At 37.4% G+C, this 139794-nt stretch overlaps 1 long non-coding RNA gene across 2 annotated transcripts; it reads right to left on the bottom strand.

Moving 5' to 3' along the window:
• Nucleotides 1–41240: 41240 nt before the first annotated feature.
• On the bottom strand, nt 41241–126139 carry LOC141520876 (uncharacterized). 2 transcript variants are annotated; one of them, XR_012477785.1, is made up of 4 exons: nt 125985–126139; nt 102380–102559; nt 94386–94536; nt 41241–41300 (listed from the first exon to the last, which is right to left on the bottom strand). It is a non-coding gene; the product is annotated as an uncharacterized LOC141520876 (long non-coding RNA). The 2 variants fall into 2 exon arrangements; XR_012477784.1 differs by having other exon boundaries at nt 102385–102559.
• Between the last annotated feature and the right edge of the window lie 13655 nt (nt 126140–139794).

The following is a 139794-nucleotide window of genomic DNA, read 5'->3' as shown; positions in this document are numbered from 1 at the left end:
ATAATTTTCATCTATTTCTTAGGTGAGACATATCAACTAATTCTTACTCTACTGTGGTCCAGCTCACATCTTTCCATCTTGTCCACAAAAGTAAGATATAATAAATTTTGTGAAACAGTTTGCTAAAATCTAGATGAACTGTTTCTATGGTATCCCCCAATGTATTTAATGAATTTAGGGGAATCAGGAAAGATTGAATGTAGAAGGAATAAGGAATGAAATAAGTCTATCATGACTTGTCCTTGATGAAGGCATGCTGCTCTTTGAGGTTACTGATACATGTCCTCTAACCACCCCTTTCATAATAGATTCTGTCATTTTCTCAGGAATCAGAATGAAGCTAGAGCTTGTAAAATTGTTCTCATCTCTATTTTGAAAATTTGTCTTTTTTTGAAAGCCCAAGACACCTCTTCTATTGTTGACAATCTTTCACCTTGATAGTGGTTTAGCAATTGTATCTGCTGGTTATTGCAATAGCATGAGATAGAGTTCATCTGGACTTGATAACTTAAATTCATCAAAGGCAGCTTAAATGCTTTCATATGAATGCCTTACTGATCTTGGATCTGAAATACATATTCACCATTCTATCCTTTCTAGTCCAAAGACTCTTCCTGTTGGAAGAGGAAAGAACTGAAAAGACTTCGTCTTGTTGTCCTCTTCACTATGAGTTCCTTTCCTTCCATTCACTCACAGCAGTAGTACAATCCAGTGTTTACTATAATATAACTAGCTTTTTAAAATATCCACCATCCTTTTTTAATTTTCTTTAGTATTCTGTCATTCTTCTTAGTTTCAACTCATTCTTGACTTTGACATTTCTGACACCATTTTCACTGGATTGCATCACTAAAAAAAAAAGAAAAGAAACTGTTCTATTGTCTACCCTAGTTCCACATTCCTGGAGAACAAGAAGCTTCCTTCTTTTCAGAATACATTCCCCTTCCTCTTTATTCAGAACTAACATTTATTGTTTGGGTCTAGGAGTTCAGTGATCCTACTCTACAGTGTTCTATTTTCTTTCAACCTCCTGATACAAGTCAGAATTCTTCTCTACTTCTCTACTTCTCTACTATCCCTATTCTTCTCTATTTTCCCCAGACCTCCTTTTTCATTTAAAAAAAACGGGGCAGCTAAGTTGGGCAACAGGCAGAGCACTGACCCTGGAGTCAGGAGGACCTGAATTCACATTCAAATATGGCATCAGACACTTGACTTTTAATAGCTATGTGACCCTAGCCAAGTCACTTAACCCTGATTGCCTCACAAACTAAAAAACAACATCATTCTACCTTATAGTGTGGAGGTTGAGGAGATTTCCATAATCCTTTTATTTTATCTCCCTTAAGGGAAACTGGCCTTCCCTTAAAACAGAGATAAATAGATGATTCTATAGATGGATAATTCTGCCACTTGGTTATGGCAGAAATGCAATTATTATAGTTCTTTTCTTTTCACTACCAATTAAACTGTTCTCCAATCCCTATTCTTTAATCTTGCTGAAAGTGAGAGCCTTAGGCCTTTTTGTTCTTGGATATCTACCTATTTAACCTCAATTACATTTTTTTTTGGTCTTTGCAAGGCAATGGGATTAAGTGATTTACACAAGGTCACACAGCTAGGTAATTATTAAGTATCTGAGGTCACATTTGAACTCAGGTCTTCCTGACTCCAGGGCCAGTGCTCTATCTCCACTGCGCCACCTAGCTGCCCTAGCAATTACATTCTTAAATGGTAGCTTGGAAAGAGATAGAGATCTCCTACTCCAATTTTATTTTACAAATGAGGAAACTGAGATTTGGAGAAATGATGCGTTTAATCCAAAATTTCACAGCTTCTTCATGACACAGTGATGGCATTAGAACTCAGATCTCCTTGTTTCCAATCCAAGACTCCAGTATATCATACTATATGGTATTGGGTTAACTTTATGTGTTGTACATATAGGTAGCAGCATTAGAAAATAATGATGGGGTTTGATATAAAAGTAGACTAAAGTTCAAACATAATGTGAAATTCAAACACAGAATCAAGTTCTGATATCCTCAGGCAGATTTAACAAAGACTGGTGATGTCCCTTTAAATAGGATTACTAAAAATGCACCAAAAGATTAATTTTTACACAGAAGTATTAGCAAAGTTCTAATTCATAGTATTTATCAATTGAGATTTTCCTATTACAGAGTTTTAGTGATGAGTGAAACTCACAAGTCCCATGTCTCTTGAATAAATATTCACACATTTAATAATTGAAGAGGATAAAATAGAAAAATATACAACAGAGATTGCACAAGTTGAAAAACAAAACAAAGCAACACAACATCAGGTTGCTGGTGCCACATCACACTCACACCTACACTTTTTCCATCTCCCTCTATACATTCTGTAGGTGAACAGGTGAATCAAGTTAAAGTTAGAGATTTGCTGGTGATTGTTTAACAACTGACTTTGGGGGCTGGGGGGGGGGGAGCAGACAAGTCACACTTTTAAATTTGATCTGCATTATTAACATTTTCTTCTTCAGTTTTTTAGAACTAAACAATCAGGGTAGCTAGGTGGCGCAGTGGATAGAACCCCAGCCCTGGAGTCAGGAGTACCTGAGTTCAAATCCGCCCTCAGACATTTAATAATTACCTAGCTGTGTGGCCTTGGGCAAGTCACTTAACCCCATTGCCTTGCAAAAACCTAAAAAAAAAAACCCAACTAAACAATCTAAAAACCTGATAAACCAAGTACTGGTTTGTATGAACATATGAGATGTAAATACTCATACTGGAAATTCAATAATCAGCTGTTCACAAGCTTTAATAGATGAGCATAATCTTGGCAAGGTATACTCAGGGAACATTTTTAGAAAAGTAAGGAGTTGGTAAAGGAATAATGGCCAATAAATAAGTTTAATATTAATGCAGCTTAGTTGTACCTGCCATTTTAATATAGGCAATAATGGGGAAAAGGAAATTTTTTGTTGTTTTTTGGTGGGAGGTTGGAAAGAGAAGATGAGGTGGTAAATGAAAGGGATAAGCTAAAGTTAGACCAAAAAACAAATACGTTGCAAGATCAATCATTCAGTTAATCAACAAGGATCTATTAATTGACTACCATGTGCCAGACTATGGTTGAGACTAGGGAAATACAGAAAAGTGAACAAAGTGAATATCCCCTGTCTTCAAGTAGGTTTTCAGTTTATTTGGACATAACCTAAATTTATATGTAAGATATCCACACATATACATACATAGATATTATATATGTGTGTATATATATATATACATACACAAAATATATATGCAAACAGATATTTGTGTGTGTGAAAGGGGGAGAAAGGATGTTTATGTAAATACAGAACTTGAGGGTCAGATAACAGAGGTAATGGGACATTAAATTGTTAGCAAAATAAAAAGTGTTAATACATTGTTATTCCTCTATGAAGTTCCATTTCTGTGATAGAATTTGGAGAAAGGTATAAAAGTTCTTTGGACAGAGCACTGAATTTGGAGTTAGGAGGATCTGAGTTCACATTCAGCCTCCAGAAATGACACATGTGAGCTTCACTAATCACTAAAACTCCCCAGTAAGGAATCTCAAATGTTAAAAACAATCTGTGTAACTCTGGACAAGATACTGGACATGTCTTAGACTCTGTTTCCTCACCTATAAAATGAGAGGTGAACTTGATGACTTCTTAGGTCCCTTATAATTTTGAATTTATGATTCTATGAATTTAAAGAGAAGCTGATTGTACCTATGACCCAGGCACATTTTATAAAGTATGAAGGGAGTTTTACTTGATTAAGATTATATAGAATATAAACTCAAAAAGTTAGGAAAGAAAAAATTACCTTGCCATGTTTTAAAGTGGAAGAAATAATCCCATACCATAAATCATTTCTTTGACCATTATTCTTTTGCAGCAGTGACATCTCTAAAATTTATCAGGTAGCTAATAGCTATGGTACAGTGGATTGAACATTGATTCCACAATTGGAAAGATCAAAGTTCAAATCCAGCCTCAGACATTTACTAGATATTCAACCTTGGGGAAGTCCCTTAACTTCTCTTTGCCTCATCTTTAAAGTTTTTGGGAGGACCAAATGAGATAATTTTTGTAAAATAATTTAGCACAGTGTCTGGTCATAGTAGGTGATATAAAAATGCTTATTCCCTTCTTCTCCCTTCCCTTATGACCAGACTCTACAATAATGTTGTTTGACCATTCCTGAGAAACAGATTGAAAATGTGCTATTTGGTTTCCTTCCAAAATAGCACTCGAATTGCAGTAGCATCAGTCCCACTGAGTGTTAACTCTGCTTACCACAGCCATATTGTTTACTGCAAGCCTATATTGAACCCATGGAATGAACTGGCCCCAGGAATATCATTCTGCCTTTGTTTTGAATCAGTTTACTGTGTTAGGCAGGATAACCCAAAAAGATACAATTCTTGCTTCACAGACACACACACACACACACACACACACACACACACACACACACACACACACACAAATTTTGGAGTCTATCTCAAATATATAGCATCAGTTCCCAATCTCTGATTTTGTAAATCCTTCTGAGAGGCTATATATGAACCTATATGTTAGTGCAAAGCACTCTTCAGCCACCAATGTGTAAAAGATATTAAACGGGATAAAACCCAGGTCTCTTGGTGTGGACTTGAGGGATGATAATAATGAATTGTCAGAAGCTGTTTGGGCCACTTTACCCTGGGGCTTCTTCAGTCACTCAATGAGCATTTATTATATCCAGTCATCTGCTGATTAGAGAAATCCGGTTTGAAAACCAAAGTCAGGATTAACTTTGCTGTCGACTTGCTCCTTAGGCCAATCTTCTCCATTAAAAATGGAGAATAGCAAAGCAGCTCCTATTTGAAGCATCCCTGACTGGAACGATATTGTTGCTTTTGACAGACTTCCCCCCCACCCCCATGCCCCCAGCCTCACCCTCTTAAAAGTTCTGTTCAGTCACGATGACCAGTACCAAGTTCGAGCTCATTATCAGTCACCTTTTTCTGCTCTTCCTGGGGTGACCATTAACTGACTGGCCCTCCTTATTCAGGCTGCTCAAGGCAGTGGCTTGTCAGCAGTTAGGACCAGGCTGTAAATTGCTTGTTGGATTATGCTTCCAAACCATTAGAGTCTATTTCTGCAGGATGGACTGGGGCTGCCGAGATCACAAATGCAATGAAATCCAATGTTCCTGAATTGCTTTGGCCTGCAGTCCTGTGGGGGTGAGTCATGTCTTAACTGGGCAGGATTATTCAAAGAAGGACAGGGAGTTGGGGGAGGGGGTTTGGGGGAGGGGGGAAGGAAAGAAAGCACCAGGAGGAAGAAAGGGGCTTCTTTCTCACACAGGCTGGGCTGTATCATAGGCCCCCAACCCTGAGCAAGGTAGGGTCAGACTGCTGAGACATATTTTTTAATCTCTCTTTCTTTTCCTCTCTGGCCTGCTGTGCCGGGAACAGACAATGTTATAATAAAAAATGCTAATCAGCCTGGTGCCAGACTAGACCCAGACTTCCTCTCCTTCTGTCTCCCTCCCTCTCTCAACTTTTATCCCTTTATTAACCCCAGTGCAGGGGTATTTTACCCTCTGTCCCCTGCTCTGTGTTTCTGTCACCACCTTTTTCAACATCTCAGCATGTATTCTTGCACACAGAGGCTGAGATAAGCTGAGCCCATGTTCACTGGCTGACCTCCAGCAGCCCTACAAAGGAAAGGCAGTTGTGATATAATGAGCACATACCCCACCACACAGCATCCATACCACACACACACACACACATAAACATACACACCACACACCTCATACACATACATAATACTTACCACACTCATACAAACATACCATATACACCACATACACACCATATACAACCCCCACACATACACATACCATACACTCACACACATATACACATATATAAACATATATCACATGCATACCATACACACCACACACAACCCCACACACATACACATACCATACACACACCATACACATTGCACACATATACCATATACTCACACACATGCACACACACATATGGACATGCAGAACACACACACCATACATTCACACACACCACATGCACACTTACACCATAGACACCACACATACACACATACATGCATACCATCCACACCTCTACCACACACACACACACACACACACACACACACACACATATCTGGTAAGCCTTGTGCATTTTGGCTTAGAGCTGGGTGAAATGATGAGAGGAAAAGCAATTCCCTTCACCTCTTTTGGTGATTTTTTTCCTTTTCTTTAAAGAAAGAGAGAATTACTGCAGCATTTTCTTTTTCTTTTTCTTTATTTGTATTAGCAAAAATCTGGAAACAGGGAGCATGACCATTGATTGGGAAAGGACTGAACAAAAAAAAATACAGTATGTGACTATAATGTAATAGTGTATCTGTTATAGAAAGAATGGAATACAGAGGGACGCAGGGATGATTATATGAAATGTTGTGAGATTGAAGTTAACAGAAGCAAGAGAATATGAACAATGACTATGATAATGTTAATCAATACTGAAAAGATCATGTTGATCATTGTAATGATTGTAAATGATTGTAATGACCAATCTTGGTTCTGGAGAAGAAAGAAAAAAATGCATCTTTCTCCTTTCCTTTGAGAGGTGGAGGGCTATGAATGCAGAATGTTGCATATGCTACAGACATGGAGACTATCTTAGTAGATTTCGCTTAAATATTCTCCTATTCTTTTATTATACTTCTTTGTTACAAGAGGAAGGTTATTAGATAAGTTGAGATGCTATTTTATGTATAAAGCAAAAATCAGTGGTGAAAAATTAAACTAAACAAATTAATTGAATAAGTGTATGAATGAATGAAAGGGGATTCGATGGTATAATAGAGAACTAATTATCTATCTGGTAGCCAGGTGGCACAATGGACAGGGTACTAGACTTGGAGTTAGGAAGTTGTATTTATGGTTGTTCAGTCATTTTTCAATCGTGTCTGAATCTTTGTGACCCCATTTGGGTTGGGTTTTTTTTGTTTGTTTTGTTTTTGCAAAGATACTAGAGTGGTTTACCATTTTCTTCTCCAGTTCATTTTACAGATGAAGAAACTGAGACAAATGTGGTTAAGTGACTTGCCCAGGGTCACAGCTAGTAAGTGTCTGAGATCAATTTTGAATTCATGAAGATAAGGCTTCTGCTTCCAGGATACATCCACTATCCACTGTGCCATCTAGCTGCCCCAGAGTCTTTAAGACCTGAGTTTCAATCTTATCTCAGACATTAATAAATAAGCTGTGTGAATGGAATGGGCAAATCACTTTATTTTTTCTTAAGTTACAATTTCCTTCTTTGTAAAACAGATATAAAAATATTCGACTTCACAAAATCGTTATAAAGGTCAAACTTTAAATTACTTGATGACTGCTAGCCATGATTTCATTATTATTACTACTTTTGCTATCATCATTATTGTTATTGTTGTTAAAAGCAGCCATAAATTCTGTCCTTCCTTCTCTAAGATTCTTTAGTACTTTCTGGACAGAGATTCTGACTCTCATGGAAATTTCTGATCACTGCAGCACACACACATACCCTACATACACAATGAAAGCCCTTTGGTCTAATTAGATCCGTTGTTAAACCAATGTTCATTAAGAGTTAAAGACATTGTGCTAGATACTCAAGATACCAAGGAAAAATGAAGAAGACTCCCTATGATAAAAGAGTTTACATTCTTCTTTGGAAAAACAATGATCAAACTGATTTATCCATATATAATTTCGAGATAATTTGAGGAATGAGAAAAAACTAGAATGATCAGAAAGGCTTCCTATGGGAGGTGGTATTGGAAAGGCAAATAGAAAGAGTTGTAATACCTAACTCCAAAAAAAAAAAAAATTCAGTGTATTGTGCGGACCCTAAGGCAAGGAAGAAGAAAATGGAGTTATGTTGAACTTTTTTTAGCTAAATATAGAGTTGGGGACCTTTGGTTGAAAAAAAAAACAAGTAGGAGGTCTACAGGATGTCATCACAGCAGCCTGAGAGCTCTTAAGTGTAACAGGAAGGAGGGCCTTTGGAATGATTACTGGAACTGTGTTGACTTGTCCCCAGACATACTATCCCTGATACTCTTTCAACAAGAGTTGTTACACTTTGTGAGAAAATGTAGCAACACTAGTGGTTGCAACACTTGCCAGAGCAGCAGCAGAGAGAGCAAATAACAGAGTTATCAGTGACAGGTGAGATTTTTGGAGATATGCAGAGAAGCTGAGAAGATGCTGGTTTAAAGCCAGTGCATTACCTTGGAGTCTTGCAAATGTCATCATGAAGCCTTTAAATGGAAAATAAATAGGAAAAGCTAAACTACTCTAGAATGTAACTACAATGTAATTACATGTAACAGTCCTAGAAATATCCAGGAATTTATAGGAAACAAATATACACAAAGAAGACATGGCTTCAAAATGGACAGTCCTAATAACAACCAAGGTGAACTAGATATATTAAAATAAGGATGCAAATTTGACTTCAAGAAGTTCACAGTGTAATGGAGGAAACAACTTGCAATACATTATGTACAAACAAGCTACCAGTTAGAATAATAGAAATAATCTGCAGAGGGAAAGTCTCTGGGAGATCTGCAAAGGCTCCTTATAGAAGGTGGGACTTGAAGGAAGTCAAGAAAGTCAGGAAAGGTAGGGAAGGGAATAACATTTATCCAGTGCCCATGAGGTGCCAGGCATTCAGATAAGAGCTTTACAAATATTATTTCCTAGTGATGAAGGAGAGACTTCCAGGCATGGGGGGAGACAGCCAGGGAGAGTTGTTAGATGGACTGTCTTGAGTGAGAAACAGCTGGTCATAATGAGCTGAGCCAGATGATGACAGTTAAGGATAACCAAAGGATTTTTTCTTTTTTCTTTTATTTTTTAACTGCATAGGGATTGGGAAGGATAAGAGAATGAGAATTACAGCAGGAATAAGATCGTTGCTTCTGTCAAATGAGATGATAATAACTGAAAAAGTCTTAGAGGAAGGGAAGGGTAGAGAGACAATATTAGCTGTCTTGAAGTATTTAGAGAAGCTGTCTTATGGAGTAGGCATTTTTCTCCTTTTCTTAGACCAAAGGGCAGTCATTGGTTAGCAGAGCCAGTAAGTAGGAATTCATAAAGGTAAGATAACTATAGGTAAACAGGGAGAGTAGAACAGCATCAAGGACAATGGGGGTGGGGGAGGGGGGAAAGAAATCATTTAAAGTAAAGACAAATCAGTTTATGCCTCCTCAGTGACTCCCTCCATCCCTCAACCCCTGAGAGAAGGCAGAGATGGTATTGGTAATGATAGGGATAGTAGGTGTTGAGTCAAGGGAATACTTGTACTTTGTACAAGTACCCTGGGGGCAAATTGCAATGTCTCTTTTTTTATTTCATTTTTTAAATTGTTTTTTGAATTATACCATTTTTCTCCCATCTTGCTTCCCTCCCCCAACCCCCCACAGAAGGCAGTCTGATTGTCTTTACATTGTTTCCATGCTATACATTGATCAAAATTGAATTTGTTGAGAGAGAAATCATAACCTTAAGGAAAAATAAAATATTAAGAGATAGCAAAATTACATAATAAGATATCTTTTAAAAAATAAGGTAATATTCTTTGGTCTTTGTTCAAACTCCACAATTCCCTCTTTGGATACAGATGGTATTCTCCATCATAAATACCCTGAATTGTCCCTGATTGTTGCACTGATGAAATGAGCAAGACCATTAAGATTGTTCATCAACCCCACATTGCTGTTAGTGTACAACATTCTTCTGGTTCTGCTCATCTCACCCAGCATCAGTTTATTCAAATGCTTCCAGACTTCTTTGAATTCCCATTCCTCTTGATTTCTAATAGAATAATAATGTTCCATCATATACATGTACCACAGTTTATTATACCATTCCCCAATTGATGGACATTCACTCAATTTCCAATTCTTTGCTACCACAAACAGGGCTTCTGTGAACATTTTTGTACAAGTGATGTTTTTACCCTTTTTTGTGATCTCTTTAGAGTATAGACCAGTAGTGGTATTGCTGGATCACATCCTATACACATTTTCATTGCCCTTTGGGCATAATTCCAGATTCTCTCCAGAAAGGTTGGATGAGTTCACAGCTCCACCAATAATGCATTAGTGTCCCAGATTTCCCACATCCCTTCCAGCACTGATCATTGTCTTTTCTGGTCATATTGGCCAGTCTGAGAGGTGTGAGGTGGTACCTCAGAGATAATGACTCTTCTTAGTTATAAATCTGGCAAAGAAGTAGATTTCTATTGATATGAAGAAAAAATTTTAACAGATCTGTCCCTAAAGGGAATTGACATTCTTAGGATATAGGAGGTTCTTTCTCAACCAAGGGTTTTAGGGAATAGTTGGAGGAACATTTCTTAGGGAATCTTTAATTTCTGTGGAGGTGATGCTTGTTCAGATCCATGTTGCACTAGATACAAGCTGAAATTCTTTTCAAAAAAAGATGCTGAGATTGTGAATACAATGCTACAAGAATGGTTTTGACTAAGACAGAACAGAATGTGAGCTCTCTGTATCCATTAATGTCAGCCTCTTCCTTTTGTTTGTCTTCTTCACTTTCTTCTTTGACTTCACCTTCCCCTCCCCTTTCTTTCTTTCTTTCTTTCTTTCTTTCTTTCTTTCTTTCTTTCTTTCTTTCTTTCTTTCTTTCTTTCTCTATCTTTCTTTTTATTCTTCATCTTCTTCACCTCCTCAAACTATGGTCTTCTTTGGAAATAAATATATGATAAATTTTGGAGGCAGCTAGATGACTCAGTTGATAGAGCATTAAGTCTGGAGTCAGAAAGACTTGAGCTCAAATTCAGCTACATACACTCACTAGGTGTGTGACCTTGGGCAAATTAACCTTAGTTTGCCTTAATTCACTGGTTAAGGAAATGGCAATCTGCTCCAGTAATGCTTATCAAGAAAACCCCATGGATAGTATGTCCACAGGATCATGAGTCAGGAATGATGAATAAAAAATATCATAAATAAATTTACATTAAAATATTCTCATCTTCATGTGTCTCCTTCCTGGGAGTTTTGCTTTAGGAAGAAAAAGTTTTAGGAAATGACTATATATAACCCAAACCACTAGTGGATTTCAGACACTTGAGAATCTGAATAAGGGAGAGAATTTTGATACTGAGAAGTCTCCTTGAATTTCCCATATCTGACTGCTTCTCTGTATAACCCTACCTCTGATTTCCTGGAAAGTTCAACACTAAGAGTTCTTAATCTGGGGTACAGGTATATCTAAAGAGCCCCTATATAGATTTCAAATTATGAACTTGAGATGGGAAAGATTATATATTTATTTTAACTACTTTCTAAATGAAATTTAGAAGGGACAGTTAGAAGGTTAGTTAGAATGCTAGGTCTGGAATCAGGAAAACCTGAGTACAAAACTAACCTTATATACTTACTAGCTGTGTGACCCTGGGCAAGTCACTTAACCCTGTTTGCCTTAGTTCCCATTCTGTAAAATGAGTTGGAGAAGAAATGGCAAAACACTCCTGTACCTTTGCCAACAAATGGGCATAAATGTGCTCACAAAGAGTCAGACATAACTGAAATGACTAAATAACAACAAAAATGAAATTTAACATTTCTTTTGAATATCTAAGCTAGTATTCTAAGAATTGGTCCTTTAGACTTCACTACATATAAATCTTAAGAACTCACAGAAAGTAAATTGTAGGCACTGGTCAGTGGTTTCCATGTTTTACTGCAGGTGCAGTTTCTGTAGACCGCAGGAGATGTCTGCCTAGTTGGCACTGTTGTCCATCTCTGATTACACAGCAGCCCTGGACTGCCATCTATTGTAAGATAGCTCCTTTCAGTTTTCTTTTTCGTCTATCATTCTCTCTTCCCTCCTTGTAGTTAAAAGCAAAGTCTTCCTTTAATACTTCATGGGAAGAATGTCAAAGAATGCAGCCTTTGAGGTGATCATACAAGTAACAATGCCCTAGTTGGGCCTTTTCCCCCAGTATGTGTAATGACTCCTTTTCACAGAAATCAGAATCTGTCTTTCACCACATTCATCATCTCCATGGACAATCTAATTACAGTCTTGTCTTTAAAGAACTCAATTACCAGCAAGACTCCTTCCTTATGAAAATGTAACATCTTGAACTATGTGTTTATAACTTTTTTTAAAAGGGGGGGAAAGAAAATTAATTAATTTTTTTGTACACAGGAAAAACTCATGAGATCTTATCCTCTGTTTTCTGAATGGATTCTCTCTTTTTGGGCTTCCTACTGTGTGACAGTGAAATGCTAAAATTATTTTGGCAGGAAAATATTCTCAAAGGCTGTTTTTATTTCAACAGCAGTAGAATATCTCAGAATGCAGCCTGCACCTCTGCCCTGTGGGGCTGTTTCTAATTGCATGTAGTATACTGGAAAAAATCTATTCAAAATGCAGAGTTTGGGAAAGCCCAGTGAAACCTAAGGAAGATAATCAAGTCTGCCATACTCCTGGCTCCCTACTTAAAGGAATTAACTTGTTGAAATAATATATTTCTATGGTCCTAGAAACTCCACATTAGAATAATGAGGCTGACCTCTCACTTACATATTCCAATCATTGGTTTTGTTTTTCTCAATCTCTAATCGAAACACAGCTATCTTCATTGTGGCTCACACCTCTGTAGGCAAAACTGGCAGTGAATACCTTATATTATCACCTTTTTTCTTTTTTTTTTCTTTTACAGTGTGAGATAATTGCCCAAGGAAGGAATTTGACAAACAAAAGTATGGATTCAGAAAAGCAGCACAGCTCTTATTTGAGGGCATTCAACGGAAAAGAGAGGCAGGTTGGTAGCTTATAATACATTTCATATCACCTCCTACATATCTAAGACCTATGCCCCTTGAAAAAGGAAAAATAACAACAACAAACTTTTATTTCTGTAATCTTAGAGTGCATTTTACACACACAGACACATATAAATATATAAATTACAGTTTGAAGATTCAGACAATCAGAAGTTTGTATTACAGTTAATTCAACTGTATTACAGTTATTCAAAATCAATCAAATAAACAAACCTGGAAATCCTCTCAACCACCATCCCTAGCCCCAGCCCCAACCTCAATTTGAAAATCTGGTTACTAAAGTTGAGAAGCTGGCTCTTTCTCCTCTGGATAATTCAATTGGAAATGATAATAGCACATAAAGTATTCCAGATATTTCTGTCCATAAAGTACTCAAGAAAAGAGGACTGAAGTAATTACATTCTCCTGCCACCTTCCATCAGTGACGATCCCCAGATACTCTAAAAACAGCCTGTTTATTACTCCCACCCACCCCAACCCAATAAATCTTTTGAGTCACAGCCCAAGTGTGGCTTCTTCTGGGGAGCAAAGCATAATGGATTTCAGCACCATGTAACAAAACCACAGGGTATCCTAAGTGGAATCATTGGTACCATGTTCAGCTGTAACTCTTGGAACTAAAGTTGACAGATCATAATTAACCAAACAGGAATTTGTAAAGACTCACCCATGCTTGGCTAGAATGTCCATAAGAGATGCAAGAATGAAATCCGGAGTTCCAAGTCAGTGAGAAAAATGGTGTTCGTGGTCCTGACACCCCCCAAAATAGGCTGAAAGAATGCAAGCTCTATAGACAAAGGGTTCTAATCCCAGCCTTCCATCCATACTATGCTGAACCTCCTTCCTTCACCCCACCTTGAGTGTGAACACACTCACACATACACATCTGACATTTCTAGCAGACTTCCACCTTTTTTTGTCCCAATAGTTCATCAATCACCAATCCTTAGAAACCTCTCATATGATTGTACACTTTGCAAATCCTGTTCCACTGTCTCACAATCAGACTACATCTGTTTCTATCATTCTGACTTGTCTATCTTTTTTTTGTCTCTGTCAGTCTGTTTCTTTCTCTCTCCCTTTCTCCCACTTTCTGTATCTCATCATACTGAAGTACATGTTCTGATAATGTAATTATATGACAGACCCAGTGACTGTGATTATCAGTGGCTGCTTCTACTCAGAGATCAATTATCCTCCATCTCTCTGTGAAATTGATCATCATATGAGAGCTCAATGGTAAAGCCAGTCTACTTAAAATCACATTAAGATACTTATTATGAAATGTATTTTCCTGGGGTTTCCAACTCAGTGAAAAAAAATCAAAATCTCAGATGAGGAAAAAGGATGACTAGAATCCATTTTGCTAATTTCACCTGATATTTGACTAGGTATGGGGAGCAGGGTAGGTCAATACTGGGTGGGTGGGAGGCAGAGAAAGTCTAGAAGACATTGAAAAAAATTTTTTTAAAAAAGACTTTTCATAGATATAATGAAGTTTTGAAAAAAATCAAAAAGATTGATGTTTTAGATTACTTTGGATTTTTATCAGTTGTACTTTTAAAGCTGCTGATAGTTTTTTTCTTAAAGCAGTTTTTGAAACTTTTTATTTTCTGCAAAATAAATACAAAATTTAAAAACAAGATGCTATGGAATCAGAAGATCCTCAGACACAGTATTCATTTCCTGATCTATAAAACTAGAGATTAATTGTGATTAGTCCAGAAGGAAGTGCTTTCCAAAACTTATAACATCATCTAAATATGATTTATGATTATTTTTAATGGAACTAAAATTTCCATAATGGACAAAGCTTAGAAATAATTATAAATAACATGAATAATGGCTGCAATGATATTTCTGTCACTTGATCACCGGTTTGTCCTCATATACTACTCTTTGTAACTGTTTCAAAACACACCTAATTTCCTTTTTACCCTATTCTCTTTCCTCTACTCATATCAGCTAAGATTGTATTTCCTATTTCCTATATCTTTCATCCTTTTTTCACTTTGTCTTTTCTCACTCCTCTATCATATACTTTTGTCTTTCCAATGACACTTAAAGCCCTTTTTCAGGATTTAGGAGCACAGTGTGACTAGATTTTCAGAACAGGAAAGGAGTTACATGATGTTGCCACTCAGGAAGAATTGTTTGGGAAACCGAATAAAGGAAATCCTTAAAAGACAAAATAATAATAATTCATATTTCTATAGAATTTTCAAGCTTACAAAAGCACTTTTTCCAGCAACTTTGTGAAGTAGTATCCTAATCAAAAAAAGCCTTTTCTTTTTCAATTCTTTTAGAGACCAACAAGGCTCACTTGCATGACTTCTGCTTCCTATCTTTTCTGGAAAATTCCATCCTTTGCTTACTGTCTCAATTTGAATCACCTGACAATTCCAAATATGTCCCTGCTTGAGGTAACAGGGTTGGAAAACCAATCAAGCACATCTAAACAAGAACATGATCTCCCACCCTATAAAAAGCAGGGTCATCATCTGCTTCAATGGAGTTATTTGTCCTTCATTCTCAAAGAGGAGGATGACATCAAGGGAGGCCTTAACCACTGCCCTGCTTTGAAGGAGATCAAGGACCCAGGCATACCACACATAGATTTGCATATCCACCAGGTGGCACTGGTGACCAAGGTGGATGGAGCTGTCAATCATTTTTTGAGGTAGGAGAACTATCTGAATATGGCAAAGAAACTCCTACATACTTCTTTGTGGATGAGTGGGGTAGTCACTCTGCTCCCTTCCTAGCCTTCTGGGATATGGCTTTCCTTTCAAACTCAGCCCACCCTCTTAGGGGCTGCTACCTTGCTGGATGATTTCTGTATCAGCTCTATCAGCTCTATCAACTCTTGTTTTCCAAGGTTATTTTTCTTTCAAGACATTCATTAAAATACTCTAATGAATCTCTACTTTGCTAAATCTACTAATTTGCAGTGGGTAAACTTGAAATTGAGATGATAAAACTGTAATGATTTAGATGTCCATTGTATCACTATTGTGTATTAAAACCAAATAGAGTCAGAATCACTGAGCAGTTAGTCAGTAAGCATTAATTAAGAGCCTACTGTGTGCTAGGCAAAGTACTAGGCACGGGGGAGATAGACAGGCAGAAGACAGTTCTAGCTCTCAAGAACTTCATGGTCCTATAAGGAAGACACATAAAAAAAACTATGGATAAAAAAGATGTGTGTGTGTGTGTCTGTGTGTGTGTGTCTGTGTGTGTGTGTCTGTGTGTGTGTGTGTGTAGCATTAAATGGAAATATTCAACAGAGGAAGGCACAGGTGTCAATGGAAGGCTTTTTCTAGAAGGGAAATTTTTATCTTGGATTTGAAGGAAATCAGAGAAGTTTGGGACTGAGATAAATAGGGAAAGTGCATTTTAGATAGGAAAACTTTAAAAACAATAAGGGTACTATAAAGTAAGCTGTAAGAGATAATTGGTAATTTCAAAGGAGATAAACAAACTTAAAATGTTGATGGAATTGCTAGTGCCCCGGATTAGTAACTTGGGAGAGTGACTTTTCTCTAGGGAAATGGAGAAAGTGAAATATCCAGGTGCACCCTTAACCCAGGCAAATATCTGTGTGCTGGCTGCAGGTCCCTGGCCCTGCTCTTCTTGATGGAGCCCAGTCATAATTCAGCATCAATCCTACATCCCCCAGTTGCAATCTGAATGCATTTTTCTTCTTACTGCCTTGGCTTTGCTTCATTCTGGACTGATCCTCTCCCAAATCCTCAGGGCTTATCTTTTGATCAGATCCTCACTTGCCTCCTCTAGTATTTCTTCCATCACAAGCTGGACTCCCATCACCAGTCTCCTTCATTTCTGAGAACTGAATTTGGGAATCCAAGTAACTATCCATTAGGGGGTCAAACCATAACCCCCAAGATCCTCTGCCCCTTGTGAGTCTGACAAAAACTTGGGCCAAACTAGGAAAGGAGGCAGAATTCTTGGCCAAAATCATTGATCCTCATTCTACCTGTCATGGCCTTAACATCATTATACCTAAAGCTTAGTGAAGCCCACCATACACAAATTCATTATGTGTACCTCACTGCTATTGTGATCTCTTTAAGCTTACTCTCCCAGTGGATGCTATTTGTATTTGTGGGAAAGAGTTGAAAGTTTTGTATTAACTATCTTTGCCAAGTTATCTGAGTAAATAACTTTGGTAAAAACTAATTGAGACTATTGGATAACTGTCAATGGGGTCTGACATTCAGGACCCACAGAAGGAGAAGCACAGACTCTGAGAGTTATCACTTTAAGTAGCAGTAACTACCCTCCAGGGACCTAAACAGTCAATTTGAGCAGAAGCTAAGTGACGCTGCTGTTTCTCCTCCTCCTCCTCCCTCTTCCTCCTCTTTTTTTTTTTTTGCCTCTTCCCCTTTTTGTGAAAAAAAACTCCTGGAACAAACTGGGGCAGGTGGCTTATTTTTAATTTACAAATAAAGAACTGAAACTAAAAGGACTTGTCTTCTACTTGCTTAATTGTTTATTTATACCTGTATGCAACTAAATTCAAACATTCATCAGGGTTTTGTCCAAGAGACTTTGTGCTGCATATTGAAGGAGTTATAAAAATTAATAAAATATGGTACTTGGCATTTAAGAGCTTTCAATGTAGCAAGGTAGATACAACAAGTTTGTAAATGTCTATAGTAAAAAAAAATCTAAATGCAAAAGAGAGGAAGGAGAGATCATTTCTGGTCTTGGGGATCAAATGTTTTTGGTTTCCTAGGAAATGTAGAGGAAAACTTTGCTACATTGTGTATAAATGCACGGGAGATAGATTTTTTTTCTCTTTATCCCTTTTATAGTAGACATGCACAATGGAGGAGAATAAGAACAGATTCATTTTTCTATAAAGTTAAAGAGATAGATACTAATTGGAGCAAAGCTGAGCAAAAAGGAAAGCCATATGAAGGATCAGACAAGGCTTATTCAGGGTCATGCGATAGATAATACTTTTAAAATGAAGGTGTTGGCATTGGCAAAAGCTGGGGAATACAGATAGGGCCAGAACCTGAGATGCCCTATTAAAGCTGCCACAAGACATCTAGAGCAAGAGGGCTAAGCAAAGAAGACCAGAAATGAGACATAACCCAAATTCTCTCATATTGCTGGGACTTACCAACTTGAAGTCATGATTGTGCTTATGGGGAAAAGAAGATTGACCTTCAATGAAGAGAGAAGGGAAATGACCCTGCTCCTTTTCCAACTGATGCTTAGATTCAAGACCCATAAATGTTTTAGGCATGTAATATATGTGCTTTTTGTTAATAGTAATAAGATCTTCAAGTCCAACCCATTATCCATGCTATTTGAGGTGGGTTAAGGCAACCAAGAAGTGTAGGGTCAATGATCAATGTTTTGGCTTACAACATATACAACTGGTGGTAGATATATGTCATCTTGTCTATTCCTTTGATTATGAAAATATTATTATATTATGTTAACCAGAATGCTAAAATAATCAGTAGTATATCAACATAGCACCAAATTTGCAAAAGATTTAATGTGTTCTTGCTGGGCTTTTGTAATTATGGTAGTGATCTTGGAGCACACAGTAAGTTACATTTAAATAAGTTGGAATTTGCTATAACCATCATAAGTAAAGTCATTTCATTAATCCAAACTTTTACTTATAATCTCTTGGGTATAACAAGGGAAGGTGTGGGAATAGTCATTTATATATTGCCTCCTATATATCAACCACTATTCCAATCACTTTATTTTATTTGAGTCTTATGATAATTATATGAGGTAGGTGCCAAATTTTAAATATCTTTAAGAGAATATTGATGCAACCCCCCCAAAAGTTTTAATAAATATGGCCATGTCAAATATTCATAATTTCTAAGAAAGATGGAGTGAAAAGCTTTCAAACTATAGAACCCTCGTAGAGGAAAACAGAAATCATCTTGTTGCCCTTTTGCCCTTAGAGTTTATATTTTTATTCAACTATAAAAAATTGCTATTTTATCTACCCACTCAATAGTCTGTGGAACATTAAATATAAAAGAACAGAAAGATAGTGACTTGTTCCAGGTAAATTTATCTTTGATATACCTAGAAAAAGTTAAAAGTAAAATAATAGCAGCTAGTATTTATATAATGCTTTAAGATTCACAAAGTTCTTGGGCAGTTAGGTGGCACAGTGGATAGAACACTAACCCTGGAGTCAGGAGTACTTGAGTTCAAATCTGGCCTCAGACACTTAATAATAACAACCTAGCTATGTGGTCTTGGGCAAGCCACTAAAACCCTTGCAAAAACTTAAAAAAAAAAGATTCACAAAGTTCTTTTCATAAGTTATCTTATATGATCTTCACAACTACCTTGGGAAGTAGATACTATTATTATTCCTAATTTACAAATGAGGAAACTGAAGCAAACAGAGATTAAGTGACTTGCCCAAGGTCACACAGCTAGCTAGAATCTGATGCTAAGTTTGACACTTAGATCTTCCTAACTTCAGGGCCAAAGCTCTATCTATTGTGCTAGATAGCACTTCAACTTGCAAATAACTAAGGACAAACAAGATTCATACAAGGTATATAGGGGGCATTCTCAGGAAAAAAGGCATTAAGATTGTCAAGGACTAGGAAAGATCTTACAGAAAGTTTTACTTTACCTGAGACTCAAAGGAAACCAGAGAGGCTGGGAGGCTGACATGAGGAAGCAAGGTTTCTGGAATGAGAGATGACCAATAGAAATGTCCAGAGATAGGAGATGAAATGTGAAGTTTGAGAACAAGCAAGGAGGTCAGTGTCACTGATCTCCGAGTACATAGAGGAGAGTAAGGTGTAAGGTGTAAAGAGAGTAAGAGTGGAAAGGTAGAAAGGGACCAGGTTATGAATAGTTTAGAATGCCAAATGAAGGATTCTCTTTTTGATCCTGGAGGCAATAAGGAGGTAATAGGGAATTTATTGAATAGGGGTTGAATGGGTGGACTTGTGCTTTAGGAAGATTCATTTGAGAGCTGAGTGGAGGATGTACCAGAATGGAGAGGAACTTGAGGCAGAGACCAACTAAGCAAAGTATTACAATAATCTAAGTACTGGATGTGAGGGCCTGTATAAGGGTAGTATCAGGGGAGAGAATGGGGTATATGTGAGAGTTGTTATGAAGGTGGAATCAACAGAATTTGAAACTAAATTGGATATGAGGAAGCGGGTGAGGAAGTGAGGGGTTAAATGGCACCTCCATTATGAGCCTGAGTAAATGGGAGGAGGATGTAATTCTTGACAATAATAGGCAACTTTGGAACTTGGAAAGATTTGAAGAAAAGATATTGGGTTTAGTTTTGGACATATCTAGTTTAAGTTGTCTATGGGACATTCAGTTCAACATGTTTAGTAGTCAGTTGGTAAGATAAAACTGGAGATCTAGAGAGAGGTTAGGTAGAACTGAGAGTCATTTGCATGAAGATAATAATTAAATCCCTGGAAAGTAATATAATTCAAAAAGTTAAATAATATAGCAGGAATAAAGAAGATCCAGAACTGGACTTCAGGGGATATACATAATTATCAAAAATGATATGAATAAAGATATAGCATAGGAAATAGAGAAGTCAGAAAGAAAAACCAGGACACAGAAGCAGACTGAAAAGAATATTGAAGGGGGATCAGTGAGGTCAAAAAAGAGGTTGATTGGAAAAAGATTATTGTAAACTTTGGAGAGGTCAGTTTCAATTGAATGATGAGATCAGATACAAGAGTTAAGAAGAGAGTGAGAAGAACAGAAGTGGAGACACCTATCTTTGAAGGCCTTCTTAAGGAGTTTGGTCACAAAAGATAGGAGAGATAAAGAAAAATAGCTAGTGGGGATGGACAATTAAGTGTTTTTTAAAAGTCAAGTAGGACATTGGCATGTTTACAGAAGAAGTCAATAAACAGGGAAGTACTGAAGATTCATGAGAAGGTAGGAATGATAGAGGAGACAAATTTCTAGAGAAGATGAAATGGGTTGAAATCATTTGCATGTAGAAGGGTTTGCCTCAGCAAGAAGAAGGACCACCTCTTTGTGTGAAATGGATGAAGGAGAAAAGAATGTCAAAAGGAGTCTAGGTGACATGAGATGAGGAAGAGGATAGATGAAAGATGTCTGAAAATGGCTCCCATTTTTCAGAAGGTGCTACTCAGTAGTCTTGTTTACTTGACATTGAGATGAGTTTAACTCTCCAAGGCAAGCACCAGAAACAACAAGATTCAGATGTGCCCACATTTATCCAGTGAGGGAAAAACATGAGCCACATCAGTATTATTAAAGAGAGTCCTCCAAGACCAAATCTCTTCCCTCTATTTAGAGCTTTGTATTAATCTTTCATATGACTCTTAAAAAAAGAGGAACAATTCCTCCAATGTTTCTTAACTCACTGAATTCTCCTGGGAAGAATGGCTACAGTTCTTCTAAAGGGAGCTTTCTGGTTAATCTTTGATTTATCCAGAGATTAGCCACAAGAGATGTTCATTTAGAATCATCAGTATCAAAGTACTTTGTGAGGTCAGAAGATGAGGGAAACTCCAGAATGACTATTGAGGGTGTCTGGTGGTGATGAGCTGTTTATTCTTGGAATTTCAACACTGTTTTTACAGCATTCCTCAATGTGAAATAAACATACATAATTTGTGTTTTTTTATTTGGGTTTTAGACTCCTAAGTCCTATCAGCCTTTTTGCTAAAGGGTAGATAGAAGATACTGAAAGTAGCCATAATAAACAAAACTGACCAGACTTCAAAATGACTTAGCAAAAATGATTATCCCAGATATAAACAACTGTTTCTCTTAACAGGTTTCCACTTTCTAATATTGTGATAATAAGGGGACACATTTTTGTGAGTTTTTCTAGATAGCAAAAGCACTTCTTTACCACAACCCTGTGAAATAGGTGATATAAATGATACCAAATAGGTAAGTGACTTTTCTACCACTACATAGCTAATAAGAATCTGAAATAGAATTTGAATCAGGTCTTTTGGTTACAAGTTGACCACTATCTATTATTTTATCTGTTTGTGCATATGTACATCTCTGTTACTGAAAACATACAAGAATAACCAGACTATAAAGCATAGAAACCATATTTCTTTAAATTGGTTTCTTCCCAGTTATGGTAGGGGAGGGGGCAGGAGGTGAGCATATGCTACAATCACAGGTCTCTTTCTAAAATCTTACCCCATCTAACCAGAAAATATGAGAGATCCTGGAAATTACAGCAGAGGAAATGACTCTTATTAGAAACACTTGACATTTATATTTTCTGTCTGCTATATCCTCATTAATTAGTCACTCTTTAGCACATCCTAAGGGTCACAATATCTGCCATTTACTATACAGGGAACTGAGGCACCAAGAGGGAGAAGTAGTAGAATTTACCCAGCAGGAATCTTTGAGAGTTTTGAGAACTGCTGAGAAGAACTTCATAGTACCAAATCTCAAATTACAATTCAAAGTAGTAATCATCAAAACAATTTGGTGCTGGATAAGAAATAGAATAGTTGATCAATGGAACAGATTAGATACAGTCTACAGAAGCAAAGTGAGTCTAAAAACCTAGAATTTGATAAAGGCAAAGATCCCAACTTTTGAGGCAAGAATTTACTATTTGACAAAAACTGCTGGAAAAAAATGAAAAGTAGTCTAGCAGAAACTTGGCATGGATGAACATCTCACATAGTATACTAAGATAAACTCAAAATGGGTTCATAATTTAGACATAATGAATAATATTTCATAAGCAAATTAAGAAAGTATGAAAAATTACCTGTTGGCTTTTTTTGAATAGGAGAGGTTCATATGAAATAAAATGATTAATTTTGATTACATAAAGTTAAATTTTTGCATAAATTCAAAACTATCAAAATTAGAAGAAAGCTAGGAAAGAAGGAAAAAATTTCAGCAAGTTTGTCTTATTTTGCAAATATACAGGAGAGTAAGTCAAATTTATATGAATAAGAGCTATTCCCCAATTGATAAAGGAGATATGAACAGGTAGTTTTCAAAGGAAGAAATCAAAACTACTGATAATTCTGAAAAATTATCTAAATCACTAATAATTAGAGAAATGCAAATAAAAACAACTGATGTATCAACTCACATTCATCAGATTAGCTAGGATGACAGAAAGGAAAACTACAAATGCTGGAGGGGGATGAAGAGAGGAAAATAGTTATACTAATAAACTGTTGGTAGAGCTATGAATTAATCCAACATTCAGCAGAGCAATTAGGAATTATGTCCCCAAAGCTATCAAACTATACATATCCTTTGAGCCAGTAATAACATTACTAAATCTATACCCCAAAGAGATAAAATAAAAAGGAAATTTTTAGCAGCTCATTTTGGGCAAAGAATTAGAAACTGAGAGGATGCTCATCATCTGGGGAATGCTGAATAAATTATGATATGTTTGTGTGTGTGTGTGTGTGTGTGTGTGTGTGTGTGTGTGTATGTGTGTGATAGAATACTATTGTGCTCTAATAAATAATGGAGATGACTTTAGAAAAACCTAGGAAGAGTCATATGAATTGATGCAAAGTTAAGCAAAAAGAACCAGAAGAACAAGTTTATACAGTGACAGCAATATTATAAAAATAATTAACTGTGAAAGACAGCAACAGATAAGTAAAATAATCTACCACTCTTCAATAAGGAAAAATCATATCTCCAAATACAGAACTTGAGAAATCAAATTGAAGCTTATTTTCTTCCTCTTTCTTTTTCATGTTTTTACTTCAGAATATGGCTAGTAGGGAAATATGTTTAGCATGACTTCATATATAAATATACATATAGATACACACATATATAATGTGTATTGTGTTTATTGCCTTCTTGACTGGGTAGGGAAGGAAGCAGAGTGAAGAAGGAAATTTGAAATTTAAAACATTGTGTTTTAAAAAAGAGAAAGAACTCAGAACTCTGGATTGTCTATCCTGCTTAAACCAGAGTGAACAAATCTCTATAGAGAAGGTTCAAAGATTCTCAGGATTCCAAAACAGTAGGGAGAGGTCCTCCTTTACAGTTCTGGAAAAGTACAAAAACATTCAGGTCAATTAATAAAGCCTAATTTTCCCTGGAGTCAGGAACTTGAGCCTCACTAAAGAAAAAATTAAGACTACCATTTTTGGTCAACTGTAACCTTGAGAATCAGATAAGACAAAGAAAAAGAGATTCTTCTAGTTCATGATATCTCCTGTGGGAACTCTGCCACACTCAAAAGAAAGACTTTGGTCCTTGAGATCCCCAGGGATCAAAGTTTCTTCATACACTCATACCCCCAAATACTTATTATTGACTTTGAAATGTGTAGTTTTATACAAATGATTTGATGAAAATATCCATTTAAACAATTTATAATGTCATGTGACTAATAACTAGTTTATGTTCTCAACAAAGTGATAAAATCCATGAATACTACTTCAATCCCTTTGAGTCTTTTTCCTTCTTTTCTCAATTCTGCTTCTCCATGATTCAAGTTAACAGTGGAAAAGAAACCAAAGACAGACCACTGCAAGCAGAGGGATGTTATTGGCTCACCTGCAGAAGACAAGAAAAAAACAACCTTCTCTCCTAGTTATAGCTGAGGTGGGAAGGGAATGAGGAGAAAACATAGAAACTTACCTAGATACTATCCAGTAAATAAAATAGATCATATATATATAAAACAAAGGGTTATATAAATAGAACAAAGGGTTATATATATACAATCTATTTATATCTCTATTCATACTTATAATTTTCTTAAAATTTATATGCATATAGATTCACACACAGAGACAGAGTAAGGGGGGAGAGAGAGAGAGAGAGAGAGAGAATGAAAAAAGTGAACAGATAGATAACTCTCTTCAGAGTCAAAACATTCAGATTCAAATCTTGCCTCTGACATATGTTACTGAGAAACCTGGGCAAATCATTTAACCTCTTTCAGTGCTCTAGGCAACTCTCAAAGATGATAAAATGCAGAATTGTTGATGATCTGCTTTAGTAGAGAAATCTTTGGTTCCCTTCCTCTATCTCACCTCCACACACACATATGTAACAGAACTCAGCTTTAACAACCTCTCCCACAGAGACCATAGATATTATTATTGTACCTTTTAGAAGCTGTAGAATTTTGACATACTTGCAATTTAGTCATTATTCTGGATAGACTTTACAGTGATGCTTTGAGAATCTGAGAGAAGACGAAGATAAAGAGGATGAAGAAAACTTTTTTCCTGAGAGAAATGACTGAATTTATCTTGTAAAGAAAATTTATGAGAATTTTTGATGAGTCTATGAAGAAACTAGAGAATTTAACTGTCATTCTAGAAAATTACCTGTCATGGCTGGAAAGACACTATAAGAGGAGAGAAATAATTTATTTCCTAAGAATATGGAGTTTAAATCTACATTATAAATAAATAAGAAGATGATTCTTGAGAGCTTTGGGCTATAATATTGAGACTGAATAGTGGTGTTCCAGAAGTAAAAAGAAATAACATATATACCAGGTTTTTAGAAATGAATCTGACCTTCCTCATAGCTAAAACATTATAAGTATTTATAGATTTATTTAATTGTTACATTGTTAAAAATCACATAGACAGTAACCTTAGTATTTATGTAATCCTAGTAGGTTGGGGTTTTGATATAGAATGGGAGATGAACAACAATGGGAAGAAAATTTCTTTATTAAGTAATATTCAAAAAATGAGGTTGGAAGCTCAAAGAAAATTAATAATTTAAGTTACAATTTTTGTAATTAATAAGGAAATAATGAATTACATCCTTACATTACCTTAGAACTTGGGGTGATGAGGATGAATATGGAAATGAATCAAATAGCAAGTTGAAAGGTGATCACTACTAAGTAGGATACATATGAATGTATTTACCCCCTCCCCAAAAACATTTGTATATTTATGTGTAAATACAATGCATATGTGTATGTAGATATAGGTGATTTATACCCACATATACATGCATAAACATACAGAGGTGTGTGTATATATATATATATATATATATATATATATATATATGTATAACAACATATAGGTGCACAGAGTAACTTTATTTGTATATAAATAATAGATTTATATGTATACTTACACTCACAAAAAGGTTTCAGATTCAAACTGAAGCTTTGTGTATGGCACTAAAGATTAGATTCCAGAGGTATCTTGCTAATTAATGTAGAGCATAATTTAATTTATTTCAAAACCTTTTAATCAGGGATTAAATTCTTTAATTCTCAAATAAGTGTGGTATAGTGAAAAAAGAATCATATTTGGATTCAAAGGCTATGAGTTTGAAGTTCAGATCTGCCACTTACTTACTGTGTGACTTGTTTCACTTCATCATGTGTTACTGAATGGACATGCAAAAAAAAAAATCACAAAACAGTTCTGATTGGGCCCACTATAAATTTGTATTAATCCTTAACTGGCCCTCACTGCAGCAAGGCAAACATTCTATAATTGTTTCATTCTGCCACTGTTATTCCAAACATTTTCTTGAGATTTCCATGACGTTCTTCCTCCAAACTTCTCAGCTAAGGACCTCATCTCATTTTTCACACACACACACACACACACACACACACACACACTCATTTGCCAAGAATTTCTCTTTCTCCCTTCATTCTCATCTCACACTCAGACATTTTCATCTATGATATCCTTTTTCATCCTGGTCTCAGACAAAGACTTGGCACTTCTTCTTGTCCTGACAAATTTCTATAGCAAACTGTTTCCACTATCTTCCCCATGCTCACTCTTATCTTCAGTCTTTCTTAAACTTTGTTTCTCAAACTTTGAGGAATATACTTCATAATGGGGAGTCAAATTTTAAAATGAACAAAAAAATAAAAAACTAGTTAAATGCAATTATATATATACACATTATAAACATCTTCAATCTTTCTCAAACTTTGAGGAATATACTTCATAATGGGGAGTCAACTTTCAAAATGAACAGAAAAAATCAGTTAAATGCAATTTATGTATACATTATAAACAGATATATACAAGATTATAGGTACATAAATGTGCACAAATGAATATATGTGCATAAATGCTTATATATTATATTTTTATATCAGATTATATATATATACATAGTTATATAGAAATATAGATGGATAGATAGATAGATAGATAGATAGATAGATAGATAGATAGAGATAGAAGGCTATCTGAAGAGGGAAAGTCTGAGTAATTAGAAGGGGAGAATTCTCCTGAAGAAAGTGAGATTTGAACTGCATCTTGAAAGAGGTCAGAAAAAAAAAAGAGTTAAAGGTAAGGTGTCAGAGAATTCTAGGATTGGAGGACAGACAGAGTAAAGGTGTGGTTTGGAAAATGATTATGAGCTGTGTGGACTTGGGAAAGTCACTTAACCCCATTGCCTTGCAAAAACCTAAAAAAAAAAGGAAGATGATTATGTGTGAAGATGTACAACTAGGCCACTGTTGTTGATATTTAGCATGCATGACAAGGAACAAGGTATAAACAACTTGAAAGGAAAGGAAGGGGATATTTATCAACCTGAGTAATGTTTTTTCCCCACTATCTATGAAAATGTTTATGATTCTTCCATCTTTTAAAAAAAATAAATCAATACTTGATAGAATTCCTGCTAGCTCTCTTCTCCCTTTTATGGCTAAAATAATTGAGAGAACAATTGACAGTTGATGCCTGTACTTCCTCTCATCTCTCTTAAACCTTCTGTAATTTGACTTCTGACCTCATCATTCAAATAATACTACCCTTTCCCAAATTACCAGTAATCTCTTAAGTGACAAATACAATCCCATCCCTATTCATCTTTGACCTCTCTGCAGCATTTGATGCCATTGATCATCTTCTCCTGAATCCTCTCTCCTCTCTAGGTTTCATGACATTGCTCACTCCTGGTTGGCCTCCTATGAATTGATTGCTTCTTCTCTAATTCCATTATTGATTCTTCAGTCATGTAGCACCCACTAACTGTGGGTGTACGTCACGGTACTACCTTGGGCCCTCTTCTCTTTTCATTCCATTTAAACTTTCTCAATTGGTGATTTCAACAGCTTCCATAGACTCATTTATTAAGTCCATGGAATTGATTCATATTCATATATTCATTTCTCTTATTTCTTTATCTGTATAGATTCATATGTATAATACACATATATGATCTGTGACACAGATATCCCTAGTTTCTCTGATGAGCTTCTCAAATTCAACATATTTAACATGATATTTTCCTTTTCCTCCCAACCTCTCCCAACTTCCAAATCCACATCAATATTCATCCAGTATCATCCTCAATCCCTCACACTCACTCACCCTATAAATCCAAGATCAAACCTTGCAGTTTCTGTCTTCTCTCCACTCACATAATCACAACTCTAGCTTAAACCTTAATGTACCTAATTCAGACTATTCTAATACTCTTCTAACTGTCCTCACAACCTTAAATAATATACCACTTCTAATTTGTTCTTCAATCAACTACCGAGGTGATTTTTCTAAAACATAGCTCTGACCATGTCATCCTGCCTCCTACTATCAATAAGCTCCAGTTACCTATGAGATCAAATATAGACAGGCAGCTAGGTAGTCTGGTAGATAATTTGTTGAACCTGGAGTCAGAAAGACCTGAATTCAATCTAGACTCAGACACTTACAGATTGTGTGACCCTGGGCAAATTTTTTAATCTCTGTTTTCTTCAGTGTCTTCATCTTTAAAATGAAGATAGTAATAGAGCCTACTTCTGAGGGTTATTGAGAGAATCAAATGATTTAGTAGTTGTAAAGAGCTTAGAGGAGTGCTTGGCAAATAATAAACACTATTTAAATGTTAGCTATTATACAAGCTCTTCTATTTGATCTTTGTAATTTTTTTTTTTAATTTAAGGCAATGGGGTTAAAGTGACTTGACCTTTCACACAGCTATTTAATTAAGTGTCTGAGGCTAGATTTGAACTCAGGTCCTCCTGGCTCCAGGGTCAGTGCTCTATCCACTGTGCCACCTGGCTGCCCCTCTGTTTAGTCTTTAATGCTCCTTCATAACCTGCACTCTTCCTTCATTTTCAGTCTGCTTACACTTTGGTCCTGTTCAGTCATGCTACAAGCCAGTTACACCAGTCTAATTTTAGGACTTCAAAATCCTGTCTTTTTCATCTCCATATGTCACATATATCCTCATATATAAAACATAAGGAGACCTTATGTGTACAATTCAAGCACACATATAATCATATATATCTTTTTATTCACTCTCTCTCTACATTGTATATATCCCTAGCTTTTCTATTGCCTTTTACAAGTTTTCTCCCCCATTGAAGGATATGCTCCTCATAAATAGGGCCTGGATGTTTTATTTTTTTGCCTTTTGTCTTCCTAGCTTAGCAGAGTATGACCTATTTTGTTGTTCAGTCATTCAATCTTGTCCAACTCTTCACAACCCAATGGACTAGCACATGCCAGGTTTCTCCACTATCTTTCAAAGTCTCACCAACTTCTTGTTCATTGTTTCCATGATACTATCTATCCATCTCATCCTCTGCTGTCCCCTTTTCCTTTTGCTGTCAAACTTTCCCAATATCAGGGTTTTTTTCCAATGAGCTCCATCTTCTTATGTTGCCACAGTATTTAAGCTTCAGTATTTGACCTTCCAGTGAATAAGAGGTTCATAATAAATGCTTATTAATTTATTGACTTCTCTAGGGCTCAGTCTCTTCATCTGTGAAATGAGCAGGTTATGCAGAGTGATTTATAATGCTCTTTTAGAGATAGAGCCTTTGTTATTAGGGAAATTATCTTTCTAGTTCTTCCAGAAATCCCTGTTGCAATCCAATTCTCACTTTCATTGGAAGGGGATCCTGAAATGACAGATTCTGTATCTTCCTGCTTGCACTGCCAAGTCTAGATAAATCCAATCTTTTCATGTTTATTGAGATTATACAAAGTACGTAGCATTTTATAAAACATTCTCTGTATGAGGAACAAAAAAGGAGGATACCTGAAAGTGAAAGAAATGAACTTAAGGAGGAATTTTATAATCAGGGATGAACAACCTTTTAGCTCTTCTGGACCTCATCATCCAACAGAAATCCATTAAGATCCGACTACAGACTTCAATACCCTTTCATGAATATAAAGCAACTCACAATACCAAAGTACAACAACAAAAGCAATGTGACTACATAAATGAAAATATGTGCAATGTGTAACACTTGGGAACCTCATACCTCCTCTTTCCATATTTCTTTATTCTAGTCCCTTTTGATCTTTATAAATTGGTTATATTTGCTTGTGATTTTTTTGGTGTATCATTGTACTTTCCATTTATAATGTTGTAGTTGCTATGTACATTGTATTCTTGTCTCTGCTTAATTCCTTCTGCATCTGTTCATTTACATTATTCCATGCTTCTCTTATTCAATCACACACATTTCATGTAGTATAGTAATATTCCATTATGTTCATGTGACACAAATTGCTTAGCCATTTCCCATTTGATAGGCATGTACTTTGTTTGCATTTCTTAGCTATCAAAAAGTGCAGTTTATTATTATTACTATTAAACAAAAGTTATGATTGCAGTTCAATATTGAATGTGGTTTACTTAAATGCCTTATTTTTCCTCCTTTGAAATATCTCAGGATTAAACAAAGAAGTTGATATGCTAAGGATAACAGAAGGGAATTGGTACAATTATAATTACTGACTCACAAAAAAGGGCATTATTAAATTTAATCTGCATTATTCACATTTTCTCCATTATTTTCTTAAGACTAGAAACAATCAACAAAATGATAGCACTGATTTGTAGCACTTGCTGGTTTCCTAAAGTGTAAACCCTCACACTAAAAATTTAATAACTGGTTCTTTGGTGGAGTTGGTTCAAAATCATACTTGATTACACTTGTTACTGCTTTATATAGGGTAATTTATGTGGTACAGTGGACAGAGTGCTGGGGTTGGAGGCAGGAAGATCTGAGTTCAAATATGATATCAAACACTCAGCTTGGCCGGGGTCACACAGCTAGTAAATATCTTAGACCTCATTTGAACTCAGTTCTTCTTGACTCCAGACCTGGTGCTCTATCCACTGTACTACCTTGCCATCCTATCAGCTTCTTAATTTCTTTACCAGTAAAAGGAAGGAACCAGATTAGATGAACTCTGAAGTCTGTTCCAACTCTTTTCCAGATCCTATTTATTGCCTTTGTAAATAAAATCAAAATACTATTTCTCATATCCCCCTCCTGACTTAGTTTCTAGGGACTAAAATAATTTTATAAGGAAATGGTCAGTAGTACATAAAGTAATAGACTTTAATTAGGACACTTTTTTTTTTCATAAGAAGAAGGCACAATACACTTTGATCCAGTAATACCACTACTGGGTCTATACCCTGAAGAGATGATGAAAAAGGATAAATACATCACTTGTACAAAAATATTCATAGCAGCCCTGTTTGTGGTGGCAAAGAATTGGAAATTAAGTAAATACCTTTCTATTGTTCTATTAGAAACCAGGAAGGATGGGGATTCAAGGAAGCCTGGAAGGATTTGCATGAACTGATGCTGAGTGACATGAGCAGAGCCAGAAAAACATTGTACACCCTAACAGCATCATGGGGGTGATGATCAACCTTGATGAACTTGCTCATTCCATCATTGCAACAATCAGGGACAATTTGGGACTGTCTATGATGGAGAATACCATTTGTATTCAGAGAAAGAACTGTGGAGTTTGAACAAAGACCAAGGACTATTGTCGTTAATTTAGGGGAAAAACTGATATCTTATTGTCTGATCTTGCTATCTCTTTTACTTTATGTTTCTTCCTTAAGGATATGATTTCTCTTTCATCACATCCAATTTGGATAAATGTATAACATGGAAACAATGTAAAGACTGGCAAATTGCCTTCTGTGGAGGGTGGGGGGAGGGAGGTAAGATTAGGGGGAAAATTGTAAAACTCAAAATAAATAAAATCTTTAAAATAAAAAGAAGACACAAAATCTAACCTGAGGCAGGACAATTTAGAAGAAATGGCAAGAGGATAGGGATCTAAAATAAAGGATACCTCCAAACTTAGTCACCTGGAAGGGCAAAGGATATCCTTAATCTGTCACTGGGGATCGGGTAGATCTCAGTTAAGGTCTCAGTTTATAGAGGGGTTAGTGTTTGGGAAGGTCAATTGTTGAATCTTGAATGTGATGATCTTCAAGCCCTGGAAGGAGTTCGAAGGTCTTACAGTATGATTGTCTAACCTTAACAGGCCAGACTTCATCAAGTTATCTATCCCTCTGCCTAGTAAATAGATGGAACAGCTGGGTTCCATCATCTCCACAGTCAGGGCACCTATGCTCCTTGTGGTGGTCTTGGTTTTATATAGAGATGAAGAATTAGACCAAATTCCTATCTCACTTAGGAAGTCAGAAGGAAAGAGAAGTAACAGGTGTCAATGAACAGTTATTCTCCCTCTCTGACTTAAATTAGGAGGAATAATTTCCAATAGCTAAACACAGATAGCTAAAAGGGGTGACAAAGACTTTAACTTTTCAAGAGTATACTTAGGGGCAGAGAGTTCAAAAAAGTAAATAATAAAAATGGAAGGTATACAAGAAACCCTATTGTTGAAAAATATCAGAAATATTCTGCCTACATCTCACTTTTGTTTCCTCATAAGCTTAGACAGAAAAGTGAATTGGGCCTCTCTAAATCAAATTTCCCCCCTCCCCATCTCACTTAAAACAAAGGGAGAACAAATTATAAAGACCTCAATAGTTGTTATATAATTTATCAATGATGATATTTGGCATTTAATAAATACACTATCTGGGACAGTTCATTGAAAATGACATTTTAAAAAATAAGGCTTCTTTCTAGTGGGTCTCCTTATATATAACCTTATATCATTTCATGTCTATCAGTGAAAGACAGAACAAGCTATTAAGAGATTTGGACCAAATCTGGATAGAGAAATGTCCAGCTGTTACTTCTATTTTCTCTCTACAATTTTACTCTTTAATTTGCTGTGTTTGTGATGTCAGCTCATTATTACTGTGATTGTTCCTGATGACATTAATGCATTATACCACAGGTGCCATCTGCTCATAACTTCCCTGTAGGGTAAGTGGTAAGTAATTGCTTCACACTGATAATCCATTTTTCAGATAAAGTAGCAGAAATACAAGAACAAATAGTTGCTTTAGTGGACACAATGATTCCATAGTTTAAGAGAGAACCAGACCCTTTTTGCACCATCTTTGACTCAAAATAGTTGAACTCCCATTAGAATATAAACTCTGTGAGATAAAGGGGCTATTTCTTTTCTTGGCATTCTCAGAACCTAATATAGTGCATGATTTTTTTTTTCATTTTCAACATTCATTTTTATTCTTATTTGTTTATTTATTTTGAATTCCACAACCTTCCCCCAAACTTGCTCTCCCCCCACCCCACCCTACAGAAGGCAGTCCTAGTCTTTACATTGTTTCCATGGTATACATTGATCCAAGTTGAATGTGATGAGAGAGAAATCATATCCTAAAGGTAATAGTCTTTGGTCTTTGTTCAACTCCACATTTCCTTATACATTGCTAAAATATTCTTGTTTAAGAGCAAACATAATACCCTCCACCTACAAAAATATAGAACCTCATGAGAAATAAAGCAAAAGAAAGAGAAAAAATATGTTTCAGTCTGTGTTCTGATACCATCAGCTCTGTCTCAGGTGGATTGCATTCTTCATCATAAATCCATCAGAGAAGCCACTTCTGTACTTTTCCACAGTTGGCGCCACTTTACTGTAACTCCCTCCATTCATTCCTCCCCACTAACTATACTATACTATATTCTCTCTCTCTCTTCACCCCATCCCTCTTCCAAAATGTGCTGTAGGGCAGCTGAGTGGTACAGTGGACAAAGCACCAGCCCTGGGGTCAAGAGGGCCCCCAAGCCCACATACCACCCCAGAGACCCAGCAAGCACCTGGCCCCATGGTCCGAGCCAGGCCACCCAATCCCAGCACCTTGCAAAAAGTAAAACAGTTACTGCGTGATATCTGACTATTCTCTCCCATGATCTACCCTCTCCTCCATCACCCACATGCCTCCCACTTCCCCCATCCCCCCTCTCTCCTCCAGATGTCTATACTTTATTGAGTGTCTATGCTGTTTCCTGTCTGAGTCATTTCTGATGGTTCCCTCATTCCCCCTTGCCTTCCCCCTTCCATATCATTGCAAAAGCTCATTGCAAAAAAAGTCTTCTATATGAAGTATCTTAGCCTATTCTACCTCTCCTTTCTCTTACACCCAGTACATTTCCCTTTAAGCCATTGACTCCATTTTTACAATATATTATATCTTCAAATTCAGCTCTCTCCTGTGCTTCTATAAGAGCTCCTTCTACCTGCTCTACCAAATGAGGAGGCTCATGTGAGCATTATCAGCATCATTTTTCTATACAGGAATACATACAGTTCATCATCATTAACTCTCTCATAATTTACCCTTCTCCTCCACTCTCTATGCTTCATCTGAATCCTCTATTTGAAGGTCAAACTTTCTGTTCAGCTCTGGTGGTTTCAAAAGGAACATCAAAATTCCCCTGTTTGATTGAAAGTCCATCTTTTCCCCTGGAAAAGGATGTTCAGTTTTGCTGTGTAGTTGATTCTTGGTTGCATTCCAAGTTCTTTTGCCTTCTGGAATATTAGATTCCAAGCCCACGAGCCCTTAATGTAGTTGCTACTAAATTCTGTATGATCCTAACTACAGTTCCACAATTTTTGAATTGTGTCCTTCTGACTGCTAGTAATATTTTCTCTTTGACTTGGGAGTTCTGGAACTTGGCTATAATATTCCTAGGGATTGTATATATTTTTTTGATCTCTTTCCAGGGGAGATTGGTGGATTCTTTCAATTTCTATTTTGTCCTCTGGTTCTAGAATATCACGGCAATTTTCCTGTAGGAAATGAGGTCAAGGCTCTTTTCCTGATCATGACTTTCAGGTATCCCAATAATTTTTAAATTTTTTCCTGAATCTGTTTTCCAGATCAGTTGTTTTTTCAATGAGATGTTTTACATTTTCTTCTAATTTTTCATTCTTTTGGTGTTGAAGTATTGTGTCTGGATTTCTCATAAAGTCATCAGCTTCCTTTAGCTCCATTCTACATCTGAAGGATTTGTTTTCCTCAGAGAGCTTTCTTATCTCCTTTTCTTTCTGGCCAATTCTGCTTTTTAAAGCATTCTTCTCCTCAATAACTTTTTGAACTGTTTTATCCATTCGACCTATGCTGGCTTTTAACATGTTATTTTCTTCAGCATATATTTGGATCTCCTTGACTAAGCTGCTGATTTCATTTTCATGTTTTTCTGTATCTCTCTCATTTCTTTTCTCAATTTTTCTTCTATCTCCCTTACTTGACTTTCAAAATCTTTTTTTTTTAACTCTGTCATAGCCTGAACCCAACTTCCATTTTTCTTGGAGTCTAGATGCAGAAGCTCGTACTTCCTCATCTTCAGATTGAGTATTTTGATCCTTTTTGGGATCATAGACAAAGTATTTGTCAATAGTCCGGTTCCTTTTTCTTCTCTGTTTACTCATTTCCCCCAACCTGTGCCTGGTTTTGGGGTGCTTCCTGAGCTTTTGAGTATTATTGGGACCTGCCACAAGGACCTCAATGTGTGAGACTTTGACTGCTCTCCTGGTCTGTGAATGACTACAAATGTACCCCTCTGCCACAGGGCTGGGGGGGGGGGGTCCCTGTTCTATGGGGGGCCTAGACTGCGACCAAGATCTAAATGTGGTCAGAGACCCAGAGTCCTGATCCTGGGACACAGACCTCAGAAGTCTGTCTCTACTTCCCTACCTTCAGTGGGCTGAACACTCAGGGTGTCATCTCCTGGAGTCTCCTGCTTGCTGGCTCCTGCTTCCATTTAATGGATCTGGATGTGCTGATGCTACAACCACCCTGAGGGCCTGGGCTTCAGACTCTCTCTGGCAGAGGTCTCCCCGCTGCTCCCTGCTGATCCTCCAAATTGTGCCCAGTGCTCCTTGGTGTGCAGGTCAGGAAACTGGTTCTGCTGCTGAGAGCCACAACTCCCAGCCATTCTGGGGCTGTTCCCAGGAGGTTTAAATTTCTTCACTCTGGTGGGACACCCCTCTAAACCTGTGAAACAGAGTTTTCCCACTATTTTCCAGGTTACCTTGGGCTGGAGAATTTCCTCACTGTATCTTTCTGTGGGTTCTATCTCTCAAAAATTTAATTAGAGTCATAATTTTAAGATTTTTGAAATATTTTGGAGAGAGAACCTAGGAGAGGCTCTTCTCCTGCCACCATCTTGGCTCTGTCCCAGTGCATGAAATTTATTATTGTTGTGTCCATTGTTGGGATTGTTGTGTCCAATTATTGGGATACCTGAAAGTCATGATCAGGAAAATGGATCAAATGATCAAAATACTCAATCTGAAGATGAGGAAGTACGAGCTTCTGCATCTAGACTCCAAGAAAAATGGAAGTTGGGTTCAGGCTATGACAGAGTTAAAAAAAAAGATTTTGAAAGTCAAGTAAGGGAGATAGAAGAAAAATTGAGAAAAGAAATGAGAGAGATACAGAAAAACATGAAAATGAAATCAGCAGCTTAGTCAAGGAGATCCAAATATATGCTGAAGAAAATAACATGTCTTGTGTCCATTTCTTTGTGACCCCATTTGGGGATTTTCTTGGTAGAGATAACCAAAGTGGTTTGCTATTTTCTTCTTCAGCTTATTTTACAGATGAGAAACTGAGGTCAACAGGGTTATGTGACTTTCCCAGGGTTATACAGCTAGCAAGTATCCAAGGCTAGATTTGAACTCAGGAAGATTAGTCTTTCTGATTCCAAGTTCAGGGTTCTATCTAATGCAGCATCTAGCTGATACCAAGTAAACATCTAATAAATGCTTCCTGAATTAAATTGAACTTTCTTTTAATTTTCATCTAAAGTTCAGTTTAACTTTTAATTGTTGTATTGAAGGAAGGAGGAGAGAGGGACAAAAACAGTTAAGTGTTCTTAGAAACCAAGAGGGTTCTAATCACCAAAAGAAATTGGTGATTCATCAGAAAAGCCTCATCAGGTCATGGGAATGAAAGATAATGGTCCATTTAGTTTCAGCTGTGGTAGATGAAGCTTTGGACTAGAAAACATCAGCTTATTCATTAGCTATGGTGAGGCTGACTCATAAAAATCTGTGGGCTCTGGTTCAGAATTGAAATAGCAGAGCAAGGAACCTGTGACTAAGAAGGATATGAGGTATATAGACAGGATGGAAACAACTCCAGATATTTGAGGAAACAGAAATTATGTTGAGGAGTTAGGACCACTTCCTCACAGGCAAGTTGATGATGTTTCTGTTTGCTTGTTTTTAAATTAAATTTATTTCATATTGAGAAATCTATAGACCATCCAATTAAAATTTCACCTATTTTCCCTCAAAGCTCTTCAGCATAACATAAAAAAACCTATTATTCAATCTTGATTCTACCTACTCCCTGCCACAATTTTGTTGTTGTTCAGTTGTTTCAGTGATATTCAACTCTGTGACCTCATTTTGGTATTTTCTTGGTGAAGATACTGGAATGATTTGTCATTTCTTTCTTCAGATTATTTTATAGACAAGAAAACTAAGGCAGATCAGGTGACTTGCCTAGGATCACACAAGTAGTAAATGTCTGAGGCCAGATTTTCAAGATGAATCTTGCTGATCCCAAGACCAGCACTCTATCCACTATACCACCTAGCTGCTCATTTCTGTGATATTACTCAATTCAATTCAACAAAAATTTACTAAGTACCTGCTATGTACTGAACATTCTGATACTTACTGAAGATAAAATGATGAAAAAAAGAAATTTTCCTTGTCCTCAAAGAGTTTACATTTTTTTAACAGAAGTAGCATGTACATAGATAAGTAAATACATTATATATATATATATATATATATATATATATGTATAAAGTAAATGTACAAAAGACTATGGAGTCCATCAGCATCATTTATAGGTCAGCTCTTAGTCTACAAAGGGGTGAGGAACCTTTTTTTTGCCAAGGATCCTTTGGATATTTATATCATTCATAGGTCATACAAAATTAATAACTTAAAAATTAGCCTGCTATATTTGGTCAAACATTTAATTAATTCACCCTTAAAAATTTCCTAGACTTATTGAATTATCAATCCTGCCTGCTATCCTTGGCATAGCAGTCTAGAACAAATGATTTTGCAGGCCTTATAGAATCCACTGCAAGTTCCCGACCCCTGGCCTACAACTTAACTTGTTCTTATCTGATCAACCTGAGTTCTGGGGTAATCCAAGTATTTATTTGTATATTTCTTCATTAATTAATAAAAATTTCAGTTAATCTCTCAATTAGCTAAATTCAGAATACCAACACCCCATTCAAATATTATTTAATAAAGTAAAGAAACTTTCTTCTTTCCCAAAAGTTGTTATTCATATTCTCTTTACATATGTTAAATCATCTATGATCAAATAAATATAAAGGTTACTAAATATATTAACAATAAAATAAATATATAACTACTTATAATATTTGAGCTACAAGAACAATTACAATTTAATATCACTTTTATTGTTTTTATTGTTGAATTATATCTGATTCTTTACAACTCCATTTAGTGATTTCCTGGCAAAGATCTTAGAATGGTTTGCCATTTCATTCTCCAGCTCATTTTTCAGATGAGAAAACAGTGGCAAGCAGAATTAAATGACTTGCCTAGGATCACACATCTAATAAGTATTTGAGAATGGATTTGAACTCTGGTCTTCTTGATGCCAAGCCTGGCACTCTATATTCACTATGCCACTTAGTTGCCCCAAGTCAGCTTTAATCACTTCTATAATTTCAGATGACTTCTCCTTATATCTGTTAAGACAGTCCTACCATACAATTTCCTCAAGATGCAAAATAAAGTATTTTATCAAGAATCTTCATCCTTTTTGAAAAATATTAGAATCATTTTATAAAGAAAGAAATCCTCTCTATTTTCTTTCCTTCTGTTATCATTCAGTCTCTTTCCAGATGTGGCAGGAAACAGATAAAACTTAACTTTTCATCTCTTTACAAATAACAGTTAAAACTCTCTATTTCCTCACAAACTCCTTATAGCTCCAAGTCAGAACACTCTCCCTTATTTACTCCATAGGGAAAAGCACCTCATAGAATGACAACTATTATTCCTTGTTTTTCAGGGAAACAGGAAGAATTTATATGGCTTCTTAAGAGAAACTTTTGAACCGGAGATTCTATAAATACAAAATTTTAATTTCTAGATTAGAGGAGATAATATTAACAGGGGGAACACTGAAAGTTTTAAGTAGGGGGAGATGGAGTTCCCAAGAGGCAGAATCAAATTGTATTCCAAACACAAGAAACCATGGAGATACAGTTATATAGGGAAGTGGTCAAAAATATTGGGAAGGAAAACAATCCTTGAAGAGGAGTAATATGAAGTTAAGTATGGTTTGAAGTCATGAAGTGCTTTCAATGTCAAGCTGAGTATTTTCTAGAAATGATAGAAATTTCTGAAGCTTCTGAAACATAAAAGTAAAATGGTTCAATGGTAGTTTGACAGGTGCATGGAGAATGAGTTGGAGAGAGGGGAGAAATTCATTAGGAGACCATTGCAATATTATAGACAAGAGATAGAGACAAGAGGGGACAAATAGGAAATGTTGTGAATTCAAAAATCTTTGATAACTGATTAAATATGGGAAATGAAGGTAAAGAGGGATGACTGACATTTCCAATCTGAGTGACTTGAAGGATAATGGTGTCCTTGCCAAAAATTAAAAATTAAGAAAGAGGAGTAGATTTAAAGGAAAAGATAGTCAATCCTGTTATAGATCTATTGAATTTAGATGAGGCACCACTTTTGAGATATCTGATAGACAGATGCAAAACAGAGACAGGAGCCTGGGAAAGAGACTTGGCCAGGACATATAGATCATCCACATATTGATGGCAATTGAACCCATGGAAAAGGATGATATAAAAAGAGATTTAATATAAAGACCAAGAGGAAAGGGTGTAAAATAGACAATTCTAGAGTTTGGGGGTCTGCACAGTGTTTAGAGAGGACTTGCACCTCTGGTGTGAGAGTCAATCCCCTTTCAGGGCTGCTCATCCACCTTGTGGATCCATTTATCACAACCTCACCTGTGGCTCCAAGAAGCTGTAGCATGCAGTAGCCATCCCTGGCAGACAGGATAAAGCCAGGTTAAGGATAACCAACAAACCTCAAACTCATCATGAATTAGGGGCATGTTTACACCTAACATATGAAGATATACCCAGGTGGAATGGGTGGATTAGAATAATTTATTCCTTAGGTCATGAATTCAGCTGAAGCAAGGTGATGATCAGACACTGAAGATGCCAAGGATATCCACTGCACTGCATTCTGGACCATCTGTAGTCTTGACTTTTGTTTTGCCACTGGACTCTAGAAAAGAAAATTAAGCTGATGACTTTTGTGTGACTCTGCCTTACTTAAATATTTGACCCTATTATGTCTTTTTCAGAAACAGAGGACTAACAATAACAACACCAGAGTCTTTGAACTTGCCAACTCTTTTCTGGGTTTCATTTAGACCCAGAATGAGCCTATGGATGTTGAGTTTAGTTTAAGGCTCTTCACTCTCCTTCAGATCTTAGATGTGACCCTGGTTTTATTCTCCCTGGGAGGCAGGGTTATCTTTAATTTCAGGGACCAAATCAGAGAAGTATTCCTTTTCCCAACTATAACCTTTATAAAGAAAAAAGAAAAAACAAAAGCTTCCAGGTCCCTCTCCTCCTTTCTCCTCCTCTTGCAGTCTTGAGACTAGGTGAATTGGAGCTAAAGGAGGCTACTATCTACCTATTGTACATTTCAAGTCCATTCTTTTCCTTATATCAGGGCCAATACAATTATGATAATTTTTTTAAGTTTATAGTCTTGTAATTATAGGTTTTAAGTAAGCACATGTAAATTTATATGAATCTTAGGCAAGTAAAGCAACACTAGATTAAATAAGAGGGAAAAATCCAGTATTTTGAAATGTACCTTCCCATTGTTGTGAAATGGAAAGTATTAATTGCTTAGATTCCTTCAGAATCAGAAGTCCATAAGAAATCTCTAGAATCTCTCCTGGTCTCCTACCAGGCATAACTCAGCATACAGAGGCTATTTCTGGTTGCCCAATTGAGCAATCCTGTTCCCCCCGCCCCTGAGTTCCTAGCATTATTGTACATTAGAGAGGACTCCACCTTATTTTTCTCTGTTGGCTCCATTTCTGTAAATTTGATTGCCCGAGGCACTGGAAAAACCTAAACAACAATAAAAAGCTTCAGGGTACTGGAAAAAATTACTTGTATTCTTCCCAAAACCAAGTCCCAAGCAGGATCCAAGAGAATATAGAATAGCAATCTGGGGAATGCATGCCCAAAGGTGGCACTCACACGGAGTAACAGGTGTGACACAGCCACGGTTAACTGAAGCAAAACTGCAGCAAAGCACTATGGAAAGGGTTAGAGATTCAGGCTTTCAATCTTGCTTTTTGATGCCTATTAACCCTGTGTCATTGGGTAAATCATTCTCATTCCATGGCCTCAGTTTTTTCATCTATAAAATGATCTAAAATGAAGGGAGAATTTGGATCCCTATTTATTTTATCACAGTTCCTTTATTCCATCTTTGTCCTTAACCTGATTCTTCAGAAAGAAAGAAAAAAATAAAGATGGAAGGAAGGAAGACATGCTATATTGCAGAAATTAATCATGGTCAAATGGATCTCAAATGAATATCATATGTTCAGGGTGTGAATTCGGTTCTTGATACCCTTGGGTACTTCTGAGTGAGAGACACTTTCTTCTAGGCTGGCAGAATTTTTTTCATGCCTGTAGGAATAGTCATATGCAGTTAAATTCAAAAGAAGTCTTTGGCAGCAATGCAATCTGAGGCTAGATTTCTCTTGCCTATATAGTGAAAAGGCTTCATTGGTAACATCAGTTCTTATTAATGACTTATCTCATTTTTAAAGTGTTCTTGAAGATTTGTGAGCACTATTTGGCCAAAGATAGGGGGATAATCTTTTCTGAGAGCTAATTGGGCAAAGAAAAGAGCCTAGTTGACGGACCATCCTCTCATAATTGTGATTGATCTTTGACTCTTATTGACCTCAAATGTAGGGGCTTATTGTCTAAGGGGAAAACTATTGAGGGTATGATTTACTTTGTTCACCTAAATATAACATATAATCAATAATAAAGGCACATAGATTTCCCATTGGATAGAGTGATGGGCCTATAGTCAGGAAGTTGTTATTCAGTTGTTGCAATCATCTCTAACTGTTCATACCCCCATTTGGGGTTTTCTTGATGAAGTTACTGGAGATATTTGCAATTTTTCCTCCAGCTTATTTTTGCAGATTGAGGCAAACAGGATTAAATGATTTGCCTAGGATTGCACAGCTAGTAAATGTCTGAGGTCAGATTTGAACTCAGAAAGATTAACATTCCTGACCAGGTGTGTGAGATTTTGTCCTTCTTTCTCAAAGAGGACCCTGATATCAGGTAGGTGATGAGACAAGCACACGAATTGGATTTGACTGAGGCTGGGCTGTGCTAAGTCTCTAGCCTCACTTTCTCCTTCAGAGCCATCTGGGTCCAGTGGCAAGATAAGAATTAGGACAATTGGAGATGGACCAGGGCTAGCACTTACCCATTCTATCATATAACTGCCCCACAGGAGTCAGGAAGACCTGTGTTCAAATCTTACCCTAGGCACTTAGTAGTGGGCAAGTCATTTAATCTGTTTACCTCAGTCTCCTCAGCTGTTAAATGGAGAGATAATAACCTCCCATGACTGTTATGAAGATCAAATGTGATAGTATTTGTAAAGTGCTTAGCATGGGGTCTAGCATATAATAAGCCTTATATAATTTTAGATATTATTATTATTAGTTACTATTTTGAGAAATGAATTATCTTGGGATTCTGCTTATCTCATCAGATACAGGACCACCCATGTGGTTACACCTCCAACTTAACCATGCATTCATGGTTTGGGGTTCAGTTAACTGCTACCCTAGGAACAATCCTGTTGGTAACTCCTCCTGGTATCTTCATGGACCCCCCCTAATTCCTCCCCATTCTTCCCTTTAATATTCAATCAGTAGACTCAAACAATGATTACCAAAGGCATTTATATACTCAAGTGAAGTTCCCTCTGAACTTCCCTCCTCCCCCCAAATCTCCCCACACATGTGAGCTACACTCTACCACAAATGATTAGCAGAAGTCTAAATTTGTCTTCTCTTAGGCAGTCAGGAGGCAGATGAGGCATTATAGCTTTTTCTTTCAACAGTTCTTCCTAGCTAAAGGCTAGGTTCACAGGCAAGGTCATATTCAGACGAATGACCCCTAGTTCTCTAAAGAGCCCTGAAATTAAACAGCTCAATCACCAATGTAAACCATTTATTGTCTGAGGAATAAAAAATGATTTATTGGGAAGAGAAGATCCTAAAAGGGAGCAGAGAGGAAGAAAATGTTCTTCAGCTGCTCAAACAGGAGTACGATGAAGATGAGATATTATAGTTTCTACAGACTTACGGGTGGGTAAAGGAAAAGGATACCAGCAAACACAATAAGCTGGACAGGAGATTGTTCAGAAAGACCCGAGTGAGGCTGCAGCTTCCATTCCATCCCCTTGAGCTGATCACTGGCTTCTGGCAGCTACAGGCATCTTCAGATTCAGCTAGAGTTTATTCTTAAAGGATTACTGGTATGTCAAGCAGCTTTGAGCTTCAGAAGCCTGGTTGTTGTGTAACTCTATTGTCCTGTGAAAATGGGAAGCTCTAACCTAGAGTAAAGTCATTACAGAGCCCATGTCCACACCAGGGATCATCACCTAGCTCTTGCCAGTCAGTTTCTCAGTTGTTTTAAGAATTTCTTATTGGTTCATGAAAATGAGTGATTAAAGAAAATACTGAAGTGGGGGGAGGGTTCTCTGGGCAAATTTGTGGTCACTTCTGATTGTCTTTCCTGACTTTTTCCAAGTGCAAAAGTACTATTCAAAGCCTTAGATTCTTTAAAAGACAGAAAATGATTCAATTACACCTGAGAGGCTGCACCCTTACATCATTCCTTTGTTTCCTTCCATTGTCTAATCCTAAATGATTTCAAATCTCTGAAGTCTAAAAAGGAAACACATACATCCTAATAAATATACTAAGAATGACCCAGACCAGAGCTATTGCTGGGGGATATTTTTAGGGGGGGGGAGGGGAGGGGAGTGGAGGGAGAGGAAGGGAGAGTGGAAAAGAAAGGAGAGCAGGATGAATTTTTGCAAAAGTTAAAAGGAGCAAAAAAAAATTTGTTTCACTTTAGACAAGAAAGTTATGAAGCTACTAGAGTCAGTGCTGCAAAGAAAACCAATATACAAGCAAAAAAGATTATAATGCATATGATATGCCCATCATTGAGGAATGGCTATTGATTGTGGTGGAATATTATTGTGCTATAAAAAAATGAGGAGCAGGATGATTTTAAAAAAACCTGAAAAGACCTATGTCAACTGATGCAAAGTGTCCAGAACCAGGAGAACACTGTATATAGTAACAGCAAAATTGTATGATAAACTGTGAATGACCTAACTATTCTCAGCAATGCAATGATTCAAGACAATTCCAAAAGACTAATGATGAAGTATTCTATGCCTCCAAAGAAAGAACTGATATTGTTTGAAATAGACTGAAACAAGCTGATTTTTCACTTTCTTTTATTCTTCTTTTATTTGTCTTCTTGTATAAAATGACTAATGTAGAAATGCTTTACATGATTGCATATATTTATATAACCTATATCTTATTTCTTTCTGTCTCAGAGATGGGGATAGGGTTGGGAGGGATAGAATCTGGAACTCAAAACTTTTAAAAATGTTTTAACAGATAACTGGAGAAAATAAAAATATATTATTTTTTAAACTAATACATATAATAATCAATACTATTTAATACAAATTTCTTCTGCTTAGGAAAGGAGTTTCCCAAAATAAGAATTGTACTTAAAATTGCAGTAGACTATAAGCCACAGTAGCAATAGCAACAGTGCTAATTTAGAATTGACCATAATTTTAATTCTAAAGAATATACCTCAAAACAAGGGGTGAGTCACAGAGGTCAAAATAAGTCACTAGATAATAGAAGAAAAAAAGCAAAACTGTCCTCACTTTCTATCACCAAGTACTTCTACAATATTTGATTTCTTGTTCCTTGACTGACTCAACTAACTTTTGCTAAGCTATTGTTCATCATTCACTTTTTTTTTAGTTTTTTTGTAAGCCAATGGGGTTAAGTGGCTTGCCCAAGGCCACAGCTGGGTAATTATTAAATGTCTGAGGCTGAATTTGAACTCGGGTCCTCCTGACTCCAGGGCTGGTGCTCTATCCACTGTGCCACCTAGCCACCCCTGTCATTCACTTTTTGAAGAGAACCAATGCCATCAAGGTGATGACTCCTGTATGAATTGGATTTAAGTGAGGCAGAATTGTACAGTCATCAACCTCATTTGCTTTTCCAGAGACATTGAAGTCCAGTGGCAAGAAAAAAGTCAGGATGACTAAGGTTGCAGTGGATGACCTTGGTGTCTTCCATGTCTGACCAAACTCCACAGAACCTGTTTCAGATGCCTTCATGACCCTTAGAACAAATTCTTTTCAATCACCTATTCCACTGGGGAAAGTTCTCCATGCTTAGAATAGACATCCCCCACTCACTGACAGGTTTAAGATTTATCATTTACCCTCAGCTCGGTTTAGTCAGTTCACTAAAATATGTTACCTTTTGGGGCCACAGATGAGAGTTAAGAAAGGTAGATGAGTTGCCTGAAAAGGACTTGGTAAGCTTCACAGCAGAGGTGCTAGTCCTCCCCAAGTACCTATGTAACCCCATTAAGGTGTTAACAGATAATGAAAATGTGACCAGACAAAGCAGCTACTGTTATACAGTTTATTTCTTTTTGAAAATATTAAATTTAGTATTTTATTTTCCCATATTATATGTAAAAATAAAAACCAGTTTGTTTCTCAAGCTTTTTTAGTCTCGGCCCCCTTTATACTCTTAAAAATTATTAAGACCTTTTAAAATGAGGGTTGTTGGGCAGAAGGATAAAATGACTGAACAACATGAAGTCCAATCCCCTAATTCTGCAGATGAGGAAACTATATTCTGGAGTGGCCAAGTAAATAACACATCGCTAAAATCTTAATTTGGGGGGTCCTAGTCCTCTTGCCTTATACCAACTGGGTTTTAGAATACGGCACTCCTCACACATTTTGCTTATCTCCTACCATTTTAGGAAGGCTATAAATCTATACTGGAGCAGGGGACCAAGATGACGAAAAGACAAGGGACTGCCACCAGAAGTTAGTTGAAAGAACTGGGGATGTTTAGGATAAAGGGAAGACTTGTAGGGGGTGGGGGGCAGTACATGGGTATGAGAGCTTCTTTTCAAGGGGTATCACAAGCTCCCCAACTGGGAACAATGGGTAGAAATTGTAGAGAAGTAGACTAGAGCTGAATACAACAGAAATCTTCCCTCCAAACAGACCTATCCGAATTGGACTGTGCTGCCTCCTCAAGTGATGAGTGTCTTCTGGTCAGGGGTCTCATTGACCAAGCTCAGCTTTGATTTAAATGGCCTTTGACAATGGTTCCTTTCCAGAGACTCATGTTCAATGATTTCCTGTTCTGTTTCCTCTAAGGTGGGGAGGGAGGGAAAGTTCACATCATTTTAGGGCTAAAGCCCAGAGAGGTTTCCTTCAGAGATCTGGGAGAGGCCTGGGGCCAATGCTGCCAGGCTAAACCTTCTCTCCTTGGTTACTCAGTTGTCTCCCCCTCCCCTCCCAGGGCAGCTGCCACAAGGAAAACAGAGCTTCTCTGCCAGAAGTGAAAGCCAGAGACAGAATTCCCCAGGTGAGTCCCAGTCTGTGACTAATCAGCCTGAGAGCTGATTAGCGAGATAAAAATCGAGAAGAATGTTTTGCATAATTTGGCAAAGCCCTGGGTCTCCATGTGCGAGTGTTTGTTTATCGGGTCTCCCTTCAGCCTTCAGTGAGACAGTTCCATTCCTAGAGAAGGAAAAAACATCATGCTTTCCGGCACCCGGGGTTGATTGCTGAGTGTGCCCGCTCATCTCCTGGGCAGGGGAAGGGTAGGAATAAGGAGGATAGGGGGGGTGTTGTTCTAGTGCCAGAGTGTGATGGGGCTGGGGCCCAATTTGGAGGCAGGTTCCTTGGATCCCATCTCTGTTTTGCCTGTCACACTTGGAAAATTCCAAAGCTCTTCAGCTGCACGGCTGAAAGCAAAGAGGATGGTGGGGGTGGAAGGAGGATGGATGAAAAGATTCGTTTTAACTGAACTTCTGGGAATAGACTGCTATCAGACAGCCGGTGTGCCAGAAAATAGCTAAGCAAAGAAAAAGAAAAACTGGTAAAGAAACAATAATTCCATTCTCACTTCCCCTCCCCCCCCAATAAATCCCATGGCTCAAGACTATGTGATTCAATAAAGAGTTATAGGCAATTATCATATGCAAGTTGATGCTTTGGGAGCAGTGAACAAAAAAAAAATGTAACATTCCCTGCCCTCATGAGCTTATAGTCTTACAAGGGAGCCACAAGTAGACAGGAGAGGACATATGAATGAATAAATGAATGAATGAACATTTGTTAAGTGTTTACTAAAGAAAGCATTGAGATAAGAACTAGAAGTAAAAACAGAAAAATAGAGAGAAGGACCTGCTTTCAAGGAACTTGCATTCCAATGGGAAAGGAGAGAATAATGCATGGTGAGAGGTTTCAGCTGTGACCAAATACAAAAATCTCAAATCCTTAGGATGACCAAGAAAAGAATCTGGTGATGCATCTTTTATTTTTTTGTTATATATATATATATATATATATATATATATATATATATATATATAAAATTTTATGCAAATGATGTTTTTTATACATTACTAAAATATTCTTGGTTAAGAGTAAACATAATACCACCCCCCAAATATAGACCCTCATGAACAATAATGTAAAGGAAAGAGAACAAAATAAAATTCAAAAAATGTGCTTCAGTCTATGTTCCAACACTACCAGCTCTGTCACAGGTGGATCACATTATTTATGAGAAGTCCATTACAAAAGCTACTTCCATATTTTTCCACTGTTGCCATTGCTGATCGAAACTCCCTCCATTCATACCTCTCCACTACTATATACTACATTTTCTCTCTCCTTTCACTCTGTCCCTCTTCTTAAATGTGCTGAAGGGTGGCTGAGTGGCTCAGCAGAGTGATCACCTGCCCTGGGATCAAAAGGCCCCAAGCCCGCATACCACCCCTAAGGCCCAGCAACCACCTGGTCCTGTGGTCCCGGACAGGCCATCCAGTCCTAGCCCCTTGCAAGAAGTGAAAAATAAAATGTGTTATATCTGACCACTCTCCCCCCAGGGTCCACCCTCTCCTCCATCACTCACATCCTCCCCCTTCCCCCTGTCCCCCTTCTCTCCTTCTTATTCCAGATGCCTATACCCCATTGAGTATATATGCTGTTTCCTCTCCTAGCCACCTCTGATGAGAGCGAAGGTTGCTTCATTCCACCCTTGCCTTCCCTCTTCCATATCATTGCAATAGCTTATTGCTTTAAAAAGAAACCTTATTGTATGAAATATCTTAGCCTATTCCAGCTCTCTTTTCTTTTACTCCCATTACATTTCCCTTTTAGCCATTGAATCTATTTTTACAATATATTATTTCTTCAAATTCAGCTCTCCTGTGCTTCATCTATAAAAGCTCCTTCTACCTGCTCTATTAAATAAGAAGGTTCATATGAGTATTATCAGTATCATTTTTCTATGTAGGAATACATGCAGTTCATAATCATTAAGTCCCTCATATTTTACCCCTCTCCTCCACTCTCTATGCTTCACCTGTATTTGAAGATCAAACTTTCTGTTCAGCTCTGGTTGTTTCAACAGGAACAAATGAAATTCCCGTTTGATTGAAAGTCTATCTTTTCCCCTGGAAGAGGATGTTCAGTTTTGCTGGATAGTTGATTCTCGGTTGCATTCCAAGCTCTTTTGACTTCCAGAATATTATATTCCAAGCCCTACAAGCCCTTAATGTAGTTGCTGCTAAGTCCTCTGTGATCCTGACTGCAGCTCCATGATATTTGAATTGTGTCCTTCTGGCTACTTGTAATATTTCCTCTTTGACTTGGTAGTTCTGGAACTTGGCTATAATATTCCTGGGGTTTGTTTTTTTTTTTTTTGATCTCTTTCTGGGTGAGATTGGTGGATTCTCTCAATTTCTATTTTGCCCTCTCCTTCTAGGATATATGGGCAATTTTCCTGTAGTAATTCTTTAAAAATGGGATCAAGGCTCTTTTCCTGATCATGACTTTCAGGTATCCCAATAATTTTTAAATTATCTTTCCTGAATCTGTTTTCCAGATCAGTTGTTTTTTCAATGAGATGTTTCACATTTTCTTCTAATTTTTCATTCTTTTGGTGTTGAAGTATTGTGTCTTGACTTCTAATAAAGCTTCCTTTAGCTCCATTCTGCATCTGAAGGATTTGTTTTCCTCAGTGAGCTTTCTTATCTCTTTTTCTATCTGGCCAATTCTGCTTTTTAAAGCATTCTTCTCCTCAATAACTTTTTGAACTGTTTTTTCCATTTGACTTATACTAGTTTTTAACATATTATTTTCTTCAACTTTTTTTGGATCTCATTGACTAAGCTGCTGAATTCTTTTTCTTGTTTTTCCTGCATCTTTCTCATTTCTTTTCCCAGTTTTTCTTCGATCTTCCCAATTTTCAAAATCTTTTTTTGAGCTCTGTCATAGCCAAAGCCCAATTTCCATTTTTCTTGGAGTCTTTAGATGCAGAAGCTTGTACTTCCTCATCTTCAGATGGAGTATTTTGATCCTTCTTGGGATCATAGACAATGTATTTCTCAATGGTGTTCCTCTTTTTTCTCTGTTTACTCATTTCCCCAGAATGTACCTGGTTTTGGGGTGCTTCCTGAGCTTTTGAGTATTATTGGGATGGTCCCCCTACAAGGATCTCAGTATATGAAGCTCTGTCTTCCCTCCTAGTCTGTGAATGACCACAAGCGCATCCCTCTGCCACAGGGCTGAGGTTGGGGGGCCCTGCTATTCTTTGGGGGGCCTATACTGTGATCAGGCTCTGAATGTGGTCAGAGCCTCAGAGTCCTGTTCCAGGTACAGGGGACAGACCTCAGAAGTATCTCCCCAATCCCCAGGCTCAGTTGCCTGGGCTTCATATACTCACTCTGGCAGAGCTCCCCTCCCCACCTCCACTGATCTTCCAAATTGTGCCCCGTGCTCCCCAAGGTTTAAGACAGGATACTGCCCTTGCTGCCATGAGCCATGGCTCCCAGGCACCCTGGGGCTGCCTCTGTGAGGCTGAAGTTCCTTTACTCTGGTGGGCAGCCCCTCTAACGGAGGGGAGCCTTTCCATTACTTTCCAGGTTACCTTGGTCTGGAGAATAGCCTCACCAGATCCCTCTGTGAATTCTATCTCTTGAAAATTTAGTCATAATTTTATGATTTTTGAAATATTATGAAGAGAACACCTAGTAGAGGCTCTTCTCCTGTTACCATCTTGGCTCCACCCCCTCCCATCTTTTATTTTTAAATAAGTTCCAAGGATGAAATATATGTTTCTGATATTGAACCCTTTTTTCAATATTAAGGACTTTGGTAGAGACAATTTTCCTCTCCAGGTCTTCAAGGTCAGTTGAAGATAGTGCTGTAGATAGCATTGCTTTAATTGACCCAGGCCACCTGCTATGGTTCTTGGATACAGGCTTACCTGCCCAGAAGGGCAAAACTGGTTGACAGTTGGTGAGGGATGACTGACTCTTTCTCCACAGGAGCTGCTTCCCTGGATGATGACTTTCAGAGCTAGGGAACTGGACTGAATACAAGACCAGGGTTCAAAGGCTAACTTGCCTATTGGGTGCAGCTTGCCAGAAGCTGGTATTGATATGTTGAAAATTGAGGGCTGCTTCCCTGGAGGATGTCTAGGTAGAATAATAAATGTACAAAGACAAAGTGCCCACAGAAAATTTTAAAAAGAAAGGTTGGGAAGGTTTCAATTAACTAATAAACAAGCATGTATTAAATTTACCTGCATTCCCCAGAAACTAGAGAGAGCTAGTGGTATACAGAATCCAAGAAGACCTGAGTTTGAACCCTTCTTCAAACATTTATTAATTGTATGAGCCTGAGCAAGTCCTTTTTTTTCCCTGAGTAAGACCTTTAATCTCTCAGCCTCAGTCTCCTCATTTGTAAAATGAGGGGTTGTACTTGATGGGCTCTGGGATCCATTCCTGATCTAAAGAAATGATCCTATGAATTATCTGAAACAGAAGGAAATCTTAGACGTTTCCTAAGCTATGCACATGATTGCTTCCATATGTGGTTGGCAAAACTCTATTCTTGTAGTAAAATATATTTTGTTATATTTAAGACTAGCCACAAGATGTGTGGTTAAGAATTGAAGAAGATAATGAATTTGTGAAACCAAGGATGCAAGGTGTTTTGAATCCCTGCCTGTCTCTTCATAATTACTGTGGGTCACAGATGTGACCATGGAACCCTTACCAGTAAACTTAGCCTCACTTCAGGTTCAAGGACTAATCTTGTCATTAGAGAAGTGAATAAAGATACTTTGGGGGCAGCTCGGTGGTACAGCAATAGGGTGTTGTGTCTACAGCCGAGAAGACCTGAGCTCAAAACTAGATAATTACTAGCTACATGACTCAGGACAAGTCAATTAACTTCTGGCTGCCTCAGCTTCTTCATCTGTAAAATGGGAAAAATAGCACCCACTTCACAGGGTGGTTGTGAGGATCAAATTAGATAATATTTGTTAAGAGCTTATGCGTGGGTATATGCTTATTTAGTATACACATAATTACCTATATGCTTACTTTTGCTATTATGCGTGTGTGTGTGTGTTTTCATATTGCTTACCTCTGAATATAATAAGCTCCTTGAGAACAGGGGCAGTTTCATTTTTATCTTTGCATCCCCAACTCCAAACATATTACCTGAATACAGGAGGTATTTAATCAATACTTATTGATTGATTGATTGCTCAGTTCACCCTGGCTCTTTGTTCTTCCTCTGACATTGGACTTTGGTTCCAGTCAATGGATTCTTACTCTGTTCCTTGTAACTAAATCCCTAGCCACTGGGCACCTGTCTTACCCTTTTCATATCTTAATTCTAGTGTTTTCTCTATTGATTATTTCCCATTTATACCGTATATAGCTTGTTTGTGGACACTTGCTCTTATATTGTCTCCTCTCACCTCTATTAGATTGTAGGCATCTTGAGGGCAGGACTTATCTTTTGCTTCTTATATCTATCCCAGAATGTACAGTGTCTGGCAAGCAGTAGGGGCTTAATAAATGGTTACTGATTGATTGAATCCCTGTCCTGGTTTCCTACCTCTAAAGCTAGAATCCTACCTCACCTCTTATTCCAAACTCCACCCATAACTAGGTTCCAGTAACTGTTGCCAAACATTCCAGATACTGCTGCCTGTCTGCCTTTCTATTGTCAAATCTCCCAACAATGTCTCTGCCTCACCTGCTTCAATTCCCTCCAATTCCAGTTGTTAAGATGGTCCCTGATGGCCTGCTCCATCCTTGTAGGTTCATCATTTCTGGTCTGGGCTGGTCTATCATTAGTGAAACTCTGATTTTTATGTGGAATAGTAGGGGGGGGGCAAGGGAAAACCGAGTCCCACCATATACAACACTGCCAAATCACTGTGTGTGTGCATATGCATATAGGTATGTATGTATGTGTATTGTATGTGTGTATGTATGTGTTTTGGTATGGTATAATGGAAAAACAAATTGACTCTGGAGAGGGAGAACCCGGAATTGAAATTTCTGCTTTGTCACTTAAATCTGTATGATTTAGGCAGGTCACTTCATTTCTAAAATTTCTCAGTTGTAACATGAGGGGGTTGGACTAGATATCAGGCTTCTCAATGTTTTCCCGGTAGGATTCTATTATGCTCCATCTCTGGATAGCTCTTTGGACTGTCTTTCTTGCTAGGCTCATTTCTTGAGTAGACCCCGGGTAAAGTGAATTTCTTCTCTTCTCTGTACTTTGTTCTGGGTGTATTTATGGTGATTCCTGCAACCTACTGACTCTGGCTTCCTTACTATTGGCTCAAATGAGAAACTGCATCTCTCACCTCTAATCATTACATTGGATCTCCCACCTCATCTCCATCTCCTGGATTTCATGACTTTTTTTTTAAGTCCTAAGCAAAATCCCACCTTCTTCCATTGCTAGGTCTATATCCCAAAAACGAAAAAGAGAAGGAGAAAGGACCTATTTGTACAAGAATATTTATAGTGACTCTTTTTAGGGTGGCTAAGATTTAGAAATCAAAACAATGACCATCAATTGAGGAATGGCTGAACAAATTGTAGTATATGATTGTGACAGAATATTGTTGTTATAAAAAATGACAAGTTTTCAGAAAAACCTGGAAAGACATACATCAACTGATGAAAAATGAGATGAGCAGAACCAGGAGACCAGGAGATTGTTGTACATAGTACCTTCAATATTGTTCAATGAAGAACAGTGGATGACTTAGCTTTTCTTGGCAATATAATGATCCAAGAAAACCCTAAAGGCCTAATGATGAAGCCTCCAGAGAAAAACTGATATTGTTTGAATACAGATGGAAGCATGCTATTTTTCATTTTCTTTCTTTTATTCAAATCTTCTTGTATAAAATGACTATAGTGGATAGAGCACTGGCCCTGGAATCAGGAAGACCTGAGTTCAAATTTGAACTCAGATACTTGATATTAGTTGGGCAAGTTACTTAATCCCAATTGCCTTGTTAAAAAAAATACTAATATGGAATGTTTTATATGAATACATATATATATATGTATATATAACCTATATCAGATTGCTTACCTTCTCAGAGTATGGAAAGGGAGAGAGATAAAATTGAGAATTTAAAACTTTAACTAAAAACAATGTTAAATAATTTAATTTTTGTGTAATGAATAATTACAAAATTTTTTTAAAATTAATATATAATTGGGGAAATGTGTATATATATGCATGCATACCTACTCACACACAAACACACACATGAATATATATATATATATACATATATATTAAAAGAAATCTAAAAAGTATTTTACCACCTGAAGGAAGTGTTTCCTCATCCCCTTCATCCCAGTTACTTCCTTCTGTTGATTATTTCCTTTTTATCTTGAATGTAATTTATTTGCATGTATTTGTAGACTCTCCATTAGATTGTAAGCTTCTTGAGGCTACAGGGTCTGTCTTTTGTCATTCTTTGTATCCCCAGTGCTTAGCACAGTAACACATTATAATAATGATGATGATGATGATGATGTTTATCCATTTTTGAAGAAGATTTAAGGGTAAGGGGGTCTGTGCTAAGTCATCAGTCTTACTTTCTCCTCCAGAGTCATCTGGGTCCAGTGGCCAGATATGAATCAGGACCACTGGAGATTGTCCAGAAGCAAGAAATGTGTTAAGTGACTTGCCCCATGGTCACAGAATTAGTAAGAGTCAAGCGTCTGAGGCAAGTACTCCCAATTCTCCTGACTCCAAGACCAGATTTGTTATGTTCCTGTTAGACTAGCTGCTCAAGAAGTGTTAGGTTCCTGCCAGCTAACTTATCCTTATCCAGGCAAATGTTGAAGGGGCGGGAGGCAAGGGAGACAAGGATGACAAGTTCTCCTTAAAGTTCTCCTAGTTCTCCATTTATTAAACCAAATACAAGTGCTTAAATATCCTCCTAAGTCCCTGGTCCACTCCCACTCCAGTAAATAATGCTCTAGTGCTAGAGGACACCAGGTGATGAAATTTTACAGCATTCCCACATACTACAGTCTCTTACACAGATTGACTGGCTGATGGAATCCATTTGATCCCTATTGAAAATACACATGAAGGGGCGGCTAGGTGGCGTAGCAGATAAAGCACCGGCATTGGAGTCAGGAGTACCTGGGTTCAAATCCGGTCTCAGATACTTAATAATTACCTAGCTGTGTGGCCTTGGGCAAGCCACTTAACCCCATTTGCCTTGCAAAAACCTAAAATAAAAGAAAAAAAGTAAAGAAAATACACATGAAAATGATTAGGAGACTTCAAGACTGTCACCAAAAAAAACTATCTTATTTCCCAATCTATTCTAAATTCTATCATTGTGCATGTAGATATGGAAGTAATATTGCCAGCTCCTTCTACTGCCACAAGTCTAGATAACTAGAAAAGAACACATTAATCAGGATTTGAATAGTAAAACTAAGGCAACAGGTCCCACTCTAGCAAATTCTGTTCCTTAAAAAAAAATCCATATAAATAATCCTATATTTTAGGAGCCGTTCTAGGTGCTGAGGACAAAAACACAGAAATAAATAGTCTCTCCACTCATGGAGCTTACCTTCTACCAGAGGCATACAATATATAGTTCATCATTTCTGGTCTGGGCTGGTTTATCATTAGTGAAATTGATTTGATGTGGAATAGTAAGAGGGGGACAAGGGGAAACCGAGTCCCACCATGTACAACACTGCCAAATCACTGTGTGTGTGTGTGTGTGTGTGTGTGTGTGTGTGCATATGCATATAGGTATGTATGTATTTGTATTGTATGTGTGTATGTGTTTTGGTATGGTATAATGGAAAAACAAATTGACTCTGGAGAGGGAGAACCTGGAATTGGAACCTGCTTTGTCACTTAAATCTGTATGATTTAGGCAGGTCACTTCATTTCTGCAGGCCTAAAATTTCTCATTTGTAACATGAGGGGGTTGGACTAGATATCAGGCCTTTCAATGTTTTCCCAATAGGATTCTATTATCCTTCATCACTGGATAGCTCTTTGGACTCTTACACATCTCTTACACATCAACTTTCCCCATTGAGGTTTCTATATATATATATCATGCATCAGCATAAAAAATTAAATTGGATTTTTTGGCAGTTTTTCAGAAGTCAACAAAACAAGAAGACCAGTAGATGACACAGAAAAAGTCTAGAAATTCAGACATGCTAAATATATGTATAGTATTCTATAATATCAACATTTTTCTTTTAACAACAGAATAATTCAGACTTCTCTAGTACAAAAGGAAGGTCAAAGAGTTTTATTCAGATTTTCCAGAATGCTAAGGGGGGCCCTAACTTTGTGATGTGGAAGAGATAATTGTAGTCATAAATAGGTATAACAAGGTTGGAGCACTTTCAGAGAGCCTCTGATGTTGTGTCCCCAACATGGAGAGATGAGGACTCGTCTGGCAGAGTCCTGATGGTACATAGCACACATGTCCCAGAGAGATATCAGAGCATGTGTAAATGACATTCTGTAAATGGTTTCAGTCTGCTCACCATATGATTAGGAGAAACCTTTTTGACTGTCTGTGTAACTGGAATGGGAGGTGTCTTTTGGCTTCTCTTCTCTAGGTTTGGCTCCTTCCCTGATGAGAGAGACAATGCTGTAATTTGAGAGGCCTTTCCTGTTGAAGTTGCCATGTGACCCTGTAAATACAAGACTAGTTTCTTTTTTGTGTGTTCACAATTGTTCTTTTCTCTTTTAGGTGAAGGAAGAATGATATCCCATCATCCCCCAACATAGAATTTGTGGCCAACTCAGCATCCATGCTCTAAGGATCAAAAAATGACTGACAAGACCTTGTCTGGTATAGCTGAGATGGGAACTCATTTAGCAGCAGCTCTCTGTGTGGATGTTAACTTGGTAGAACCAAATGTAATATATAAACTCACTTTCCCCAGAGGCTCAAATGGAATTGGAAAAAAAGTGTACCCCTGTGGTGCTGGGGAGAAATGTTTGTTTTTCTTGCATCCTCTAAGTAATATCCCTTTGTAAAAGCTTAAGTTTATTCCACATCATGGGGTTTGGTGGTGTCCCCACAATCTGAAAAATTCATGTAAAAATTTTTGACTCTCCCTTGACACCCAGAGATAATATCTGAATTATGGTATTAGAAGATAAAATGTTATTACATAACATATTACATATATTCATGCTTTTCTGAGTCTCTAAACTTTTTCTGTGTCATCTGCTAGCCTTCATTTATTGCCTGCAACTTCCACAAAACTCCCCCCAAAAAATTTCCATTTAATTTCTTGTGTTGTCCTACAATAAATAAAAATCATGATGGGTAAAGTAGAGATGTGAAAGGAATGACTGTGCTTGTTAAGTAGTTAAGAGGATCTGGCCTTCTGTTGTTAATTGTCATCTAATACAGCTTTTAGGAGCTCAAGCTGATGGTGTTCCAGAAGACATATCCAACCCTCTCAGTGATACCCTAATACTTTGAATAGTTATTGTAATTTGCTTGACTATGGGAGAGTGAATATGACATCATACTACCCAAGGAAAACTGAGGAAGGATAGGAAAGTAAGAGCCAGACTAAGAAATGGGAGGAAAAATTAGCATAAACTTCCTATATAAGATAGCACCTAGGCTAAATCTGGACAAAGATTACATAGTGCAGCAACTAAAAAGACATTATTATTCTATTATTCTGCTCCTCTCTTAGTTCCCTCACCTAAAATGTACTTGTACAGGTAGATTGGAGGACTCCACCAAAGTGCTGATACTAATAGCTCTTTTAAAAATCCAGAATAACACTTATTCATATCTATTCTTCTTTTACTGCTCTCTCTAGCTCCTGAGTCCTCATCAGTGTGATTTTTATTTCACAAATTAGCTAGCTGACTCCATTAGCTTTCTATCAAAGTACTTACTAAATAGAAGGCAGGGCAAAAATTAATTATAATATAACTTTCAACCCATAAGCATGGGACAGGTGGGTCACAGCTGATCAGCCAGGATGATCTGGGACCTCAGTTTCAAAACTGGAATGAAATGAGATATTCATAGCCTCATATCTAACAGTTAGCAAAAGGAGGTTTACTTAGGAGGAGGACATTGAGAATATAGAATAGATAGTCATGAAGAATATTATTGATTAATTTGTACTTTTTTTATGCTACTGATGGTCATGCTCCTGGTCTGCAATCTGAGGTTTGAAGGAAGATATTTAATTTCCAATATCCTATTTTTAAAATGACCAGAAAAGCTTCATTGGTGACATAAACTTTAGTCCCCTAAAACAATAAAAATTTGAGAACAGTTTCAGTACCTTTTAAGAAAAAACTAGCATGAACTTTCTAGGATGGGGTTCCCCCTTTTTGTCCCCTTGGTTTTTTTAGGCAATCTTCTGCCCTTTAAAGGGCATTAGGACTGTGCCTAAAAAAACGAAAGAAAACTAAAAACTAAAGGAAAGGGGTAGCTAGGGGCTGAAGTGGATAGAATACTGAACCTGGAGTCAGGAGTGCCTGAGTTCAAATCCAGCCTTAGACACTTAGACACTCAGACCTAGCTGTGTGGCCTTGGGCGAGCCACTTAGCCCCATTTGCCTGGAAAAAAAACCTAAAAAAAAAACTAAAGGAAAACTAAAAGTACAGAGACCAAAACCCCCCAACAAAACAAAAAAACCAAAATTGTGACAGAATCCTTAAGAAATCAAAATCCAAGGCTTTGCCTTTTCCCTTTGGAAAGATGCCACATGATTGAAGCTCCTGATGAGTCTCCCAATAAGGAGTAATAATGAGGAGGATGGGTAGCTAGATGGTGAAATAGAAAGAATGCAGGCCTAGAGTCAGGAAGAACCAAGTTCCAATCTGACCTCAAACACTTATCAGCTGTGTGATTCTAAACAAGTCACTTATTCTTGTTTGCCACAGTTTCCTCATCTATAAAACGAGCTGAAGGAGGAAATGACAAACTACTCCAAGTATCTTTGCCAAGTTACCTTATATATTAGGTTTTGTACCTAAAGAGGGTCACAAAGAATCAATCATGCCTAAAAAACTACTTACTGAACAATTGGGACAATGATCAGCACCAGGAACATCAGGGCCACAAGTAAAGCCACAGATCTTCTATATGCGTCAGGGTCATTGGGAGTAAGGTAGAAGAAGAATCATTCTCCTCTTGCATGAAATGTCCTAGTACCAGGGTGGACAACAAGACTATCACTCATTAATGTTCCTTGACTGTTAGGGATTGTTGTGTATGGGAGCACTGTAAATTATCTTCACCTGGTGTCCTTTGTCCGGGGTCTTCTTCCCCGGACTCCCGAGTGAGCTCCTCAGTGGGCACTGCTTCAGGCGTCCCTGGTTTTTCCCTCCCCCGGGGATCAGCGAGGAGGGACTCAGGCAGACACTTCTTCAGGAGGCATATGTTTTATTAGGTGCAGAGGGATCCCCCGAATAGCTCAGGGCGCTGGATAATATAGGGAGTTATTTCCGGGCTGCCACCCCAATCCGCCCCGAGGGCAGAACCTACCACCCGATTGGAGCAATGGACACAGGCCAACCAGGCGAAGCCACTGCTCCCCTTAAGGAGCCGTGTCTTCTCTGGGTTGGTCTGACCTCACTCCCAGGGAGGTCCTATCCACCCAGGCGGTCAGGGCCGACCCCCGACAGTCCTTGAGTACCAGAGCCTTATCTTACTAAATGCCATGGGAGTGGGAGTGGATTAGAGAATGGAGAGGTATTTGAATCAATAAATAGAGACCTTGGAGACCTTGGAGTATAGGGAGAAACTTGTCATCCTTGTCTTCCTTATCGTCTGCCTGAGGAAGATTGAGGGAGTCCAGGAAAGGGACTGAACACTTGCCCATTAGACAGGATGTCCTTTTCCTTAGGAGTTCTAGAGGGGGTGGGAGAAGGACCCATTAAAATCTTTGCCTTATTAGTAGCTTCTTCTAAAGAACTATTCTTATTCTTCCACAGAGATTAGACAAACAGTTCCAAAATCTTCCTTGTTTTGCCAGAAAACAAGACCACCTTTCAACAATCTCACCCCTTGATCCTTCTAAACCCTTCCAGGAGAGGAGCTGTCTATTGACCACTGGCTACTGTAATAGTAGCAATGTGGAAGATCTTAATAGTTCCAGTTTTTAATAGACAAAGGAAAAACTCAGTAAACACTGTTTTTGCCACTGTTCATGCCAGTGCCCACTCTTCTGGGGTCCAAGTCTCTGCCAATTTTGATGATGAGACCCATGCTGCTATCAACTGCCATTACTGTTAGGGAGTTTTACCACTTCCCACTATTACTGCTCTGGTGGCATACCCCATGGCCACCCTGTCATCTGTTACTGCTCTAGGAATACTTCCTCATATTGGAACCTAGCAGTGCTGACCTCTCTCAGAAAACAAGGGCTTCAGGGATGTTGTTTCTTCTGGGGCTTGGCTCTGCCTCCCTTTTCCCTAAGTTGTCCTCTTATTTCAGGAACTTGACTTTGTTCCCTTTCTTGGGTTGTCCTCTTATGCCAGAGTATAATTCTTCCTTACTATATTGAGGACAAGTATTGCCATGGTGATGAGGACTATTGCAATGCCACTGCCTACCTTATTTCAGGAAAGGAGTGGTGCTGAAAGCTATACCAGGCTATTAACATAATGTGACTCTACCTGCCCCTGCCACCCTACCCACCATACATGGGCAGAGTGAATGCCAAATGTCAGAGACCAAGGTTGATCATATAAGCCAGGAACCTCAGATTCATAATTGGAATAAAACAAAGCCCTTTAACCTTTAACAAAAGGAGGTTACTTAGAAGAGAAGGGAAGAGATTTTGATTAAGACACTATTGATTAAGTTGAACACGGTTTTTTGTGTGCTGCTGTTGAGTAGTCATACTGCTATTTTGCAACCTTAGGGAATGCTTCAGTTATTTTCATCCTCAGGTGACCAGGAAACTGTCAGGGGCAGACACCTTAGCCTGGGTTTTCCATTTTGGCTACTTTGGTTGTGGGCTGAGGAATTTCCACTTTCCAAGCAGCAAAGAGAAAATTAAATCCTCTCCATCATGAATCAGTAATTGATGGCAACAGGTAATAAATAGCAGAAATAATAGAGAAATAGAAAAAAACACCACCCCACCACCACTAGACCCCCAATGAGAGAACTCACTTCATGGTGATTAACAAAATTCTCATTTCTGCTGACTAAGCCATATACAAACAAGTTACATTAACCCAAACATCACAAAACAAATTGAAGATCCTGAGTTTTCCAGTAATAAATTCCAAGGCTCCTTTGTCAGTTAGATGCCAATTAAGTACTGGGAAACAAGACAAACTTGCCATATTTATTTATTTACTCTAAGTGCCTTAAATTTGCAGGTTTTTTCTTAATGTTTTGAAAAAATATGCAAGTTTCACATTTGTCTTTATCCCTTTCAACGAGTAAAATTGAAATACATAGAATTAAAAAGGGATGCCCCTTTACACCCCAAATGAGACTATGTATTACACAAATACACAAAAGTGGGAGAGGGAATATTGAGTTTGGGCAGTGATTAATAGTTCAGTTTTATAGGAACATAGAATTTGTGATAAAAGTCCTAATAAAAATCTGGGAACTTAGGTAGAAACTAACATTGCTGCTAATATACAGTTGAAAGTTGGTGGACACCAAGGGTGAATGAGCAGCCCTAATGCCAGAGGTTCTGGTCTTTCTTGAATACCCTATATATCCATATATCCTGCTTTGTCAGTAATGAGTAGTATGACCTGGGGAAAAACGAAACAAACAAAAATCAATCACTTAATTTTTTTTGGTCCCACTTTTCTCATATCAAGCAAAGGATTTGGATTAAGTGGTCTCTAATGTCCCTTATTGGGCAGCTAGGTAGCATAGCTGATAGAGGGGTGGGTCTGCAGTCTGGAAGACTCACTTTCTTGAGTTCAAATCCAATATCAGACACTTTCTAGCTAAGTGACAGCCCTGCTTGACTCAGTTTCCTTATCTATAAAATGAGTTGGAGAAGGAAATGGCAAACCACTATAGCATCTCTGCCAAAAACAAAACAAAACAAAACCCAATTGGGGTCATGAACAGTCTGACACAAGTGAAAAATGACCAAATGATGAAAAAAGTCCCTATTGCTCTAAATTTCTTTAAGTCCATATTAGAACTGAAATTTGAAATGAGCAGAATTATTGTGTGAGGGGCAGGTACATGTGTTGGGATACAGGGAAGAACAGGACAGGGCAGATGACTGGGAATACAAAGAATATCAAATAGCACAAAATATTTTTTAGGATCAAAAGAAAGCTGCCAGGGTCTTTCATTCAAGGGTATTTTTTCTCTATAAATAAATGTTCTTGTTTGTTTTGCTGAATTTTGGAACCAAGACAACAAGATTGACCAAAATGTCTGAGCTACTACTAGCTTCATAGGATTGTCTGATGCCTCACCAGCATTCTCAAAATAAAGCCCTGTTTACAGCTAAGGAGCAAGAGAGAGGAATGAGAGGCAGGAGAAAATACAGAGCAGAAATTCAGAGCAGGGTTACCAGGATCGGTAGGAACCTGCTTTTGAATGGGGAAAGGAAAATAAGGAAATTAAATGACTATTAGAAAGACCCCCTCCCCCCCAATGATTCTATGATAATTAGGTCAGCAGAGCTTTGCAAACGGTGGAGACAGGAATGATGAGAATGGAAATAAAGAGATGTTGATATGAAATTTAAACTAGGACTTTGGTTCTGACAACTTTTTAAAGTCCTCTTTGGATTTGTGTCACAGAGCTTCCTAACCCTTGAATATCACAGCTCATTGGAATATTGGCATATAGCATGAAAAGAGAGAAGGAAGCTGCCTCTTACCCCAAAGGAACAAGGCTTAAAAAAAAAGTCATAGTTTCCAAAAGCCATGTGAAGTATGTCTCTGAGTCACCCAGAATTGGTGCCAAGCTTACAGTTTACAGACCTGGGCTAGCCCCAGAAGGGGACCTTGTCATAGGCTTCAATTCACATCATGAACAGATGCTTTTTATTGGCCTCATGATGAAAGGAATTCTCCTGCTAGAGCCCTGAGAAATTAGATAGAGGGGTGGTCTAATCCATTTCCTCTCACACTGGTGGGTTAGCAGCAGGCAGTTCTGGTAGGTGACCCACTAGTAAATGACTGGCAGAACTAGAGTGTAGCAGGTAATTTGTCTTTGGAATAGTTCGAATTCATTGGTCCTGCAGTTATGCTTCATGAAGGCTTAGTCCATCCTAAAATTTCTCATTGTCTCTAGGAAGTTTGATTCTCTCATTCTTTCTCCTGCTCCCTGAGAAAGTGATGAAAACTCAGATTTGCACAGCACTTTAATACTTACAAAATATTTTCCTTACAACAACCCTGTGGTATAGGTAGGCAGGATAAACATTACTTATTTCAATTCTACCGTAAATAAGTGGAGAATCAGAGAAAGGGGAAGTAATTCCCCAAAAGACAAACAATGAGTAAGAGAGAGGACTGGGGTCATCTGGCAAGGTCTCCTGACTCCAAACCCAGGGTAGTTTCCATAATATTCAAGCACAAAGCTGGAGCAATGGGATGGGAAAGTCTGGTTGTATTCATTCTGGATGTGCTTTAGTGGGGTGCAGCAAGTAGTAGATAGAACACTAAACTTGGCATCAGTAAGACCCAATTCAAATTCTGCCCCAGATACTTAAAGCTGAACAAGTTATTTAACCTTTCTAAGCCTCAGTTGCCTCATCTGTAAAATGAGGGGATTGAACTTGATGAACATCATAGTTCCTTACTGCTCAAATTCTATAATTCCCTCATTCTGTATGCAGGATGACTGATCTCTTGCTTATTAGGGGCATCTCAAGGAATGCCTCCAGATGGGTCGAAGCCGAGTTTCTATGAGCTGGGAGCTATTCCCAGAACTTTGTCCCACCCACATCTGACCTGTGCTGTCTTGTCTTTCCAGAAGACCAACCCTCCCTACTGTGGTTGTACCTCCCTACTCCTATTAAGAGGAAGATTGAGGGATGGATCAGAATTCTAACTCACTATCTCTGTGAGTTCTCTCTTTGTCTGGGACATTGTGACCCAGAGACATATGAGTCACATTGGAGAAGTATCCTCACCTCCTTAACCCCATCTTGTTTATTACCTCTTTCCTTGACTTTTCAGGGTCATTTTAAAGAAAATCTTACTTGTGAAATTAAAACAACATAGACACAATCTAGGGAAAATAAGACAGCTTCTATTCCATTTCATTTCTTTTTTTTTTTAGGTTTTTTTTTTTTGCAAGGCAGATGGGGTTAAGTGGCTTGCCCAAGGCCACACAGCTAGGTAATTATTAAGTATCTGAGACCGTTTGTGAACCCAGGTACTCCTGACTCCAAGGCCGGTACTTTATCCACTATGCCACCTAGCCGCCCCTATTCTATTTCATTTCTAAGGAAGAATGGAAAACATACAGAGACCTCCTAAAGTTTTTTTAATAAAAAGACTAAGCAACATTTATCCAGTATGCTTTGGGGTGAAGGTCTATCCACAGATGAAAAGACAGTTAAGATAAACTATTAAGCCTAAGTTTTAACAAAAGGAATAGGGAGAAAAGGGTTTTACCTCAGATATCAGCCCCAGAAAATGTATATAGGAGCCAGTTGTACAGCGGATCGAGCTCTGGCCTTAGAGTCTGGAGGATGGGAGTTTGAATCCAGCTTCAGACACTTACCACTTACTAGCTGTGTGACCTTGGGCAAGTCACTTTACCATGATTGCCTCCCATCCAGGGCCATCTCCAGTCTTCCTGATTCATATTTGACCTCTGGTCTCAGATGACTCTGGAGGAGAAAGTGAGGCTGGTAACTTAGCACAGCATCCCCCTCACTCAAATCAATTCATGAGCTTGTCATGGCATCAGTTCCCTGATGTTGTGGTCTTCTTTGAAAATGAAGGACAGGGGCGGCTAGGTGGTGTAGTGGATAAAGCATCATCCCTGGAGTCAGGAGTACCTGGGTTCAAGTCTGATCTCAGACACTTAATAATTGCCTAGCTGTGTGGCCTTGGGCAAGCCACTTAACCCCGTTTGCCTTGCAAAAACCTAAAAAAAAAATGAAGGACAAACATGTCAATGTATCTATGTGTGTGTGTGTGTGTGTGTGTGTGTGTGTGTGTGTGTGTGTGTGTGTACCGCCATTCCCAAAGCCTTCAAATGATGGGTATCCTGTTTTTTTGTTTGTTTGTTTGCTTGTTTGGCTAGGCAATGGGATTAGGTGACTTGCCCAAGGTCACATAGCTAGGTAATTAGTGTCTGAGGTCGGATTTGAACTCAGAAGCTCCTGACTCCAGGACCAGTGCTCTATTCACTGTGCCACCTAGCTGCCCTTTGCTTAGCCTTCTTTTTTAAAAAAAAAATACTTGGAGATCACTGAATAGACTCTCTCTTTTTTTTGACTTACCCATTTCTGCTTTTCATCACATTGCAAGACCCTATTCCATTCATTGTCCATTTTTCAAGACCAATAGGCTGGGAAGGAAAGGTGGTGGTTTTTCTCTGTTAGTATGTCCCTAAACCATGGAGATACTTTGTTATTCTGCCTCATCATTTTCTATACAACCCAAGGGCTTTCATGTGGCTACCCGCTTTGCTAACCTGGAGGAATGGAAACCCAGAGGCTGAAAGATTCCCCAGGAGGGGAGCCAGGGTCACCATCCCTGTGGAACCTGATTCAGGCATGACTCAAAGCCATGCTATCCAACGGGCAGCAACAGACCGTGTGGGGTTTGTATGCGGCTGTGTGAAGACTCTGCTCCCCCACCCATGATCTCCCCCCACACACTCCTGCTAGCTGATCTGCATGCAGGAGAGATACAGACCTGCTGGAAATCTGGCCTCAAAGCTGTGGAATTCTAGCAAGGTGGCATTTCCATATTCTCTGGCAAGAACTAATTAGTGATTATAAAGCTCTTTGAAAATATGAAGAACTGAATGATAATATCTATAATGAGCCTTATTTCTCTTCTGTCCCCCCTTCCCTAGGTGGGGGAGGGTTAGGTTTACCCAGACTGGGGATAGGGCAGAGAGAAGACAGCTCTTTTCTTCGGACTCATTAGTCCGAAGCAGCAGGGAACCGACAAGGCCGTTCTGTCTATCCCACTCATCTTATAAATGAGGAAACTGAGGCCTGGAGAGGTGAAGCCACTTGTCCAAGGGCACACAGGTACTATGTAGCAGGTGTGGAATGTAAACATTGATGCAATGGTGTCTACAAAAGGCCACAGTTTTGGTCCTTGGCCCCAGCCAGGAAATTTCAGAAAGGAGAGCAGCTAGGACATATAATTATAAAAAGATATTTTCTCTTTTTTTTCCTGTGATCACTAGGAAATCAGATCAGTCCCAGAAATACCTCCCTTATTCACTCTCCAGTCTTTGCCACCTCTTCACTAGCTGGCTTTTCTCTCCTCTCCCCTGGCAGGTGACTTTACTCTCCTGTTTTTCACAGCTCACCTTTATGTGTTGTCTTCCCCCATTGTTTTGTTTGCTTGTACTTTTGAGTCCACAGGACTTAGCTAAGAGTCTGGCAGAAAGGAAACACTAAAAAATTCTCTTCTCTCTCTCTCTCTCTCTCTCTCTCTCTCTCTCTCTCTCTCTCTCTCTCTCTCTCTCTCCTCTCTCTTCTTCTCCCATCCTCTATATTATCTCCCTTTCTCTCTCCCCTTTTCTTTTCTTTTTCTCTCCTCTCTCTCCTCTCTCTCTTCTCTTTCTTCTCCCTTCCTCTCTCTCTACATTTTCTGCTCTCTTTCTCTCTCCTCCCTCTTTCAGCTTTCTCTGATCTCTCTTTCTCTCTTCTCTCTCTTTTGCTTCTTACTTCCTCTAACTCTCCCTCCCTTTCCTCTTTCTCTTCTCTCTCTCCTCCTTTTCTCTCTTTACTCTCCCCCTCCCCCTCCCTCTCTCTCTCCTCCCCTCTCCATCTCCTTCTGTCTCTCTATGTCTCTCTCTCCTCCTTCTCTCTCTCTTCTCATCTGTCAGATAATGTATGTTAAGCATTTTTCATCTTTAAAAATGATAAATAAATGTGAACTATTATTATTAGTGGCACTCATCATTTTCTATTATTATTATTATCATATTTAATGAAAACATGGCAGAGCCCTAACTTTGGGTGACTGGCACTTTGTCTTAGAGTGGAAAATTTATAGGATGCAAAAATTTCCTTTTGTAAAGTAGAAGGTGGTGAGGGGAGGTTTGAGTTCAGATGCCAACTGGACCAAAGAGGTGAGAAGAGATGACTGCTCACTCCTTGACTCTCTCGTTCTCATAAATTCTCAACCCAGCCTTGCCCAACCAGGTGGATAGAAGTTCCCCAGAACTTCTCTTTCCCTTCTTCCTTTCTGGAAAGCGCACCTCTATCCTCCCTCCTCAAGCAGGAGGACTTACCCCTCATGAGGATGCTATGAAGATGTATAAACAGAGTCACAGGTAGAGGGATGCAAATGCTTGGGATCAAGGGACCACTTCATTTTTTTCCTTTGCATCCTCAGAGTCCAGCACAGTGCCTCAAATCATGTAAACACTTAATAAATGCTTGTCTAATTGAATTAAGCTGAACAGGTCATCTAGGGATAACCTGAGGAAGGGGGTGGAGCTGTTAAGTAGAATTAGGAAGGGAGGAAGCCATGATCAAAACTAGAGGTCTCCCACAGACTATAAGGCCTTTTGGTTCTGACCTAGAAAGAAGCTGATATAATATTCCAATTAGGAAAGCAACCTGCCACCTGACAGTGAGAAAGTCTGGGCCAAAGTTCTAGCTTACAGAAACAGGTGAAGAAGCCACACTTTGTGAGGAGGCATTTTGGTGTCAAGACAAAGGCCATAGCTCTTTGGAGTGGAAGGATCTAAGTTCAAATCCACACTCTGTTACTTGTGTGACCCTAGAAAAACTTGATAGTTTCTCTGGGCCTCAGTTTCCTCATCTGAAAAATGAGGACTTGGCTTTGATGAAATCTACAATTTCTTCCATCTCTAAATCTATGATCTGATAGTAGAAATTTGGAAGAAAGGTTGAAGCCTGGAATGAACATAGGTTGCTATTTCCCTAAAGCTGTGCTCTCCAAGCCAATCTACAATTCAATTGTAGTTATCCTGTGAATAGAAATATCTACTTTATATGTTCATCAATTCTCTGCTTTTTTGATAAAAATCCATTTGGAAGCCTCAGTCTCATCTTAGATAACCCAAAGAATAAAAGTGTCCATATCTGTTCTGAGAAATGAGAGAGAAGTCAGGTGTGGTTTACCAGTGATGATCATAGCCCCTTGAACTGAGTATGGAGCTGAAACTGTAAGAAGGGCAAAAACTCAAGAGAAGAACTGGTGGACAATTTACGGTGCCCATCACCCAGGTAATCCTTATGATTACAAGGGAAAAATGGTGGCAGATGATCTTTCACATCTTTCTCATCACTGTCTTATTGTAGAATAGATTTGTGGCTGTCTAATTTCCTTTTCTGGAAGTTAGGTAGTGCCATAGTTTCCCAAGGCTCAATCTGGAGTAGAGTTCAAACACTTACTAGTCAGACACTTACTAGCTGGGTGACCCTGGGCAAGTCACTTTATTCTGTTTGCCTCAGTTTCCTCATCTGTAAAATGAGCTAGAGAAGGAAATGGTCAATCTTTTCCAAGAAAACCTCAGATGGAGTCATAGAGAATTGGATATGACTAAACAATAACAGCACTTTTCTTCTCACATCAGTAGTTAGGGAGGATGGGATGAAGGTGAGGGCAAAAGAAAGATAGGCTGACAGCATTCTAAATGTGATGGAGCATCTTATTAGTATGTGTCACCTAGTCCCAAAAAATTAATAAGAAATGTGAAGAAAATAGGGTAATGAATATGATAATATGATAATGTATGTGGAATGCTCTGAGCTCCTTTAAAGAAAGGTGCGAGGTATTATAACTGTTATTCTCTCACAGTGTATCTCTATTTTTATTAATGTATTAAAATACAGAAGATTTGATTTTTATGAAGCATTAGCACTCTTCAGAGAAGTAATTCCCCAATCATTTCATGGATTTTATAAAGTCACAGAACTGGAAGAGAATTTAGAAATCTAGATAATCTAATCCTTCCTTACCCTGCCTTTTATTATTTCCTTCAGTCTTTTGACCTCCACTCAGATGTTGGTTATTAATTGTTAGCCATTTTTTTTGGTTACCACCTAGAGTTCTCTCAAAATATTCTTCAGTCTTCTCTTATCATTTTTTACATTTAGTTTTTGTTTCTTTTTTGCTCTGATTCTTCTTTCACAACACAACTAATATGGAAATATGTTTTACATGATTGTATAGGTTAATCTATATCAGCTTGCTGTCTTGGGAAGGGGAGAGGGAAGGATATTTTAAATAAATGATGTTGAAAACTACATCTACACGTAATTGGAAAAAATACTATTAAAATATAAAATATTCTGCAGTCACTATTTCCAATAATTTCTAATTGACATGAACTTGAATGATAGTCCAAAACATATAGTTACTAAAAGTTAGATATAGAAACTAGAGAATTTTCCTATTCTACCATTCAAGAAGAGTAAGGAAAAAAAGATATTCATGTGTGGGAGAAATCATCAAGATGAACATTGAAGTACCACAGAAAGATCTTAGAATACAATCCAATAGCATTTATTAACTGCTATACATTAAATTCTAAGGATACAAAGGTTTTTGGGAGTAGGTAGATAGCTGCTGGGTCTGGAGTCAGGAAGACCTGAATTCAAATCTGGCCTCAGGAATTCAGACAAGTCATTTAACTTTGCTTGCCTCAGTCTCCTCATCTGTAAAATGAGTTGGAGAAACAAATGACAAATCACTTCAATATTTCTTACAAGAAAACCCCAAATGGAATAACAAAGAGTCAGACATGATTGAAACTACTGACCAACAAAATATATAAAGCCTTAACAAAAAATATCCAAATCCTTGAGGAGGGATACAACATATAAATTAAAAAAGTATTTATGAGAGTATTTTCATCTGGAATCAATCAATCAGAGTAATGATCTAGGAATAAACAAGGCTTGTCTCCATTAAATCAATCAATTAATAGAGGATACTGACTCAGTGGGAGCAGTCCTTGAAAACCTTAGAATGTAATGTAGGTATCTTAATACCTTAATACCTTAATAATAATTTTAAGGAAGTTTCATTTATATCCTGTGTGTCTTCTATTAAAGAACAAGCCAGGCATGCCAGTTCATGGTGGCACGGAGGGAAGAGAAGTCCAGTCAAGTCACTGAGGGGCTGAAACAGAAAGCCTCTGTTTCCTTCCCCTTCCTCCCATATCTCATAAGAGTTGTGGACACTTTTATTCTTTGGGTTATCTAAGAAGAGACTGAGGTTTCCAAATGGATTTTTATCAAAAAGCAGAGAATTGATGAACATATAAAGTAGTTATTTCTATTCACAAGATAACTACAATTGAATTGTAGATTGGCTTGGAGAGCACAGCTTTAGGGAAATAGCAACCTATGTTCATTCCAAGCTTTGGACTTTCTTCCAAATTTCTACTATCAGATCATAGATTTAAAAGTGGAAGAAACTGTAGATAGATTTCATCAACTATGGGAGGATCCTATGAATATGAAAAGGTTTAGGACAGTTCTGGACTTGCCCTTTGTGATATCCTGGTAGCAACCCCAGAATAGTTGATGTCTGCATTGAAAATCACACCAGACCCACTGAGGAAAAACAACTTAAGGAACTCTACAGGAATCCCAGAACATATCTATAAGAAATCCACCACCTATCAGGGGAACCTCTTGAAAGCTCCAGGAAAAGAACTTCTAGGACCTATGAGTGTTCTAAGCATGTGTCCAATTTCTGCTGGATTTTATCTGTCCATACTTATGGAGAATATGTCATAGACTTTTAGGGGTGTTAAATATCAATTGTTATTACTATATCACTAAGTAAATATTCCTTTCTAATAAACTAATTCACTCTGGTTGATTTATTGATGACAATTGATAATCATTGAGAGGAAGCACACTGATGGGGGTCCAAGACCTATATTATTAGAAAGATGTCCTCAGACCCTCAGTGTGTCCTAGAACTCTAAGGGGATTCATCGTTGCCACTTACTGAGACTCAGCTTGCCAGTACAATTTGGGAGAGTAACTCCTGTTCAGGTGACATATTTACACAAAAATGAGGGAGAGCACTTTTTGTTTTATTTTTGTGAGGCAATCAGAGTTAAGTGCTTGCCTATGGTCACAAAGCTAGTAAGTGGTGAGTGGTAAGTTCTCATTTGAACTTTGGACCTTCTGACTCAAGGACTGGTGCTCTATCCATTGAAATTAATTATTAACAACAAAAAAAGGAGAAATCTTGTGGGAGAAATCATATGACATGCATTGTAAAAGAAGCTAAGGATTTTAAGAGGCACAGGTTAAAGGAAAGTACAGTACAAGCATGGAGGACAGGGTACAAAAGTGTGATGTTGGAAAATTGAGTTGAGCGAGCAATAAACAGAGTATTCCAAGACAAATAATAGGCAGTAAATTTAGAAAGGCAGGTCAGACATTGTGAAAAACTCCAAACACCAAGATGAGGCATTTGTATTTTGACCTAGAACCAATAGGGAGCCATTGAAGTTTCTTGAGTAGGGGAATGACATCACTGAATGTATTTCAGGAAGATTATTTTGGCAGCTGTGTGGTAGATGAATTAGAGAGTAGAGGATGAGAAGCTGGGAATCCAATGAGAAAACTATTGCATTATGTTAGGTAATGAATATTAAGGACTTAACCTTAATATGGAGAAGAAAGAGAAGACCAATGTGAATAATGCTATAGAATCAAGAAACTTTAAGCAGCAGCAGCTTAGAAAGTGAATATCCCTCTAGAAAGGCACAAATGTGAAGAAGACATAGAAAGAAAAATAAATCTGTTCTTTTACTTCTCCACCATCCATTCTATATTTTTCCTCAAACCAAGATTATTTTTTTTAGGTTTTTGCAAGGCAAATGGGGTTAAGTGCTTGCCCAAGGCCACACAGCTAGGTAATTATTAAGAGTCTGAGGTTGGATTTGAACTCAGGTACTCCTGACTCCAGGGCCAGTGCTCTGTCCACTGTGCAACCTAGCCACCCCTCAGGCTTATGTTTTGAAGTTTATTTGAAATCTCAAAATTGTAGAATTTCAGAACTGGAAATAAGCATCTAGTCCAAATCCCTCATTTTACAAGTTTTCATATTTGAGATCTTATTTGAGATTTCTTACTGAGATCCAAAAAATGAAGTGATTTCCTCAATATCATATTGCTAATTAATTAGCAATTAGAACTTAAGACTACAAAGTATATTCATCCTTTCTTCCCCTCCCCTCCCCTCCCTCTCTTTTCCCCTCCTCCTGTCTCCTTTCCTTATTCTCTCTTTCCTTTCTTTACTCCCTTCTTTCCTTCTCTATTTCTTTCCTTCCTTTCTTCCTCTCTTCCCTTTTCTTTCTTTCTCCCTTCTTCCATTCTTTCCTTCTCTTTTATTCTGTTCTTCCTTTCTTCTACCCTTCCTTTTTATTCCCTTCCTCTCTTCCTTCTTCCTTCCTTTCTCCCTTTTTTCCTTCTTTTTCTCTTCCTTTTCCTTTTCCTCTTTTTTATTCCACCACTGCTCAGTATAGAACCAGAACTCCCAAGCTTCATCAAAGGAAGGTGACAAATGAAGTTTTTGAAACCTGAGGGATTTCAGGAATGACTAGGAGGAGGGAGATGAGAGGGAGAAGCCAACTAAAGAATAGTTATTCCCTTCATATGTATCCTTTAATAAAACCCCATGAAAAATTTTCCAAAGCCATCTTTACTGCCAGATGTTTATATGTGTATGCATGAGTTATTCAGATGGCTTTGGGTAGCTCTTCCTGTGTTAACTCATGGGAAAAGTAGCTTAGAAGCTATGGTTACACATAAGGCCCAAGGGATGCCTACGAGCCACATACAGGCACCAGACTGTGACTATAATCCTGTTACAGTCATGGCCATGTGGTGGTGGATCAAGAAGGACAAGATGTTCAATGAGCCAGACATGCCTTAACTTCCATAACCTATTTCCATAAGATACTTATGGCATGGTTAACAGAAAAACCCTGCAACAAAAGCATAATCTGAGAGACATTCAGACTGGAATCAAGACTTATAGGTGGTGAAGAGATCTCTGGACATGGAAAAAGAGGAAAACTTAATTTGAATGCCAATTCCAACAATTAATGTTTGTGTGATTGTGAGCAATTCATTTAGTCTCTTCAAGACTCAGTAATTTTTCAAAACTTTTTAATTTTAACAGTATTTTATTCTTCCAATTATATATAAAAACAATTTTTAACATTTTACAAAATTTGGAGTTCCAAATTTTTCTCCCTTCCTCCCTCCCTCCCTCTCCTCCTCTCTTCCAAAACTGCTAAACAATTTGATATAGATTGTATATGTGCAATCATTTAAAGGATGAGATAGTGATTTCAATGATTCTTCTCTGATAGGATTGTTTGGAGACCCAAAATGAGATAATTCATGTAAAGTGCTTTATAAACCTTCAAATACTGTAAAAATAAAAACTGTTATTAGTGAGAGAAGTCCTAAACTTGAAGCCAATGGAGTCTGGATTTCAATCTGACCCATCAGTACGCAAGTTATTTTTTACCTCAGAGAGTCAATTTTTCTCATCTGTAAAATGTACATAATATAGAAGTACTTCACAGAACTGAGAATGAAATTTTTTTTAAAAACCATATAAAGTGTTTTTGAAAACCATAAAACTTGGGCACAAATGTTAGTTATTATTATCAGCTATTTTATTCCTGTAACAGGCTTTCACAGCTTGTATCAGTAACTTTATAAAGTGCTTCCCTCTACATCTGGTCTACATATTCACAGAATGTCAGCATTGGAAAGGACTTCAGAGAACATTTAGTTCCACTCATGTTTGTACCGGGATTCCTCCAGGAATCCTTGACAAGTGGTAACCCATTGCCCTTGCAGATAGTCTTATTGTGAAGGCCCTTGCCTTCAGACCTAACTCCACCTTGATCTCTTATACCCATTGCTTCTAATTCTGGCTCAATCAGAAGACACCTAATCACTCCTTCTATATGACAATCTGCAGGGGTGTCCTTGAGACCACAGGGAAAGAATATGACAACTTGAAAACCTCTACGATGTCTCATTTGAGGTTTCATAGAAGAACCAACAGATTAGCCAATGTTGAGGACAAGGAGCCCTTTTACGTGAGGTATTTTTTTTAGGGAAGGCCACAGTTGCTTAACTGGAGACCCTCAAGGAATCCTAGACAGGGAGTTGGGTCAACAAAGGAAGCATACCAGGGCCACCCTTATGATGGGGGTAGGGGCTGGAATGGTCAATGAAGGTCCAACAAGGTATATCACTGGGTATCCTAGACAAGATGGTCTACAAGTTATGAAGGAGAGTCTACAATGAACTTGTGAGAAGTTGCTCACAGAGTTTGGCACATGAATGTACCAAAGCACCCCAAGGTCCATGCTTCAGGGTAGTTCTAGAGTGAAGATGGTTCCTGGACTAGAATTACCCTCATGTTTTAGCAGGAAGGGAGGGGTCCCATTGAGGCGAGTCTGATTGACTTCATAGCCTGAATTCACAAACACAATGTATGAAGTACTAAGCCTGGAGCCAGGAAAACCTGAGTTCAAATCCAGTTTCTAACACTTACTAGCGGTATGACCCTGCTCAAGTCATTTACCCTCTGTTTGCTCAGTTTCCTCAACTATAAAAATGGGGATAATGACAAGATCTAGCTCCAAGGATTATCATGAAGATCAAATGAACTATTTATAAATAGTACTTAGCATAGTGCCTGGATATATAGAAATAATAATAATAATAATAATAATAAAGTTTGTCCTTCATTCTCAAAGAAGACCATGACATCAAGGAGGTGATACAATGACAAACACATGAATTGGATGTGAGTGCGGGGACTGTGCTAAGTCATCAGCCTCACTTTCTCCTCTGGAGCCATGTAGGTACACTGACCAGATATGAATCAGGATGACTGGAGATGGCCCTGGATGTGGGGCAACCAGGGTTAAGTGGCTTGCCCAAGGTCACACAGTTGGTCTGAGACTGGATTTGAACTCCCTGTCCTCCTGACTCCTAGGCTCTCTCTAAATGCTTATTCCCTTCCTTCACCACAGATCACAGTAAGGATAGGGAATGTAGCATTCCAGAAAAAAAGACAGAACAGAAAGAATACAGTGAGGGAATCACTGATTTATCAGACAGGAAAAGAATATGACAACTTGAAAACCTCTACCATGTCTCTTCTGAGGTTTTTCCAAGCTTTAATTAATCAGTAAGATGCATTGTGGTGAAATAAAAATCAGCATGATGGGACTCAGAGCTTGAAAGATCTTCAATCCAAAGTTTTATTGTATTTTTTATTACCTAAGTAGTCATTGACATGTCAGTAAACCATTCTGAACCACAGTTTCCTTATTTATTTACAAAAATAGGAATAATTACAGTAGCAACTTTACAGTGTGTAACCTGGTTAAATGCAATAATTAATAAAACTGTTTGCAAATTTTAAGTGCTATATGCTTATATATTGGCTCTTGTTGTTATTATTATGATTATTTTAAAACTCATATGGCACCAGTTTCTAACCCTTGGACCATCCTGGCTTCCCTTTCCTTCATGGGCTCTAACTTGTTTAATTCTTTCCAAAATGTGATTAATAGAGTACATGAGTGAGCTGACCAGGGAAGAAAATAGTAGAACAATTACCACTCTCATTTAGAACATGATATCTGTTTTAATACGGCTTAGAAGAGCTTAAGTTAGCTCTTTTTTTGTTGTTGCTGTATTTCACTATTGATTCATATTGAATTTTCAATCCACTAAAATCTTCTGATTTCATTAGAGTATTGTCTAATATGCCTTTCTCCAGCCTATATTTGTGAAGCTTACATTTTGGATTCAAATTTAAGGGAGTGGGGGCATCCTTTGAGTCAATCAATCAAATCACTCCACCCCACTTATAGAAATCAACAAAATGCCCCACCACCTTAACCAGGTAAGAATATCCCTATTGAATCAGTCAATCAAAAGCTTTAGACTAAACAAGAAAAGTCCTTAATCAATTCATAAGTCCTTGAAAGCTATTGGATAAAATGGTGTGTATTGATTAGGAAGTATTGTTTGGATTGAGTGAGATTTGATCATACCCTCTTTAAAAAATATAACTTAGGGGGCAGCTAGGTGGTATAGTGGATAGAGCACCTGGCCCTGGAATTAGGAGGACCTAAGTTCAAATTCACGCTCAGATACTTAATAATTGCCTAGCTATGTGTGACCTTGGGCAAGTCACTCTTAACCCCATTGCCTTGCACATATATATATATATATATATATATATATATATATATATACATATATATATATACATATATATATGTATATATATATATATGTATATATATATATGTATATATATATATATATATGTAACTTAGCAAGACCAAATGTATGGGGGGGGGGCAGTGGAGCTATTATAGCCTAGCCCTGGGATAAAATTACCTCAAAGAAAAGCTCCATCATCTGAGTGAGATGAACAGAACCAAAAAAAACACTGTATACCCCAACAGCAACATGGGGGTGAAGATCAACCTTGATGGACTTGCTCATTTCATCAATGTAATAATAAGGGACAATTTGGGGCTGTCTGCAATGGAGAATGCCATCTGTATCCAGGTAAAGAACTGTGGAGTTTGAACCAAGTTCAAGGACTATTCCCTTTAATTTAGAAAAAAAAACCTGATATCTTACTGTCTGATCTTATCTCTTATACTTTATGTTTCTTCCTTAAGGATATGATTTCTCTCTCATCACACTCAATTTGGATCAATGTACAGCATGGAAACAATGTAGAGACTGACAAATTGCTTTCTGTTGGGGGGAGGGAAGTAAGATTGGGGGAAAGTTGTAAAACTCAAAATAAATAAAATCTTTAATTTAAAAAAAATTACAAAAAAGAAAGAAAAGCTTCAATCATCAGCCTCTCTCTTGATCTTCTTCCCCATCCCTTTGAAAGGAAGATTTTATAAGTTTCAAAGGGCCTAGATGATTTTGAACTTTGTATTAATACCTTACCAGCATCCCTAGAATAGCAGAGCCTGGCAGCAGTGTCAGTAGTAAAGAACACATTGAGGAAAAGCAAGCCAAGGAGTCTACAAAGAAGCCAGTAGAAACTATACCATGCCTAAGGATAACTTCATGCTCTCTCCAAATGGGAAGAACAGGACTTCCTGCAATCAGAATCTATGTCTTTACTCCTTTGCTATATATGCTTTAAGCTTGAGTTCACTCTTCCCTGGACTCTCTATGTCCAAGTGGAAGAGTATTTCATAGACTTTGGGAGCAATGTTTTATATATACTTACTGTTCTTACTATGTCACCTTTGTGATAATTTGTGATATATCACCTTTTTTCTAAAAATTAATTAAAATTGACTGACTAACCGATAACCATAAAGAAGGGTCTTATTTCTACCCCCTCAGTATTAGCCCTAGAACCCCAAAGGATATAGCCACTGAGCTCTGACCCCCAAAATGAGAATATGGTCAGGAGATAGTAGTTCAGATCTGTACTGTACATGACATTCATCTCTATTCAATTTTGTATTATTGTATTTACTCAATTTTCTAGATCACCAAGGGGTTTTTGGATCCTTAGTCTATTATCCAGTGTTTGGCTATCTCTCCCAGTTTTGTATCATCTAACATTTTACAGCCTCATTTTCAATATTTTCAATTCAAGTCACTGATAAAAATAACAACAAAAGGAAAAACAGATTCTTGGGGCACTCCACTACAGATTCCTACAAATTAATATTATCAACCAAATAATGATAATTTCTTGGGTTCTGTCTTTCTCTCAGTTTTGAATTAGTGAATAGATCTTCAAATTCTGCTTCAGACACCTATGAACTATATGACCCTAGGTGAGTCATTAAACCTTCCTTTATCTCAGTTTCCTTGGGCTCTGTAATTCTTTTGGCTCTAAATCTATGAAATGTAAATTCTACCCTCTTCCCAAAAAAAAAGAGGGAAAAAACGATTTTTGAAATCTATTTTTTCCTACAAATCCACACAAAATAATTGAATCCTTTACTGAAATCCAAGTATGTTATGACCATAGCATTCCTTTGATCTTTCAGGTTTGTTGCTCTATTTAAAAAAGAAAGGCAAGGGGGAAGGAAAGGCAAGGAAGTTAATCTGGCATAACCTGTTCTTGATCAAGCCACATTAGAGTTTAATGATGACAGCTCCTTTCCCTAAGTGCTCCCAAACCATTCCTTTGACAATGTGTTCTAAAAATTTGCAAGGAATAGAAGTCAAACTTACTGACTCAGTGTTTACAGATTCTTCCCTTTATTCCTTTTCTCTCTCTCTCTCTTGTCCTATTTTGAAAAATCTAGATAACTTTTGGCCTTCTCCAATCCTGTGACAATTCTGACAGCTTCTAAAATTTCTCAGATATCCTTAGCAGTGACTCAATGAGCATACCTAACAGATATACTTTTGTTTGTTTTAGAGGATTTTTTTGTATCTTTGTTCAAACCTGCTTAATTCATTGAGATTAAGACTTATTGTCTCCTTTATCTAAGAGATGATACCACCTCAGAATCATTCTTTGATTCATCTAGTGCATTCATTTTTGACATGTTATAGTGAATAGACCACTGCTTTTGAACTCAGAAGACCTAGATTTAAAGTTCCAGATGAATAAATATGTTGCATCCTGGTTGCAAAACCTTTGGTAAGTTAGTGGATCTCCTTTTGCTATTGGTGAGTTTTCTCTTATAAATTTGTCTTATTGCCTATATTTTTCTAAACTTGGGATTGTTTAGCTTCAGAAATAATGCTTTTTGATTGACTATACCAGTAAGTCATAGGTATCTTTTTGAAAACAGGTGTATAAATTTCTTAAGCATTTATACTAAAACAGTTATTGGTTACTCAAATATGTAAGTCATTATTCTCACTTGAATGAAATTAAGTTCAATTATATAACTACTTTGATTTTTTAGGAACTTAGCTTTCTTTGGCAGCTAGATGACACAATGGATAAAGCACTGGACCTGGAGTCAGGAAAACCAAATCCAGTCTCAGATATTTACTAGCTGTGTGACCTAGAAGTCACTCTTCATTTTTAGTATCTTAAGAGCTTTTGATACTATCAACCAACCTCTCATCCCTCAATTTTTATGACTTGATTCTCTCTTGGTTCTCTTTCTGCTTGAGGGACACTTCTCAATCTGTTTACTGTTTTCTGTTTACTGTTTACTGTTTACTGTTTTCATCTATTGTTCTTGAAACAAGATTTTGTCTTAAGTCTTCTCTTTTTGTAACTTTTGTCTTGGTGAGTTCATCAGTTCCCACTGGTTCAGACATCAATTTTATGCAAATGAATCCTAAACCTATGTATCTAGTCCTATTACTCTTTTTAAATTTTTTTTATTTATTTAAGACAATGGGATTAAGTGACTTGTCCAAGGTCACAAAGCTAGGCAAGTCTGAGGTCAAATTTGAACTCAGGTCCTCCTGACTCCAGGGCCAGCGCTCTATCAACTGCACCACTTTGCTGTCCCCCTACTACTTTTATAACTCAAGGTCTGTTTTCTGTCAGCCTGTTAAATGTTTCTACTTGACTGTCTCACAGATATGTCAAACTCAACATACCCAAAATGAAACATTATCTCTTTCCCTAAACCAATGCCTTATCTAATACCCTTATTACTTTTAAGGGCACTATCATCCTTCCAATCACTTGGGTTTGCCTCAGTTTCCTTAACTGAAAAATAATGATTATAATTATATAATATATATAATATATTATACATAATATAATTATAATTATATTATAATAAATTATAATAGCACCTACCTTCAAGGATTGTTATAAGGATAAAACAAGATAATATTTGTAAAGTACTTTGCAAACCTTTGACCATCCTATAGATATTGATGATGGGATATGATGATTATCGGTCATCACAATTTTACAGACAGGAAACTGAGAGTCAGAAAAATTAAATGACTTGGTCAAGACCACATAGGCAGTAAGGGACAGAACTAGAATTTAAGCCCAAGTTCTATTGGTCTAAATCCAGTGTTCTTTCTTTGGGAGCCTTCTCTTTCATTTCTTAGTACTTGGCCAAGTGGCTGACAAATAGGAGGCATTTATCAGTTAAATACTATTTAATGGATTGATTTTCCTCTACACCAAGCTACTTCCCTGGTCTCAGATGCCTTATTTATAAGGCAGTGACATCTTGCTTCTTCAAGGTCTCCTCCAGTCCTAAAGCCAATGATTCCTGAATCTTCCAGGGATCTGGTCTTCCTGTGTCCTGTGAATGAGAAGCTTCTTCTCTGCCTAGAGATTTCAGTAAGGATAATTAATTGACAGACACTACTGGACTCTAGCATGGCATTCTTCACAAAGTAGGTGACTTGATAAATTCTCTCTGTGGATGAATATAATACCAGCATCATCTCCCTTGTCAAACCCCATGGCAATGGGGTAAAGGACCTTATGTGCATCACATTATGTTAGAAGATTCACTGAGAAGATGTGCTTAATTAATTGGAGTATAGGTAGAGGCCTCATTTCCTTCAATAAGTCTGAGCCTATTGAGATGTTACTAAGGTTTGAAGAAATTGTGATTTGCTTTGGTGTCACACAGATTTAGGGCCACAGTTATAAAAAAAATCTCACCTAGGAAGCATTGGAAGCCATAAACTATCAAAGCTGGTTTGAATCCTGAGTAGGAAAACTCTGTTTGAGCATGACCTAGTATTTTATATCTAGTGACTTTAAATACCAAGAACCAGAAAATTTAGGAACCAGGCAAAATGGTTATTGTGTGAGTTTTTCAAAGTTCTTCAGATCTCTGGTTTTTCAGATGTAAGTTGTGTAATATAAAATATTATTCATCTGGGCGGTTAGGTGGTGCAGTGGATAGAGTTCAAATCCGGCCTCAGACATTTAATAATTATCTAGCTGTGTGGCCTTGGGCAAGCCACTTAACCCCATTGCCTTGCAAAAACCTAAAAAAAATATTGTTCATCAAGAAGTCTTAGATGATTATATAGACTCTGGCCCTTTCTATATGGCTTTGGATAAGTCATTAAATCTCCTAAAGCCTCACTGTTATTTCTGTTAATTGCAAATATTCAAAATATTTTCAAGAGGCAGTTCTGCAGAATTTGGAAAGTGAGGAAGCAAGGTCTGAAGCTTATCACCAAAGCTTTGTGATCCGGAATAAATTTCTTAATTTTCCAGTGCTCCAGGCAGTTAAGTTCAACTTAAAGAAAAATTGTCAACTACACTGATGGAAAGTATTTCCACATTGGAAGTTCACAGAATATATCACATCTGAATAATGCCTGTACTTTCTCACAGTCATACCATGAAATTCAAATTAGATAATGTCCATAAAGCATAAAAACTATATGAATCTCAGTGATTATTTATTTGATTGTTTGGATTCAAAAAGCACCTTTGCTCTTAAAAATTGCATTGGGTTATAAGTAAAGCAATACCAGCTCCATTTTAAAAAAAAGATTATATGTGTAAAATCTGAAAAAATAATATTTGTTTCACTTATACATATTTATATCACACACTGATGGTATATCTATATAGATTCAGAATATATATTATTCATACATATATATATATATATATATATTGCTACATCCCAGGGTTTTTAGGAAATCTAGGAATGAAAGTGTGTTTGTAGAATACTTTAGAGTCCTCTGGGATAAGACATCTCTGCAAGCATGAGTCATTACCATTAGACTAAACTACCTCCCTCCTATTACTGACAACACTGAAGAGTTTTCTTCCAATCTTCCTGCCTTCGATCGCTGGCTGCTAACATCAAGATATTAGGATAATGCTGCTATTATAGGTGATTGGAAGCATTTATACCTTTATTAGAAACATATATATGGCAGTGGCAAGGAGCATGCAGTATAGTTCCTGAGGTAAAGGAGAAAGGTAGTTCCATCTTTGCCTTTTGTCACACTACCTTGTCATGAACATTAGCATCCCACTGAGTTGGAGTAATGTTTTTTCTTAGCTAGTGACTGGGAGAAGCTTGCTAGGATTCCAGAAGGTAATCTGAAACAGTGTCTGTAGTGTTTAGGATAATCCTTTAGGGTAAAGAATACTGACTTTGGGTCTATGAACTTATTTTTAAAAAATATTTTGATGACTGAATTTCAATAGAATTGTTTCTCTTCTAATCCTATGTGGTCCATCTAATGCATTTAAAAACATTTTTTTCTGAGAAGGGATCCATAGGCTTCATTAGACTGACGAAGTTGACCAGTATAAAAAAATAAAGACCTTGGAGTGGCTAGGTGATGCAGTGGATAGAGCACCAGCCCTGGATTCAGGAGTACCTGAGTTCAAATCCGACCTCAGACACTTAATAATGACCTAGCTGTGTGGCCTTGGATAAGCCACTTTACCCCATTGCCTTGCAAAAAAAAAACTAAACTAAAAATAAATAAAGAGCTTCAGGACCCCTGTTCTTAGGGTAACTTGGGAGTTCTATTTTTCAAGGTTACTCTGTGAATAGTGTTCCCATATGGCTTATGATCTAGACTAAATCATCCAAATGTAACATGACTTGGGCTGTCTGTGGGACAGTTAGATGGCCCAGAGAATAGAGCACCTGCCCTAGAGTCAGGAGGACCTGAGTTCGAATTCCACCTCAGACACTTAGACACTGGACAAGTCACTTAACCCTGATTGCCAAGAGAGAAAGGAAGGAAGGAAGGAAGGAAGGAAGGAAGATGATGTTTGATGAATCTGGTCTTATTCCTGGTAAACACCTGTGATTTAACCTTGCCATTACATTTCCCTAATATCTACTTTTTGATGGAAGAAGGAAAAGAAATAGGTCTGTGAGATACAGAGGAGAGAGTGATCTTAGTGCAGGATTGGAATGACAACTTCCCATTCCATTGATGGGGAGTCTTTTGCTCCTAATTGGGGCCATAATCACAAGTCATTTTATAATCATAGTTCTTAGGGCAGAATTCTTATGATCTCAGGTCATTAAAAAAAATTCTGCTTCTTCAGACATGGGTCTAACATAGTAACTAATAGTTAGACTCTGAAAGGAACCAAACTCAAAATATTTGATTTGGCCTCCGCAAGTTCATATAATCTAGGAGAATCCCACACCTCTCAAAGAGAGGTTAAGAACTTAAATATTCCCTAGGTTTAGGGTTCTCATGAACGTACCAATCTCTCTCTCTCTCTCTCTCTCTCTCTCTGTCTCTCTGTCTCTATCTCTGTCTCATGTTTCTCTGTCTGTTTCTGTCTTTGGTTCTGTCTTTATCTCATGTCTCTCTCTCAAATATAAGCATACAACACACAATATATAGGTATGTATATATACATATATGTATATATATACATATATATACATATATGTGTATATATATATATATATATATATATATACACACACATATATATATATATAATACTACCTGGTCCTCACTACCTGAAAGCTAAGTCTGTTACATCTCACCTCTCCCCCTGGGCTCTCAGGTGCTCTTAAGGGGATTTTTGACTCTCTTTCAATTACTCCAACCCCGACCAGTGGTTTTTCTTGATCAGAAGGATGGGTTTCCCTTGTACCCCATGTTTCAATTATCCACTAACTCATTAACTTTTACACAGGAATATTTACTTTAAGGGTGTAATGACAAATATACAAACTTACTACCCCAATATGGTAGGCATATTCCCAGATCCAAGACCAAAATCCATATTTGAATTCAAATCCCAGGCACCCTGGTTTGTCAGGGTTTCCCTATCAGGTCGACTAGCTGCAATATCCTTCCTGCAATCATGACTCCAAGATGCAAGTGGCTTGTCCTCCCACTCAGGTGGGAATAACCTGACATCTAAAACTGAGGACAAACAACAAATAATAGCCGATAGTTAATAAACACAAAACAAGCAAACACAAACACTCCCAGGTCCATTTCTCAGAAAAAGGGTAAAAAGGGAGAGCCATGAAGGCGATGCTTTTCCACTCACCACTTCAGTTCATGGTAGGTGATATGCACCCTTTAGAGGTAGCAAAAAGGAGTGCATAGGAAAGAATATAATTCAGAAAAAAAGAGATTGTCTCAGTTTTAGCAGTCTTAAAGTTGAAGCCTGTTCCAGTTAAAGTCAATTAAAGGAGGCTATTTTGACTTGTGGGGCAGTTAGTGACACAGTAGATGGAGCATGTGGAGTTCTAATGGACCTGGAATCAGGAAGATTTATATTTCTGAGTTCAGATTCAGCCTCAGAGACTTTCAACTTTGTGATCCTAGACAAGTCACTTATCCCTGTTTGACTCAGTTTCCTTTTCTGTAAAATGATCTGGGGAAGGGAATGGCAAACTATTCCAGAATCTTTACCAAGAAAACCCTAAATGAGGTCATGAAGAGTCAGACTGAACAACAGCAATATGGTAGAGGACACAGGATACTTCAATATGCTATCTTGTCATATTCCAAAGACTCCTCTCATTTTTGGAGATATAGCCTCATTACATATCATTATATATGTGTGTATACATGTATGTATAATAAACATGAATATTTCATATGCAAAGTAATCCAGGATAAAATGATTATATTTGGTATATGATGACGATGCCCTTTGTTCTTGAAGAAGACCATGACATCAGGGAGGTAATGTTATGACATTCATATGAATTGCATTTGAGTGAGGGGATGCTGTACTAAGTCACCAGTCTCACTTTGGCACCATCTGGGTCCAATGGCCAGATATTAATCAGGATGACTGAAGATGACTTTGGATACAAGTTAAGTGACTTATCCAAGGTCACAAAACTAATAAGTGATAAGTGTCTGAAGTCAGATTTATACTCAGATCCTTGTGACTCCAAGGCTGGTGCTCTATTCACTGTACCACCTAACTACTTGAGGAGGGATGAGGGTGAGGGAGGGGTGGGGTAGATAGGACACAGTGGATGGAGCATCTGAGTTCCAATCCAGCCTCAGATACTTACTAATTGTATGACTGTGGGCAAGTCACTTAATCCCCAGTTACATATAACTTTGTATTTTTTTAAAAGCATATATTAAATTTTAAATAGCAGCACTCACTTCTCCTTATTTGTCTATGTCCTTTTCTGAACTTCCTTATGTTCCCTTTTAGGGAATTTGTTTCTGTTTTTGTTTTGCAAGGCAATGGGTTTAAGTGACTCATCCAAGGTCATATAGCTAAGTAAGTAGTAAGTGTCTGAGGTGGGGGTTTGAAGTCAAGTCCTCCTGAGTTCAGGCCCTGTGCTCTAGCCACTGCACCACCTAATTGTCCCCCTCTTCTATGTAATTTTAAAAATATTTCACTGACTTCTTTATTTCTTTCCTTTCTTTTTTGGCATCATTATCTCTACACTGCCACACTCTACCCAAACTCTCCCATACTTCCAAATAAAAATCTCTTCTTTGTAATAAATAAGTATAGCCAAGCAAACCAAATTCACACATTTTCATGTCTGAAAATATATGTCTCATTCTATTTCTGCAAATTCATCACCTCTCTGCCGAGAGGTATTAAGAATTGTTTTATCATGAAGTCTTCTGGAGTCAAAACTAATCACCACATTGATCAAAGTTCTTAAACCTTTTGAAGTTATTTTCCTTTATAATGTTGTAGTCAATGTATAAATTGTTCCAGTCCCACTTATCTTGCTTTGCACACTATCATACAAGTCTTTATTGTGAATTTATCCCTATTGAACTTATTTGTATTTGTTCTCTTTATATACTTATATATGTACTTTATTTTCTATTACCTTCACAATTACTAATAAACAGAGCATTTATAACACCCTTTGAAAATGTTATCTCATTTTATCCTCACAGATAGGTGTTATTATTATTATAATAATACTCATTTTTCAGATGAGGATAATGGATTAGACAGGGTCACATAGCTAGAAAGTGTCTGGACAGATTTAAACTCATCTTTCTGAATTCTGATCCAGTGCTCTAGCCTCTGTACTACCACCTACTTCTCAGTTCATTGGGATATAAATTCCTTATGAGAAGGAATTATTTTATTCTTTGTATTTGTATCCCTGGCAACTAGCATAGTGCCTGACAAACTATGAATTTAATAAATGCTTGTTGCTTGATTATCATTTCTCATGTCACAGTAATATTCCATTGCATTCATATACTTTAACTTGTCTAATCATTCCACAAATCATGGGTACCCACTTTGCTTCTACTTCTTTGCTTTTTAAAAAAGTGATACTATAAATATCGTTCAAAAGGATTCTTTCCCTTTGTTTTCATCTTTCCAGGGTATGTAACTAGTAATGACATTGCTGAATGACAGAGTAATCACTTTATTGAATTTTGGGTTATAGCTTCAAATTGTGATCTGGAATGGCTAGATCAACTCAAAGTTCCATCAATAGAGCATTATTGTACTCACCCTTCCATACCTGCTCCAACAATTGAATTTTTATATTTGTATAATGGGTATGAGATTTTTTTAACCAGAGTTTTTTAAAATTTCATTTTTCTTTATATTAGTAATTCATGTAACTTTTTATATGATTGCTAATTACTTGTCTTGTCTCTTTCATGAGTGACTTGTTCACATTCTTTGATCATTATATCTTTTGGGGAATGGTTGTTCTTATATATTGGTATAAATGCCTAATATATTTTACATATCAGTCCTTTTTTATACAAAGATTTCCCCAGTTAATAATTTCCTATCTAAATCTAATTGCATTGGTTTTATTGTGTAACACATTTCAATTTTATGTAATCCAATTTGAATGTTTCATTTTTTAATGACTTATTCTATCCTTTGTTTGGTCTATACCCTTATACATAGGAAAATATTTCCATCAATTCTCCATTAACTTGCTTATGATATAATGTTTTATTTCTAGTCACATAGCCTTTTAGAGCATATTATGGCATGCTCTAATGATATGAGAAGTTTGTCTAAACTTAAATTCTGTCAGACCCTGTTTCCAGTTTTGCCAGCAGTTTTTGTGGCATCAAATTGACTAAGAAAACAAAAGTTCAAGTTTCTGAGCTTATCTGTTTCTGAAGAAATGCATGTTAATTGTGTAACAAATTAAGACAAGACTTCTCTCAACTTTGGCACAAAAATGTGAATTCAGGGAGAGACAGATTTTCTGAATTAAAACAATTAACCAAGTAAGAGTAATTGATTAAAAAAATTAAAATTCAAAAACTAAAAAAATTAATCAAGAAGAAAAATTAGGTTATCTGATTTCTAATTGGAGGAAACACTAAAGACTTTCCACTTTGGAAGGAGGGGAGCAAACTTACAGTTCCCTGAAATCAAAAAAAGAAGTGTCCAACTACCCCCCAAGTGTCTGTATTAAATCAAAGGAACATGGGAACAATAACTAATTGACAAGGAAGGGACCATTTTTCAGATAAGACATATGGGTTGCTTGAAATGTATAATTGTGAGAAAAATTCTTACATTAATCTTTGAAAATGAACAGAATAATCTAGGTCCTTAGTTAAGGGTCACCAAACTATGGATAGAAGTAGTCCAACTTCCCAGTCATGCAGGGTTGGGAATAATGCAATAAAATTTTCTTGTAATTCCCATAATTGAATTAAGTTTGTTCACAAGACAGAAATTGGACTACATTTATAATTCAATTGAAAAGGAAATATGATAAATGCAGAATTAAGTCAAAAAAATGGAGTCAACATAACACACTCAATTCCCAGTTAAGGACCTTACATTCTTGTATTTGTTGGCTTCTTGTGTAGATGGTATCAATTGTGCTTTTATATTACAATTGATTGTTTCTGGTTCTGTGAATCTAATTTGTTCCACGGATCAACTTAAATATATATATATATATATATATATATATATATATATATATATATATATATGTACATATATATTATATATAATATATATAGTTTAACCATTACCTGATAGTTTTGATAGCTACTGCTTTGTGATATAGTTTGAAAGTTGAGCTTCATGCCCAATTCATTTTTTTCTCTTTCACTGATAAAATTGAAGAAACATCATTTTTCTTCTGATGTCTGCTTAGCCAAATTGCAAAAGTTTTAGTAAATTGTCTCATTATTATCAATTTTTTCAATAAAATTGTATGATTTTTTCTTTAATCCATCAATTTTTAGAAATAAATTATTTAGTAGACTTTTAAGTTTGAATCCTTTATTTAAATGTGCTTTATTGATTATATTTTATGGTTAGTAAAGAATGGGTTTAAAATTTTTGCAATTCTGAACTTGCCTATGACATTTTTATATCATAAAACATGAGTAATTTTTGTAAAGTTAATACTTTTTGAATATTATATGTATACAAATATGTATATGTGTATGCACACACACACACACACACACACACACATATATATATATATATATATATTAATTTCTATTCCAATTCAGTAATGCACCTTTATCAAATTTGTCTAAAATTACATCCATACCCTTCACTTCTCTTTTGTTTGTCTTTTTTGTTATACTCATCTTGGTGTAAAAGGTTCTTGGGTGTGAAAAGGTTCCTATTATAATTTGGTTATATCTCCCTAAGAACTATTTAGTAACTAAATATTCAGAATTTAGTACATATACATTAAATATTGATACTATTATACTTTATATGTGATGCATTCAAGAATAATTTAGTAATCCTATATCTCTTTTAACTGTCTTTTTTTACTCTTATTTGAAATCATGATTGCTGCTTTTGTTTTTTAAAAAATTTCACCTGATGGAAAATATTATTCATTTCCAGAGAAGGATTTATGGCATTTAAATGCAGACCAAATCTTACTATCTTCAATTAAAGTTGTCTTATGTAGGGGGTGGCTAGGTGGCACAGAGGATAGAGCACTGGCCCTGGAGTCAGAAATACCTGAGTTCAAATCCAGGCTCAGATGCTTAATAATTACCTAGCTGTGTGATCTTGGGCAAGCCACTTAACCCCATTTGCCTTGCAAAGACCTAAAAAAAAAGTTGTCTTATGTATTATATTTTTCCTAATTTTTTCCCCATCTGGGTTTGATTCTTCTTTCACAAAATGATTGATAAGGATTTTGGTTTAATCACATTAGATTGCTTTCTGTCAGGGAAAGGAGGGAAGGAACAAAAATGTGATATTCAAAATCTTGCACAAAATGATTGTGGAAAACTATCTTTATATGTAATTGGAAAATAAATAAATAAAATTGTAAAAAGTTTTCACCTGAGATATAATACATTCTGTCCTAATATTAAATTCTTATACTATTCAAGGTTCTGAATTTACAGTATGTGTGTCCTGTAAATAATTGATGGATTCTGCTTTTCTGTTTTGCTACTTTCCTCAATTTTGTGAGTGGATTTATGTTCATTGTTAGGATTGTTAATTGTGTATTTCTTTCATATCCACTTGCAGTTTTGCATCTTTTTTGTTCTATTTACTGTTCTCTTTACAAAGATAGTAAAAGAGCAATAATGTGATTACTGATAATCTATAACAGAAGTAGTCTAAGGATGAAATTATGACTTTTTTCTCTTCATCAATCTAAGATGAAACAATTTTTTATAATTTCTATTTCTTATTTTACAATTCATTTTATGAAATTACTTTGTTTTCCTGACCCCAACTTTACCCTTTCAATGAATTCTCTTCCCCTTTCATTTTTTTCTATGTATTTCCCTGTTGTCTTTAATGTATTTTATCCTACATATATGTGCAGGAAAATTCCTTTTTCTCTGTTCAAATAAGATTGAGGTTCATGAGCTGCACATTCTTCTTACTTCTTACTGCATGTTTGTATACTCTAAAATACCTTTTCTTTTTCCTTTCCTTCCTTTCTTTTCTTCTTTTAAAGTCAATTAAATAGAACAAAATCAAACACAGGTCCTGTGTTTATTTTTCTTAATTCTCCCTGTGGCCCTTGAAGACAACAGGATTCTTGAAGGGACACATCTTTTCTCCTCTTATTAAAATAAGAGTACTTCATAATCATTTGCCCGTTTTGATAATTCAAACATAGGTCCCTTCATAGATTTCTCTTGTATCCTTTATTTGTATTTCAATGATTCTACCTAGGTCTTATCCTTTCATTGGGAATGTCTGAAAGTTTTCTATTCTATTAGAGATAGAGTATTTTTTCCCTTTAGGATTATAATCAGTTTTGTAGGATGGATTATTTTTTGGCCGTTAAATCTTTAATCTTTTACACTTTGGAATATTATATTCCAATATTTTCTCTTCTTCATAGTAATTGCTTCTAAGTCTTATGTGATCTTGACTGTGATTTCTAGATGCTTAAATTCTATTTTACTGCTTGCAATATTTTTCCTCTAGTTTGGAAACTATGTATATTGACCATAATACCTCTATCTTTTCAGTTGCTTTACCCAAAAGGTGAAGTGTATTTTTCTATTTGATTTCTGGTTCTATTTTTGTACCTTATTTTATTTCTTTCTTTGATCTGCTATATTGCTAACCTGAGCTACTTAAATCCCCTTTAAGTACCTTAGTAATCTTTCTTTCCCAGGGGTTCATCATATTCATGTCACACAGAATATTCCTGATTGGCATTAACCCTAGAATATAGTTCAAAACTCCCAAACTCAAGCAGTCTACCAACTTCAGCTTCCCTAGCAGCAGTTACTATAAGTATGTGTTCCCACTTCCGGTTCTTGCTTCATTTTTTCCAGTTACACCTGCATTTCTTATGACAAGGCACTCTTCTCTGAGGAACTACTTGTCCTCATTCTAAAGTTATTCCCTTTAACGGACTGGGACTTCTCTTAAATCAAGTTAAGAAGTATGTATTAAGTTCCTATTTAGTGGGAGATTAAGAAGTATCTTGATGAGAGTGAAAGAGGAGAGTGTAAAAGCCAGTTTGAAGATTAATATTTTAAAAAATAAGATCTTGGAAACTGTCCCATCACTTCCTGGCAAATAGAGGGAAAAGAAATGGAAACTGTCAGATTTTATATTTTTAGACTCAAGGATGATTGCAGTTAGGTGACCATAGCCATGAATTAAAACATGCTTGCTCCTTTAAAGGAAAGCTATGGAAAATCTGGACAGCATACTAAAAAGCAGAGACTGCACCTTACTGACAAAGGTCCATATGGTCAAAGGTATACCATTTCCTGTAGCAAGGTAAGGCTGTGAGAATTGGATTAGAAAGAAAGCTGAGCATAGCAGAATTGATGCTTTCAAATTGTGGTTCTGGAAAAGACTTTTGAGGTCTCTTGGACAGCAAGGAAATCAAATAAGTAAATACTTAAGGAAATTAATTCAGTATGTTCATTAGAAGGACAAATACTGAAGTTGAAGCTTAAATACTTTGGTCATGTAATGAGAAGATGGGATTCATTGGAAAAGATCCTGATGTTGGGAAAGATTAAATGCAGTCTTTGAAAGTCAAGAGAATGATATGGATAGATAATAATATGGAAACAGTAAACATGAACCTGAACAGACTTTAAGAGAGAGTGGAGGAGGGCCTGGTATGCTCTTTTCCTTGGGAACACACACCTAAACCATTGATCAACAATGTGCTATGCTCTTTACAAAGAAAAGCAAAAAACAATATTCTCTGGAGAAGCTTAAAATCTAATGATGGAGATGTAAACAACTATGTACAAACAAAATTATATACAAGATAAATTGGAGATTGTTTTGAAAGGAAGTTAATAGCATTAAAAAGAACCCAAAATTTCCTGTGAAAGGTGGAATTTTAACTGAAACTTGAAGGAAGGCAGAAATGATGAGGGAGAGAATTCCAAGCATTGAAGAGGGGGATCAGCCAGTGAAAATACATAGACTCCAAAGATGAATATAAATGATATTCAAAAGGACAAGTGTCACTGGAGTATAGAATAAATGGTAGAGGGATATGAGTATGGGTACATGAAGTGTTTCAAAACTTAAACAAAGCATTTTATGTTTTATCCTAGAGGCCCTAGAATTTATTGAATAAAGGGGAGTGGAATGACTAGATCTGTACTTTAGGAATATTACTTTGATGGCTTAGTGGAGGACTTGAGACAGGGAAACCAACTAGCAGGCTATTGCAAAAATCTAGGCAAGAGTTGTTGGGGGCCTAGACCTGAGTGATGATAGTATCTGGGAAGAGAAAGAGGCATTAGGAGAGGCATTAAAGTAGAGTACACAAAACTTGGCAACTGTTTGGGTATCAATGTTGATAGTGAGGAGTTGAGGATGACATCTAAATTTCAAGTCAGAGTAACTGGGAGAATGGTGGTGCCCTTGATAATAATAGGGAAATTAGGAAGAAAAGAGGGCTTAGGGAAAAGATAATAAGTTCAATTTTGGACATGTTGAATTTAAGATGTCTCCGGAATATCCAATTTGAGATGTCTAATAGGCAATTGGCGATGTGAAACTAGATGCCTGGAGAGAGGTCAAGGCTATACAAGTAGATCTGAGAGTCATCTGCATAGAGATGATAATTAAAACCATGGGAGCTGATGAGATCACCAAGTGAAACAGTGTGAAGGGAGAAGAGATGAGGGTCAAGGACAAAACCTTGGGGAACACCCACAGTTACTGGGTATGACATGGATGAAAATCCAGCAAAGGAAATTAAGAAGTATAAGTTAGGTAGGAGGAGAACTAGGAGAGATCAGTGTCTTGAAAATCAAGAGAGACTAAAGGCTTCAGAGAGGTCAAGCTGAATGAATATTCAGAAAAGGTCATTAGATTAGACAATTAACCATACTGATGCTCTGCCAGGCATTACTATAATGCCATGGTGCCTTGATGATATGGCTAAGACTTATATCTAAAAGACTAAGGCCTCCTACTGTAACCAGACCAACACCAGAAGGTCACTGGGTAAAGATGGTTCTGGAAGAGGCAGTGAGAATAATGTCTTTGCACAATATTCCCTCCCTTAATCAACATAGTATGTAAGTCATATCACCATTCACTTATTATCATGGTCTTCTTTGCTTATAAAGGGCAATAATCAATCAAATCAAAATATCATTGTTTATAGATATATGTTCAACATATTTATACATGTAAAGCCTATATTAGATTGCTTTCTGTCAGGGGAGGGAAGGAGAAAAATGTGAAACTCAAAAGCTTACTAAAAATGATTGTTGAAAACCATTTTTGTATGTAATTGAAAAAATAAATAAATTAAAATTTTAAAAATATATTATTATTAACTTTCTGGATTAAGACTTTTTGCTATAGCCAGGTTCCAATCCCTCCCATACTCTTGGATTGGGTAGGCAGGCAATGATCCTGCCCTCTATTATCCTTATTCATAGTCACTGACATCTGAATCTATTTCCTGGTGGCTCAAAACAGGTCACAATTTTATCCTAAAAACTAGCTCTCTTCTCTATTGCCACTTTACCAGGCCAAACCTGAGATCTCATTGTTTTTAAACCCTATTGCCTTTTGCCTCATCTAACCTCACTCTTTATCCCCGCATCTATAGGCTTCCTTGTCTGTTTTCTTGTGTAGACATGGACTGGGTAGAAGAACTTACTGTAGTTTTTCTCTGGTTTTACAAATCTTTATACTGTCTGGTGCTCTTTTACATCTTTGTTGGAGTATAAGCAGAACTGAGCTTCTCTACAACCTACATCATTTTAACCTGAAGTCTTCTCCATACATATTTGTTGTTGTTCAGCCATTTCAGTCATCTTCGACTCTTTGTCATATCTTTTGGAGCTTTTTTGGCAAGAATACTAGAATGATTTGTCATTTCTTTCTCCGTTTTATAGATGAAGAATTAAGATTAAAAGTTAAGTTACTTGTCCAGGATCACACAGTTAGTAAATATCTGAGACCAGCTTTAAACTCAGGAAGATGTCTTCCTGACTTTAGGTCCAACACTCTATCCACTGTGCCACCTAGTTGCCCTTTATGTCTTTATTATTTTTTAAAAATATAAAAGTAGCCTTTTAAATGATTTTACAGCCTCTTCCTTTTCTAACATCCTTCAACACCTCTCAAAATAATACTTCTAGCATATTACATTGGTCATGTCAGTACTTTATCCGCATAATTTCAGTTTCCTTATTGCATATAGTTCAAGTGTAGGCTGGCATTTGAGGTCTTTAACAATGTGGAACCTACTGACCTTTTAGGATTTGTTTGCTCTATTCTCTCTGATTGAAAGGTAAAAAGCTTCTCTTAAGAACTCTATTTGAAATGGGCTCCCAGGCCAATCATCTCTTCATTTTCTACCTAGTTGCACTACTTTGGTCTTTTTAATCAATAAATTTCCATTAATAAATGTTTATTGACTGGTTGGTTGACTGATTAGGTACCCAATGGTCTAGTTCTACTGGACTTACTATTCCTTGATCTCATTCAGTCCTTTTTAGTCCAAAATGAATGAATAAATGCCATGTATTCCTCCCCCATGTCAAGAAAGGAGACTACTCATTGCTGCTAGTTGAATTTATTCTCTTCCTTCAAGGCCCAGCTCCATTTGGTCAGATCTCTCTACCAGAAAGAGATAAAGAATTAGAATATGGAGATAAAAAAATAATAGCTAGCATTTATATTGCATTCTCAGATTTACAAAGCACTTTACAATTATTATCTATTTTATCCTAAAAGCAACCTTAGAGATGGGTGCTATTATTATACCTACTTTACAGATAAGAAAACTAAGACACTTGCCCTGGATCACACAACTAGTATTTGAATCTGAATTTGAATGGAAAGGTTTTATAAAGCTCCTCCCAGTATGCTTACTTACCTCCTCCAACTGCCACATCTTCTACCCTCTCTAATCTCTCCTCCAAATGCTGATAAGATAGTATTCCAAAAAACTCAGATCTGACTTACTCAGGAAGCTCCAGAGGCTTCTTCTTGCCCAAGGGATGAAATATAAGATACTTTGGGATTTAAAATCTTCATAATCTGGCTACAGTTTGACTGCAGATTTCTCTTCTGATAGATGAGCTGAACCTGACCACCATTCTCATTTCACTCTTGACTCCACTCCTCACTCTCCATACTTCCCTGCCTCCTCCCCAAAAGCCTTAGTGGATGGATGAGTAAAAGGAGGCCTCAGAGAAGTTAAGTAAGTTTACTCAAAGTCACATGGACTGAATGTGGCAAAATTTGACCGAAGGTCCCTTTCCTCCATCCTGAGAGAGAGTTTTCCTAGTGTTCTTTTCCAAAGTATTTGTTCTATGAGAGGTCACAGTCATTAATAATGTTGAATTTCATGTGACCAGGTAGATCAGTTTATGGGGAATGTCTGACCTTAGGGTCATATAAAACCTGCAAAATCATTTGGTCTAGTCCTGTCAAGGCAACTGAAAATTCAATAAATCTAGGAACTTTTAAGGAGTGAATTAATTAAATGTTTGACCAAATATAGTAGACTAATTTTTAAGTTTTGACCCTTGGTAGAAAAAAAGAATCCTCTACCCTGAGGTAGATCATAGAACTGGAAGGCACTTTAAACATCATCTGATCCAATTGCTTTCCAGATGAGGAAAGAGACTAAGAGGATATCCATTTTTATTCAGGTTCTATGATTTTAAGTCCACTGTGCCAGGGATATTTTGCATTTTCTTAATGGGCTTTATTAATAGGCAATATTCCCCATTCCTCTTACTCTGACCCACAGTAGGATATGACAAAGAGATTTGTTTCTTTCTTTGCCTTTGCATCCTCAGCATTTAGTGTGTATCTATACATTTGTATGTGTGGACACATGTGCATATATATGTGTGTGCCTATGTGTATGAGTAGACATATGTATCATGTTCATATGTATATGGTAGACACTAAATAAATGCTTGTAGAATTGTTTGTTGTTTGTCCTTTATTCTCAAAGAGAACAATGACATCAGGAGGTGATGTCATGATTAGCAAGTGAACTGGGTTTAAGTGAGACAGGGCTGTGCAGAGCCATCAGCTTCATGCTCTTCTCCAGGATGATCTGAGTCTGTAGCAAGAACTATAGTTCAAGGGGACTGGAGATGGGATGGTCCTGCATGCAGGTCCTTGGCCTTTTCATGCTAGAGTCTTTTCCAGGTCTCAGATTTGTCTGGGATGACACTCATTCAATGATTAAGGGCTAGGCTGGAATTGAAGCAGAAGATGGTCTGGTTTGCTACTCCAAAGAATCAATTTGGGAAGGGAAGACCCTCAGGGTTTCTGGCCAAAACAGAAACAATTGCTATTTACACTCAAGCTGAATGGAATTGAACTGCCCAAATTGCCTTCCTAATACCAGTGGCATGATGAGACAGCGTGACCCTCTTCTGGACTCACTGGGGGTGGCCCGCATGACAGCAGGTTCAGACCCGAGAATCGGACTTTAGAGAGGTCTTGCCCGTGCTGAGGTCTGCGATGTGTTTGCCTGGAGAGGGTGAAGGGAACTGGCAGCCAGTCCTTTATCATAGGCCCTTATAAGATGGCCCCTGCAGGAGTCTGCAAGGGGTGGGAGCGCCTGGGCCAGAGCAGCTGAGAAGGGGTTCGCCTTCAGCGCAGACATTGTTAAACCAGAGCGGGCAGCTCTGTTTCATTTTGAACTTGACAGATAAAAGGCCGACTTTGACTGAGGCTATTAAGCTTTTGGCATCCACCCAAGAACGCTGAACAGATGAGGAAATAATATAAAATAAAAGGCGTCTGCAAACATTGATTGTCGGCTGCTTTCCATAAAATACGCCCACTGTCGTGTGTGTGTGTGTGTGTGTGTGTGTGTGTGTGTGTGTGTGTGTGTGTGTGTACAACTCCCCAGTCTTTCATTTCCATGGCCCCACCTCCACTTCCACCCTCCCCTCTCCCTGGCTTATAGTGATTATAAAAATGGGTTTCTTAAAAAAAAATTGTGTTAATGCAAAAAAGCCATACTGAGAACATTTCCTTCTGCACAAGGAGCTTCTGAGCCCTGAAGCAGCAAACTCAGCTAATGTGCATCCCCCTGCCCCCACACCCACCACACACACACACACACACACACACACACACACACTCCCCTTTTTCATTGCTTCCCTTTCAACCCTCCATCCTGAGCCCATTAGAAAACATAGACAGAACAGCAGCCAGATGTGAACACAGCAGCTGAGTGAATAAAGCTGTTGAGTCGAACATGATTTAGAAGCTACTGTGAAGCCAGACTATACCCTGACCTCCCTGAGTCATGGGCTTCAAGGGAAGATGTGGTTCACAGTGTTAGGAGTCGTCATCTCTAAAGAGAACAGAATCACAGAATGTTTGAGGTGGAAGGGGTTGGAAAAAACATCTTGTCTATCGGAAAGATTTCGGTATTAGGACTCTGAGGGCCTGGGGTTTTAATCCTTTTTCTGCTTCTTAGGAACTGTGTGGTGTTGGACAAGCCACTCAGCTTCTTGGTCTATTTCCTCATCTGTCAAGAAAAGAGAGAATTGGACCAGATAATCATTAACATCCAGTTCTATGATCCCATGTTCCTCTAGTCCAGTGCTCTTTTCCTAGACAAGATGAAATTCAGTGTCACTAACAGCTGTAACTTCTCAAAAACCAGGGACAAGACACTAGAGGAAGTCTCTTCCAGAATGAAGGAAACAGACCTTTCCAAAAATGAGAAAGAAAAAGATGACAGTGATGTAGATTGTAGGTACACTTGGGGGTTATCCCAAGGAGCAGTAGCAATTTATACTGGTTTGATCCTGCCTTCGTTTGACCCATAGGAAGATGGGGTGTCACTTTGCAATTAGCCCAGCAAGGGATTATGGTTTATTATTGGCCTACTAGAGGAAGCCACACGCAAGCTACCAACCCTGTGGACTTGCCAAGATTTCTCCCACTCAAGTGGCAAGAGATCTGTAATACATTTGCATGAACCTCCTACTTTTACTAAGCTGTTTGGCTTTAATTGACAAGGCAATGTAGATTCTGCATTGAGACTCAGGAGTTATTAAATACTGCTGCAAAATATAAACATTAGAGAAATCTCTGTCATTCTCTTGTACCCCACATCTACAAAATTTCCTATTTCAATCTCAAGCAGTCACACTTATAAGTTCCAAACAAACAACTTTTGTGGTTGCTAATTTGTAATGTATCTAGAAAAAAATGGACAGAAATCTGGTTTTTACCTCCCCTCATTCACCCCTGATAAATGCTTCCAGTTACTTTAAGTAATGATAGAGGACTCTGTGTGTGTGTGTGTGTGTGTGTGTAGGTCGATCTTAGATTCCTGGTTCAAGGAGAAAGGCTTATTTCCCTGCCTCAGGTTCACTATTATTCTGTGATGACTGATAGTCTCTGACATTCTGGAATTCACCAGAAGCAATGTTTCCCAGTCCTGGCTAGCAATTCCTTGAGGGGCATCTGCATGAGAGATACAGTTGGCAGGAGATGCAAATAAAAGCAACTCTAAGATTCTACCTCACATCCATCAGATTGGCAAAGATGACAAAAATGGAGAATGGCAGTTGTTGAAGGGGCTGAGGGTAGTCAGGCACACTAATATAATACTGCTGGTGGAATCATTCTGGAAAGCAATTTGGAAGTAGAGCAAAAAGTCTTTAACTATGAATTTTCTTTCACCCACCAATGTCACTGCTCAACTTATACTGCAAAGAGATCAAAGAAAGAAGAAAAAACTCATATGCATAAAAACATTTATAAGGACTGTTTTTGGTTATAGTGATACTTACTATGGTAAGTACAGTAAAAGGTTATAGAACCTAGGTATATGCCCACTAGTTGGGGAGTGAATACATTATGATATGTGTATGAATGTGGTCTAAGAAATAATGAAAGAGATAGTTTCTAAGAAACCTGGGAAGAATTTTATGAACTGATGAAGAGTTAGATAAGCAGATTTAGAAAAATTATTTAAATGAAAACAATTGTGATAGTCTAAAGAACTCTCATCAATACATTTAAAATTCTAGAAGACCAATACAAGAGTGAGCATGACTCACTTCTTGGTGCAGAAGTGATGATAGGTACAACATGACATAGGCATGATCAATGTAATACAAATTTACTTTCCTTGATTGTACTTGTTATAAGAGAGAATTCTTATTTGGATAGAGGAGGTTTATTGAGGATAGGTGAAGAGCACTGATTATGATACCAAAACAAAAGAAAAAAAGGAAGAAAGGAAAGAAGAAAAGGAAGAAAAAAGGCAGTGAAGTAAGTGACTCGCCCTGAGTCATACAACTATTGAAACTCAGATCTTCCTGACTCTTAGGTGTAGAGTTCTATTCACAAGACCATATAGTTTTCTGATATACTTTTGTCTTCCTGATTCTATTCCACACATTTCTTCCCCCCCCCACTTTAATTCAATGATGTTATTCAAGTTTTCTGATATTTATACGAACTGGAGATTGCATAAAACCTTCCAGTATGCTTCTATAGGCAGTCACTAGTTTCCTCAAGCAGCTTATGTCATAGTGGTTTTTAATGCCTGTCTTTAAGAATATTCCCAGATAGTTCTACTTTTCTTCTTATCATCCTTGCCATGGCAACAGCTACAGCATATACAATTGTGTATAAGTCCTGATTTTTTTTATGCTCTGTCAATTGTTGTGAGAAAATGCATTCATTCATGATGGTTATAGCAGAGACCACCTTTTAAAAATTATTCTACTCTAGTATAATTTGTCTCTAGGTTGGTTTCATACCTAAGATGAAAAGGACTTTTCAAAAAAAAAAATTCCATTCTAAGTATGCTTATCTTCCTTTCAAAATCATTCAGCCTGATGGTAATCCTTTTACCATCCATCCCATTGTTAGCTAGCATGTCTGGAACTTATGTGTGGATCTGTGATTCCTTTAGGTTCTTCAAGCATCTCTCTCCAGATGTTAACTCTCCAATTTCCACTTTTAACTCACCTAATCTGAATTTAGGGATTATGTCATTCCTTAAGAATACCCTGCATTTATCTGAACTATCTTGTAGTGTAGCTTGGACCCAAGGAGATTGTTGTCTTAAGTCAGTATGAAGCCCTCTTCTAAAATTGCTAAGCTTTGTTTAGAAATTTGTTAAGTTGTAGTATTGTTGTTCCAGTTGTGTTTAGCTCTCTATGACCCTATTTGGGGTTTTCATGATGAAGATACTGTAGTAGTTTGACATTTCTTTCTCCAGCTCATTTTGCTGATGAGGGAATTGATATAGACAGGGTTAAGTGACTTGCCCAGGGTCACAGAGCTAGTAGGTGTCTGTGGGTCGATTTGAACTCAGATTTCCTGACTCTAGACTTGTAGCTCTATCTGTACCACCTGGCTACCTTGTTAGATTGTAGTACTGTTAAATATTAAAGGGATTCATGTCTTTGGCCCATTTCATTCCCAAAGTACTTCAAACAAGTGTGGTCTGTCATTTATGTCAAGTAGCTCATCATCGTGGTTCTGAGTGGAGCCAGGCTGCAATGCTATGCTGTCCTACTATTTTTTAAATTCACAGGAATACTTGAAATCACCATTGGCATAACCTATAAACCAAATATTGACATCATCAGAACTCAAATGACTAATGTTTTGGGGTTCTTGCCAGACTTTCATAGTTACCAAAATGCCCTTAGAGAACACCGAGTCACCGGTGTACATACTTCTGGTTCCTGTACTTTGCTATTGTCCCTCAAACTTCACAACTGGTTCAGTAAGATAGGCATTATAACTATTTGACAAATATTATTATTGTTGTCAATAACAATATTAAAATTAAGTTCTTTGTTTTCTCTTGGTATTGCCATGGAGACTTAGAATGTGGGAATTGACTATGACAGCCAAGTAGATATTTTTACCCAGTGTTCACAAGGCTCTGTGGCATCGAACGTAAAGGTAGATAAGATGCTGGGACAAGGATAGAGGACTGAGATCTTGATTACCATGATAAGAGGGGGATGGATGCAGATTTCAACAATAAAGTTCCTCTATCCAACCCTTATGTAGAAATGATGAAGATCAGAGGAGCCTGGGATGGAAGAGATGATCTAGAGATTGCCAGAAACCAACAGGCATGTTAAATAAATAAAACGAGACTGCTAGGACAATGGCAAGACTTTGCTTCCCCTTTGTTCTTTTAAAGAGGTTTTTCCTAAAGGTTCGACTTGTCCTATTTAACAGCCAGTTCATTTACTTTCTGCTTGCTGGGAGAAGAAATGAAAAGAAAGGGAGACTACCTATTCTCAACTGCTAGTCAAAAGTAGCCAGCATCTAAGTTTTTCCTCCATAAAATATGCTAATATTTTTCTCTAGAAAATATTCAAATAGAAAAGATAATGACTAGGTATGATTTCATTCACATAGCAAATTCCCAAGCTAGGGGAATTTTCTCTGATAATTCAGGTTGGCATCTCCTTTGCAATATAGAACTTTTAGAGGGTTACTTATAAGTGACTTGCCTAGGTCAGTTAGGAGGCCCAGTGGGGGCTGGAATCAGGAAGACTCATATCTGAGTTCATATCTGGCCTCAGACACTTCTTAGCTAGGTGACCCTGTACAAGTCACTTAACTCTGGTTACCTAGTTTCCTTATCTGTAAAATGAACTGAAGAAGGAAATGGCAAACTGTTCCAGTATCTTTGCAAGAAAACTCCAAATGGGGTCAAGAAAGTCACATAATCAATATTTGTCAGAGGTAGGAATTGAACCCATGTCTTCTTAGCTTTGAGATCAGTATGTTACACCATCTGCCCCTTTCTTTCAGTACCTAAGTATTACTCTACTTCAGTTGTTTAATATAAAGAAGAGGGTGACCAACAGCTCAGACTGGTGTGATCAGTGATAGTGGCAGACTGAGAATGGGAGACGGAAAGAGAGACTTTGAAAAGAGGCTCCATGCAACTACCAAGATCATCTTCCTAAGAAGATGGTCCTACTCAATAAATTATAATGGCTCCCCATTATCTCTCAAACCAAATATAAACTGACATTTAAAAGTCTTCCCAGCTTAACTCCTCCTTATTTTCCCAGTATTATTAAACATTATTTCTTTCCATATTATCAATGGTCCAGCCAAATTGACCTGTTGGTTGCTATTCCTTATCAGAACAATCCATCTCCCAATTCCTAATCATTTGCTCTCCTTCTTAACCTTTTCCTCTTACATCCTGCCTCCCTGCTTCCTTTAAGATTCAGCTCAAGCCCAGCATTTTTAGGGGGAAGGGGCAGAGGAAGGTAGTGAATGGGTCTGCATCAGACTTTCCTAGTCTTTCCAAATAATAGTATCTTTTACTTTAAGGCAATCACTCATGTACTCTTATATGCATTGATTTATGTTTATATAGCCTTTTAAAGTACAGACTCTTTTCACTTTTTATTTTGTAACCAGATTCCCAAAGCCCATTGGTAGGGGATTCTTTACTTATTGAAGGAAATACCTTACTTGAAGGATGAGGCAAAGAAGAAGAAGAGAACTCCAATCTCCTAAGTGTCTTCAAACTCATGAATTTCACTGAGCTCCGCAGTGACTTGGTTGTATTTCTGGTGGTCCTTCCAGCTTCAAGAAAGAAGATGAACCATGCCAAACACCATTTTGGGTTACTGAAGGGAGAATAAGACTGGGAAGAAGTGATATGAAAGGAGTTAAAAGTTTTCCCTAATGCTCCTATCCCCAGTTTACTACACCAGAGTCTTCAGGGAATTTCCCCTTTGTGTGAAATTTGGAACACTCTCTGTTGGTTGAGTGGAGTTACCCTGCTCCCAATGGAACATTGTCTGATCGGTGTCTATATACAAACACACACAGATTTCTACATGTTTGCATGTATATGTGTGCATCTTATATATTTAATGTTGTATATAAGTGTGTGCATATATGCATATATATGGATGTATCCATATACACATACACATATTTATGTCTACTGTATTTTTCCTGATTTCTGTTTGCTATCCACTTAGACAATTAGGTTTCTTGTTGTTTGCCATGTGTGCTCACTATGGAATTGGTATTTGATGGGAAAGGGTTGCAATCTTAGCTTCTAATCTGTTACCCTCTCTCTCTCTCTCCAAGGAAAGCAGAGGGACCAAGCTTCTGGCACTAACCTTATATTTCCCCACCTGGAAGGAATACAAGGGGGTGGGGATGGGGTGGAAGGAAAGACTAGAGAAATCTATTATATCTCCCTTTGAGCCACAGGACATCCCCAAGCTATATATGTTGACAGTTTCATTATACTTGGTTTCCCCAGGGCATAGTACACAGTAAGGTTTTTTTTTTGAGAACATTGAGAAATTTTATTTATGTAGTTATTTCAAATCTTTAAAATAGTCAAAATCATAAGGTCACTCAGAGAGTGCCATATAATAGCTATGAGGGATAGAAACAATAATCACAAGCAAACTAGGAGAATGAGGAAAAAAACCTTGAGTTTGAGACTTTCCCAAAGCACATCACACCATCCCCTTTCTGTGGACTATGTTACAATATACCAGTTTCACAAATTGGGACAGGATAAGGGAGGATGCAGGATCCCATCCATAGAAAGGACATATTTGAACCTTGCTCTGTCCATCAGCCAATAGTCATTGTCCTGGACTGTGGGGAAGAGAAGGTTTTAAGTGGAAGTGTTTGTCTTAGATTTTTTGCTTGGGTGGCAGATCCTCCTTGCTCCAGTGGTTGATCAGAAATAGGGTGGGGAATAAAGTCACCCCAACCACATATTCCCCCCTTCTCCATCTCCCCACTCCTACTCCTTGAGGTCCATAAATGGGGGGAGGAAGGAATGAATGTTCAAAGCATGGCATAACAGCTAACTTTTACTAATAAGGGCAATTCCAGGTTAGAACAAGGTCCAGCTCTCATGAAAGGCTAATTTGACATTTGGCATGAAATTCAAGGTTCTGTAAGAGGATGGCCCCAGCCACCTCTTTAAGGCAGAATTTTCCTAGGACCTACCTGTTACCCTGGGGCAAAAGAACTCACCCAACACCTGAGAAAGGGAGGTAGAAATAGAGAGAGATCCATGGGAATAATTGAAACCATCATCATTTCACCCTCAAACCTTCAAAACTGATTTCATCTAGGTTTGGAGAGGGGAAAAGTCCTTTTGATGCTGGAAAGCCCAGGACTGGTAAGTTCTTAATAAATGCTTAATGATGGATTGATTAAAAAGACAAAATATAATTTTTTTTCTCCTTTAGGAGAAACTAAGGTGGTGAAGGAAGGTCCCTGGAACCTATAAAAGAGAGGATAAATGAATCCTGATTGTCCCTTAGAGGCTTAGACTCATGGATATAGGAAGATCCAGTAAAACTTGCCCCCCCCCCCCCCACAAATTCTCTGTTTACATCTCCTGTGGGCTATTGGAAGCACAATCTGACCCAAGGAGGAGGCACAGAATTGCAGCATGCAATGTGGGTTTAAGCTAAAAGTTCCCACCATATACTTGTCAGCTCCAGGGAGACTTGCAGGGTCTGGAACTATCAGTGCCCAGAGATAGAAATCTCCTGACTTCATTCATACTTTACCTATTATTTCCCTCCCTCCCCCACTTCATATTCATAATTCTATAGCTCTTTCAACATATTAAGACCAGTTCTCTGTTTGGACATTAGCCTTGTCATCACTTCTATATTGTTCTTGCTATGATGGCAAAGGAATGCTTTTTAAAATGAAAGATTTTCAAAGTGATAGAAAAAGAACCCTTTGGTTTTCTCCCTTCCCCGTGTGGTCACTCATATCTAGCATAAACAACAACAAAATAACCACATCATGCCGAGTGACTGGTTGATAGACAAATATTGATCTCCCTGTAGTATCTTATTCGTCTTGTAGTCACCATTTGTCTATCTCTTCTGTTGGAATCCAAACAATTCGAGATGGGAGCCAGGGGAAATCTTAAAAAAATAGAGCCACTGGATGGCACTAGAATCCTCTCATCCCCATCCCCTTCCCTAACCCCACCTCCTCATCCATCATCATAATCCTCTCTGCCTCAATGTATGTTAGTTGTGGTCAAATATTTGAAAGGTTGTCATATGAAAGAGGGATTGGACATGTTCTCTCTGACCCCAGAGGTCAACTCTAGAAGCAATGGAGAAGTTACAAAGTGACCAGTTTAAATTCTGAGAAAACACAACAAAACATAACAAAAAACTTCCTAACAATTAGAGCTATGTAAAAGCAGGATATATGACTCATCTGGAGATCCTTTGGTGGATTCCATTTGTTTAGAGGCTTTCCACTAAGGCTGGATATCTTGTCATCTAATGTTATACTAGTATTCCTTTTGTACATGGGCTAAACTAAAAGGCTGCCACACAAAGCCTTTTATCATTCATGAATTCTCCAATTTTAGAAGAACATCATAGTTTGAAGGGCTCTAAAATGTAGATTTAGAAGGCACTTTAGAGACAATCCTGTCCAACACTCTAATTTTATCAATGTGGATACTGAGATTTGACTAAGTAAATTAAACTCATCAGAGTCATTACCTATAAAGCACTTTAAAGTGGGCTGAGCATTTTATGTTGATTATTTCATGTAATCTTCACATACTTCTGGGTGTTGATGATAGGGATTGGTCCTGTGATTTCACTAGCATAGGAAACTTCCAAATGAGGACATTCTCTCCACTAAACAGTGCAGGCCAACATCTTCTCTGCATTTTAGAATTTGCGGGATTTACTTAGGACTCTTAGAAGAGAAGTGACTTTCCTAGGGACACCCAAGCAGCAGAGACAGAACTTGAACTAAGGCAGAGATTCTATTAGTCTCAATTTACAGATGTGGAAAGTGAGACTCAGAAACGTTCTGCATCTTGTTAAGGATAAATTTTAAGCAAATATCAAAAAGTGAGATTTGATCTCACTCTAAGGAAGGGATGGAGAAGGGAAAAAGGGGAAAAAGAAATTTACATAATAACTTTATTATTTATTTATTGGATTTTTTGCAAGGCAATGGGGTTAAGTGACTTCCCCAAGGTCATGCAGATAATTAAGTTTTAAGTACCTGAGGTCAGATTTGGATTCAGATTGTCCTAACTCCAGGGCCAGTGCTCTATTCCCTGTGCCACCTAGCTGCCCCCTTTATTATATATATTTAAAGAAACAACATGTTGTATTTAAAAGATCTGCAGTTTTATGAGCAATAATTTTTTTATTATACTTGAAATAAAAATGCTTATTTTATTCCATAAATTAAAAATAAAATAGGGGCAGCTAGGTGGCACAGTGGATAGAGCACTGGCCCTGGAGTCAGGAGTATTTGAGTTCAAATCCAGCCTCAGACACTTAATAATTACCTAGCTGTGTGGCCTTGGGCAAATCACTTAACCCCATTGCTTTATTAAAAAAAAAATAAAATAAATATGAAAAAAGGGAGAAAAGTGGGATTTGAACCCAGAACTTCCTGACTCCTAATTCATCATCCATGAGCATTATACTTTCTCAGTAGAAAGCAGAGCCAAGACTCAACCACAGGACTTTTGTGTCCAAATTCACTACTTTTCCCATTAAACCACACCTTCCATAAAGAACCCTGACTGAGTTCAAATGATGGTTTCATCTATGTTGCCTTGGACAGGTTACTGAACCTTATCAGAACCTTAGTTTCTTCTCTGTAACAAGGACTCAATGAGGCTATCTCCAAGGTCCCTTCCAGCTCAGAACCCTCCAATCCCACAGACTGACTAATGAGGCCCTGAGGTGCATATTGAAAGAGCACTGAAATGGGTTTCTGGAGTCATGGCTTCAAGTTCTGGCTCTGCTTTAACCTCTCCAACTCTTCAGTTTTGTGATCTTTAAAATTTTAAATTTAAAAAAAAAATCTTGGGGTGGCTAGCTGGCGTAGTGGATGAAGCACCAGCCCTGGAGTCAGGAGTACCTGGGTTCAAATACGGTCTCAGACACTTAATAATTACCTAGCTGTGTGGCCTTGGGCAAGCCGCTTAACCCTGTTTGCCTTGCAAAAAAAAAACCTAAAAAAAAAATCTTTAAAATTCTCTTTTGATTCTAAATCTTGGACTTTAATTCCTTAGTTCCAAAGGACAAATAACAGCAACAACATTTCTAAAATAGGAAGTTGTTCTCTGAGTCTAATGCATAATGAGTTCCCACCCCCATCCCCCACATACACATCTATGTCACACATATCTATTTGGACTTTTTACTCAGACTAGCTAGGTGAGCACCCTCTCACACTCTTAAGACAGGGTTAATCAATATTTCCTGGAAACAGAATGCAAGTTGATAGCAGTTCTTTGTGCTCCAAGTTTTTTTAAATTTTATTTTTCTTTGATTACATGTAAAAGCAAGTTTAGCACTCATTCTTAAAATCTTGAGTTCTAAATTTTGTCTTTTCCTTCCATCCCACACACTCTAATTGAAAAAACAAGTAATTGTTTCTTTCTGGCTGCTTACAATATTTTCTTCTTGACCCTGGGAGCTTTGAAATTTGGCTATAACATTCCTGGGAGGGAGTTTTCATTTGGGTATCTCTTTCAGGAGGTTAGCAGTGGATTTTTTCAATTTCTATTTTTTACCCTCTGGTTCTAGAATTTCAGGGCAGTTTCCCCTGATAATTTCTGGAAAGATGATTCTAGGCTCTTTTTTTTTTAATCATGGTTCTCAGTTCAAAAGTTTTTAAATCACCATATTTCCCCCATGTATAAAACACTCCCATGTATAAGATGTACCTTAATTTTGGAGCCCAAAATTTGGGGAAAAAAATATTAAAGTTATTGTCTGTGTGTTACTGCTCCTCCTCTTCCCAAGATTGCAACCCAGATCCAAGTATGAGCAAAACAGCAGAATCCTGCTTCAGTGATAGCAGAGAGACCCCTGTAATTTCCTTCTAGCTCCCTTACCATGTATGGACTGAGAGCTCTGGAAGCATCTGTTCCTGATGATCCAGTGGCTCCCAAAGGACTGCTTCTGGTTCACTGAGGCCAGTCTGTGCTGCTGAAGCTTGCCCTGGGTGGTGTGCCACTCTCACCCTGGTGCTACAGACTTATGCTGACTTTCCAAGATGGCCTTGGCAGTCTTCTGGGCTGCCACTGCTGCTAATGATCCAGTCACCTAACCTCCTTTTGGGGATTGCTGGGCCAGGCAGTTCCAGAGTGGCCATGGTTACATCTTGCTCCTCTCTTACCCCAATGCAGCAGATTTTTTCCCACCCATCTTCCAAATGGTTTTGGACTGGAAATTGTTTTACTCCATCTTTTTGTGGGTTCTATCACTCTAGAATTTTTTTAGTCATTATTTAAAGATATTTGGAGGGGTTTGAGGAAGAGCTTGGGTGAGTCCCTGCCTTTACTCCACCATCTTGGTTCCACCCTCCTTCGTCCTAATTCTTCCTTTCATGGAAGGGATTCTCTGAAACAGGAATATTTCCATTCACCAAAATGTGGCCCTAGCCTTCCAAGGCAAGGTGGAGAAGCACAAGTTTTCTGTAGAAACTCTATTATTGCTTTGACTTCAGCTATTTCTTGATCAAAAAGATAGAATGTTTATATTTCTTCTTGCTGGGTATATGGACACGTATACATTCGTCTCTGCTTTTGCAGGAGCTCAGAACTTCTAACTTGTCCTTGAAAAACTGTGAGTGAACCCATGTAATTCCCAGATATTCCTGTCTCAAGGTAGGCTTTTCTGGTTGCTATGGGGAAGAGACTGTGCATTCCCAGACTTCCCTCTCACAGAACAAAATCTACTGAGTTGAAAATCAGTATGTCTTCTAAATAGGGAAAAAGGGAAGAAGTCCAAAAAGACTGAGAGATTTCTGTCTTTCTCCTTTATAGGATAGTGCAAAGAGCAATTCCTGCAATGAGAGTCTGTCCTCCTGAATCCCAGCCAGCCAACCATCTTGGAGGTAGTCCCATTCACTAAAAACCAATAAGGATTGCTTATGTCATCAGAATAAGGCATAATTGTATAGACCATATTCTGGGGAGTGGGAGATATGTTTAAATTGAACAGGAGGAAAGCCCTCCAATAGATCATGTTCCTCTTACGTACTCTTCTATCTCTCTAACTATATAGGGAAGTCCTAGAAGACATGCAATAAATTATGTATTTCATAGCTTTCCTAACACTGTCAGTTAAGCATTTGTTCCCAGTCACTGGGAAGAAATAGAAAGACAAAAACACAGTCCCTATTCTTAAAGCCCATAATCTAATGGAAGAGGCACAATGCATATATATATATGTATATATATATATACATATATATATATATATATGTTTTCTCCTGGAGTTGAGGCTGTGGTGAAGAGAGAAGGAGAAAGGGACCAAATCATGCCTCTCACATAAGATTTGAACACGGTCTTGAAGGAAACCAGAGAGTCAACAAGTAGAAGTGAGTAGGGAGAGCTAGGGGACAGCCAGTGGAAAGGTACAGTTAAGTGGTAGAGTGGAGGACAGTACAAAGTCCATCATTACTGGATCATAGAATCCATGAAGTACTCTATTCATAAGTAAAACATGAGAAAATTGTAAATATAGAAAGGAGTATGATGGTGAATAGTTTTCTTTTTTACATAATATTTCCCCCATTACATGTAAAAATAATTTTTAGCATTCAAGTACCAAATTCTATCATTCTCTCTCCCCTCCCTCCATTCTGAAACAATAAGCTATTGCATGTGCAACTATGTAAAACATTTTCACATTAGTCATTTTTTTGCAAACAAGCAAACCACCTAAAATCTTGAAGACAAATAACTGAGGGAAACTTCTATTTTTTTATTGGGACTTTGGCAGAAATGTGTTGATTTCTAGATCAGAGATAGACAAGCTGGCCGGTATAATATCATGAAAAAAAGATTGGAAAGTCTAATACAAAAATAGCATCACTCAGGAGTCCTATGTGACTCTAAGTTTGGCTAACTGGTGTAGAAAATGGACAGTTTTTCATAGTCATTCATGGTGAGAGTCACTCCAACAAGAAAGATAGAGAACTGAGAATGCTGGTTATGTAGGTGTAAAGGTTGTTAGCTGCTGTAGGCATGTGAAAATAATTAAAACTTACTCAGTCTTATTGCTTTCTAATGTTATCTAAATCTGGAGATGGGGGCTCTTAAGGGTATTTGTTTAACTGTCTTATACTCTGTAATTTGAAAGAGTTATAGAGGGAGAAACGCATGAAGGGCTCTTTTCCTGTTTTACCACAAAGTGCTTTTCTGGTAGAAGTTTGAAGTTGATGAGATTAAAGCAGAAACCCCTGTTGAAAAACTAAAAAAAATTCTATGTTTAGTAGTGTCTGACTCTTTGAGATCCCATTTAGGATTTTCTTAGCAAAAATAATGGAGTGCTTTGTTATTTCCCCTCCAACCCATTTTACAGATGAAGAAACTGAGGCAAGCAGCTAGTAAGTGAGGCTAGATTTGAACTCAAGTCCTCTTGACCTAACACTTTATCACTGGGCCCCCTAACTATTCTAATATTTTAAGGTTTGTAAAAAGCTTTTAATTCATTTAATCCTCACAACAACCCTCTAAAGTCAGTTCTATTATCTCCATTTTTTAGTCATGTCTGATCCCATATGGGATTTTCTTGGCAGCGATACTTGAGAGCTTTGCCATTTCCTTCTCCACCTCACTTTACAGATGAGGAAAATGAGGTATTTTCTCCAGTTTGTACAAGTGATTCATAATTTGGCATAATTCCATCACCAGTAGCTGAAATACATTATTTTACATAGGTAATTGTTATTTAGAAAACATTTATCAATTTTACAGTGAAAAGGGAAAAACAGTTGAGTTTTTTTAATCTTCAAAGTAGTATTCTTCTTGATGTGCCCTCTTAACCTTTTTCATTCATGTTCAAAAAACTGACAAGATACTAGACGATAGGAAGCTATCTTATGGTTTTTATGCTTAAATAACTCACGATTTAATTATTTTATAGAAAAGGTTAAGAGGTTCATATTTTAAAAGTACAAAAATTTATATGATATGTCAACCTTTGTAATTCATAGAAATTAGAAGTGCATTATTGGTATGTTTTCTCCACTTCTTTTCCATTGGAAGTGGAATATTAGTTGATTTATGATTTGCAAAGTTTTTCTTCTAGAACAGCCCCACAGGAAAGTTCTGAATGAGTTCAATAGCTCCCTTTTAAGTTCTCAAGTCAGTGTACTCTCTCTCTTTTTTTTTTCCTGAATATACTTGTAAAGACCTTTTTATGGGCAGGTGGGTGGCACCTTGAATAGAGCACCAGCCTGGAGTCTGGAAGACTAATCTTCCTGAGTTCAAATCAGGCCTCAGATATTTACTAGTATTGTGACCCTGGGCAAGTCACTTAACCTTGTTTGACTCAGTTCCTTATCTGTAAAATGAGCTGGAGAAGGAAATGGTAAACCTCTCTAGTGCTTTGACAAGATAGGGTCACAAAGAGTCAAACATGAGGCAAACAAGGTTAAATGACTTACCCAGGGTCACATAGAGAGTGTCTGAGACCAGATTTGAACTCATGAAGATGACTCCAGACCTAGAACTCTGTATGATTCCATAAGTTGTCCTTTCTATGACTTTAGGAAATATTACATGTACTATCAGTGTCCAGTTATATGGGTGGTTGTGGGTGAAAAGAGTTTGCTGCTGTTTCAACAGTTAAGAGTCAGAAGAATGGCTTTATTTAGCAGGAAGAACAGTCAACAGAAATGAAGTTTTGTTCCCAAAGGGGCCCAAGGATTTCAAAGTCCAGACTTGTTAGGCACAGGGATTTCTCCTCTCATGTGTCTTCAAACTAGATTCTATGGAAGTGTGTGCCCACTCTCACTAATGGGAAAATGAAAGTCAGATTTATATGCAATTATTTCTCTTTCTACAAAAACCTTTATATTTTGTGTAATCAAATCAGTCAGTTTCACCAAAGGAGATCCTTTCTAACATTTCCTTATTTGGTCAGAAACTTTCCCTTTTCCATAATAATGAAAAACATTTCTTATGCAACCGTTGGAACTTATTATTGTGATAAAGAATATGAGATGTTAGTCAAACCCTAATTTCTGCCCCACTGCTTTCCATACATATTTCTGAATGGAACACATAGTTCTCTGGTTGGTATAAGGCTGGGGTCTTTGGCATTGGGCATATTGAACAATAAACTACTATATATCTAATATGTATCATTGGTTTCTATTTCTAGTATGTAATCACTATCAAATGTTTTGATGATTATAACTTTGTATTATAGTTTGAGAACTAGTTAGTACTGCTAAGCCCTCAATTTTTTTCATTTTCTTGAGATTTCTTGACCTTTTGCTTCTCTAGATGAATTTTATTGTTATTATCTTTAGATCTAGTATGATTTGTATGGTACTAAATCTAAAATTAAATTAAATAGTATTTTCATTTTTATTATATTAGTATAGCCTGACCCTGATCAATTAATTTCTCTCTAATTATTTGTAAATGTTCCCCCAATGACTGCTTTGACTGCATCTTAAAGGTTTTCTCATTTTCAAATGAAATTACCCTTTATATTTTTGTGATTTAGATTTTGATCAACTAAATCATCAATATTAAATTATTTAGTCCTCATTTAAGTTTGAGTCTTTCCAATTATACTTCATTGATTATGATATTTTGTTGCCCTGTGACCCTTAATAATGTGTTCAATATTTTTACTCTTTTGAATGTTTATGATCTTTTAATGATTGTTTTTATGTCCTAACATATGGTTTTTGTAGAGGTATCATTTATGGCAGAGGAACACACACACACACACACACACACACACACACACACACACACACACACACACACACACACACACACACACACACACACTTTTTTTGATTTACATTCAATAATTCAAAAAAGTATATCACATCTAAATTTTTAAAAATTCTGTTTAGTTTCTTACTTTCTTGCTTTGTTAAAGTTTTCTAAATCTGAAACAGGTAAATTAGAATCTCAAAATATTATAGTTTTCCATTACTATTTATAATGTGGTTAAGTTTTCTTTTAAAAACTTACATATTATACAAATTAGTATACATATATTAAGTACTGATATCATTTCATGATTGTTGCTACCCTTAAGCACCATATTACTTTCCTTCCCATTTTTTATTTATCTGAGAGCATAACTGTTTCCTGTGATTTAAAAAAAAATATAACCTGAAGCATAAAAAGTTCTTCAGTCCCTCAATTTGACTCTTGGTCAATTTCTATGTTTCATGTTTTTATATAAAAACATATTGCTGATTTCAGTATTCTAATCTATTCTATTATCCTCTTGTGTTTTATGGGTGTGTGAATGATTTAAATTTATCCATAAAATAGAAGAGAATCCCATTCATGTTCACTGTTCTGATTGATAATTGTATCCAACATCATAATATTTCATTTTTTTCTCTTTGCCCTTATTCAGTTCATTGTTATAAAGAAAAAGGAGTTAGGGAAAGAGCAAAAATTTTGTAAATATCATAAACTAATGTTGAATTGGTCTAATCCTATTGCTCTCCCCCCCCCCCCCCTTCTTTTTGCTAATCTGGACCAACCTTGATCTTGGCTACTTATGTTTTCTTTTTGATCAACCATCCATAGTTGAAAGTTATTTTCTTGTGACTTATAGAGAGAATCTATTCTCTCCATACTATACTCCTTTCTCACACTCTGTTTTCCTTTTGATTGTAATTCATGTTCTATGCCAATATTGTGTTTATGTGCATGTTCAACTTTTTTTAACCATTTCAGTGGATAAAGAGTGAGATTATTGATGTCTACTCTCCCTTCTTCTTGGTTTATGTGTGTATATATTCATCTCCCCCATCCCATTCATGTGAAATAGTAAGCTCATCTACTTATTCTTCATTTCTTCTATAGTATTTTATTTGCTTTTTTAAAGCTAGCAAAATAAAACAATTGTTTATCTTTATTCCTTCTGAGACCTTTGATGACATTAAAATTCTTAAGGGATATCTTTCTCTTCTTCTTCTTCTTCTTCTTCTTCTTCTTCTTCTTCTTCTAATATAATTACTTTATCATCATTTATTCCCTTCTAATTTTTCATATTATTTACTTTTCTAGATTTCTCTTGTCTCTGGTTTTGCATCTCGAAGTTTCTAATCAACTCTTTTTTTTATCAGAAATCTTGAAAGTCTTCTATTTTAACAAAACTTTTTTTCAATTTTAAGTTATATTTGTTTTTTCAGAGTAATTTATATTTATAAACTTTCATTGTTTACCTCTTGGAATATAGTATTCCAAAATGTTGTCTCCTTTATAGTAGTTCTAAGTCTTCTGTGATCTTGACTATGACTCCTGGATACTTGAATTTGCTTGTTCTGAGGACTTGTCATATTTTTTGCTTTGATATGAAAACTTTGTAATTTGGTTCTAATATTGCTGGATGATTTTTAGCTTCTCTTATATTTTTCCTTTGACATGGAAACTTTGGGAATTTTCTGCAACATTTATTGGTATTTTCAGTTTGGAGTTTTAGGAAGCGATTGATGAAATCTTCCTATTTTCACTCTGCATCCTAAGACATGCAAAATTTTGACTCTAGGATCTGCCATTCCACAAAAGAATCCCAGTTGAAAACTGGATTTTTAGTTGCTTTTTCTGACTAGATAACTCCAATGCTGAATTCTACCCCCCCCCCCCAAGTGAATGCTGGCGCAGGCTGCATTATCATTATTACCTTGATGGTTGAATTAGGGGTGGGGAAAAATAAGTCTCCTTTACCTCACTCATTAAGTGGAATACAGGGAAAGGTGAAGAGTGAGTCTTCAAGGGCTTTTTCAAGAACTGAGTTCATCTTCCATAACTGGCTTTCTAAAATGTAATTTAAGTGGGGACAGCTTACTTATTAGATAAACAATATGGCATGGCTGATTGAAGAGTTGTTACAAGGTGCAAATGGGCCACTTAGAGACTAATGGGGTGCACTCTTATACCTCATTGTCTCTGTTACTTTCCCTTTGCATCCTTTCTCCTTGAATCAATCAGACTAGAGGACTCAATTGATCAGAGCTCTCCTTGATACAGTTGAGTTTGCATTTTTGGATCACAGCTTAAAATAGAGGAACAATATACTCTTGGACAGTGATAGAGTATACCTAATTAGAACTGGCAAAGTATACTATGAGTATAATATTACATATTTTTTTTTGAGAGATGAGAATCTAATTTAAAAAGTTTTTAACTGAACACAGAGTGGGGAGGGGCAATCCAGATACCAGACAGAGGCATCTGATGGAACAGAGGATACAACACCTAGACCAGTATTAGAAAGGCCTACTGATTACTTTAGCATCCTTATCTATAAAATGGGAATAGTAATAGCAGAGTTTTTGTGAGGATCAAATGAGATAATAATTTTAAAGTACTTAGCTCAGTGACTGACATGCAGTAAACACTGTAAATGGTAGCTATCAAAGAAAGCAGTTGATAAAACATAGGGAGGAGAATATTAGTGAAAATAAAAAGGTCAACTAAAGACACAGGAGGCAAATTCATCCTCTTTAGGGAGCTAATGTTCAGGATGAATTGAAGCTGATAAAGAATGCTACAATCCAGAAAGAGCTTTGTTAATGAGCTGGAAGTAAGAGGAAAATCAAAAGGAGGCAGGAAGGGCATCTTGGGAGGGATGGGCCAATGACAAGAGAAAGAGAAAACACAGAAGTAGTCAACTCTTTTTCAAGGAGAATGATTTTCAGAATGATGAAGGATAGAACAAAATAAATTGGTTATATAAAAGCTAAGTTAAACCCAAGGCAGTTAAGAAAATGATATGGGAGCACCTCATTGTCCTCCATGAAATCAAGTCACTAGAACCAGTGAATGATATACAAGAATACTGGAAAGTGATACATGTGATCTCTGAACCGCTGTCAGCAATAATTGAAGGAGATTTTGCAAGACTTGAAAAGAGCAAAATATGTTTCCCTTATTTTCTAATGAGGAAAAAAACTGCTGTTTCCCTATCCTAGCATTCATTTTAGGATAGTCCAAATTATTAGGAAATTTTTATCCCTTAGGTCATCCCTAAATCTTCTCTACTGCAACTTCCAACCATTACTTAGTTTTTTCCTCTGGGGTCAAGTAATAATGATGATAATGATGATGATGATGACAACGATGATGATGATGATAATGATTAACATTTATATAACATTTTAATGGTTGCAAAGTACTTTACATATGTTATCTAATTTAATATTCACAATAACCTTTAGAGGTAGGTAGCCTTATTATCCCTATTTTACAGTTGACAAAACTGAAACTAGAGGAGGTTAAGTGACTTGCCCAGGGTCATACAACTAATAAATGTCTGAGGCAGGATTAGAAATCAGATCTTCCTGACTCCAAAGTCCAATCCTCTATTCACCATAGCATTTAGCCATCTAAGACAAAATCTAATCTCTTCTCTGTTTGATAAGTGAAGGGGCTAGAATTTCTTCAGCAGAAAAAACCCTATGCCAATGCAGATTACTAGTCATATTTAAGCACAATGAAGTTAAATGACATCCTTGGCTAGAGTCCTATAACCTTCAAAATATGTCGACACCTATTTTGACCTCCTATAAATCTTCTCTTTCATATGCTAACATTCTCAGGTTTTTCCACCAGTTTTTATATATAGGACATTTTCAAGGCCCCTAATTATCCTGGTTGCCCTTTGAATTCTCTAGAATTCACTGCACTCCTTAAAATGGGGTTGGGTGTCTGAGGCTGTATTTGGACCTAGGTGCTCCTAGCTCAAGGGCCAATGCTCTGTCCACCACCCAGCCACTGCTACCATTATTACTATTTTATTTTATTTTGGGTCTTTTTTTTTCTTTTTTCTTTTGGTTTTTGCAGGGCAGTGGGGTTTGGGTGGCTTGCATGTCACATGGCTGTGTGATTGTTGGGTGTACAGGCCGGATGTGGGCTTGGGTGCTCATGGCTCCAGGGCTGGTGCTCCATCCATTGCACTGCCTGGCTATTATTTTTTTAATTTTAATTTTTTTCTCTCTCCCCTTTACTTTATCGCTTGAGTCTATATTTATGGGGGAGAGGGGGTATTTCGTTTACTCTTAAACAAGAATATTTTATTATGTATAAAAACATTATTTGTACAAAATGAGAATAAATATTAAAGAAAAAAAGAAAAAAATGCAGTACTCAGAGTTGAGCACAACATTCCAAATGTTTTAGACAAAATGTCTCTCTTAATGCAACCTAAATTTGTAATCATTTTTTGAGGGAGTAGAGGGGTTCCCATATTGTTCTGTCATCTAGTAATAACCCCAGATCTTTTCATACTAATTATCTAGTCAGCTCCCCCATTTTTTTATTTATGGGAGTCTGTTATCTCCTTATTCTTCACTCATCAGTTCATTCTCCCACCTCTCCTCTCCACCTGCCATCTCTCTTCCATCCAAGTAAAAATCTTTGTAGCTCTTACCCTTACTCTTACTTTTATAGGTCTTCCTGGTCTCTAACCATAAGCATATCTAGTTTAGCATGAAAAGAGGAGGCTTAGGGTGAGACTTACTCCAGATCCTCACGTCTCCTGAAAATGGCCCTAGGAGGAGAAATCCATTGTGAATTACATTAGTATGAAAATAGCAGCAGTATTGGAGAGTCATCTTTTTAGGAATGTCCTGAGTCCATTTTTTTCACATATGCCAGCTCCAAAAACTTGGCTTTGTTTTCCACATTAAAAAAACACAAAAACAAAATCTGTATTATTCAACAATATCTCTGCCATAATCATTTAACCACATATTTCTCCAAGGGGTAGAACTGGGCTTAGATTATAACAAGCAGAAACTGGTATTTATGACCTGTGCCTTAACTTGGACTCAGGTACTTCTTTGATAGAAAAAAGAGATTAAGAGCAATTTGAAACTCTATGAATCATTATTATGATTACTATTATCATAAGTCTATTGCCCTAATATCATAGGTCATTATCCAAGTCTATGTGGTAAACTCCATTCATTGCTAATGAGAATTTTCTCACTCTGTGTCTGCTCATCATCTCCACCCAGGTGTCCTATCAGCACCACAAATGCAACATGTCCAATACTGAATTCTTCTCTCTCCCAAACCATGTGTTCTTTCTGACTTCCCTGTTTTCACTAGTAGTAAAATCATCCCAGATACCATAGGCATATTCTTACTTCTCTCCCATCTGCATCCTGAACCAGCCTATTTCTTCACTAATTATATCAGTTGCTAATGATAAAGATGGCCTAAATGTATACAGTACTTTCAGCTTTGCAAAATTCTTATCCAACATGGAAATAACCAAGAAGGAGTCACATTTTTAAAAAGTCCAACTAGAGAAGAGAGGTCGAGGTTGACTATCTATATCAATTAGCTTTTTATCCATATAATATCTCTGTTATACATTTGCTATTTTTCTTCATTTAACAGATGAGAGAAGTTAAGGCACCTACTTATTGTCCAATAATTAGCGTGTGTCTGGGGCAGCATGATGGGGAAGATCACTTAGAATCTAATACTCTACTATAGCACAATTTTTCAAATCCTATCAATTCTTTCTCATCAATAACTCTTGCAACTTTTTATCCCTTTTCTATTCCTATTGCCCTTACCATAGACCTGGTACTTTCATCTAACTTTTTGATACAGCATCCTGACTTGTCTTCCTGCCTTCAGGAATTGCAAGATTTATCAATGCACAAGTCAGATATTGAAGTCATGCTATAAAAACAACAAAAAAGAAAAATTCTCCACTGCCCTACCAAGGCAAAACTTCCTAACCTGTTTCTCAAGCCCCTTGATGATCTGATTCTAACCTAGCATTTTACCTTTTATCCTCCAAGCAAATTGGATGACTCAACATTCCATGAATTTTTCTCATGCTTTTCCATATCTATGGTTTTACCTTGATAGTTCCCTGGTCCATCTCTCCCACCTCCCTGACCACATTGCCACCTATTGAAATCTTATCCATCCTTCCAGTTCAAAATCTGTCTCCTCTATGAAATGTTTCCTGATCTGTCAAGCTGAGAGTGACTCTATCATCTGATGATCTTTCCTTCCACAACACTGTCAACATGTAGTAGGTATTCTCTGGAATGACTATCCTACAGAAGATTTTCAGTTAGTGTTCTAGGGGTAACCTGGAAGGTTATCTTTTCTCTTCTAATAGTGTTATCTTTTTTCTTCTTGAGTCCACATTCTTGATGTGTGTATAGATAATCCCTTTGCCTTAGTTGCCAATGGTTACAGTCTCATTTAACTAAATAACATTATTTAACTTTTATAAAGGAATATATACTTCAAGACACACAAAAACAAAAATTCGAACTTTCCCTCCACCTTTTCAGAGGTATACTTTCCATTATATCACCTTGGTTTTGGGGGAAAGTAGACTCATACTTAAGGCAGTTCACATCCAAATGCAACATCATTGCTGATTTTTTGCCTCAGCTATTCCTGGGTTGGACAGCTAGGTGATAGATCTGGAGTCAGGAGGACCTGAGTTCATATATGTCCTCAGACACTTTCTAGCTGTGTGACCCTTGGCAAGTCACTCAACCCTGTTTGCCTCAATTTCTTCATCTATAAAATGAGTGAAAGGGAAAAAATAGAGGAAACCACTCCATTGAAGAGTATGGCATGTCTGAAGGTCTAAACACCACCACCACTGGACTGGATCTCAAAGGTCATTCCATTCATTTTGGGGAATATCAAAGCTAAGCTGACTGCAAAAACTATTATGGACTCAATTGCTAGATTCCTGGAAGCCTCACTCTCCTGATCTTTTAAAACTTATAAGGACCTTGTGAATCTCCACATTCTTTACTTAAAAAGATAAAGAACAAATACTCACAGCTAAGAACCAAAGCCCATATTCACAGGATCACCTGTTAGCCACAAAAGAAGAGTCTGAGATCCTAACAGCATTTTCTGTCACTATACACCATTATTCAGGAAATAATCATATGAAGGGAAGGGGTCCAAGCAAGAGAAATAGAATTAGGTCAAATAAGGATTTTTTAAATACCCCCTAGTTTCACCTCTGCATGTTGCCAGTCAAAGAAGCTTCTTTGTCTAGAAGTTTCCTGTTCGTATCCTTTCAAAATTTATCAATTGTGTTTTTTACAAATTTGTTTTCTTATAACTTCATATTTGAGAAATGAGACCTTTATCAGAAATACTTGTTGAGTATTGAAAACTATCTTCACATGTAATTGGAAAAAATTAAAAATTAAAAAAAAATTTGTTGCACAATCCCCCCCCCAATTGTTCTGCTTTACTTTTAATTTTAGTTACATTAGTTTTGTTTGTGCAAAAATTTTTTGGTTTTATAAATCAAAATTACCTATTACACATTTTGTAATGCTCTCTATATCTTGTTTGGTCCTAAATTCTTCCCTTATCCATAGATCTGGCAGATAAACTATTTCAATGTTCTCCCAATTCATTCTTTATTTGTGAATCATGTTTGTATAAAGATTGAAGTATACAAAAATTTTTCTTCTTTCTTCCTTCCTTTCTTCTATGACAAGTAAATAAATTGTATTTGAGTGAGAGGTCCTGTGCTAAGTCACCAATCTCACTGTCTCCTCCAGAGCAATCTGGGATCCAGATATGAATCAGGATGACTGGAGATGGCCATAGATGTGAGGCCATCAGGGTTACTTAACTTGCCCAAGATCATACTGATAGTGTGTCAAGTGTTTAAGGTCAGATTTGAACTCAGGTCCTCCTGACTCTAGAGCTGGTGCTCTTTCCTCTGTACCACCTAGCTGCTTATTTTTAAAAAAAAAGTAAGGAGAAAAAAAAAGCTGCTGTCCTTCACATGGTTAATAGATCATATGGATATATGGGGTATTTGAAAGGACTAGCACCTCTGGTATAAGGGCTTGTCAAGCCCTTTGCAGGGATGCTCACCATCTTTGGATGAGCAGCCCCTCATCCAACTCTCCTCTGTTACCAAAAGAAGCTGTAGCACTCAGAATGGTCACACCCCAGTAAAACCTTCTCAGCAGACAGGCTAAACCAGATTGAGGGTAACCAAGAAACCTCAAACTCATCAGTGAGTTAGTGAGAAATCTATCCCAAGTATGTGAAAACTTTCCCTTGTGGAATGGACAGATGAAAACAATTTGTTCTAATAGCCATGAAGGCAGCTGAAGCAGATGCTTTGGAGTGCTTAGAGCTTGGTCAGATATCAAAGATGGCAAGGTTATCTATTCCTTCCTGAGCCTTGGCAGGTAATCTTGATTTTTGTCCTGTCACTGGATTTCCATGACTTTGGAAGAGAGAATGAGGCTGATGACTTAACTGAACTCTGCCTTGCTTAAATCCAATTCACCCATTAGTCAAGACACCAACCATTGATGTCAGTGCACCTCTTCAAAAGTGAAGAATGAATGAGAACAGTGACAGAATATTTACCCATGTTTCAAAGTCTCTCTAGTGGTGTATCCATCACATGTCATCGCAACTCTTCAGAAAATAGTGTCCCCAACCTCTTTCATATGGGGAACAATATCAAGAAGCATTCTCTATATGTTCACAACATTCTATATATCTTGTAGGGGATGGGCTCATTAGCCTGCACAAAATTTGCAATAAGTTTTGGACTTCTCTTAATTCACAGAGATCCTAGTTTGAATTACAGATATATAAATTTATAGAGGCTTTGTACTCAGAGCCTTTGGCTAATTGTATTTACAAATGAAAAGACTAGAAATGCAGCTTAACCAGGGAAGGATACAGTGACCTTGTCCCTTCAGCTATTGTCCCTGCAACTTCTCCCCACCCACTCATTTACAGAGGTCACTTAAGGTTTGAGATCTGGGGAACCCTGAAACCTAGGGACTAATTGGTAGTAATTGAACACATAATCATTTCCTAATAAGATTTATAGTCTAACCTTAAAAGATTAAAGTTAGGTGGTATATAGATTGCTTATCATTCTATCAGGAAATTCCCTAGAAATTCTCCTAGAGCAATTTGACCTCTGACCTAGGAACCTAGTCCAAAGAAAAGAGTAAAGCCAAGGACCTTAACTAGCTTGAAAGACCCTATCTTAATTTTAAAGAGTTTGGTATAGGACTGAAGATTTAAGACCAGAGAAATGAAAGGCTTCAGTGTCCAAGGGTCTTATGTGAGTAGGGCAGTAGAAGACAAAAAGAGACCTTTTTTTTTTGGTCACAGTCAAGGATTTCTGTGTTTTCTAAGAGAGCTGGGGAAAATATATGGGAATTATGCTAAAACACAAAAGAGCAAAATAAAACAATAAAACATGGCAGCAACAAGAGCTAGACAAGGATTTCAGATGAGTCAGAAACTGGAGGCAGCAGAAATTCCATCTGGCTGAGTAGAACTCAGTGATGCAACCAGCAAAGAAGCATCTGGCAGATCATGGCCAGTGAAACAGTGTCTGGTTGAAGGACATCCAGAGGAGTCATGCCACAGGAGAAAGGAAAAGACCAATGAGAAGTAGTATGCTACTAACATTAGAACACATCGGTGACCCAGGAGCATCACTGGAATTATTTGTCCCTCTTTATGCATGCCCTACCTATTCATATTCCCTAATGTGTATCACTAAACATTTGAGCCCTAGACAATGTATTTTCTGTGTTTAAACCTTCATACATGTGCTTTGTCCACACATGCTCCTTACATGACTTCTACCACAAAGGTTTCCTAAATGTGCCCATTCTTCCTACTGCTGTTGCGTAGCATATAGGAGGATGCTCTTTAGGAGCTAGGGAGGAGGATGTTTTGTTTTTATTTTTCTTACTATGGCATTTTGTTAAATGTTTTTATTTTAAACTAATAATACCCTATGGATGATTACTAAAAGTCAATACCTTAGTGGGGGCCCAAAGTGCTCCTTGAAAACAGAGAAGTCATTCCTAAGTTATTTCCCTTGAGGTTGGACAATAAATGCAAAATATATTGTGGGAGCTTATCTGGAATATGAGAGAATATTTCATTTTCAGTTAAACAAAAATGCTTAATTCTTTTTTTTTACAAATATTACACATCTTTGGAGTTTGTTTGATTTTCTTTTCTTTTGAAAAAAATCTACTAGAATGGTGATGAGATAGAGTAACTCCTCTATACATCAATTTGAAATATTCTATGTACTGAATGGATCCACTGGAGAAATTTTGTCTGGAATTCCATTTGGATTGTTATATGTCTTGCATAGATCCATTGGAATAATTTTTACTCAGAACAGTGTGATTTCCCACCTGAGGGTAAAAGACCTTATGTTTCAAATCCTTACTGGGAGAGTGCCAAGTACCTTGGGAGCTCATTGGAAAAATACTCTGTGTCTGCGGGAGAAACAATGAAAATAATCTTTCTTTTTCTTTCATCATTTTTTGGTTGTTGTTATCTGTATTTTTTATTTTTTTCCCTTTCCTAATTATCATGGGTTGGAGAAGGCTCTTATAAGAACCTAAACATAGAGTAACCAACCTATGGATACTTTTGAAAACATCATTTATTTGTTGAATTTGTATAATTATTTGAAGGTGTGCACAATTTCTTGGCCTACAAATTATGGGAGGAAGGGAACTTCAAAAAAGACAGTTTTTAGGATTGTCCCAAAACTATAGCTATTGAAGAATGCTGGAGTGTCCCTAGGCCCTCAGAATACTATAAATGATGGTGAAACTGGGATTGATCATTAACTAATGTGCTCCCAAAGCTCAGTTTTCCCTTGGGAGGAAAGCATATTTGTACAGGAAGAAAGTAAGAAGAGTAAACAAAGGAGTCACTGAAAAATCTGATGCTTTCTCCCATTCGAACAGATAATATTGCAATGTATGGATCTAAGTGGAAGGATACCTTCTATGGAGTTAGACTACACACCTTTCTGGTTTCTTCTTCCCCATCCCCAAGGGAATAAAATATGGTGACTGTCTGGAGAAACCCATGACTAGTAGGGAATGCTGCTCCTTGACTGTTGTGATTCCCTCCACTTCAAGGTCTCCCCATTGCAACCCCTTCTCTGTGCTGGTCATCTCTATAGTCCCTACTCTGGAATTCTTTTTCTGCCCTCCTTCCAAGGCACCTACACTGAAGTACTCTGTGTATCATTCCTTTGGGTCTTGTTCTCATTTATCTACTGAAGTTGGAAAACTAAGTGATAAACTAATCCCCAGTGGTTTTGCCAAGCCAGTCTATACAATGATTGAGAATCCATGCATGAGGTCTTTACAATCAATACCAGTAATGTTTGGGTTTCCATTGTGAAAGATTTCACATGTTTGCTCTTTGTTTGGCCCTGATAGCAGATACAGAATTAGAAGTTGGAAACATTGTGGATCAATTCATAATTTTATCTGAGTCTAAATAGATACTTATTTATATTTTTAAAAAATAAAATAAAAATTTTGTTTAAATCACCTAGGAGATAGTTTACAAACATATATATATATATATATAGATATATATATAGATATATATATATATATATATATATATATATATACACACATATATGTTTGTGTATGTATATACATAAAATGTGTATGTATACACCCATGTTTATATTATCCTTAAACTTGTCTTTATATCTCCAGATACTGTGTTGGTGAGTGTTCACTCAGTGAATTGCTCAAGTCAGAATCTTCACCTATGACTGATTGATCCTGAGCAAACTTGGCAGGACTACTCTGCATGGGACTATCACATTTCTTAAGTGAATTTGATATGTCTGATTGGTTTCATACATTTATGTTGCATCTGTTGAGAAAATGTTTTATAGCAGATGAGAATAGCTACCATTATGTTACCATACTATGGTAAATATGGCAAGTCCTCATTAGCCAAAATACCCATGAATTCCTCTCAGTTCATGATGTAACCAGAGGCAGGAATTAACTAGGAAAAAAAGCAATGTGTACCTATCTTTATTCACACCTGCCTATAAGATCAGTCATATGAGCTGATAAAGTTTATCGAAGGAGAAAATTCTCTTCACTTTAGGAAGTATAGAAAAGTTAAAAAAAGTAATGGCTTTATGAATTAAGTTTTTCTAGGCCTCAATGTTCTTCTATGTAAAATGATTGGGTAGACTACATGACCTCTACGATACTTTCCAGCTCTAAATCTATTATCATTACTAGCTTTCCCTACTTTTTTTTTAAAAGCATGCTTCCATCTACTATGTATTTTATACTACTACTTGATATAGGTTAGGGCTGACCAGGATGATCCCCTGGTTGTTTAGATTCAATATTAGAACCTAATGAGATATCTGTAGTCCACATGGAAGTTAACTAAAGGAGATTTAGTTAGACTTTGCAGGGGAAGGATATTCAACAAGGATATGCATTAAGGATGCCATATTGATTCACCTTAGTTTAGCTTCCTGACTCTGAGGTGCCCATGGAGGTCTATGGGTTAATTATCAGAGAGGAGTCTTTAGTGTCTTGAGTCAATTAAGTCTCAAGGAAAACTTCAATACCCTTTAAGGAAAATAACTAGTCCAGCCCAAATGATAGGGGACCATAGAAATAATCATCATACTACAACTTTTTATGTTGCCCACTTTATTCTGTCATGATGGACACACTTAATTGCATATTATTTAGAGTGTTGAACTTGGAGTTGCTCAAATGTTTTAAAATTGGATTTTTGAATGGAAGCCATTAAAAATGGAAATGTTATCTTTGAGAAATCGTAGAACTGATGTCAGGCTAAGAAAGAACTTGACTGAATAGAAGCTACCAGTTCTTATATTAGGTTCAAATCTTGACTCTGACACACACTATCTCCCCTGTGCAACTGTGGACAAATCACTTAAACTTATCTGTAATTGAAGAAAATTGGGTTAGGTAATGTTTAAAATCTCTTCCAATATTAATTCCTATGATCCTTTAATCCATATTCTAGCCTTCATCTCCAATTCCCATCTTACCTTCTTTTCTCAGGTATACAAATATAAACACATAACACCAAAAAGACTGCTCTCCTCCATAACCTTTATAATTACCTATTAATATGAGCATTGAGAATGTTCTGTTGTATGGGTATCTGGTAGATGAGGATACTGATTATAGAGACAAAGAGTCTTGATTTAAATCTCACTTACCTCATATGTGACTATGGACAAATTGCTTTGGACCTCAGTTTCCTAATCTGTAAAAGGGAGAACATTAGACTACAGGAGCTTAAAGGTCTCTTCCTGCTCTTTATGATATTATAATCTCTTCTGCTATGGCACCTGGGCAATTGTCCTCTCCCCTCTTCACCCGACCCCCCTTCTTGCTACCTTTGTCCCACTTGGTTGGTCCCTCTATGATGTGACAAAGTAGAAGCTTTCTGCTAATCAGTGCCTACCATGGATTTATTCAATATGCTTCAAGGAATCCTCTGTAATCACTTTACAGCTAAACTTCCCTGCATTTGGGATACTTGCCATAGTCCCAACTGTCCTGATCCCTAGAGGAGGAAGCCTCAGTCTCACTTTCCTAGGATTAGCCTAAGGGTCAGTTACATTCCTGAAAAAAAAATCCCATTCTTTTAATTTTCTTAACTCTAAGACGGGGAATAGACCTGTATGTAAGACAGCAAGCTAGCAGCCTGGGAGAAGAGTACCAATGATTAAAAGACTGTGGCATTTCAAATAGTTACCTAAACTGCCCTGGTTCTGGGATTCCAATTTCCCTACAGAGGATGGGGATTGCCAGGGAGAAACTCCCTTTCACCCTTTTCTCCTCACAGTGATTCATTTCTACTACAGCTATTGAGATCCCTAGAGGAAGGCTGGAAACAAAGAGTTCCCTTATTCTACCAGACCTTGGCCCTTCTCTAGATTAACTCAGCTCCCCAGATCCTCACCCACCTATTCTATGTCTATTCCTGATTTGAAGAGTGGCAGGAGAGGAAGGGAATTTGGAGGTAGAAGCAGGAGATTATGAAATCCTTCCTGATTTAAACTCTGCTCCTATACTGTCATTAAAATCCTCCCTTTTCTTATCTTACTTTCTTACCTTTACTCATTCTCATGTTCATTCTTTTTTATTCTCTTCCCTTTATTTTCCTGTCTCTCTCTTATTGTCATCCCTTCTTAGAAGACTTTTCTTTCACACTGGGGATTCTAAATAGATTTTTATGTCACAGAGATATAAAGAGATATATGCGTGCGTGTGTGTGTGTGTGTGTGTGTGTGTGTGTGTGTGTATTTGTGTTGGAAATGTGTGTGTTCAAGCTTATATATTTGGGTATGAATGTGAATGCATTGTGTGAGTATATGTGTTTTTGTGTGTGCATGTACATGTGTGTGGGCATGGGTGTGGGTGTGGGTATGTGTGTGTGTGTGTGTTTGTGGGTAGATGACCCAGAAGTCAGGTACCGCAGACCTATGGAAATGCTCCAGACAGAAGAGCTCTCAGTTTCTGACATTTCTCAGACAGGAGATCAATAAGTGGGCAGGTCTTGAAAAGCAGATGATGTCCTGAATAGTCCCTGGGGAAACCTTGGGGACTGTCATAGCAAGGAAAGAACATCTTAGGGAGGGAAAAGAGAGGAAAGCACAGATATCCTCATTATAGAAGACAAGTGGAACTGAGCACTCTGGGAAGAAATAAAGGAGAGATATGTGTTTTATTCTCTGTCCCATTCCTTCACTATCTTCATTAACAATATCATTTACAAAAACTTTTAATGCATTAATAACCATGATTTGTGCCTAGATGTTTTTGATGGGGCCACTGACATACCATATTTGTAATCAATATGAGACCCAAGACTGAGTAATCAGAAGGGCATGATGTAGCATGATGCTTCTCAGAGATATTTCTCTCTTCTCCCCAAAAAGGTCTTAACAGGGAATGAAGATACATGGTGAGCACTTACTAGGTCAGGTCTTTCCTAGAAAGAACAAGTTTTTCCCCTTCTATCAAACAGTAATCTACTTCTGGTTAGCTTTGCCCAACTGCTCTAAGGTCTATTCTCTGAGACAAAACAGAAATGGAACCCCTCTTTTACATAATAGTTTTTCAAATATTTAAAACTTCCTTAACCTGGGTTAAATCTTCTCTTCTTCTAGCGAAACACTCATTTCTTGAACTAATGTTTGTATAGTTTAATTTTGAAGCCATTCACCATCCTATCTGCCTAACTTTGGATACTCTCCAAAAATGCAGTTCTCAGACTGAACACAATACTCTCAATATATTATTACCAGACCAGTGTACTGCAGGTCCATAGCTTCTTTAATCCTTCCTTGGGTTATGCATCTCTAAATGCAACCTAAGTCCCCATAATCTATTTGGAGAGTGAGTGGGAGTATATATCACACTTCTAAGTCTCATTAAGCTTGTTGTTCAATAATTTCAGAGCAGTCAAAGTCTCTGACTTCATTTGAGGTTTTCTTGCCAAAGATACTGGAATGGTGTGCCATTTTTCTTCTCAAGTTCATTTTACAGATGAAGAAACTGAGGCAAACATAGTTAAGTGCTTTGCCTAGGGTCACCCAGCTAGTAAGTGTCTGATTTGCCAGATTTGAGCTCACAGAGATGAATCTTCCTGAATTGAAGCCTGGCACTCTATCTGCTGCATCATCTTGCTTAAATTCTCTAAATCTCAAATCTGAAGTTGCAGAATTTTTCAAATGAATTGTTCTCATCATATTTTTCCTACACTGTACCTATAGTTATTTTTAAGTCAATTAAAAGAGTTTGTATTAATCCCTGTTAAATTTCATTTTAATAAAATTTAACTGAAATTTCTAGTCTGTCAAAAAGTTTTAGATCCTAACTGCCATTTCACATGTGACCTATCCTTCCTAGGCTGGGGTCATGGGCAGATCTGATAATCACAAATATTTGTCCAAGAACAAATCCCTAGAAAATAATATTAGATACCTCTTTCCAAGTTGACATCAGAAATTCATGTCAGGGGCAGCTAAGTGGCACAGTGGATAGAGCACCGGCTCTGGAATCAGGACTACCTAAGTTCAAATCCAGCCTCAGACACTTAATAATTTCCAACTGTGTGACCTTGGGCAAGCCACTTAACCCCATTTGCCTTGCAAAAACCTTAAAAAAAAAGAGGGGTGGCTAGGTAGTACAGTGGATAGAGCACTGGCCTTGGAGTCAGGAGTACCTGAGTTCAAATCCGGCCTCAGACACTTAATAATTACCTACCCATGTGGCCTCGGGCAAGTCACTTAACCCCATTGCCTTGCAAAATCTAAAAAAAAAAAAAAGAAAAAAAGAAAGAAATCCAATGTCTATTCTGTGGATCCAGTCACTCAACCTGTTCTGAATATAGCTGACTATACTATTGTCTATCCCCAAGGATAGCATGAGATACCTTATCAATGTTTTTATATAATGTTTGTAAATTATATATGATTGTGTGCGTGTGTGTGTGTGTGTGTGTGTGGTATGTGAGAGAAAGAGAGAGACAGACAGACAGAAACAGAGACATAGGAGATCTTATACCATTGTCAAAAAAGGAAAAGATGCTAGTCTGTGTGATCTATTTCATACTGGGTCTTTGTGATCACTGCTGTCTTTTGTAGATTTTCCTAGATTACTCCCCTTATCTGCAGTGGATAGAGTATTGATCTTGGAATCAGGAGGATGGAAATTAAATCCTGACTCAGACTCAGACACTTGACTCTTAGTAGTTATTGGGACTCTGGGCAAGTCACTTAACCCTGATTGCCTGGCATCCAGGGTTATTTCCAGGCATCCTGATTCTTATTTGGCCACTGGGCCCAGATGACTCTGGAGGAGAAAGTTTAGCACAGCATCCTCTCACTCAAATCCAATTCATGTGCTTGACGTGGTATCACATCCCTGATGCTGTGGTCTTCTTTGAAAGTAAAGGACAAACATTAGTATAATACATTTCATAATTTTTCCAGTAATCAAAATCAAGCTTATTGGCTTCTAGTTTTCTGAATTTCATCTTCTTCTCTGTACATCAAGACAATATTTACTCTTCTCCAGTTCTATGGCACTTCTACCATTTCCCACAAGTAATATCTGAATAACATTTGTAAGGGCTCACCCAGAATTGTGTAGTTGGTATTGTGGAAAATGGACTATCTCAGTAGTATAGCTTTATGCTACTAGGCTAAATTGATTTTTGGAGATATCTAGGCTATATTGATATGAGATCAAGGAAACCTTTACTATCTCTGCACAAGGATGCTACAACAATAGCTGCAATCTTGGTCCTTATTGGGTCTTGCTGACAATGATGATAATATCAATACGTATCTCACACTATTATGGTTCTAACAATTAAAAACCACTGCTGGGTCCCAGAAGCTGGAGAACTGGAGGTACCTATCAAGTACCTAGGTTTTCTGACCCAGATAAGTTGAACAATTTTGGAGGTCCTTTAGTTTTAGGCTAAGGAGTTTTCATTTTATTGGGTGTGGAAAGAGGAGTGGAGATTTAAAGTCTTTCCAAAGGAAAGTGACAAAATGAAAAGTGTTTTAAAACTAATTAGTGTAAAGAGTGGATTAAGGAGGGGGGGAGTGTACCTCATGAGAGGATATTATAATTATCCATGTATGAAGTCATGAAGATTTTGACTAAGGAAGCAGCAGTGGAAATAGAAAGAAGGAAATCTATGAAGGACATTACCAAAGTAAAATATGACAGCCTTTACCAACTGAGTGGATTTAGTGAGTGGTGAGGGAGAGTAGCTAAACATTTATCTAGGGTTTTTAGCCTTAGTAACCTTTTTTTTAGAAAGATTTTATTTATTTTGAGTTTTACAATTTTCCTCCCATTCTTGCTTCCCTCCCCCCACCCCCACAGAAGGCATTCTGCTAGTCTTTACATTGTTTTCATGTTATACATTCAACTCAGTTGAATGTGTGATGACAGAGAAATCATATCCTTAGGGAAGAAAAATAAAGTATGAGATAGCACAATTACACAATAAGATAGCAGTTTTTTGTTTTTCTAATTTGAAGATAATAGTCTTTGGTCTTTGTTCAAAGTCCATAATTCTTTCTCTGGAAACAGATGGTGTTCTCCATTGCAGATATCTCAATATTGTCTCTGGTTGTTGCACTGGTAGAATGAGCAAGTCCATCAAGGTCGATCACCCCCATGTTACTGTTAGGGTGTACGATGTTTTTTTGGTTCTTTTCATCTCACTCAGCATCAGTTCATGCAAATCCCTCCAGGCTTCCCTGAATTCCCATCCTTCCTGGTTTCTAATAGAACAATAGTGTTCCATTACATACATAAACCACAGTTTGTTTAAGCCATTCTCCAATTGAGGGACATTCACTTAATTTCCAATTTTTTGCCACCACAAACAGGGCTGCTATAAATATTTTTGTACAAGTGATGTTTTTACCCTTTTTCATAATATCCTCAAGGTATAGACTCAGTAGTGGTATTGCTGGATCAAAGGGTATGCATATTTTTGTTGCCTTTTGGGCATAATTCCAAATTGCTCTCCATAAAGGTTGAATGAGTTCACAGTTCCACCAACAATGTATTACTGTCCCAGATTTCCTGCATCTCTTCCAACATTGATCATTGCCCTTTCTGGTCATATTCAGCCTTAGTAACCTTAAAGGATCATGGTACCTATATTATCTAACCATTGAACCCAGATGGTTCCTGAGGAAAAAGTGAGTCTGCTAACTTTGCATAAACTTCCCTCACTTAAATCCAACTCATTTGCAAGTAATGGAACACCTCCCTGATGTCATGATCTTTGAGACTGAAGGACAAATAACAGCCACAACCCTAGTAGAATAAAGAATTTTAAAAGGAGAGGCATTTAGAGGAAGAATGTTGACCCTGAAGTATAATCAAAACCACCAGTAGGAAGGTGTGTCTGCTTATCACTAGTTTAAAAGTCAACAATACAGATGTGCTGGTATCCTCTGTCTCTCAATGATTTTGTAACACTATCACAAACAGATGCCTCATACTTGTGCATGTTTACTTGTTTCATTTTACAGACAATTACACTATGTTTTTTTTTATCATGGAGAATATAATTGGAAAAAAGCATAGTTAAAATAAAAATTTTTTGGTAAATTTCAACATTAGCCAACTTAACAAGACATAATTGTGTAACCACTGTTATAACTTAATTTCCATTTCATTTACATAAATCTGCTGTTTTAACCAACATAGTATAATGGAAAAACACTGGACTGGGAGTCAAGAAACCTGGGTTCTAGTCCTAGATTTGCTACTAACTAGTTTTGTCACAGACAGAAGACATTAAAGAATAAATGAATGAAAAATTATTTATTAAAAGTCAAATGAGGGTGGCTAGGTGGTGCAGTGGATAGAGCACTAGCCCTGGAGTCAGGAGTATCTAAGTTCAAATTCAGCTTCAGACACATAATAATTACCTAGCTGTGTGGTCTTGGGCAAGCCACTTAACCCCATTGCCTTTCAAAAACTAAAAAAAATAAAAATACAAAAAAGTCAAATGGAATGTCAATAGAAAAATGAAGACAGTTCTTGCTCTCGGGGAGCTCACACACACACACACACACACACACACACACACACAGTGAGCTTTTAATAAATATTTTTTGATTGACTGACATATTAGAGGTCTCAACTGGAAGTCTACTTGAAAGGCACCATTTTCTATAAGGTGCAGCAGCAAATCTGATGGTAATGCACTTTTTAAAATGTCATTTCCAACTGATAAAAACTATACCTATTTCTAATGTTGAACCATTTGACAATGCCAAGGATTTTGCTGTTTAGAACCTTCTTTCCTGAGTCTTCGGCAGCTGTGAGTGATGAGGAGAGGGTACCACAAATAACAATTATGTCATAGGAAATGATTCACTGGATTTTAGCAATGGGAGCTTAGGAGTAGAGCACCGCTATTCCCAAGGATCTGGGACTCAGGGTCCTAGACTGTCTCCATTGATGTTTGAGCGGAAATGCTGGTGGTCAAGGAATTGTTAGAGGTTCAACTCTTCTGGCAAGTTACCTAATGTCTCTCCTGGGAAGGTTTCAAGGAAGAGGCAGTATTTGGGTTGGACACTAAAGTATGGGCTAAAATTCGGTAGACAGAGAGGGAAGATATTCCAGGCACTAGATAGGTGAATAATATGAAATTTAGTCTGGTCAGAAGATATAGGATATGTTCAGCCATGTTGTTTGATTGTGGCTTGGTCTAGAAGCTCCATGTGATTCACTATGAGGAAAGATAATATGAAAAAGCTGTAAAGGAGGACTGATATCAGGCATCTAAGGACTTAGAATACTGATCAGAAAAATGTAAACTTCACTCAATGGGTGATAGGGAGTCACTGAGGTTTTTTAAAGAAGAATTAGAGGGGCGGCTAGGTGGCGCACTGGATAAAGAACTGGCCCTGGAGTCAGGAGTACCTGGATTCAAATCCGATCTCAGATACTTAATAATTACCTAGCCGTGTGGCCTTGGCAAGTCACTTAACACCATTTGCCTTGCAAAAAAAAAAAACCTAAAAAAAAGAAGAATTAGAGAGGGGCAGCTAAGTGGATAGAGCACCCTGGAGTCAGAAGGATCTGAGTTCAAATCCTGACTCAATCACTTAATAATTACCTAGCTGTGTAACCTTGGGCAAGTCATTTAACTCCATTGCCTTAAATAAATAAAAAATTAAAAAAAATAAGAATGATAGAATCAAATCTGTAAATGACAAGGATTGTTCTAGTAGTTTAATAATGCTAGGGAAATGGAGGGGAGAAGGCCTATTTGGAGGCAAGTACAACAGACTAAGCAATTAGGACATGTTATAGAACAGTAATTGAGAGAAAAAGGTTTGAGAAATCTTGGAGAAGGGGAATTGACCTGCTAGTCAAATGTTTGCTAGTTATTTTGTAGAAACAGGTCAGGGATGCTAGCCATGATGGAGAATGAGTTTTTGGACTTTGAGAAAATAAATGTTTCTAACTTTCAACCAATAAAGTCTTCTGATAAGACTGTGGATGTTTGTCGGAGGAACACTAGCCCACACAGAGCTGGAGACATATCTCTTCAGCTTTGAGATTTCTCATCTCCAAAATTTATCTCCTGGTCTCAAAAAATAGAGCATTAAAAATACAAAAACAGAAAACAAAAGAAACCCCAAAAAGTCAATTTTAACCCCACTCAGGCCAAGTCCTCTTCTGGCTAAAGCATTCTAGAATGATTCAGGCTGGTGTAAAAGCCACTGGGAAAACAAAAATAGCTTAACCTTGCACTTCTTTGAATCTCTTCCAAACCTAACCCATATTGACCTCAGTCAACTCTCCTCCCTATTTCTGAACCCCCTTTCCCTCTTATTCTTGGGTTTCTGGGCCAGCAAGAATACTGACTGCTGACTGTGCCAGGAGAACAGAAAGAGGCAGAAGGATTCAGGCTCTGTTCATTTGGATGCTACAGCCTTGCTATTTAAAATGCTATCAATATTATCCTGGTGTGTGTGTGTGTGTGTGTGCGTGTGTGTGTGGCATGTGGTGTGTGTGCTTTGTATACACATTTTACTTTGCAAAGGCCATCCTCTACTCTCTTCCATGTTTTATTAGCTGGAAAGAAAATGAGACCAAAATGACCATCCTTATTCTGCTCCAGCTCCAGCCCCCAGAATGTGTGAGCCTGACCTGGAGTCCAATAAGGACTTATCTCACCAGGGCACAGTTAAGGATGCATTAGTCAAAGCTTGCTAAATGCCTAGAAACCAAGAACCGCAATGTAATTATTGTTCACGGAGTGAAATGTAGGCTCTTGCTTATGACATCATGCTATTCAAACTGGGCTTTTGATGATTATTTGTTTTCCATGGGAACTGGGACTGCATTTCCCTTCCCAATCAGAAGCTGGTGTATGCTTTCAGTAAATGCCTATGAGAGCTCTGGGAAGGGGAAGGAAAGGGAGAGGAGGAGAAGAGTGGGGTGCATGGAAGAAGAGAGGAGTGGGATTGGGAGAGTTGAAGAGAAAGCCTGTTTGACTTTTAAAGCCCTTTACAACTTGCTCCCAACCTATCTTTTCCACCTCCAGTAATAATTATTCTTTCCCCAATTGCACAATCTAGGCAAACCGGACCTCTCTCTATCTCACACACAGGCTCTTCATTTCCAATCTGCATACAGGTTCTCAGTCATGCATGAAGCTTACTCCCTCTAGGCTTCTGCCCTAACTTCCTTCAAGAGGCAGCTCAATTTGTTGTTGTTATTCAAGCATTCAGTAGTGTCTGACTGTTTGTGGACCATATCACTCCAATGCTGTCCATGGGCTTTTCTTGGCAAATAAACTGAAGTGATTCGCCATTTCCTTCTCCAGTGGCTTAAAGCAAACAGAGGTTAATTAACTCACCCAGGACCCACATAGTAAGTATATGATTCCGAATTTGAACTCAGGTCTTCCTGACTCTAGGCTCAGAACTCTATCCACTGAAGCACCTAGATGTCTCCACAGCTCAGCTATTATCTACTAATTGAAGTTTTTTCTGATTTTTCCAGTTGCTAGTGCCCCTCCTCCCAATTGATCTTGGACTATTTTTGTATTTATTCTGTATATGAATAAGCAAATGAATGAATAATTTACCAAGTGTGTTCTAAGTCCCAAACACAGTACTGGAAAGACAAATTTGAAAAGCACGACAGTCTCTGCTCTCAAAGATCTCACATTCTAATACAGACGACAATACATAAGGGAGGATTCAACTTTCAATCCAATAGAAATACCCCATGGATCTCAGCGTTTGGTGACAAAGAAGACAATAATGCTTTTTTAATGTCATTTTCACTGATAAAATCATATCAGTTTTTGATGTTGAACCTTTCAAAATCATTCTCAAGGTTTTTGGGTTCAGGGTGCTGGGCTTTCTCCATCAGTTTCTGAGAGGAAATCAAGGTCAAAATGATAGTGATGGTTTAACCTCCCTGGTCCAGGATTCTTGCTTTCTCTCTCTCTTTCAAGGTACCCTGAGTATATTCTTATACATACTTGTTTGGAGGTATGGATGGATGTTATACTTACATGCATATATGTATGTATGTGTATATAATTTCATATATAGTTATACACATATATACATATATAACCCCTCCCTCTTTCTCCATGTATATCTTCAAGAAACTGTACCACCCACAGTAACCACACCTCTAGTAAAACTGCCTTGACTGATGAACTAAACCAAGCTGAGAGTAGGCCAATAGGCCTCAACTATTAGTGAAGATAGACTGGAGATGGATCTCCAGTTGTCCTGATTCATATCTGGCCACTGGACCCAGATGGCTCTGGAGGAGAAAGTGAGGCTGGTCATTTAGCACAGCACCACCTCACTCCAATCCAATTCATGTGCTTGTCATGGCATCACCTCCCTGATGTCATGGCCTTCTTCAAAAATGAAGGACAATCATCATCATCATCAGTCAGCGAATTAAGAGTCTGTTGACCCCGAGAATGTGAAGACTTCCCCTGGCAGAATGGGCAGCTGAAAATAATTGTTTCAACAGTCATAAAAGCAAGTGAAGTGTTTAGAGCTTGGCCAAACATGGAAGATGCCAAGATGATCCACTGCACCCTGGACCAACATCAGTCATCTTGATTTTTGTCCTGCCACTGGATATCAATGATTCTGGATGAGAAAGTGAGGCTGAGTTGCACAAAGACATCGATTGTTGACTGTCCAACTCTACCTCCCTTAAATCTAATTCATGCACAAGTTAAAACATCACCCATCACATTGAGATCCTCACTGATCCTCTTCAAAAATAAAGGATGAACATTTAAATATGTGTGTGTGTGTGTGTGTGTGTGTATGTTCACATACATATATATGCTGAAAATTTCATAAAGACTTTAGAGATATTCTGCATATATTATCTCCCCCAATAGAATGCACATTCTTTAAGAACCCAGATTCTTTCTTTCTCTTTTGATCTTGGTCTCCCCAATGCCTAGGAAAGTGCTTGGCATATTGTGGACTCTTAATAAATGTTTGTTAATTAATACAGGAAGAATTGTCTATGATTTTTTGCAGGTGTGAGAAACCTATTGAAATAAAATAGAAAAAAGAAGACGTGTGCAGAAAAGACAAACTTTGTCAAGAAAATATTAGTAATAATAATGATATTTATATACTGTCTAACACTTAACAAGTTCTCAGAAAAATCTTGGAGGTATATACTATTATTATTCCTGTTTTACAGTTGAGAAAACTGAGGTTGAGATAGGGAAAGCACACTCAGGTCATATAGCTAGTAAAGGTCAAAGGCTGAGTTTGAACTCAGCTCTTGACTCTAAAGTGGTCCTCTATCTACTAAATAGCTGTCTCCTGATCAAGAGGAAAATTGCTAATGAAAATTGCCTTGATATAGTTCAGGAAATTAAAAGTAAAATATAATGGTGATATCCGATAGTTTTATGATACTTTAAGGTTTACAAAACTCTTGATGTAAGGAGCTGATTTCATGTGATGCTATATGAGCATTTGGTTTGGCGGGGGAGAAGGTGGAGTTGCAGAAATAGTATTTTCAAATTCAACAGAAAAATGATTTCTTTTTTGGTTTTATCAGCAAAGTCTTTTATTTTGTTCAAAATGTAACATCATCTGTTATAATAAGAAAATAGATTCTACTCTTTAGAGATAGAGTACAGGCCTTTTCCCATCTTCCATTTGTCTTCAATAGCTTCCAAGAGCACTAACAGGATTCTGGATGCTATTCCAAGTTCCTGGAGGGCATCAAAGATTTGCTCTTACTGGGAGGTCAGGAAGGGTTTTCTATTTAGTAGTTGGTCAAAGGTAATAAAAGTCAAAAGGGAGAGAAAGTTTGATGGCAAAGACTGACATATGTGAGCATATCACTCTATGCCTTTATATTTATGAGTTTTTTGGAGCCACAGGTAAGAGTTGGGTGTGCCAAGAAGACTCCAAAAGTAATTGAGTGGTTTTGAAAAGGGCTCAACAAGCCCTCACATCAGAGGTGCTAGTTCTCTTTGAACACCCCATACACCCCTTTTACAACAAGATTTGACAACAGGGTCTCTGAGGTTTTTGCCAACTATGAGATTCTGTAAGTGTGGGGACTCTCAAGGGGATCAACCTCTTTGAAAGGAATGGCATTCACATGGAAACTTAGAGTCTATTCTGTGATCTTATAAAGTAACTGACAGAACTCTTGCACTATTTTGATGCTACCCAATAGAAATGAAGTACCCCTACTGACAATTCACAAGGCCATTTTCTTGTCCTATAATTCCCAGTATTAGTTAGTTCTTTGGATTACAGGGAAAAAAACACTCTAGAAGGCTGTAGTTAAAATTCAATTAGAGATTCATTTGGGTTAACAACCAGTTTCCTTTTAAATGCAAATACCCAAGGGAGGATAGAGGGGATCTATAAGTCATTTACTTCAATACTTCTAGTTTAATCAAATCACTTTACTCTTAGCACCTAGAAGAGACTTCCCACTCCAGGAGTGAAATTTTGATTGAAGAGTAGGGAAAAGAGAAGGGAGAGAGCCAAGGTTATCCACTTGTATCTGTGAACTTGTGGTTGTTTTATATGTTTGATTGTTTTTTGAATATTTTTCTAACATTTCAAAGTGATATAGGTTTCCTTTGTAATCCTATGTGTTTTATTTTATGCACTTAAAATGTTCTGAAAAAGACTTTATAGGGCTTCATCAAATTGCCAAAGGGGTACATATCACAAGAATGGTTAAGAAAGGGGCAGGATCAAGAGATCTGAGTTTGAACTTCGAAACTTGACTCTGACACTTCATGGACCTTTCTGACTTGGACTTGGATAGTTCAAAGATCTATCCACTTCAGAAGGAAGGAAGGAAGGAAGGAAGGAAGGAAGGAAGGAAGGAAGGAAGGAAGGAAGGAAGGAAGGAAGGAAGGAAGGAGAGATGGAGGGTTATGCATATATTTTGATATTTGATATGTGAGGATATATCAAATATATTTCTATTCAGTAAATACATTATATGAATATATACATATATACATATATACATATATGTATATATATAATATACATATAATCCAATATATAAATTTTAAATGGTTTAGATGAGGGGATCCTTTTGAGTAAGGTAGCAGTGAATACTGGTTGCATTCATGGTGAACCTTAGGCCGCCAGAGGGCAGCAAGAGGCTATTGAGTATTCAGAGAATCAGGGAATGAGGGATTCTTAAAGATCGCAGAGTGGAACAGAAAGGGAGGTGAGAGGGCCCCAAAGACAAGTCTTTACAAGTATGCAAACCCAGTTACCCTTGTCCTTGTCCTTCCTAGAAAGAAGCTTGCTTTCTTCAAAGTAACCTCAGGAAGTCTCAGGTCATCATGGACTCTTTTCTCAAAGAATAGAACCAAAGAAGAGAGGGAGAATGAATGGATGGATGGATGGATGGATGGATGGATGGATGGATGGATGGATGGATAGATGGATGGATGGATGGATGGATGGGAATAAATGATGGATAGATGAATGAATGGATAGATGAGTGAATGAATGGGACACATAGAATCATGATATTTGGACTGGAAGGACATCTTTGAGAGCATCTACAAACCCAATCCTTCATTTAATGGATGATTGAACAAGTTCAAAGTGCTTAACTAGCTTGTTTAGGATCCCATATATAGTAAATAACAAATACAGGATTCAAACCCAAGTCTTCTGGCTTCAAAACTGGTACCACCAATTTCCTCATTCTATCTTGGAAGACCCTGGAAGTATCAATAGTCCTTAGGCTAATAGCTGTGTGACCTGTGGCAAATCACTTAACCTATTTGTCTTAGTTTCCTCATCTGTAAAATGAGCTGGAAATGGAAATGGTTTGCCAAGTATCTTTGCCAAGAAGACCCCAAATGGGATGACAAAGAGTTGAACATGACTGAAAAATGACCAAATACAATATATCTTGTTCTCCCATCTGTTGAAGGATTAGTGGAAAGAAGACTGT

This window comes from Macrotis lagotis, chromosome 1, assembly GCF_037893015.1.
Source record: "Macrotis lagotis isolate mMagLag1 chromosome 1, bilby.v1.9.chrom.fasta, whole genome shotgun sequence".
In the NCBI taxonomy this organism is placed as follows: Eukaryota; Metazoa; Chordata; class Mammalia; order Peramelemorphia; family Peramelidae; genus Macrotis; species Macrotis lagotis.
The sequence above is the reverse complement of the archived record's forward strand: the minus strand, read 5'-3'. Positions and strand labels throughout refer to the sequence as shown.